Source organism: Trachemys scripta, chromosome 22, assembly GCF_013100865.1.
Source record: "Trachemys scripta elegans isolate TJP31775 chromosome 22, CAS_Tse_1.0, whole genome shotgun sequence".
Lineage (NCBI taxonomy): Eukaryota > Metazoa > Chordata > Testudines > Emydidae > Trachemys > Trachemys scripta.
Window position 1 is genome coordinate 11096786 of NC_048319.1, and position 143634 is coordinate 11240419.

Here is a 143634-nt window from a genome sequence, read left to right on the forward strand (position 1 = left end):
AACAGAATACAGGGAAAAGGGGTCAGAGCTGGCAGATCTTCACAGTCAGCTGGAGCCTGTCCCATCGCACGGAGAATAGCACTTTCCCGATCAGCTTGGGCTGCATTCACTTGAGCTGACACCCGCACAGAGCTATGATCAGAAGCTTCAGAAAGCAGCCAGGGAGTTTCACTCCCATCTGTGTTCTGTTTATTGAGCAGAGAAATCCAGAAGATACGTTCTGTGCTTAAAGCTCATCTGTCTTTCCCTCCCAACCACGCTGCAGCCCTAGCTGGCACGCAGGCATGCTGCCTTCCTGGGGACAGCCCCAGCTTTAAGGCAGCTGTTGTTCAATGAAATGAGGACGGGGGGTTCCCTTGCAGCCCCAGATCTGGATGTGCAGCTGTCCCACATACTGGAGCAGCAGACGCCGTGGGCGTAGCCTTGTCCAGCATTGTCTAGATTGCAACAGCGCAATTTAAATGCTGGAGCCTAGAGGCACATCCGCTGTATTGCTTTCAGTATTCTAACAGGCTTAGCTGCTATGTGCTGATTTTAAAGTTCAGTGGCCCTTTAAGAATGTTAACTCCTTAGGGTTGCAGTTTTAGGGGTCCTTTCTTCCCCTAACCCACACACATCACTCCCTTAATGTTAGGAGGTCCACAGTTAAATAGATGCTACATTCCACTCCAGAGGTGGCTGCATTCTGTGGTAGCTGAAGTGATTTTTGTGCATGCAAGACTCACTGCTTTTTGCCATAGAAGGGTTGACTTGAGTGGCCAACTCATGAGAGAAAGGATGAACTTGTGGTTAAGGCACTGGCTGAGAATTCAGGATTTTGCAGTCAGTTCCTGGCTCTGCCACAGACTACATGGGTGACCTTGGGCAAGTCCCTTTGTTTGTTCTGTGCCTCAGTTTCCCTGGCTGTAACTTGGGAATCATGATCCTTCTTTCCCACATCCTTTGTCTATATAGGCTGCAAGCTCTTTGGGGCAGGGACTGTCGCTTACTCTGTGTTTGTACAGCGCCTAGCGTAGTGGGGGCCACAGTCTTGATGCTATTGTAGTTTATCAATAAACAATCATTACAGCGCCCAGAAGGGCAGAATGATCATGATCACCCCCATTTTACAGATGGGGACGCTGAGGGCCAGAGAAATGAAGTGATTTGACGAGGATTACATCAGCAGGGCTGTGGGGAGTGGCCAATAGCCTACGCTTCCTTGCTGGAACCACTAGACCACAGTGTTAGACTGTGGATCCTCCAATAACAGGCTCCCAACTCCCAGTGAACACCAATGGATGTTGGCACCTAACTCCCTTTGGCCCCTTTGAAAAGCCAAGCCTTCATGGGCAGTGTTTCCAACTTTCATGAGTCTCATGATATTTGGTGTTTTTATTTAAGCACCAGTTCCTGGAATCATGTGATTGTGTCAGACTCTCACCTTTCATTTCAAATAATAAGAAAGTTTCTGTCCCTTGTGGCCGAGGAGCAAAGCCTGAAAAGGTGACCCCTGAAAGGCTTAGAAACCAGACAGCGAATAAAAAAAGAGCCAAACATTTATTATTTGTTAAAATCTCGTGATTTTTTAAGCCAATCTCATGATTTTGAAGGGGCAACCTCCTGATTTTTGAACACTTGGAGTTGGCAATATTGGTGTGTGTGCGCATTACCTTATAAGATTAAACAGTTCTACGTCTGCTGCAGTCAGGGAACTCTTTAAGCACTGTGGGTTGGGAAAAAGGCAGCTTATTTTCACCACCTCAGCAAAAATAACCAACCAACCAAAACAACCCGATTTGTTGACACGGTCTCTCCCTCTGCCCTTTGTCTGATGGGGGTGAAGTCAAAGGCAAAATGGCTTTGCAGAACAACAGGATCTTCCATCCTATTTAGGAAACCACAAAAGCTCTTACTCCTAAGACTTGTCAGTTCTCACGGTTCTTTACTATGGGCTGGAACGACAAGGTTTTAAGCTGGGAGAGGATTTCTGCTGATGCAGCAAAATTCTTTATTGCTCGGGTGTGTGTGTGGGGGGAGGCGTTGGATTTTTTTGTCTTGTTTGTATGTGTGATAATCTTATCACACAATCCCCAGACGTCAGGCTGCTCCCTGCAACCAACGCAGCGTCAGTAGCACCAAAACGGGAGCTTGGAAAGAATGAATGAATCTGAGTTGTATGAGCCTTCGGTCTCGCAAGGGACACTGGCCCAGATGGACTTTACAGCTGAGATGTAAAGCCCACAAGTTTCTAGTCATTAAAGATGCCACAGGGTCCTGATGCCAAGCTGGGGGCCCCAACACCCTCTCCTGCAGAGTGAGAAGGATGCTGTGCCAGGACTCTCTTAAGGATCCATCTTTGGGAATGGGTGACAGTTCTGCCCCCAACCTCACTGATCTTCCACAAAGCCACAGGAGACCAAAGTCATCCCCACCCCCTACCTCCATCCCAGCCCGACCCTTCCCCAGCTATGGAGCAGTGAACCCGGAGGCTCTCCACAGGGTCTGGACTGGTGCTGTGGAGGCAGGTGACCCATCCCTCCTCAGACAGGGTGGTCAATGCCGAGGGGATAAGTGTGCTGATGCCCATCTCGGTTTTGACCAGGCATTGAACAGAGGATCTATCTTGTGGCAATGGGTAGAGCAAACAGTCATAGCACTGTAGAGCTGGGTGGGAATTCTTTGAGGAAAGTTTTTTTTTTTCAGCAAATGCCAAATTTGTGGGGCTGTGTCAGTTTCAACAAAACTTTCATTGGGAAGGTCCAGGAAGGAATTTCTGGTCAAAACCAGTTTTTGGTATCAGCCTCATCACAGGGAGAAAATACTGGTACAAAGTGGTCTGTAATTTCGCAGAGAAAGGCAGAACCACCCAGTCATGCGTGTGTACACACACACACACAGCATCCAGTAACACGCACACACACAGAGCACCCAGTTACGCACACACACGCTCACACACAGCACCCAGTCACACGCATACACACACACACACGCACACACACACACAGCATCCAGTAACATGCACACACACAGAGCACCCAGTCACGCACACACACATGCTCACACACAGCACCCAGTCTCACACACACACACACACACACACACAGCATCCAGTAACATGCACACACACAGAGCACCCAGTCACGCACACACACACACTAACACACAGCACCCAGTCACATGCATATACACACACACACACACACACAGAGCACTCAGTCTCATGCTCATACACAGCACCCAGTTGCGCATACACAAACACACCACCCAGTCATGCGTGTACACACACACCACCCACTCTCTCTCACACACACACACACAGGGCACTCAGTCAAACCCACACACAGCATCCAGATGCACACACGCACACACACACACACACACCACACCCAGTCACGCGCGTGTACACACACACAGAGCCCCAATCTCTCTGACTCTTTCTCTCTCTCTCACACACACACACGCCTTGTGTTTCCAGCAGCAGACCCTAGCACACCCCCCAGCTTAGCCCTACAGAAGCAGAACCAGCCCCTCGCTTTGCAAACTAGTCCCATGATTTACAGCCTCTGAACGAATGTTGCTTCCAATGACCCTTCTGGGCGCCTTGCTTCAGCGCCGGGGCCTGGGGGTTTGTACCGCGGCCGCTCCACAGCCCCCTGCAGTAACGCAGCACCGCGCTGGAGGAAAGCTAGAACGTCAGCTGAGCTGTGCGCTGGACTCTGGGACCAGAAATAGCTGGGAGAGCTGGGCCGGCCCCCTTTGGACAGCGGGGAATCACCGTCACAACTGTACAACTTGAATGGTGGGATATTTTTGGTGGGGAAAGGGAAGTGTCAAGGGGCTCCGTGCTCAACCCTCCCCTTCCTACTGTCATTTATTTATAAAGCTCTTTGTGCTGGGAGGCAGTATGGCCTAGTGGATAGCGCTCTGGCCTGGGACTCTAGAGACCTTGTGCCCTAAGTCCCAGCTCTGATAGGTGACCTTGGGCAACTCCCCTCCCCTCTCTGAGCCTCTTTCCTCTCCCGCCCTTCAGTCGGCCTTGTCTGCTCCAACTGTAAGTTCTGTGCCTCTCGCTATGTGTCTGGACAGCATCTACTGTCACAGAGGAGCCTGCCTCCCCAGCCTCCCATGGTGCATCACTCCTTTAGTAATGAACAACACCTGTGTATATAGTGGTTTTCACTTGTAGAGCTCAAAGCACTGTATCACTGTCCTCATTTTACAGTTGGGGAAACTGAGGCACAGAGCAGGGAAAGCAATTTGCCCAAGGGGATACAGTGAGTCAACGGCAGAGGGGAGAAACAGAACCCAGGTCTTGGGTCCCTGTCCCGTGCTTTAATCACTAGGCCACGCTGGCCCTCGCGCCCAGGCCAGACCCAGCGCATACAGAGGTGGCAAAAGTCCCTTAGCTGCCAGGGAAGGATTTCCCTTGGAGCAGGCCCGGTGTAGGACTGCCCTAGGCTGCCTGGCACAGTGCCCCTTACAAACACCAGTGCAACGGGAGGGCTGGGGGTGGACGTCCCAGAGGTGAAGCAAGGAGTCTTAACCAAAGTCTGCCTTAAAGGTGCTGAGCACCTTCAGCTGCCACCAACCGTGGTAGGACCCAGGTCTGGAAACATTGTCCTCAGTCGTCCCCTGCTGCCCACGGGCTTTGCAGCAGATTGGTGCGGGCTTTGATCCGTGCTGCGGAGGGTGGTGTGGTGGAAACAACCCCCCCAACACCTCTTTCGAGTGCCCGTGAAAGCGGGATTAATCCCATGGTGCAGTCCCCACTATGGCCAGCTGCCTTTGTGACCATGCAGATGAGCTGCAGCCAACAAGAGACGGAGGCGGGGGAGCGTTTCCTGGGAGGATGGCCAAGGTCCCGACTGGTGTTGTCAGCAACAATCATCATCCATGTTAATAAGCAATCCCAAGGAGAAGTGAGAGGAATGTCTCATTCCCAGGCATGGTGCATAAAGGACTCTGATCCGGCGTAGCCAGTAGAAGAACGTGGGAAGGCAGTGGGTGTACGGACGTCCTGCTCCGAGGAGAGTCAGCACTCCACCTCCCTCTGGGGATGGCTCATTGCGAGCCCGGGGGGTAGACACACCTGAGTTAGCTTTGATCTAGCTAGCTCGGGTACTGGAGCAGTGAAGCGGTGGCAGTCGCGGGGGCTGGACAAGCTTTCCCAGAACTAGCAATTACTCCTAGGGTAGGACTTTGCTGCCACGGCTTCACTGATCCGATACTCCAGCGAGCTATATAAAGCTAGCTCGGGTACGTCTACACTAGCTGCAATCACACCCCGAAACTGCAATGTAGAGTCACTCTTTGCGACTGACCCAACGTCACAAAGCAACTTGGAGACAAGAGCTAGGGCCAGGATACAGGCGCCCCGACTATCTGGGCCCCACTCGGAACGCTCCCACCTGACAGACAGGGGGGACATCCACGGTGCCCTTGATACCATAGGGAGCTGCGTGAGGAGGGCAAAGGGAGGGGAACTCTCAGGTGCCAGCTGCCCTGATCTGGCATGCAGGGCCTGATCCCGCTGGCCTTCTACACCTAAAATTCCCCCTGCAGCCAGTGGGAGTTGGAGGCAGAATCAGGCCCCAGATGTAGTGTGACCTGGGGCATTTATTGAAACTGTAAGTTCAGGCTTGTCAAAAATTAAAGGGACTGTGCATCTGTCCCCACTAAATATCCCAGTAAAGCAATCTAGCGAACCCTAGAGACACCCTTCTGTCTGTCTGTCTATCCATCCATCTCCATATACACCAATCTATCTATCTGGTGCCACTCATGGTAGTATCTCGGCATATTTATGCAACATCCAGAAACAACCAGAAATAATCTCAGATCCAGCTGCTTTTCATGCATCTTTTTCTTTTCTTGGATCAGTTGCCTTTCAATCCCAAGGGCCCAAGCCCTGAGGTCCACCCTGAACAAGCCAAGTGTCCCAAGAGAGTCGGGATCTATTCTAGGCCCTGACTTTTCCATTTGCGCTAGGCCTGGTTCGATGGGATGGAGTGGTGTCACTTTGCATTACAGACGCTGGTTTCACAGCCCTCCCCGGAGTTTCCTTGTCTGGGCTCCTTTAAGCTGAAAATCCCCCTAGACCCGAGTTCTCTGAAAGAGCCTCCTTGCCTTATTCATTATGAAGTGAGTTTGTTAGAGCCCAGTGGTGTGATTGGCTGCCAGCATTGTCACACCAGGGTCAGCGCAGGTAAGGAGTAAAAGGGAGCCCTGCTCTCAGAGCTGCATTGCGGAGATAGGGTTTATAGAGTGCTAGGGGCAGGGGGGATAATCATGAGTCCACAATGCAGAGGGATCATCGGGAATGTAGACGGCCCCTGGCCTAGGGCTGGGGTTTGCCCCGCTATGTGGGAATACAAGCCTCCCCTCGCAAGCCCCTCTTTTTATTTTATTTAGAAGTTCCATTTCCCAGTCACACTAAATCACTCCATGCTGTGAACATGCCCGGCCCTTTAGGAAAGATGTGCATAGACTGGAGAGAGCCCAGAGGAGAGCAAGAAAAAACGATAAAAGGTTTAGAAAAGCTGAACTCCGAGGAACAGTTAAAAAAACTGGGCCTATTTAGTCTTGAGAAAAGCAGACGGGGGGTGGGGTGGGGTGGCACCTGATAGTCTTCCAATATGTTAAGGGCAGTTATAAAGAGGATGGGGATCAATGCTTCTCCAAGTCCATGGAAGGTGGGATAAGAAGTAAAGTGCTTAATCTGTAGCAAGGGGGATTTAGGTTAGATATTAGAAAAAAAATTCTAACACTAGGGGTATCATAGAATATCAGGGTTGGAAGGGACCTCAGGAGGTATCTAGTCCAACCCCCTGCTCAAAGCAGGACCAATTCCCAAATAAATCATCCCAGCCAGGGCTTTGTCAAGCTGGGCCTTAAAAACCTCTAAGGAAGGAGATTCCACCACCTCCCTAGGGAACTCTAGGTAGTTAAGCTCTGGAACAGACCTCCAAGGGAGGCTGTGGAATCCCGGTCGCTGAAGGCTTTTAAGAACAGGTGGAACAACACCTGTCAGGGATGGTCTAGGTGTACTTGGTCCTGCCTCAACGCCGCGGGATTGATGACCTCTTCGAGTCCCTTCCAACTATACATTTCTACGATTCTATAAGTAGGGCACTTCCCATGTGGTAGAAGCTTCACAAAGCCTTCAGCCTCACGTCTCATCACAGCTCCCCTCAAGGCATGCAGCGGTCACCCAGGAATGCACCGACCTGCAGCCGGTTGCCAGTCTCGGTGTCCCCAATTTCCACATGGCACAGGCTCCCCGGCCACCCTGGATTCCCAGGCTGAAGCGCTGAGACAGGATGTCATGTGCATTATCTGGGAGTGGGGCATTGCCCAAGAGGATTGCAGTCGGGTACTGGAGCAGTGACGCGGCTCATGGAAATCTGAAGCTTTCCTTTTGGACTCAGACCTACAGCGATCCATGTTACCGTGAAGAAACAGCACGGTCTAGTGGATCAGGCATCGGAGAGCAAATCAGGAGACCTTGGTTTTATTCCTGGTTCTGCTGTGTGACCTTGGACAAGCTGTTTCCAGTCCCACTTTTTGTCTGTCTTGTCTATTTAGACTGTATGCTCCTAGGAGCAGGGGCTGTCTCTTACGAGGCTCAGCAGCGTGGAGCCTGCATGTGCTACTGTAATATGAATCTCCCCACACATGGGAGATGAAGCGACTGGCTACTGCTGGCAAAGAAGTGGTTTCCCTGCCCCATAAAAATTGCTCGGGGTATGTGTTCTGCACTCGTATAGGATGGAGGCTCTCTAAGTCCCACCCCCTGTCTGGTCCTCATTCCTGTGGGAATCACGTTGATGGTCTCTATCCTAGAGTATTGACAGCAAGGATGCAACAGCAGCGATGGGCTGGAGGAGAATAAAAATGGTCCAGGGGTTGGGCTCTAGCCTGGTTCAGTTCCCTGCTCTGCTACAGACTTCCTGTGGGACCTTGGGCCAGTCACATAGTCTCTCTGTGAGTCCGTTCCCGAGCTGTACAGTGGGGATACTCGCACTGCCCTGCCACACAGGAGATTGGGGGAATAAATACATTAAAGATGGCATGGAGCTCACATAATAGAGTAATGGGGGCCAGATAAGCACCAAAGATGGATACAAGACTCCCTCAGATGTATGGGCAGAAATTGATATTGGTTCAGGTACAGATCCCCGAGAGGAAGGAGGGTCTGGTGACTGAGGTGCCGGCTTGGGTTCCATTGCCAGCTTAGCCCCAGGCTCCCTGTGTGACCTTAACCAAGTCACTTCACGTCTCCGGGCCTCAGTTTCCCCATCTGTAAAATAGGAATAATAAACCTTTGTCTCTCTTCTTTATTTAGATTGCAAACTCCCTGGGGCAGGGAGTGTCTCTTACTGTGTGCACAGACAGTACCAGGCTCTGGGCTCTCTAGCTGCTACTGTGATGCCATTAATAGCAAGAGAAACCACAGAGACTGACAGCGGAGCCAGCCCCACGGGCTTGAATCACATCGACATTGTAGCTGGAGCAGAGAGGAGATCCCTTCACTAGCCAGCACTCTTGGTTGAGCATCCAATACTCCTCTGCCATTGGGTTAGGCAAAACCTTGTCCAATAGCAGCACAGATCAGAATAGCCCCACCGTCCCCCAAAGCCTGATCCACAATGGAAAATTGCTGCTAGCACATGATATATTTTAGTGTCCTGGTATTAAGAGAGGATGCAGTACAGTTGGCCAGTTTTCAAATCCACAATCCAATAATTTACTGTACACAAGCAGCTAAAGGCGGCCAGCTTTTGGGACAAAATACTGCCAAAAGGTCCGTGTGGCCGAGTGAGCTCCAGCCAGATAGATATGTAATCTATAACTGCCGGCACCCATAGGGAAGGTGCTAATGGCAAAGCTGTCTATCCCCTTCGCAGGCTGACGGATCTGTGCAAGCTCCCTGATTATGTAGGTTAGCGTGGTCAGATGCCGTGCTGAGCCCTAAACAGACTAAAGGATTCCTTCAGTAGAAGCTCCTGTCGCCATAAACCTCTTTAGGAGCAATTCAAAGGACTGGGTTTACAGCTGGGGTTTACCTTTGCCTTGGCTATGCTTTCCTTTATATTCGAGTATGTAAATCTGCATTAGGGAGAGGTCCCTGTATTCAGATATTCTGGGAGTGGAAAAGGATTTGAAAACAAGTTCCTTCCGTGTGCGAGAGAGTGCAACAGACAGTGTGTGGGTGTATGAGCGGCACAGAGCTTAGAAGCATTTTGTGTAAGTCAAACATAAATATTGCATCGGCTCTTCCTCAGATGAGTAAACAGAGACGATTCCCCCCACCCCACCCCCAAAGACCTGTGTTATAAAAGCACATTTGAGCATGAAAGCAGAGAGGGGGAGAGGAGGAAACACTAAATGCCAGTTGCAGGGCTAGGACAGGGGACAGCAGGAGGCTTTCATGTCTGGCTTCACGCTCAATAGAACTGTAACCCTAGAAGCTTCCATTTGCAGTTAGCCTGTGTGCATTAGCCTCAGCTTTGTGGGAGCTCAGCTGCGCAGGGGTAGCGTTTTAAAAGAATCAACAAACAACAAAGCTTTTACATTCCAGACACAGTTAGGAAAGGCCCCTCAGTCTAAAACATGCGTTAGCTTCCTATCGTTTGACAGGACGTACGCTGTCAAGATGAAAATCCAGTGCGGCCACCACTCAGCCGCGTTATCAATAATCTCCCAATATTTGGTGTTTTGCTCCAGCACCTGGAGGCACAGTCAGAGAGTTTAAGATCATAAAGGACCACCAGATTGTCTAATCTGACCCCCTGTATATCCCAGGCCACCCCCCACCCCAGTCATCGATTGAGAATTAATTTTTTTTTTTTTTAATGAAAGCAAAATCATTTTCTAGCCTTCTTGGCTGCAGAGAAAAGCTTGAAAATGTGACTCTCAAAAGGCCCAGAAACTATAAAAGACAAAAAAAAAAAAAGCTAAATTTTATTATTGTTTTTTTAAATCTTGTAATTTTTTAGGCCTGACTCACAAATTTTTAACACTTGGAGTTGGCCGTACCCTGAATCAGCTCGACACTTTTAAGAGTGATTAACAGCTAAGTGTCAAGTTAGTTTATCAAGGTGGAAGAAAATCTAATTCACTTTTTGATGTTTGATTAATTTTTGCAGATTGCTCAACTTGAACCATCATTGATTACACTGGTCTACAATTTTTGAGAAGTCGTCTGCGTCAGAGATAAAATGGGCTATTTATTATGCATTTTGATGTGCTGAATTCAAATATGACAATTCAAACAACTGATTGGCTACTGTTTCTAAGATATTTAAGTTTTTACATTTTATGTCTATGTATATTGTGTAGATAGTAGAGTTTTAATCATAAATTGTAAACCTAGGACTTTTCATGTGTTTATGGTTGCTTTACATGATAATATTTCACCTGTCCTGTTTATGTAACACTTTAAAAATCAACAAAAGGGTTATATAAATAAAATTTATTATGAAACAAAAGGCAAAAAACTATTATGTACATAGTTTAGTCCTATTCAGTGTCTACTCGGCGCTTCTTGGCTTGTCTCTTGTATTCACTAAATGGAGCATCTCTTGTCACTGTCCAGCAATAGTCTGCAAGCATTGATGGGCTCCATTTGCCCTGATAGCGTTTCTCCATTGTTGCAATGTCCTGGTGAAATCGCTTGCCGTGCTCGTTGCTCACTGCTCTGCAGTTCGGTGGAAAAAAATCTAGATGAGAATGCAAAAAATGTATCTTTAGTGACATGTTGCAACCAAGGCTTTTGTATGCCTCGAGGAGGTTTTCCACCAACAACGTGTAGTTGTCTGCCTTGTTGTTTCCGAGAAAATTTATTGCCACTAACTGGAAGGCTTTCCATGCCGTCTTTTCCTTGCCACGCAGTGCATGGTCAAATGCATCATATCGAAGACGTTCACGAATCTGAGGACCAACAAAGACACCTTCCTTTATCTTAGCTTCACTTAACCGTGGAAATTTTCCACGGAGGTACTTGAAAGCTGCTTGTGTTTTGTCAATGGCCTTGACAAAGTTCTTCATCAGGCCCAGCTTGATGTGTAAGGGTGGTAACAAAATCTTCCTTGATTCAACAAGTGGTGGATGCTGAACACTTTTCCTTCCAGACTCCAATGACTGTCGGAGTGGCCAATCTTTCTTGATGTAGTGGGAATCTCTTGCACGACTATCCCATTCTCAGAGAAAACAGCAGTACTTTGTGTATCCAGTCTGCAGACCAAGCAAGAGAGCAACAACCTTCAAATCGCCACAAAGCTGCCACTGATGTTGGTCATAGTTTATGCACCTCAAAAGTTGTTTCATGTTGTCATAGGTTTCCTTCATATGGACTGCATGACCAACTGGAATTGATGGCAAAACATTGCCATTAGGCAGTAAAACAGCTTTAAGACTAGTCTTTGATGAATCAATGAACAGTCTCCACTCATCTGGATCATGAACGATGTTGAGGGCTGCCATCACACCATCGATGTTGTTGCAGGCTACAAGATCACCTTCCATGAAGAAGAATGGGACAAGATTCTTTTGACGGTCATGGAACATGGAAACCTTAACATCACCTGCCAGGAGATTCCACTGCTGTAGTCTGGAGCCCAACAGCTTCGCCTTACTCTTGGGTAGTTCCAAATCCCTGACAAGGTCATTCAGTTCACCTTGTGTTATGAGGTGTGGTTCAGAGGAGGATGGGAGAAAATGTGGGTCCTGTGACATTGATGGTTCAGGACCAGAAGTTTCATCCTCTTCCTCGTCTGACTCAAGTGAGAATGATTCTGGTGCATCAGGAACCGGCAGTCCTTCTCCGTGGGGTACTGGGCGTATAACTGATGGAATGTTTGGATAATGCACAGTCCACTTTTTCTTCTTTGACACACCTTTCCCAACTGGAGGCACCATGCAGAAGTAACAATTGCTGGTATGATCTGTTGGCTCTCTCCAAATCATTGGCACTGCAAAAGGCATAGATTTCCTTTTCCTGTTCAACCACTGGCGAAGACTTGTTGCACAAGTGTTGCAGCATATGTGTGGGGCCCACCTCTTGTCCTGATCTCCAGTTTTGCAGCCAAAATAAAGGCGATAGGCTCTCTTAACCATAGTGGTTATACTACGCTTTTGTGATGCAAAAGTCACTTCACCACAAACATAGCAGAAGTTATCTGCACTGTTCACACAAGTACGAAGCATCTCTGCTCACTTTGGCTAAACAGAAATGTGTCCCTTTGCAAAATCAAACACTGACAAATAAGAGAGCACGATACTGTATGATTTCTAGAGCTGATAGAGGGCAATTTGTTCAGCAGAGTGATGTAAGCTTCGTTACGATTGCATCATTCATGACTTCTAGGAATAACATGATGCAATTCATATCATGTATGACGCAATACCAGCTTCAGATTGCATCATTCATTGTTTTGCCTAAAAAGCAAGTACTGTCCAAACCCAGTCATGGATTTATTCATAGATCCAGTCAAAGATGTATTTTAGTCATTTCTGGTTTAAATTGAGATCCCTTCCCTTTATAATTCACGTATCCTCCGCCATTCCCAAGTCAAGGGTCGTATATACTGACCCAATAGCATATCTTGAAAACCAGAGCCAATCAACAATTTTAAGCATCATTTTCGTTCTCAGTGACCCAGAATTAGTAAAGTTTGACTACATTTATTTCAGAAGCATTTTGGCTGTAGAGCAGTGTTATTATTAGGGCTGCTGATTAATTGCAGTTAACTCAAGTGATTAACTCAAAAAAATTATTCGTGACTGAAAAAAATTAATCGTGCTGTTAAACAATGGAATACCAATTTAAATGTATTAAATATTTGTGGATGTTTTTCTACATTTTCAAATATATTAATTTCTATTACAAAGTGTACAGTGCTCACTTTTTATTATTTTGTATTACAAATATTTGCACTGTAAAAATGATAAACAAAAGAAATAGTAATTTTTCAATTCACCTCATACAAGTACTGTAGTGCAATCTCTTTATCATGAAAGTGTAACTTACAAATGTAGATTTTTTTTGTCACATAACTCAAAACAAAACAATGTAAAACTTTAGAACCTGCAAGTCCACTCAGTCCTACTTCTTGTTCAGCCAATCACTAAGACAAACAAGTTTGTTTACATTTGCGGGAGATAATTCTGCCTGTTTCTTATTTACAATGTCACCAGAAAGTGAGAATAGGCGTTCTCATGGCACTTTAGAAACTGGCGGTGCAAGGTATTTACATGCCAGATATGCTAAACATTCATATGTCCCTTTATGCTTCGGCCACCATTCCAGAGGACATGCTTCCATGCTGGTGATGCTTGTTAAAAAAAAAAAAAAAAAAAAAGTGTTAATTCAATTTGAGACTGAACTCCTTGGGGGAGAATTGGATGCCCCCTGCTTGGTTTTATCCACATTCTGCCATATATATCATGTTATAGCAGTCTAGGATGATGACCCAGCACATGCTGTTCATTTTAAGAACACTCTCACAGCAGATTTGACAAAACACAAAGAAGGTACCAGTGTGAGATTTCTAAAAATAGCTACAGCACTTGACCCAAGGTTTACGAATCAGAAGTGCCATCCAAAATCTGAGAGGGACGAGGTGTGGAGCATGTTTTCAGAAGTCTTAAAAGAGCAACACCCCAATGTGGAAACTACAGAACCCGAGCCACCAAAAAAGAAAATCAACCTTCCGCTGGTGGCATCCGACTCAGATGATTAAATGAACATGCGTCAGTCCGCACTGCTTTGGATCGTTATCAAGCAGAACCCGTCGTCAGCCTGGACGTATGTCTTCTGGAATGGTGGTTGAAGCATGAAGGGACATATGAATCTTTAGCGTATCTGGCACGTAAATATCTTCCGACACCGGCTACAACAGCGCCATGTGAATGCCTGTTCTCACTTTTAGGTGACACTGTAAACAAGAAGCAGGCAGCATCATCTCCTGCAAATTGTAACCAAACTTGTTTGAGCGATTAGCTGAAGTAGGACTGAGTGGACTTGTAGGCTCTAAAGTTTTACTTTTTTTTTTTTTTTTTTTTTTTTTTTAAATGCAGGGTTTTTTTGTACATAATTCTACATTTGTAAGTTCAACTTTCATGATAAAGAGATTGCACTGCAGTACTTGTATTAGCTGAATTGAAAAATACTATTTCTTTTGCTTTTTACTGTGCAAATATTTGTAATAAAAATAAATATCAAGTGAACACTGTACACTTTGTATTCTGTGTTGTAATTGAAATCAATATATTTGAAAATGTAGAAAACACCCCAAAATATTTAAATAAATGGTATTCTACTATTAACAGCACGATTCATTTTTTTAATTGCTTGACAGCCCTAATTATTATCTGTCTTGTGGTTGGGGCTAGAGATCCCAACAAAGTCAGGACTCCACTGTGCTAGGCGCTGTCCAGACATGTAGTAAATGACAGTCACAGCCCCAAAGAGCTTCCAGAACACAGCATGAATAGCTGGCTGTAATAAGATCCATCAGAAACATTTTAGACACCCTCATGGCAATTCACTACTGGTCAATTTCACGGTTTGTTTCTAGTCAGTTTCAAGAATAGTTTCTCATGCACAAACCTTCTTTTATCTGGGTTTTCAACACTGCAGGCATCATTTAACCTCCCACAACACTGCTGTCACTGTCTATTTTACATTTAGTAGAGAAGATTTCTGTTCATATTTGGGTCAGCAAAACATTTGGCTTTTCAAAATCTAAGTTTATGACCTAAACCACTTGACATTGTCCCTGCAAGCTTGAATATTTATACTACTGCTATGTTGCACATGTAGATTTCAAGGTAGCTTCCCCAGGTGGGTCAGCACCATTACCTCTGTTGTGTAGATGGGAAAAACAAAGATACTGAGAGCTTAAATGACCTGCTCATTATTATATATTATTTGTATCACAGTTGCATCTAGAAGCCTCAACCAAGATCAGAGCCCCTACTCTGCTAGGTGGTGTACAGACACTTAGTATGAGACAGTGCCTACCCCAAAGAACGAACAATATAAATCGGCAAAGCATGCAAAGATTAGAGGGGAAACAGGCAGGAAGTGACTTGCCCAAGGTCAAACAGAGGGTCAATGATGGAGTTGTGGGAAAGAAAATGTCACCCCGATCAGATTATTATACACCCCACCACTCTGACTGTATTTGGCCCCATCACACAGGCTAAAGGTCAGGAAGGCCTGAAAAATATTAGAGCCACAACCTATGAAACAGATGCAGGACTTCCTGGCAGTAAAAGCCAGTGAAGAACAGCTCTGCCCTTACCACTGATATGGTCAATACCCCCTTCAGAGAAACACACCTACCAAACTCCTTGGAATAGGCGATGGTTCGTCCAGTCCTTGAGAAGCCAACACTCCACCCTGAGGATCTCTCCAATTACTGTCCCGTCTCCAACCTCCTGTTCCTGAGCAAAATAACTGAGAAAATAGTAACCACCGAGCTCCAGCAACTCGTGAGATCAGCCAACATCCTGGAGGCCTCAGGATCAGGTTTCAGACCAGAGCCGGCTCTAGGGCCAGTAAACAGGACTTCCTCATGGCCATGGACATAGTTAAGACCTCCATGCTCACACAGCTGGACCTCTCAGCAGCCTTTGACAGTGCACCAAAGGTACTGCTTAACCACCGACATGACGTAGCAGGAGCAGACGGCCCAGCACTGCTGATTCCATTCGTCCTTCTCCAGCATAATTGATGTGGTGACGGGTGACCACTCCTCCTCTCCAAAAGGATCCTGCAGGGATCCAAACGATCCCTGCTTCTCTTTGATATCTGTATGAGATCACTGGGAGAAACAGTGAGACATGGACCACAGGTTTCTGATGACACTCCACTATCTCATTCTTACCTGATGCAACCACCGCCACTGGTAAAATGTCGGAAAGACCAGAGGAGATCAGCTCTTGGATGAAGAGCAGCTAGCTTAAGCTGAACCAGGCAAAACCAAAGCAGTGCTGGTTAGAAAGAGGGAACACTTCAATGAACTGGTGACAACGTTGTCTCCACCTTCCATTGAAGGTTGACAAATGGGGGCTGTACAAGTGGGGCGAAGTCTCAGGTCCTGTAGGACTCCTTGCTAAGCCTGGATGACCAGGCAGCATCAAATACCTTCTTTCAAGTCCAGCATGTTAGGAAAGTTCATCCCTTTCTCCCAGCTGAGGGCTTGCCAACGCTGATCCATGCATTCATTACCCCCAGGCTCTAGCAGGTACAGAATGTGGCTGCCTGCCTTCTCCGTGACTCCGGCCGCCACGAGACATCAGGCCTCTGCTCGGGTCCCTCCATTGGCTCTCAGTTCGTTTCTGATGCCAATTTAAGGCCTCGTTCCTAATCTTCAAAGCAATTAATGGATGAAGCCCCAGCCACATCAGAGACAGAGTTTAGTTCTATTAACCACCGTGACAGCTGCGCTCTTCTGGGATAATGCGGATCTCCAAGCCCAGAGGAAGCATGTGAGAGTTGGGGACAAAGCATTCTCTGTTGACGGGACCTGGATTCCAGAGTCTGATCAGCTTTAGGAAACAAGGCCATCCTCTGAGAGAGTCTTTCCACCATCAGTGATGCTCACCATTTGGACACCCCTTTTATTCCTAAAACCCTCCCGACTCTTCCCTGGGGAAAAAACACCCTCTCTCAAGCAGAGTTTTAACCTTGAAAAATTGCCAGTGCCTACGACTCCATGAAGTCTTCTAGAGACTTCTCTATTGCTATTGATTTTACATGGAAGGTGCTCAGACACTACGGGGACGGGTGGCAGTAGAAAACCCTAAAATGAATAGACAGAACTAGAACCCACATCTCCTAAATCCCAGGCCACTGCTCTGTCCACGAGGCAACCCTACCTCGGGAGCATACACTGTGTCAGTGGCAGAGCTGGGAAACAGAAGGCAAGGCTGGAGTCACGAGTTCTGTGTATAGTCCAATGGAGCACAAATGCTCCTGTTTTATTGTGTAATCGAGACATGTGTGCCTGTTTTATTATGTAACTTCCACACTCTGTCTCTCTCTCATACACGCATAAATCAGTTTCAGAGTTTACTCTTGATTGAGGTCATCAACTATTATGCAAAATATCCAGTTATGGAACGGCTACTAAGAAATATCCTACTGAAGACTCACCCTAGGCCCTGCCATGCTGTTAGGGAATTGTGGGTGTGCTCTGGGTGCTTCTGTAGCTCATTAACTGTAAACATGTTGCAAGCGGGATCAGTAATTTATTTGTGAAATTCCTACAGGGGGTGGAAGCCACACAGAGGACTGAGGTCAATCGTGTAATATATTTAGCAAATGGAAAAATAGAGAAGAGGAGGAGGAAGAAAATCCATTCCCTGGCCAGGAAGTTTATAGATGCTTTAGAGCCAGGGAACAGACAGCAGAGTTGGTTTGGGGTTAAAAGGAGTTTTAATGGTTATTTTCCGTTTGGTGCAGATACCATGCTCAGTGAACACCCACTAAAAGTCTGCCATGAACTTGGATGGTAGGTGTGAAGGACTGGTGCAGTAGGAAGAGGAAAGATGATAAAAGAACCTGGTCCATATGTCACTGACAAGCCAGAGCCAGCTTCCAGCCCATACAGTCGTAGTGCTGTCCCCTTGAACACGGATTAAAAAAAATGCTGATTCACAAGAGCGAGGATCAAAAACAACAATTAAAAGATGCCAATTCCTGAAAGTGAGGCTCCAGAATGCAAAAGGCTGATTCAGGAGAGTGAGGGTATAAACAGCTGATTCATTACAATGAGAATCCAGAACAAAACCCACCCCAAATCACTCAAAATTAGGTTCTGGAACAAACAACACTGATTCATTAAAGGAGGGTCCTGAATACAAAATGATGAATCACTTGGAATTGCCTTTGGTTCACTTGGAAGGCCAGAAGCCCCGAATAACGTCAGTTCCCCCCCTGCCCTTCCCTGCGAGGTATCTTGTCTCCTGTTTTGGCCTTTGCAGTCCCTGCACCTTGCTGCTGTCCCCCAACAAATGGATTTGATACATAGACGTGGAACAGATGAGCGCTCTAAGCATCAGGTTCAAAATACCCCGACTGCCTGGAACCACAGCTCTGAATGCTGGCAGGACTGACTTAACTTATTTCCCTCGACGGACGAAGTGCTGAGTTCCAGGCAGTTTATGGTGTCTGTTGCTTTTGGATGACTGGGTGTGGCCATTAAAAATCCATGGCACCTTTTGCCTAGGACCCCTAGAACCTAGGAACCCAGCCATGGACTTGGACCTCACTGTGCCAGGGGCTGTACAAACACAGAAAACAGGAGTCTTTCCACTGACTTCAGGGAGAGCTAGTTCAGGCCCTATGGTGCTATATATTAAAGGCGGAATTTCTACATACCTCAGAGTCGTTGATTACTTTCAATGTTCCTAAATTCTTTAGGTGCTTTTGAAAGTCCCACCCTGAAATCCCAGCTATTAATGAGATTGTCTCCTGGAGAAGAGGTATATTTTGTACACAGCCCCACAAAGCTGCTGCAGTGGTGAGAGATGCCCAGATTAGGCAGGATGGCACTTTCCTGTTTGAAAGGGCTTGCTCAGAAGGATGAGATGTTTTCGTATCCTTTGTCTCTATAAATAATTCCATGTGTGGCCAGCATTACAGCAAAGCCTGCTTGCACTGCAATAAGGCATGGACGAAATAGTTCCATTATTTCCCCGGCCTTGCAAGGGGATTATAACAGGAAGGAAGGAGAGGCTTGTGGATAATGCCCACGGCAGACACTTAGATGAGGAGTCTATCCCTGATGCTCCCGCAGACTGTCTGTGTGACTTGGAGAGTCTTTTCACCTCACTGACTCTCACAGTCAGAGCAGGGCAGGAAATTATTTTTGTTCCCATGAAAGAAATTGAAAAAGTTCTCTGAAATTTTTGATTTAATCAGAAACGTTCACTGAAAAACCTAAAACCTGACCATGGAAATTTTACTTTCAGCAACTGGGAAAAAGATGCTGAAATCCGGTATTTCCATTTGGCCACAAAAGGCTTTATTTTTTGTCACAAAGTTCCAAATGAAGGCTTTCAACCAGCTCTCCCCTGTTTTCCAATCTGGACAAGGGGCCTGGCAGCACCCATCTCTGGGAACTTCTGAGGCTTAACTCAGGTCTGCTAGAGATGAACACTGTGGAAAGGACAACACCCAAATAAATAATTCAGCCATAAAAACTCCTTCCTTGTGTTAACTTCGTAAATGAGGTCACAGACTAGAGGAATGTTTCCTGTTTATCAGTGATGCAAGAATCACTGCAGGCCTGTCATTTTAAAGCTGTATTTAGTACACTAATAGATTTTCAAGGCCAGAAGGGACCATTATGATCATCTCATCTGCTCAAGGACAGAATCATCAAGGAAAATTTTCAGTCAGTCCCACATTTAAAACAAAACAACTGGATTCACTTGCTTTGATTTAAAAAAAACAGAACCAGCTTCTCCCCCAAAAGTGATCTTTCCAAATGTCACGCTACTCATTATTGATTAATTTTAATAAATTAAATCTCCCCACGGTAGGACTGGTCAAAACTTTTCCATCTGAACTGTTCTTCAAAGGAAAATTGGGTTTTCCATTAACTGAATTTTTTCCATGAGAAGTGTCTGCTTTTGAAAGAAAATTTCCATTTTTTGTTGAAAAATCAAAACATTTAGGTTTGGCTAGTCTGCTGCAGTGCCTCATGGAATTTGTAGTTCAGCCACCTCATGTTCCCATTCTCCTCTATGGTGCCGGAGCCCCAGTCGTACTACATCTCTCATGAGACACCATGACCAGGAACTCCCAGGATGCAATGGTGTCCCTCCCCATGAAGGCAGACAGTGGTGCATCCTGGAAGGTGTAGTCTGACTAGTCAGATGTACTCAGGCGCACGTGAGGCACCATAGCCACAGTCCCCAATAGAAATACTTCTGTTTTTTTGCCAGAAAGTTGCAATTTTTCATGGGAGAATAAAACCCCATTTTCCAACCAGCTCTACTCAGCTCATTTTTTTAAGGTTTCGCACACATATTAAGCACTTACTTTTCCAAAGATTCTTTTTGTAACAACAATAATCAACTCACATCTAGGGTCTTTTATCCAGTGATCTCAAACCGTTTTACAAAGGGGGGTAAATCTCTGCATTGTACGGATGGCGGAACTGAGGCCTAGAGGGGAAGGGACTTCCACGAGGGCACTCAGCGGGTCAGTAGCAGGGCCAGAAATAGAACCCAGAGGTCCTGCGCCCCAGCCCAGTGATATGCCTGCTTGGGTCATGATGTCTCCTTTACTACAAATTTGCCCAAACATGTAGTCTCAAAAAGGAGCTTTAAGGGTCCAAATGACAGTTACAAGTATATATAAACCTTCTTAAATTGGTGTAAGTTTAGTGTCCCTGAAACAGAAGGGTTAATAGCAGTGGTGAGGGTCAGGCCTATGACAGATGCAGTGGAACTGGCCAACAGCTCTGCCATGGCACTTCCCTTGCCACTTGCAATGGTGCCTGTTTCTCTGCTCCCTGGACTTGTATTGAGCAGAATTTGCCACAAGCCTTAAATCACATCAGACCTGGTTATGGTTTCCAGCACTGCAATTAAACACCTGCCCTGGCCTGTGTCAGCAGACTAGGGCTTGGGCTACAGGGCTGTTTACTTGAGCGAAGACCCAGAGGGACCCAGCGCCTGGGCTCCAGCCTGAGCCCGAATGGTCTACGCCTCAATTAAACAGCCCCTGAGCTCAAGTCAGCTGATACAGCCCAGCTGTGGGCTTTTAATTGCCGTATAGACATACCCCTAATCATCACCCGCTCCAGAGATCAACAGGGGAAAGGCCACATAGTGTTTCAGGCTGAACTCACCACAGATTGGGGGAGGCCCATTGGGGATGCACGGGGGGTGGGAGCATCTACCTGATTTTTATCTGAACCCCGGACAGCAGTTTGGATCCGACTGCGGGACCTAATTCCCCGGCTCAGGCCTCCACCAAGCCTGCCTCACTTTTAGCAGGCGCCCACCCCTGGCCCTTCACCCAGGGGCTTCAGCTGATGGATTCCTCCCCCTGCCTCCACCAGAGCACCTGCCAGAGAAGGCCACCACTCGCTCATGCTGTGGATTCTCTTGAATGGGGGTGGTAGCCTGACCCACTCCACCACACGTGATACAAGGGGAGCCAGTCCCAGTTGTTCAGGTAGCCTAGGGTGCAGGGCACAGATCCAGGGCAGATTTTTTTCATAGAGGTAGGGGCACATGGCTGAGTCTGCTCCCTTCCCTGGCTCCAGGGTCTTGGGAGGAGGATGATGGGTCTACCCTCATATCGAATCTCCTCTGCTCTTCAACAGCATCTCTCCAAAGGGGGACACATGCTGCTCCTTCTGTTCTCCTCCCCAGTTCTTGGAAGCATATGCAACAAGTGCCTGGGATCGGGGGGGGGGGGGGGGGCGCTAAGCAGAAGCCAGCGAGTTAGGTCTGCAGTGGAGACTGCACTCTGATGTCTCAGGCTGGCCTGCTTGAATAGGCCTGTGGTCCTTACTGAAGGTACTAGGCTGAGCAGGGACTCCTGTTTTCCATGGGGCTTTGTTCATTCTGCTCCCAGGAGGTAGCTTCTGCAGCCATTTCTGTAGCCAAGCAAGCCCAGGCCCTGTTCCTGTTTAATTTTTTATTCTAGATATGCATGCTGACTAATCAAATCTCATCTCACAGGGCATTATCAGATTGCGGCAGGGGGTGGAAATGGTGTCCCTCCCTCTCTGTAAAGTACTGCACAACCAGCCTTAGGGGTTTTCTCCCCCTCCCAGTTCCTTTGAGTATTCAGGACATCACAGAATACTACTGCAAGCACCTCCCATCTCAGCCAAAACGTCCATGGTCTTCAGCAGGAGTTCCTGCAGGCTCCTCCCGTGCAGGTCAGGCCCCCACCCAGAGCACTGGAGGAGATGGGCCAGTGCTCTGAGCTGATACCATAAAACACCCACCATGATCAGACACTTGGCTGGAGAGCTTAGACCGTTCTTTGGAGTTGAAGACAGGAAAAGCACCACAGTTTGACTTTTATTTAACTAGAATGCTCCAGCATGCTGTCATTCAGCATCAAATACAGTGGTGTGAAAGGGTAGCACAGACATGTAGTGTAGAGATCAATACAACTCATGCTCTACATCCAGCGTCGCATTAGTAAGCTAGGTATAAAAGCCACTGTATTACTGTTGGAAAACATACATCTGCAAACCCTCCACTCATCCCAGGGGGCATAAGCTAATTCGGGCTAATTCATAAGCAGAGAATACAAAATCCACCCATTTAAAAGCAGAGGGAAAAGCAAACTGCTCAACCAAGTTTAATCTTTCTGTTACACACCATTCATGTTCTGGGCTCAAGGAAAATGCACACAGGCATTGGGAATGTGGCAGAAGTCAGGTAAACACGCAGGTACACATTGTCACAGGGGCCAGACACACACACACCTTGATCTTCCCCAACTGTAGGGGCATGATGTAACCACTGCTGAGAGGGAGTTAGTTGGGAACCCTGATCCCACAGGCAAGCTCCTTGGGGCAGGGACTTTTTGTGCTCGGTTTGTACACCACCTAGCACAATGGAGTCCTGGCCCATGACTAGAGTTCCTAGGCAATACAAATAACAGGAGCACGACTGGGTGGGTGCCAAGTCACACCTGTCCCTAGCTGGAGGGAGGCCTGAAAGGGGAGCATCTGAGTTCCTCAGTAGCACGATGAAGGCCATGGTCATGCCTGCATCCCAAGACATTGCCAACTTCTGCCCACATGCCACCCTCTGCTCTTGTGTACTAGGGAGTGAGTGCACAGCGGCTCCTGCTGCAATACCACTCGTTGCAAGGGACTATGCCGATCTCCACTTGGCTTGGCGAGCGGCACTCTTGTGACACTTGTGGTGTTCCACGCAAGGATTTGCAAGATCGATGGCTGAGAGGAGAGTCTCTCCCCGTGCACTGAACAGAGACCTGGGGATGAAAGTCCACCTCACAGCAGCAAACCACCCCATGAAGCAGTTGCCATTTACTACCATTAACGAATCGCCAACAGTGCAAAGAGGTGCACTAGCAGCGCTATTCCCGACACCCCCATGGAGGGAGTCAGCACAAGCTATCTACACCCTGCTTAAATGGTGCCTAGGGCCTTGTGCGAGTCCTCCAGACTACAGTGAATTTCACCCTGGGGCCACATCCTGCTTCCACTAAGTCAACTGGAATTGCAAAGCTGCCACTGACCTCCTGAGGCCAGAATGTAGGCCTAGGTGAACACACCAAATGGGTCTGCACTGTTGACAGAAGACTTTCACTGTCATCTGCTCTGCTAAGTGCTTTTCTGGCGCCGAGTAAAATGGCTAAAGTTAAGCAACCTTGAGGAGGCACCTTAACTTCAGGATAACATTAAGGGAGGGTGTGTGTGTGTGTGTGTGTGTGTGTGTGTGTGTGTGTATAAACGTGACTGAATTCAGCATAAGCCTGTTTAACCCAAGGCTGATCAACACCCCCTCAGGTTGAAATTCATCTCTGTGCAGAGGACCAGCTTGAATCCTAGCACTACCTTTCCTAAGTAGCACCTATCGAGTGGATAGAGCACAGGACTAGGACTCAGGAGATCTTGGTTCTATTCCCAGCCATGCCACTGACCTTCTGGGTAATCCAGGCACACAGAGAAGTGACTTGCCCACAGTTTCCCCACCTGCATAATGGGGATAACGATACCTCCTTTGTAAAGGACTTTGCAAAGATCTATAGTTGAAAAGCGCGAAAAGAGGATAAATTAAATAGTACATATGCCTTGCAGTGACTCCCAGCAAAGGGGTGAATTTCACCCACAATGCATTGTTCCTTTACTTGTCCAAACCCCTATTTCCCAGAAGGCTTTGGAGTTTTCTAAGAGAGGGAAATACTGAACGGGGATAACTAGACCTCACTATTTTCTTCCAACCATCATGAATACATACACACCTCCAAGGTAGCCAGGCTTCTCACATGGAGGATAGAATGAGGATTTATTTGACGCCTGCAAGGAAAACAACAAAGAACCCCACAGACGACACAAAGCATCCCACATAACATGATGCAGAACAAAAATTAAAGTTGGCTAAGTCCAGGTTAACAATTCTCCAAAACGTTGGTAGGTCCTTGGAAATCTAATGTAAACATTAAATTTATAAAAATATAGCTATGATTCCAAAAATAAGCCACAACAGTTCTGGCAGCACATTGATTGAGTCAACTTTCTGGAATTACGACTCACCCTCAGTCACCCCATATTGAAAAGAATGACCAAGAGGGGCGGAGGATATTCCGCACCTCCAAGGATGAGATTAGGCAGGCACGCCATATTCAGGCTTCCCAATGTGGCAAATCACAGGCAGGACTCCCGTTTTCATTAACAGGATCCAAGCACTGGGAATTTTGACCCATCCCCTGGGCAGCATGTTCGTATTTCCAGGGAGTTAAATGACAGGCAGTTCTCTTTCACCACCCTTTCGATGGCAAGCACACAAAGAAAAGGCACACAACACTCTATGCAAGATGAAGGCAACTAAAAGTTCGGCAACATGATTGGACTGTATTCTGTTAGCAAAGCTCCAAGCATCTGTCCTTGTGTTTATGAGCAAATCACATACACACATACACATACACACAGACACAAGTCATTGCGTTAGGAATGTGTTAGAAAGATATTTTGAGAGGCCCAGCAAAGGGCTGGCTTTGCAGCAATGGGAAATGTTGCTTTTAAACTGAAGTTCAAGGAGGCTTTGGCCTCCAGTGTTAATCAGTTGCTTTTCCTTTGGCCCATCTGATAACAAAGATGTCACACAAATCCCATGGTAATGCATTTCACTTACCTAATATTTACAATATATGCATATAGGGAAAAAATTAAGACTACACAAAATGGGGAATGGGGCACCAAGGGAAGAAGAACTCTCCCCTAAGAGCTAATATATTATTGAATAAGGCACTTGTTTATTGAGACCATTTTCAAAGGATGATTTGCAAATGGATTCCATCCAGCTTGGAGACCTTTTCTAAGCCTTTCAGGAGCAGATTCTGTTTCCAGTTACTCAGTGTAAAATTGGCATAACTCCACTGATAGCTATGGAGTTACTCGTGTTGATGTGAATCCAGACTGAGAGCAGAATCCAACACTAGTCTGCAGATCTGAACAAATACAAAACCTCCCTCATGTCTCCTTTGGAAGCTGAAGGCTTTTAGCACCTCACGGGATCTTTAGCAGAGGCTTTCAAAGCTGCTGCAGGGTTTTGGAGGCTCAGTTCCCATAAAAATTAACGGAAATTGGGCACCCAAATCTCACAGGCTGATTGGAAAAATCTCAACATTGAGTAGCGGATTTTTAAGGAGAAACGGGAAACTGTAGCTTGTACTGCTTGGGCTGATCTAGTACGAAATGGAAAGGAATTAGACTGCTCTGCCTACAGATTCCAGTACTTGTGACATGAGAAATAGATAAGAGGAAGGAAGTCAGCACTGTGACACACACTGTGGCCAGGTCTACTCTACAAAGTTTTGCCAGCATAGCTATGTTGATGGGGGTGTGAAACAAAAAACAAATCAACATCCCCCCAGCCAACATAGATGTGTCAGCAAACCCCCCTAGTACAGCCACAACTAAGCAGGCATTAGAGTGCTTCTGTCAACGTAGCTAACGTCATTCAGTGAGGTGCTGTTACTGTGCCAACAGAAAAACTTCTGTCGCCACACGCTATGCCTACACTAGGGTGCTCTGGTCAGTACGGCTAGGCCAGCAAAGCATTTGTATGGTAGACAAAGCCTCGTTCTTAACAAGAAAAGACCCTCTCAACAGAACCTTTATCTTCCCCTCAACCAACTTCTTAGGGAAAGGTAATTCCACCTCTCTCTGCCTGCATGCTGAAGTAGAGAGAAGAGCTGTACACTTGGCTGTATACATGGGGAGTGGTCCTGCATGACTAAATAAAGGATAGACTACAAAATGCTTAATAGTCTTGTAAACTAACAGGTGACATGTTGCAGGAGAACAGTTCACAAGCATGAGAAACTTGATCAGATTCGGATGTCAGCTATGTCAGAATAAATCAGGATTGATCCATCCATTTTAACGGAGTTACTCCCAAATCACACAAGTCATTCTTAGTATTCAGATTTAGAGTTATCCACCACCTGGCTACAGAATTGTAGCCAGAAGATTATTTACATTATAAGGGTTTGTCAATGGGGTGAGATTCAATCAGGAGGGAGAGGGGCCTGCACATGTGGGGCCAGCACAAAACCTAGACACTGCGTAAGTGGGACTTAAGTGGTGCCTATGTCTTGTGTTGGCTGTCTACATAAGAGTGACTATAACCGATGCAGTCTGAGCCAAAGCCCATTGAAGTCAGTGATTCCACTGGGCTTTCAATCAGGCCATTAGCAAGCAAGGATTATAGACAAGTGAGATGAACCGGTACTTTCAAACATGTAGACCCTATCATAAGAAAAACCTTTGGGGGTGAAGAAAATGAATTCTAATAGAACGATACCTCACCAGCTGAGTGGAGGTTCTGCTAATCAGATGCAGTGTCCAACACTCACTCACTGTGGGCAGAGTTATCTAAAGCATTCTCTCGCTACAGAGAACTCAAGAGACAGTTTAGACCTTCAAGGGTTTTATGAACAAAAAGGGAGCCCTGGCCACCAATTTCAATCTTCCGAGGCACAAAATAAAATAGATGAGACATTTCCCTTTGAGAAATAGAAATTCCAGAAAACTCATCAGGAGATGCCAGTTGATGCCCATTTCCAATTATGTCCCCTGCTCGGTAACAGGAAGATGGTGGTGTGCATCTGATAAGAATGAAGAGGGCAAGGGAAAGAGCATCTTAAAGTGTTCTTCGCAGAGGGGAAAATCAGCCTTTTCCGGGTACTGATCATTGGAGGATTCCCCCAAGCAAGGGCAGCGAATAGTTCTGCGGTTTGCAGCAAGGCAAATACTGGCAACTGTGCACAAAATAAAACGTTCCAATAGAGATGGGCAAAGCCCTGGAGGCAGTACAGGCTGAGTGCACAGATTTTCTGCAGTCATGGGGAGGAGGGAACTAAAAAAACCCAAAGATGATGGGGGAAAAAAAAAAAAAAAAAAAAAGATCTTTTCAAATAATAATAAAAATAATAATGAGGAGACCAAAAAAGATAATCCAGGCAGTTTGACAGCTGTTGCTGCTTAAGGCCATTGATTTCCCGTGGGATAGTTGGGCACCGTGGGATATTGTGGCAGACTGTTTCCAGAAAAGTTATTGTACTGAGCTTCCCTGCTCGGGGGGTCCCTCCATGAGCCGCTGTTCCATTCATCCTGGGCTTTCTGAAAGCTTCCGCCAGCCCCTCGGTAAATTTTATGTACCTAGTAGGTAATCAAGAGAGCAAGGGAAGAATCAGCAACAAGCATCTAGTTTCCTTTCCAATAGGAACTACGGTCACTTCGTTAATGCCCAATATACTAGACACTTCCTAGTGCTGTCCCATGTATCTGGTAACATCTCTGTTCAAGTGTCCACATTCCAAAGGAACAAGGGTGCTATAAACAGAACCGTGCAGCAGACGGCAACAGAGAAGCAGCTAGATAAGATCTACATACAGTCTTTTAACCCACCGCAGCATTATGACTAACTCAGGTTGGGGAATTGCATAGTAATGATGTTAGAAGCAATTCATCCAAACTAGGTCAGTTTACCTAGAATTCAGCATTACTGAAATTGCTGCATCCCAGACTGGCAAAGCTTGGGTGCACGATAGGAGGATTATATAGCTGGGCATATAGAGGTGCAGGAGAAGGAGTGACTTTTTTCAGCCACCCTACCACACAGATGCCAACCAACGCATGACTGGAGTGGCACTATCTGTGATCTCAAAGGCAGCAGTATGCTCCCACATTCCAGAGGTAAACTGTCCTGATGGCAGCTGCTTTGGGGTACAGAACATATTTTGCTGGACTTGTCAGCTTTGGCATCTTGTTGTGTAACAGATCTTACCCCTCTGGCTTTTCCCCTCCCATGAAGTGCAACACTGGTGAAGTCTCGCCTGTTGTATTGCCCATGACAGTGGCTCTCCAGTTTTATCCTTCTGCAGACCACTTTAAGGAGAAAGATCCTTCCATGAATCTCCCTCCCACCACCCCCGTCTCAGCAGGTTTAATTCTCAGAATCAATGGCTGTTCATGGATTCATGCTGGGAGGGACACGGTTCCATTGCATGGAGAGAACCCTCAATCGCACTCTCAACCTTTCATCTAGATTTGTCCTGGAGGGGGGGATCTGGCTTGGCAGGGGGACAGCCCCCACACTGTCTATACTCTCAACTTTCTAGGACGTGAGTGGTTACAGTGACCACTAAGCTGAGGATTCACTTTGCTTTGATGCACAGAATTGACAGATACTCCACATCAGAAAGGCAACTGAAGCACTTACCCTTAGGAGATAGAAGGACATCGCAACCGCTGACATCGTAAACATTATGGCTGGAAACAGCATGAACACAGCAGCTGCAACACTGGTACTAAAAAAAGTAGTGGCTGCCAACCATCCACTGGAAGAAAGTGAAATACAGAGAAGTATCACTGTAGTTTGTTTTCACCGCCAACCTGAAAATATTTGCAGGTGAGTTGTAAAGTTGCAGGATATGAATGGAAAAGTAAGAACTAGGGCAAGAACCAGGTGCAGCACAGGTAAATATTTCCCCTGCACATCTCTGTTAATGCACCTCAAGTCCTGACCTGCAACATCCCCGGCTATTTGAATTCCAGGCCACTAAAGAAAGCCAGTTGAATGGTGAGGTTTTAGGAGGTAAACGAATGTCTATAAAGGAACCAAATTTATTTTCACTTGTGCAGAGATAGTGTGGGGGCTAGTGGAATAAAGCTAGGGTTAAGAACCAGGAACCGGAGAGTCCTTGACCTAGCTCGGAGTCTCCATTTCCACAGGTCATCATACTGTGCCTCATGGGGCACTCTGAGGATTAGTGTTTAAACCCAGCACTCTGTGTAGCACCTTCTTTTCTGTTATTCTAGCTTCAGCAGGATTTGCATCCAGGCTCTAAAGATGGCAGGTTAAATTACCAACCTTCTGTGACCAAAACCGGGAAGGTCAAGAACATAACCTCCAATTATTATTTAAGGATGAACCTTGGGACTCTAGCTCTGTAGACTGGAGATGAAGTGAAACTTATGTGCATGGGGAAGATGGTAAGAAAGGATAAGATGTCTTGACCGCCTCACTCACCCTCCCAAGCACCTAGGTTAGAACCTTGCTGCAAACTCCCAGGTGGCTTCTCTGTTGCAATGGTGTGGTCATATGGAGGGGAAAATGGTTATTTATTGATAGGGACCTACCAAATTCATGATCCATTTTGGTCAATTTCACGGTCATAGGACTTACATTGTAATTGTTGGGGTCCTGACCCAAACAGGAGTTGTGGGGGACACAAAGTTACTGTAAAGGAGGGGGGGGATTGCGGTACTGAGACCCTTACTTCTGCGCTGCGACTGGCGGCGGCAATTCCTTCAGAGCTGGGCAGCTGGAGAGTGGCAGCTGCTGGCTGGGAGCCCAGCTCTGAAGACAGGGCTGCTGCCAGCAGCAGCTTAGAAGTAAGGGTGGTATGGTATAGTATTGCCACCCTTACTTCTGTGCTGCTGCTGGTGGGGCGCCGCCTTGAGAGCTGGGTAAGGGTGGCAATATTGTGACCCCCCTAAAATAACCTTGCAACTCCCATGCAACTCCCTTTTGGGTCAGGACCCCCATTTGAGAAATGCTGGTCTCCCCTGTGAAATCTGTGTAGTATAGGATAAAAGCACAGAAGACCAGATTTCATGGTCCATGATGCGTTTTTCATGGCCGTGAATTTGGTAGGGCCCTATTTATTGGGGTGGGGGCACATGTAGCCCTGAAAGAACAGAAGGATGAAAATCCTATGCAGGCTCAAATCATGTAACATTACCTTAGCGAGGCGAGAGGAGTGGAGAACATGCCCTCACTCCAACCAGGACCCTTTCTTTGTCCAACCCCTTTCCTTATCTCCCCCAACTCTCCCTCCCCACACATCAGCATTTAATGCATGGAAATGTGGAACACAAGCTGAATCTATGAGACAAAATCTCTGCAGCTAGATGGAGAGAAGACGTGGACTGAGTGCTCCACTCAAAGACCATGGGAGCATCCTGCTTACCATGTTCCCCAGCCGGAGATACCGATCGCTTGTATGACAGTCAGAATAAACTGGGCACCAAAGATGAAGAAAAAGGCCATGAAATTAAAAGAGCTGTCAGACCTGTGAAATGAGAGAGGATGTTAGGGAGACTGCATGGGGTTTATCACCTTGTACTGTACCAAGTTACTATGCCCCCACTCTCTCCATACACACTATCATGAAGCAATGGATCCCCACTCAGTCTCATACCTTGAAGATTAATATCCACCCCCTTTTCTCTAGGGCTGGAAGCATACAGGTTTCTGCATCATCATGACTTCATCTCCCTCAATAAACCTAGGTCCTGAAATTGATCTAACAAACTAATTACACGTATGATCACCTTCAGAGAGGCATGTTGTTTTCCACCAATACCTCAGCAGCCTCTTGTAGAGAAGACACTTGCAGCATTATCCGGATTGCATGTCTAAACTCAATGCAGTTTGACACCTGTGCTTTTCATAATGCAACCCATCCATTTGTGAGCAGGCACAAGGCCCCGGGAACACATGGGTACGAGTGCTGGCAGCCAGACAGATCCTATATGTGCATTACATGCAATTATCGTGAACAAGAATCCTAGCTGGGAATATCTCAGGGGCTGTTTGTCATCAGTTTACACACCTGTGGTTAAGGGAGGTGAGCCATTGATAACCCAGCTCTGGGATGGATTAGGAAGAAAAACAGCTCTGGCAGCCACATACAGAGTGTATTTGAGCCTAATGAATGGGATGGAATGTTGCCTGGGGAAATAAGTGGCGTTCAGAGGCAACGCTGCTTTTTGTAACTCCACGGCATCTACGCCTTTGGGATGGATAGGTCAGGCAGGTGCCAAGCTACTGAACGAGATCAGTAGAGTTTATGTTTGTGGTCCAGGTATGCACGGTGGCTACCAAAACTAGGCGTGCTCAATGGCCTCTCCATCACTGGGGTTCAGCATAGCTCTACCAGAGCTCTAGCTATACCGTACAGCAATAATAAAATAAAAAAAAAAATTTAGATGCAGATTCAGTAAAGCACTTAAGTACATGCTTAGAGTTAAGTACTTGCTTAAGTCCCACCGGTACATGCTTAAAATTTATGGTGTCATCAGATGCAGTGTCTTCATCTAGCAACACCACCCATATTAGTCAGCCATTCTTTGGCAAGGAATACTGTTATTTTAAACTGAAGGATAGCTCTGGACCCACTCATACCTGATGACACATTTAATAGTGCAAATTATTTACATCAAATCCATTGAATCATAGAAACAGGGAGGGTCTGTGTTCTAAGCCAGATGTACAAATGTATTTAGGCACCTAAAGATGCAGAGAGGAGCTTTTTTAAATCCCCTAGGTGCCTAAGCAGGATAGGTACCTAACTCGCATTGAGTATGTAATTCCTCTTAGGGGCCTATCTGCATGTTTAAGCATCTAAATACGGTTGTAAATCTGGTACTTAATGGCGAGAGCAAAGAATGGGACTGACCTTGGGCAAGTTGGAAACCCTCAGGGCTTGATTCTCTCTTGCCCTGCACCTTATGCAGTCATTTATACCAGTGCAAAGTGCGTGTCAAGTTGCATGAATAGCTACACAAAGGGCAGGTCAATGGCAGTTGTGGCCCGTTGTCTCCAATAGTATTATTACTTCCCAGGGGTGTTGTGAAAGAGACTAGATAGCCTGGGTTGAACAATGCTACAGAAGAGCAAAATGCTACCATCATGGCATTCTCCTTTCGAATACTGGATCCGAGTAGAACACGTTTCCTGTGATAAACAGTCCATGGTTAAGGTAATTCTGTCTCAATACTGAAATCAAATCACAGTGAAAGGACAATGTTCCAGGCTGGACCTTTAAATGGACTCTCATGACAATGACCTGGCAATAGTAAAGAAATCTCAATTTGAAGGGGTGTATGGGAATCAGCTAGAGGAGTGTCAAGTATCAGGGGGTAGCCGTGTTAGTCTGTATCTACAAAAACAACAAGGAGTCTGGTGGCACCTTAGAGACTAACAGATTTATTTGGGCATAAGCTTTCGTGGATAAAAACCTCACTTCTTCAGATGCATAGAGTGAAACCTAAGTGAGGTTTTACCCACAAAAACTTATGCCCAAATAAATCAGCTAGAGGAGTGGTTTTCAACCTGTGGTCTGTGGACCCCTGGGGATCTGCAGACTAGGGCTATGATTTCCAAAGGGGTACACACCTCCATTTGAAATAGTTTTAGGGATCCACAAATAATAAAAAAAAAAAAAAAAAAAGTGGAACACCACTGAGCTACAACATGTAGAAAAGGTGAATTCTCATCCACCTTTCCACTGGAAATTTGCCACCATTCTGCTCTCACGCCAAGGTTCTGCATCTAATTTAACTTTGGATGTGGACATATGGTGAATGTTTCACAAAAGCATCCACAGACTACGGTATCCCAATATCTACCATGGCTGTAACAGCCGGGAATAAGCATAGCAAGTGGGTCTAATGAATCTGGCTACAGTATTCCTTTCCCATAAAAATATTTCTCTGATTACACCGCTATTTTCTTTAAAGTCTCCTCCAAACTAATGTCAAACTAACTGCTCTGTGGCTTGCTGGTCTGTCCCTAGGGTATTGATTTTATATACAAGTATTTACACAGGGTAATCTCAAGGGCCTTTCAGCATTCGGTTGCACAAAACACATACAAACAGCATTAAAGAAATAATTAGAATCTGACTCCACAAAGCCCAGAGGAAAGCATTGTGGAGGAGTAATTTTTCCCAGACTTTGGAAGGGAAAGTGCTCTTTGAACAGAGTTCTACTAGTGACTTGGAAACCCCAGGGACTTTTGAATTAAGAAAGGGGAAGGGGAAAAAAACAAAACACAGCCCAGTAGAGTAACACTTCTCAGATTTCATTTTTCACTTCCTTTAAGAGTTTCATATGATTCAATTCCTTTGCTTTTCATATCCTCTTAGAAGTTATCCTCCTTTGAATTCTATAACGTAATTAAACTTAGTTGCTATGGTTTTAATAATATCCACTACATTAGCACACATATTTGGTAGTATTTGAGGTGAGCATTTAGATGCAGATTCAGTAAAGCACTTAAGCACATGCTTAGAGTTAAGTACTTGCTTAAGTCCCACCGGTACATGCTTAAAATTTAGCATATGCTTGAGTGCCTTCTAGAATCAGGGCCTTAGTCTGTCTGCTTCTATTCCTGTCAGCTGCTTCCGCTTTCTTCTAAATTAACTTCTCTTACCATAGAATTTGATGGTTAGCCAATTAAAAAAAATACATTGGTAGTGAAGGAGGGGAGAGGGTTGTCTAGGAAGCTGGAATGGCAGATTCCTGTCAGCTCTGCTAGTGACCTGCTGCATGACCTTGGGAAAATAGCTTCCCCTTTCCACGCCTCAGTGTCCCTATGCAAAATGGAGATTAAACTTAAGTCCCTCAAAGGGATGTTGTGAAGCTCAATGCACTAATGTTTGCAAAGTGCTTTGCAATTCCAGCAGGCACTAGAGACATGCAAATGATTATTAATAAAAAAATAAATGTAGGATGATTTTAAATATATTTGTGCCATTTGAGAAGAGCCCTGGTCTTTGTGGGTTACTTTTATTTAAATACCCGCTCCCAATAGGAGTAACTAGATGCTGTGCCTAGAGACAAAAAGCAGAACAGTTCTTAGCAAGCTATTTCTGTACAGTTTTCCCATAAAGAACCGAGAAACCAAAAATCTTAAACAAGCTTTTAGAAGAATGTCTCCCATACCATTAGCCATGTGAATGCTTAAGTAACCCTAGGGCTATTTAATAATCACAATACATTAACAATTTTTAAAATATGGATTTCATGCTTGTGAAAGTGCAAAACCAATCAGTGCTGCGATGACCACGGAATAGGTCAAACTGTATGGTCATCAGCAATGCAAGATCTTGTTGCAAGCCCCCCTTCACCAACATGAATTAGCTCTGTTCTGAAGGAACCCTTTATGGGGACAAGAGAGAAGTGAAGTTTCTGTGGCCTGGACCTCTCTGCCAACAAGGGGTCAGTTTGTGTCAAAGGTGGCGTTTTGTGGGCATGGATACTTCTCACTAATCATCGTATTCTTCACTGTGCTCATACGTAGCTTGTAGACATAGCCTTCCCCACTACCTCCACCCTTTGTCCGTCTTGTCTATTTCAACTGTAAGCTCTTCGGGGCAGAGACTAGCTCTTAGTCCATATCCGTACAGAATTAGAACAATGGGATCCCTTTAGGCATTATCATAATACAAACAACAACAGGCCACCAAACAACAAACAGACAGCAGCAACTTTCAGTCGCTCTCCACCTTGGCTGGATTCAAACCAGCCACGAGAAGCCCTATAGCTTCATCTATAAGCTCCCGCGCTGGCCAAAAACTTTCTTAACCAAATATTGTAACTGAATATTCCATTTACTTTCTCCTTAATCTGTGCCCTGACAGATGAACAGCTTGCGGGCATTGTCTTGATCAACATTTACTGAACGAACCTCCCAGAGGAAACCCTTTGATCAAAGGAAGAAGGTGAGTGTCTACTTACCGAAAGCCTTTGTATGCAGGCCGGAACCAGCATATGTAACTGCAGGGGCTGAAGAGAAAAAGCCAAAGGATGGCCAAGCCAAAATTAACGCCATAACCACCACCAATCCACCAGGCCAGGCAGCCAATTAGATTCACCACTAGTGTGATGCAGTAAACTATAAAGAGAGAACAGGAGAGGGGATAAGTAATGCTGTTTGCTGGCTTCAGAAAAAGAGGAAGCAAATGGGTTGTATTATAATACAAAGAGACCTTGTCATGGGAAGAATCGTTAGCACAATGAAATGATTGGGGTGGATGTTATCAACACGCGGACCATGAGGCAAGGCTGCTACTGTAACTTGGCAGAACTGCTCTAGGGATTGTCAGCTTTGGAATGGGGCAGATACCAGGAGAGGAAACAAGGGACTCATTTGGGAGCATAGGTTAGTGGAAGGAAAACTGGGTGGATAATTCTGCAAGTGAAGGGATCAGTGGAAGATCAGGACTTGGACCTCTATTGTTACAAAGGGAAACTAAGTGGACAGATTTTTAATTACACCAAGGTCCCTTAATGCCCCAAGAATGCTATAGAAGGGTCTTTAAAGGAGTGGAATCATCCCATTGAAAAAACACCCTCTGCACAAGTAGCTTCCCTGGCTAGCACATCGAGTCCAAGTAAGGGCTCTATGGGGGGTTTCCCGCACACCACACCGTTTCCCCATCATGCCAGGGGCTCTGGACACCCTATTCTCCTATACCAGGATCTCCCAATCGCCCTCCATGGCAGGGACTCTGTATCCCCCTATTTCCCCCAACTCCCATAACAGGATTCCACATCCCTCAATGCCAGGGTCTGCACATGTCCTCCCTCCCCCGCAACATTATTATTTTACTTCTTCCTGTCTGGGAGAAGCATCATTCAAGGTTTCAACTTGTTTAACAAGCAGAGATGTGATAGGGTGTTATGCTGGAATGTTTTAATCGCTTCCATCAAGTGGTTCTTCAATCTAAAGACAATTACAGAGGGGCTTGAAGCTGTGGCTATGCTAAACTGATGCCATTTCCCACCTTCTGGCATTCTGATTCCCTCCTGCAATATTAATGGAGTTCTGTCTATTGATACCTAGAAAATTCCCAGAAATTTTAGAACGGATAGGATGGAGCATTAAAAAGTTATATAGAATTGTAGGACTGGAAGGGACCTAGAGAGGTCATCTCTAGGCCAGTCCCCTACACTCATGGAAGGACTAAGTATTATCTAGACCATCCCTGGGCAATTCCATAACCGCCCTGGGCAATTAATTCCAATGCTTAACCACCAAACAGAGATACCTTATACCATCGAGTTGAGTATCTCGCAAGTTCAGCCAATTATATACCCCCTCCCAACCCAGTCTGGGGACACTGAGCAATTAATAAATGATTGTGTACCAACACATCATACGGGGAAGATAAATAGCTGAATCTTTAATACGAGAGGTTTCTTTCTAACTGATTATTCAGGCATTTAAGTTAAATGGGGGTTAACAACATCCAAAAAAACAGTTTTAATTAAAAAAACCCTTCTCTCAGTTATGCAGGTTTCACTTCCATGATATAAGTTAACTGTAAGAGGTTAACAAAAGACTTGCTTTAAATGCCCTGGTTTGCATACGTCTTAAGATTTAGCAAAGGGAAAACTCACTTTTAAGTTAAAAATTAAATCCTATTTACAGTGACTAACTGGAGAGTCTAGAATTTTTAGTTTGATAACTTGCGGGCTATAAAAACAAGCAAATAATACAAACCCTTTAAACCAATGGTGCTTATAAAGCTGTGATGCAAAAGAGGTTTGTTATGTGATTTACACAGGCATTTGTTCTCCAGTAGTGGGAGCTCTGGTACAGGAGTCCCCAAATCTCAATACACCTTTTGTTTTTAAATGTTCAAATCCAATTAGAATAATGACCCCTCAGCCTTATAGTATGTCTTTATTTTAAATATTGGTCTTCTCTTTTTCACTGTCTCCTCTATGGATCTGTTTCTCTCCCACACCCATCCCAGAAACCCAGCATGACCCAAACAGAAAACGTGCCGCAGATGGAAATCTAAAATGCAGAGTGGAAAGCCCAGGTCCGCTCAGACATACACGTGGCCCAGTTGCCTAAATGGCTGGCACCTTTCCATTTTTCCACTAAATTGAATGAGGGACGCTTTGTTTAAAAATTAAAAATCACACACAAAGGCAGCTTTACAGCATGCACCATTTAACTAGTCAGTCTGGAGGAGACAAGCAGTTTCTCCAGGCAAGAAAATTAGAGCTTTTTTCACCATCTCTGAATAACGAAAGAACAATGAAGTGACAGATCATCCTATTGTTTATACACACAGAAATCTCTCACGCACACACTGTACATTTGGAATAAAACCCATAGCATCAAGTGTGTATTGTGTCCCTCAGTGAGAAAGTTATTTCTGTAACTGGAAGGGAAGCTGGGATGACAGGTATTTTGGGAGGAAAGGGTTGGTAGGGCAAAGGGATTTTCTCATCTTCAAGAGCAGGGTTTCTCAAACTGGGGGTTCTGACCCCAAAGGGGAGGTTTGAAAGACTATTGTGGGGGGGTTGTGAGAGTGGCAGCTGCTGACCTGGCACCCAGCTCTGAAGGCAGCACTGCCGCCAGCAGCAGCACAGAAGGAAGGATGGCATGGTGGGGGGCTGTCACTTTTATAGGGGAATCATCAGAGCCTGAAATATTTTCAAAGGGGGTGCCAGCAAAAAAAAGTTTGAGAACCCCTGTTCAAGAGCATTTCCCTGGCCCAGGCTTCCCTTTCTACAGGTCTGCCCATTGAGGTCTAGTCTAATTTCATTCCACAGAGAGGAAAGCTTACTTTCCACTCCTGGTTTCAGAACTATTCAGCTAGAGAGAGTGCAAGCTCAGTGGACGGTGAGATCCAACAGTACCTTCTGTTCAAAATAGGATTCCCTATCAACTGTTGTCACCTACCACTCCACACTGGAACCCATATAGATTATCATCAAACAATTACAACCCATACTTGATGGGGATCACATCCTGAAAAAAAAAAAAAAATCTTTCCTGAACCCCCTCTTCTGGCCTTCAAACAACCCCCAACCTCACCAAGCTCATCATTACAAACAAGCTCTGCACAAACCAGGACACACCGATGCAACGCAGCACCAACCCAACCATAACAGATGCAAAACTTGCAGACATATCTCCAAAATAATCAATGATGATGTTGTTCATCCTTCCAGTTCGAAGATGACCATGACATCACTGACTGGTTTGGTTTCTGTGAACCCCTGAGTGGTTGATCAGGCCAATTTGAGCTTTGAACTGTCTGTGGCGCACTGAACAAGAGATGTCCCTATGGGTTAGTTGATTAACAGTGGACAAGCTGCTGTTGCAAGATTTACGCTGCTGGCGCTTCTGCTCTGCTCATAGACTGTAGCTCCAGTATGGATGACTTCGCTGGGTAGAACGATCATGAGCGAGATCTTCTCAACACACTGGGTCAACGTTGAAATGCCTCAAGGATAACTTGAGGGAGTTCTTGAAACGTTTCTTATAGCCTCCCTGAGAGCTCTCTCCTTTAGTTCATCATAAAAGATCTTCTTTGGCAGTTGCTCATCTGACATTCTGGTGACATGGCCCGCCCATCTCATCTGTGATTTCATCAACAGAGTATGAATGCTCGAAATACCTGCCCATATGAGAACCTCAGTATCTGGAGCCTTGTCTTGCATCTTAGCCTCATCAGTTTCCTCAGACAGCCCATGGGAAAGTGATTCAGCTTCAGAACGTGGCATCTGTACACCATCCAGATTTCGCATGCATACAAAGTTGACAACACGATGCTTTGTATACCTCCAGTTCTGTTTGTTGACTAAAGCCTCTGAACTCTCACACATTTACACAGTGATCAATACCCTCCCCAACACACCTTTCCAGATCCCTATCACAACATTTAGGCTATGTCTACACTGCACATCTTTGCGTTGTAAGGTTCGCAGTGTAGCCGCTCTTTATCGGCAGGAGAGCTCTCTCCTGCCAACAAAATAAAACCATACTTCTTTAACTTGCTGGCAAAGAATACTGTGGGAAACCATATTCAACTTCAAAACCTTTGCTAAAGTCAAGAAATAACACGTCCACTGCTTTTCCCTCATCCACAGAGCCAATTATCTCATCATAGAAGGCAATTAGGTTAGTCAGGTATGACTTGCCCTTGGTGAATCCATGCTGACTGTTCCTGATCACTTTCCTCTCCTTTAAGTGCTTCAAAATTGATTCCTTGAGGACCTGCTCCATGATTTTTCCAGGGACTGAGGTGAGGCTGACCAGCCTGTAGTTCCCCAGATCCTCCTCCTTCCCTTTTTTAAAGATGGGCACTACATTAGCCTTTTTCCAGTCATCGGGGACCTCCCCCGATCGCCGTGAGTTTTCAAAGATAATGACCAATGGCTCTGCAATCACATCCGCCAACTCCTTTAGCACCCTCGGATGCAGCGCATCCGGCCCCATGGACTTGTGCTCGTCCAGCTTTTCTAAATAGTCCTGAACCGCTTCTTTCTCCACAAAGGGCTGGTCACCTTGTCCCCATACTGTGCTGCCCAGTGCAGTAGTCTGGAAGCTGACCTTGTTCGTGAAGACAGAGGCAAAAAAGCATTGAGTACATTAGTTTTTTCCACATCCTTTGTCACTAGGTTGCCTCCCTCATTCAGCAAGGGGCCCACACTTTCCCTAACCTTCTTGTTGCTAACATACCTGTAGAAACCCTTCTTGTTACCCTTCACATCCCTTGCTAGCTGCAACTCCAAGTGTTATTTGGCCTTCCTGATTTCTTGTTCAGCCAATCGCTACGTCTCAGATGATGACCCAGCATGTTCATTTTAAGAACACTTTCACAGCAGATTTGACAAAACGCAAAGAAGGTACCAATGTGAGATTGCTAAAGATAGCTACAGCACATGACCCAAGGCTTAAGAATCTGAAATGCCTTCCAAAATCTGAGAGGGATGAGGTGTGGAGCATGCTTTCAGAAGTCTTAAAAGAGCAACACTCCAATGCAGAAACTACAGAACCTGAGCCATCAAAAAAAGAAAATCAACCTTCTGCTGGTGGCATCTGACTCAGAGAATGAAAATGAACATGCGTCGGTCCACACTGCTTTGGATTATTATCGAGCAGAACCCATCATCAGCATGGACGCATGTCCCCTGGAATGGTGGTTGAAGCATGAAGGGACATATGAATCTTTAGCGCATCTGGCACATAAATATCTTGCGATGTCGGCTACAATGGTGCCATGAGAATGCCTGTTCTCATTTTCAGGTTACACTGTTGTCAGAAAGTGTGGGGGAGACAAGGTCCTGCACCTCCCCACTTCCTGCGATTCACCACGAATCTCAGCCAGCCAGTAAAACAGAAGGTTTATTAGACGACAGGAACACAGTCCAAAACAGGTCTTGCAGGTACAGACAACAGGACCCCCTCAGTCAGGTCCATATTGGGGGGCAGGGAGCTTGGACCCCAGCCCCGGGTCTCCCTCCGTTTCCCCAGCCAGCTCCAAACAAACCCCCTCCAGCAGTCCCCTCCAGCTACACACCCCGGTTCCTCCTCCCGCCCAGGAAAATTAATCGCTTGACAGCCCTAGTTAATTTTGAAGTAAGTTTCAAGGGACAACAGGTTAAAATTCAGGCACAATCTACACCACAGCATCATAGAAGGAAGATTTTGTTCTTGGTAAGTGAACAGAAGTGAAACTCTAAAACGTGTAATACATGGGAATCTACCTTTTTTATAGCTGTTGAGCCCAATATATACAATTTCTCAAAAAATGTCATAATTTCACTTACAGATCCATAAATGGTAAATTCTCTTCACCAGACTCTGATAGTCTATGGGAATTTCATCGGCAAAGTTCTGGTAGAAGCACGGTTTCAGAGGAATAAACTTGGGGAGCGGAGGGAAGTTATTCACTTTCTCTACAGAACAAAAAACACACTCAGTTTAGCTAACTCAGACATATTCTCTTAAATTAATGAATCATCATCATGACATGACCCCTCAGCTGCACTTTCCCAGCCTGGAAATACCCAGAGGAAGCACAGAAAAGAGAGTGTGGAAGCTTGGAATAATCCTGAAAAACATGCCCACCATTAGGAGAGGAGAGGCTCCCTAGTTCCCAGTATCCAGTTTATTTACTCAAATGGGCCAACATCAGCACTTCTCTTCACCCTGGATATTTAGGGCTCATTCTCTAGTGCTTTGTAGCCTGTGTAATCATTTACATCAGTGCAAACCAGGGGAAAAGCACCACCATTCTGATTCAATTGCATTTCACTGGTATAAACGACCACAAAAGGTGCAGCGCAACATAGACTCCAGACTCAGCTCAAGAGCGTAGCAGCTTAGATAGGGTGAGAGAGGCCAGCTAAGCAGGTCTCTAGCTGCATCTAGTGGTGGCAGCCCTTGTAGGAGGGTTTTATCTAACGCATTAGGGCACACAAGCAGGGATGGATATTGGTTTCCCAGACCAAACAAATCAGATGAAAAGCAGGGATTCTCCCTTCCCACAGGACAGACGGATGGAGGTTTGCTTGCAGAAGAGCCTACATTCCCAGAGGAGGTCTTGCTGGGTACAGCGATCAGGACTTGTGGCCTGCAGCTGATATGGTCTGATAACAATGAAAGGGGTGACTTTAGGAGAACAATCCTCTAGAAATATGTTATTCTAAAAAGGATGCCATCCAGTCAAAGGGGAAAATGAGTCACACTAACTCTTCATGGACTATCTGCCCTGCAGATATCAAGGATGCATTGTTATGAATTTCATAAGTCGTGGCCTTCTTGCCTTCCAAATCCAACACATTTCTATTCTCATTCAGCCCTGCCCTTAGCAAACCAAGCCATAAATTCAGACACCGTTATACAGATATTAGGGACAGCCACACAACAAGGAGCAGAGAGATACATACCTTCTTATATGTATTTTATTTTTTAAGCCTCTGATTTTTAAATTTTTTTTAAATAAGTAAAAGGACTCTTTAAATTGTGTAATCCAAACTGCTGTTAGCTGCTGGGAAGATATGCACGTGTGAATATCTAATATAACCATGTGTGCATTTCTACATGTTTGGGAATATTTGTTCTTGCCTTTGAGTGCTGATTAAAGTTTGATTCCAGGGCATTGTGACTAATTGTTTCAAGTCTTCAGCTTCAGTAAACAGAATTAAAAACAATCAGAGGAAGAGAAGAAAAATGTCCTGGGAAGACTTCCAAATGGCACGGAAGACAAGACAAGCGTCTGAACATGACCTTTCAGGCCCAGAGAGTTCCCCCTCTCTTGCCATCATCTCTGTGTGAGAAGATAAAAAGCTGCTCTGGCAAAATTAACTGCTCTCTATAGAAAATTAGTGCTCTCTATAGAAACACCAGCAATAGGAACAGCCTCACTGTGATGCTAAATGAACAGTCTGGCCAGAGCCTCTTTATCAGGGTTCTGCTAGCCCCTTCTTTGTCCCCCCTCCCAAAATGTAGCTGCAGCCACTTTATGTTACTGCAGATCCCTCTCTCCTTCCCTCCCTGCAAGATGGTCTCACTCACCAACATTTCCCGTGACTGCAAGCCACCAGTGCATCTGGCCCATAGATTTTCTTGAAGCACAGGTTCAAAACCTGGCAGATTCAGATAAGCCCTCCAGCTTTCTCAGGCAGATACATTTAGTACCATAATGTTTACTTTGCATTTTGCACTGCCTGGAAAGTAATGACCCCATGGTAGTTGGCTAAAGGTGTTTGTCAGTGGCCAAAATTTCCTCTTCTATTATTCTCCTCTATTGTTGTGTACCATGCTGTGTGCCAGTTGGCTGCTACCCGCCGACCCCAGAGTTGGCTGCATTTTAGGGTTGCTGTGCATATGTAATTTTAAACTGCTTGGGGTTTCTTCAGAGGAAAGACAATAGAAATGTAAGAGAATATTCGCTCAGATCTGATCACATGCCCCCGAGATTTCTACAATACTCGCTTTTGCTCTAGGACAAGATTGTTCGACTACAGCAAGTGCAATGTCTGCTAAAAAACACTGTCAATTTTAGAGCCTGTATAAGCTCGCAGTGAAGTCAATGGGAGTTTTGCTATTGTTTTCAATGGGAGCAGAATTAAGCCCTTGATTTAAGTTCATAATGCAGCTAGGAGTGCTGTGGAAGCAGACGTTTAATCTCTGTAGGGACTGCAGTGCCCAATTTCCTCCACACAAGCATTTAAGTCACACCCAGCCTTCTATGGCCAGGATGGGGACCTCAGTTACTGATCCTAAGGACACACACAGTGTAAAACAGGAGTATGTGGAAGGGAGGAAAAGCGGAACAGCCAGAAGGCTCTACAAGGGATGCAAAGGGCCCATGGAGAGAAGAAGAAAAGCTTATCATGCCTAATCCACTATGCTGATCGCTGTACACTGTTGAAACGTTATCTGCCATAGTTTTTGTTTCTCTGTATTTAGTACTGCTCTTTACCTGCCATTTCTGCTAGAAATGTTCCTTGGAGAAATTTGAAATCAGACAGCAATGGATCTATTAAAGAAAGAAATCAGATTAATAGCGTATAACTGTAACCCATATCCACAGAAACCCCAATTTTAAAGGCATTTTTGCAATATCCAACTAAGTCCACATATTTTCAAAAATTCATTGTTCTAGCTCTTGCCTGCCAGCGTAGCCTTTCCGGTGCAAAGCGTTTGTTTCTAACTCTATAAAGTAGGCAGCCTCAAACAGCATCACTAAGAGAAATATGAATTACCCCTATTTGTATTAATGGGATGCTACCTTTGAAGGCTTAATTACAACCTCATTGTCAACAACTTTATACATTGCTGAGCAGTAAAGCTGCTAAACGTGCTGCTAAATGTACCTGACACATTCCGAGGTTGCCCAGGAAACTGCTGCCAGAACAGATGCACATTCCAGCTGAAGGCAGACAACAAGTTGAGACAAATGAGCCTGGTTTGGACTCAGGTCAGAGGGGAAAGAGACATAATGATCTGACTGTTCCCCAGCTCACCATGGCACTTTCATAACGGTTAGGGTGTGAGTACACTTAAAACGCTACAGCAGCAGCTTCACTGCCGTAAGGCTCCGGTGTAGACACATGCTGAGAGAGGTAGTAGTTATACTGATATAATTTCCCACTGTAGACCAGGCCTTAATTATTAACCGATTGTTTGCTAGGAAACACACACACACACACACACACACACCACAGAAACTGACAACATAGTTCATCTTCACAGATAATTCTTTTACACAAAAGTTTGGCAGGGAACCAGACTGCAGTACAGAACTCCCACAGAATTCACACATCCATCATTTAAAAAAAAAAAAAAAACATGCAAAACCATTCAGAGACTTTACAAATAAAGATTATTTAATGAGGGGTGGAGAACCATTCTTATTACTGCAATTCTTGGAAGACAATCATGCAATCCTTATTCTCCTCAGCAATTTCACTGTCTTCAGTGGAATTAACCACGTGAGTAAAAGCTGCAGGTTTGGGTCCTGAACCACCAGATAGAATCAGCTATCTACTTGATATTTAAAGACAGAAAATGTGTGCCAATGCTTTCAGTAAAACCCAAGTTGAAAACAAAGAATACTTTAAAAAACAAAAACAAAATAAAAAACACTTTTGTTTTGGCCACAATTCTAAACCAGAATTTTAAGTACCAACAAAAATAACTGGTAAAATTAAAGAAAAAAAAAAAGTCAGCCCTTACTTTAATACGACAGACACGTACAAAGTTCCACCTCACACTGCAGTGTGATCTCCAGACTAGGGCACTGAACTTGTGAGTCAGAACCACCACTAAATTGTTGTGACTTGAGGCAACTCACTTTACATCTCTGACCCTCAGTTTCTTCTCCCACCCTTTATCAGTCTTGTCTATCGCTTGGTCTGCACACCAAGTAACAGTAGGGACAAATTGGGTTTTGTAATGACCCATCCACTCCCAGTCATTACAAAACCTAATTTCCCCATACTGTTACTCACACCTTCTTGTCAACTATTTGAAATGGGCCACCCTCATTACCACTACAAAAGGGATATTTCCTCCCTTGGTACTGTTAATTGAATTGTTTCGTTAGATTGACCCCCCCACTTGGTAAGGCAACTCCCATCTTTTCATGTATTATGTATATATACCTGCTACTGTATTTTCCACTCCATGCATCTGATGAAGTGGGTTCTAGCCAGGGCCGCTGGAAGGATGTTTCGCACCCTAGGCGAACCTTCCACCTTGCACCCCCCCCTCCCCCGCGGCAGCTCCCCCCCTCCGCCCTGAGGCACCCCCCCCTGCAGCAGCTCCCCCCACCCCCGCAGCACCCCCCCATCCCAGCTCACCCCTGCCCCGCGTCCTCCCCGAGCACGCTGTCGCTGCTTCACTTCTCCCGCCTCCCAGGCTTGCGGCGCCTAAACTGATTGGGCCAGAGCCTGGGAGGTGGGAGAAGTGACGCAGCCACTGTGTGCTCGGGGAGGAGGCGGGGCAGGGGTGAGCTGGGGCAGGGGTGAGGCGGGGCAGGGATTTCCCCTGTGTGCTGCCCTCCCCAGCCCCCGCTGCAGGCGGCCCTCCCCGTGCTCCACTGCCCCAGCTCCCTCCGCCTAAATACCAGAAGATCCGGCCGCCGTGGTCGCTGCCGACGAAAATGGCGCCCCCCAAATCCTAGTGCCCTAGGCGACCGCCTAGGTCACCTAAATGGTTGCACCGGCCCTGGTTCTAGCCCAGGGAAGCTTATGCCCAAATAAATTTGTTAGTCTCTAAGGTGCCACAAGGACTCCTCGTTTTTGCTGATACAGACTAACACGGCTCCCCCTCTGAAACTTGTCATTTTGCACCAGTTTATCTATTTTGCTTAGTGATTTTTTTTTTTTTTTTTTTAACACTGTTATACTGGTACAATCTTTAGGCTATGTCTACACTAGACACCTTGCAGCTGCACTGCAGTAAGATCTCCCATGTATCTGCTCTGTGCGGACGGGAGAGAGCTCTCCCATCGACATAATTAAACCATCCCAACCCCCATCTCCTGCCAACAGAGCGCTGTCCACACCAGCGCTTCTGTCAGTGTAATTTAGGTCAGTCGGGGTCACACCCCTGAGTGACGTAAGTTTTAACGACAAAAGTGCTAGTGCTGACATAGCTTTAATGTGGACAGTTATACTGGTACAAAGATGACTCATACCGGTATAGCTTATTCCCCTTCCCATCCAGGAAGAGAGATACGGGGTATAAGGCACCTTTACAGTGGTGTAACTGCATCCTCACTAGGGAGGTTGCATCACTTTAACTCTACTGGTACAGTTTAGCGTAGACGAGACCTATGTAAATTGTAAGTTTTTCGGAGCCAGACCTGTCCCTTACTACATGTTTGCACACAGTGCCTGGCAGAATGGGACCCCAATCTGAGTTGGTGCCCTAAGGACTATCACAATACAAACAACCAGCCACCACCACCTCTTCACACTCTGTCTGACAGGCATTTTAAACTTAAAACATGATTCATAAATTGAGGCTTATTTTTTTGCTTTGCCTTGTTCCTTTTGTATTGTGTAAACAGGAAATAAAGCATGAAGACAGAAGTTCAAATTAAATTTGGCCCTACCACATGCAGCTGCTTTTAACAAAGAACAAAATTTTTTGGAAAGAACAAGTCACACAATTCAACCAATTACATTAAAATGTCAATAGAAAGAAAAATCTATTATTGAAAGAAAGATCAGTAAACAAATGGAGTTATTTTTTTCAGGCCAGAGGAATGCAGATAGTGTGGGAGCACACTAATCAGTCCTTAAAGTCCGAACGGGAGGGGAACAGTATAATGCTTAGAGCATGCAACCGAGGAGAATTCCTGGATTATATCTCTGGCATTGCAGAGAGCCACGTCACAACATCCCAGAGTTTTAGTTTCCCCATATATTGTTTTCACTAAAAAGTGTTATAATTAAAAAGCATCTAAGAGAAGATAACTTTTCTTAACTCATTTATTAGAGCATAAGCTTTCATGGGCTACTGCCCACTTTAACTCTTTATCCTCATTAAACCTTCCTAGGGTATATCTGCACTATGGGGACTATACCAGCATAGCTATGCCAGCATAACCCCCTAGTGTACATACACTGTACACTGATGGATGGGATTTTACCATTAGTACAGACCACCACCTCCCTGAGTAACAGTAGCAAGGTCAACAGAAGCATTCTTCTGTCAACACAGCAGCATCTACACTAGGCGTTGAGTTGGCATGGTTATGGCGCTCAAGGGATGAGGATTTTTCATACCCCTGATTGAGGTAGCTAGGTCAACCAAATATTTTAAGCGGAGACCGCGCTCAAACTCTTACTAAATCTCACATGATTTTATACTACAGCACATGAATGAATACAGTAGCCTGCCCTGTTCTACAACCCTTACTTACATGAGTAATCTCACTGAAGTCCATGTTTTCACTCCAAAGAGGGTGGTTTGGTTTTTTGAAACAGCAATTTCAATGTAAAAAAACAAAACCAACCCCTCCCCCCCCCACCTTTTTGCAACGAAGACAAAGCCAATGAGCAAGTTAAGTGTTGCAGGATCAGGTTCCACGATTTATTTAGATTCCTCTAGTTTGGTTGGCTTTGGGCCCCAATCCTGCTCCCACTGAAGTCCATGGAAATTTTGCCACGGACTTCAGTAGAAGCAAGCTCAAACTCGTTGTATGAGGATATGCACTTACATTGTTGGCTTGGACTTTGAAGTACTTTTCTTTAGTGCTCGGAAATGGCTTGGTAATTGAGTCGTTATTACACATTGCCAACTTGTCATTTATTTTGGCAGGGACTCCTGCAAATACTTGATTGTATGTTAGAGGAGAAGACACCTTAGATTTATGATAAAACAGAAGAAAGATCCTGCTCCTGCAAGGTGACAACGTTGCTCAGTTCCCATTGACTTGAGCATATATAGCCCGTACAATGCTATATTTCTTTTTGAAGAAGTCTTAGCCATCAGTAAAAAGAACAGGAGTACTTGTGGCACCTTAGAGACTAACAAATTTATTAGAGCATAAACTTTTGTGGACTACAGTCCACTTCTTCAGATGCATATAGAGTGAAACATATATTGAGGAGATATATATACACACATACAGAGAGCATGAACAGGTGGGAGTTCTCTTACCAACTCTGAGAGGCCAATTAAGTAAGAGAAAAAAACTTTTGAAGTGATAATCAAGCTAGGCCAGTACAGACAGTTTGATAAGAAGTGTGAGAATACTTACAAGGGGAGATAGATTCAACGTTTGTAATGGCTCAACTCCAGCTGCAAGATACAAGTGTTGTGAAACAGCTGCACTGCAAATATTGATCAGTTAAGCAAGAAGAGATACGGATGAGCAGTTACATCTGCACATAGAGACCGTAACGGACTTATGTCTTGTGATGCAGTCGTACGAAAGATATTAACAGAAACATAAGTTCTATTGTACATTCATGTAGAAGCTTTTTTAAGTTAACTGAAAAGAACAGATTAAAAATGCATCACCCCACCAATCTCTGCAGCCAAGACTTTTCAATTAAAATCCATCTTGCTGGGGGAGAGGGAGGGGAACTAAAGGAAACCTGGATGTAAAATGCACTTCCCTTTTCCACTATGCTCCTAAGCAAACATGAATAACTCGAAGTTTACAGTCCAATTCACATGACTCACAAAACCAAGATGGGGGGTTCAATGAAAGCTGCTACTGTCTCCATCTCAAAAATACAAAATGCCCTTGTATCCTGTTGAGGGTAACATTTTCTGTTTTAAAAATGTAAGAAACAGGACACTTGTCTGCACAGGAAGCAGGCAAAAAACTACATTAAAGCGATACATCATGTTTAAAGTCGTAGGTCATAAATAAATGTATTTCTTTACCTATTTTACTAATATCTTAGGTTGTCAGAAGGGAAAATTTTAAATCAGATTTATTTCTCGCTGTTTGCGCCTTTCGTTGATTTTTTGAATTTCTCTCAGCTTGGCGAAAGGACAGTCCAGCTGTTAGGATGCTAACCTGAGACTTAGCGACAAAGAATCCTGTGGCACCTTATAGACTGTTGTGGAAAATTGGTGCTTCTCTGGCGCCACCTTTGGCCTAAACTTCCACATTCATGAGCCCATTGGTTTCCTTCCTTTTCCTTTCCCTTTTCTCATCCCAACTTTTATCAAAAATTTTATTAACAATCATTAATGCCACTCGTTCCCTTGCCTAGCAGAAAAATTATATGCACAGCAATGTTTTTTGCAACGGCAATAACAAAGGCACAATCCCAAACCAAGCAACATCACCACAACTGTTAGCCCACTCAATGTAACAATATGATGGGGTTTGTGTATAATTTTGGTTATCACACACAGCAAATCCCAACTAATGCACAAAGAAGACAGTCTATAGGCGGTCTGAAAGGTACCTTTTTCTACCTGCTATACATTTTCAAGTACATGAATTTGCCCTCATAAGTCAGAAATCCTTTGGACCTCTGGTAATAATGAAAGCAGATTTTGGAAACAGTCAGGCACCAGGGTCGTCCAGCTAAAGGGCATTTGATACCGGAGAGTGGATTACAAATTTTTATCCACAGGCCAGTAGACAATATGGCTGCCCGCGGTCATAATAAGGTTATGACTGGTGGCTTGATTTCCCAAATGTGTCTGTGAATCACCCAATCCCACATGCATCCTCCCCATGGACCCGGCAGGATTCGGTACGTGGGAGCCCACATCCCTCCAACCGGTCCGTATGTTTGGAAGGAGCACTGTGAATACCCCCATCTCCATCCGGAGAACCTCCAAGTACGCCTTCATGACCATAGATCAGATGGTACTCCTGAAGTGTCTGTAAGGACAGTGGGCCAGGCCTGGTGCTCAAGGTCACTCCGAATGGCCATAGCTGGTCATTCAGGAAATCCTGAACTTCTGAACATGCCAAGTCCCACTGCGATGCCTTCCCAGCACCAGTGATATTTAAGACCATCTTCGTCAGCAACTCCTGGGTTATAGAACTAAGGGCGGAAAGAACATACAATTCGCCCACCCCGGCCTGCACCTGCGTTAGCTGTGTTTCAATAATAAGACCAGTGGCTTTTTTCTAATTGACCTAATTTTTCCTTATGGTGTTGGCTTTTGCAAATATTCCAAATTGCAGCTGCGCCATTAGCCCCATCCCACAAGTATCCAGTCAAATCTCTTTTCTTTCTGGGAGAAGCCCAGGTCTTTTGCTGTGCTAGCCAAATGGCAGCTCCTTTAGAGCAGTTTGGATAGATAAAGATAATTTGAAAACTGAATAAGAACAGCGTGAACTTAATGGTCCCTAATGTGGCATTAATTACAGTCCACCGATGTCCTAATAGATCTCTTCTTTGTGAAGTATTATACCACATCTGTTGGTTAAACACCTTTATAAAGGGCAGAAAGGCATTAATATCAATAATATAAATAGGGGTATATTACAATATGGTACAGGCTAAATCAGAGGCTACTGATTGGCTAAGATTTAAAAAAATATTTCCCCATCCCCATCCTACGTTCGTTAAGAAGGAGAGGCTACGGAATATTAAAAGTTTCATTTTCAGGTAGTTTTGGCTAGCTTTTGCAAGCTATTCTTCGAGATTTCGTAGTCTTAGTTTACTTAGCTGTCCGGCAGTGAGGCAGCAAGGGAGAGGTTACTAACACAATCACCTGGCTTGGTTGGAGGCTTTATTATGTCCTGAGGTGGAGAGGTTGTTTTCTTAGCAAGATCCAAAGGCACAGTGGGTCTGTCAGCAGACAAAGGAGAGGTTACCAGCTTTTTATCTTGTGCTTTTCTCCTGCTGTCCAGAAGAAACAGCAGCACCAGAAGGAGAAACAGCCGATAATCAGTCGGAGAATCTTCTCATGGTGGAGGGGCCTTTTTAAGTGTGAAGCGAGGGTCCAGTCAGTTCTTGGCACTTCACAGCGTTGATAGTTGACAGGACTTGGTATGGGCCTTTCCGGCGTGGGGCCAGGGTGGTTCCTCACTGATGGATCTCTATGTAGATCAAGTCTCCTGGTTTTAGCTAGTGGCAGGGCTGCTATATAACATTTCATTAGGGCCTGGCGATAATCAAGCATTGTGTCATCCATTAAATGAATGTTCATCTGAGCCAGGGCCAGTAGGGCACTGCCGGTAGTCGCATCGGGAGCCCTGATAGAAATTTTATGAGGGCTGAGTCCGGTCTTTCGATTCGGAGTGGCCTTCAAAGGGCATTTGGCCATCCTGGATCTGTGAAGCTACACATAACTCTTTTATAATCTGTCCAGGTCTGCCAAATTATGATAAAGAATTCTTAAGCAAAAGTTTAACAGTTTTGGCATCTGCCTTTTTACAAGAAAATACATTACTAAAACTAACACCTATTTACAATTAGAACATTTAAACATTTGAATTAAATCAATTTGAGTATTTATAAAAGATCCCCAGAGAGGGGAAAGTGCTGCCTGCCTAACATTATGTTGCTGGCAGTAGTGCTGGCCCACAGAGGAAAAAAGTCTTATTCAACTGCAGCAATCAACCCACCCTTTGCTCACGCAGTGATGCACGCGAGCAAATCGGGCCAGAGCACCTGAGGCATAACCGTCCGGGGAGCGCCAAAGGTGACCAGGGTGTAAGGTGTACCCAGCAACACTTCAAGAACAATTTTGTGGCTTTTTAGTTGATATCCACTTTTATTTGCTATTTGTTACCAAAACAGATTTAAAATCTTCCATTCTCCTGGCTTTGACTACCCTGCTGCAGCCACAACTTTGGTCTTTATTTAAAACAATTTAAATCTTATAAAGCATTAAGTCACCTTAAGGCTTACATGCTAAATACCAAAATTAAACAATACTAATTTCTTTTGTCTGGCAAAAGTATTTTTTGGTTTTAACACCCCAAAAAAACATCAATTTATTTTAAACTTATAAAACAAAGATTGTACACACCAGGAGTGTTCTTTAGCAAATTCAACTAACTTTTTCATAGTCAAATGATTTCACTTATATAATCTCTTGCCTGGATTATTTACAGACATTCCCAAAGGAATGGCTGCAAAGAAACCAAGAATTTTTCTTTTAACATTTGTACATAGTTTCACTGCTTAATTCCCTCTAATAACTACAGAGTTAACTTCTGACTTTCTTTCAACTTCCTCGAACTGCAGTTGCCTGATTGTTTGGGCCCGACTCTTTTTTCTTTGCTGCATTATTTCTTTCCATGGGCACAGGCATTGTTTCACTACCCATTTAGCAAGGAGGGTGGGCCTTTTGACTAGCTCCCCTTTTATCTATTTACATACACACATTACCTCTAGATGCATCTTAGTTAATAACCTTTTCTCTATGTCCAAACTTAATACAATCTTTTCTTGAGGCGGTAACAACCCCTCAGCATCAGTACATTATAGGAAAGGAAAATAGCAGGGTTAGGGACAACAGGAAAAATAGGGGGAACAGCCGCATTAACAGAACTATAAAATGGGGGAGTTACACTCCCTGACCATAGGAATAATGACTCCTTGCTGAATGCAGGAGGTAATTGCAGGTTAAATCCCTTTCTCGGTCTAGTTTGAGAGAGGGTTCTATTGCACTTTGGGAAGGGGTTTTGCTGGGTTTAGGTGAATTTCAGCTGGTTGGGCAGACCCAATGTGCCCAACTAGGTTGGCATGATCAGCCCACAATAAGGGGGGGAGGGGGGGGAAAGAGACCTTAGCCAGCAGTTCCTGTTGCAACGAGGAAGGGCTGGGGTCGGTCTCCTCTTTCAGAGTGTCCTTCTGCAAAACTGCCAGGACCTCATTGTGAGCGGGATCAGGCACATCCAGATACACACCATTTGGGGTACAACAGATTATACAATTCCGGGGGAGACCAAGGTGCATGCACAGACACCAAGGTCTCCTGACCTGAAGCGCCAATGCCCGGGAATTGGCAGAAGGGGAACATTTCTTCAGTACGGGGAGACACTGTCTGAGGGGTACCTGTAAGGCCTTTTGATACTTAAGGCGCTTGATATTTCTTGCCCTTGGGGTCTGTGGGGGCTGAACAGCAGCTCCCTGCCCAGTTTCATCTGGGGGGAATTGCAGGCTAGGGTTATTCCTAGTGTACCAGTTCCACTTGTTTAAAAATTTACAGGTTGAGGGACCATAATTGGAGTATATATACACGCAGCAAGAGTGCCCTTTTCTGGCATGGGAATCCGCTCAGATTCCCCCGCCCCCATTATGGATACCTGACAGACAACCACAACCAAGTGGACAGGCACCCACAAAGGGCTAATTTAACAGGTAGGCTAGCACAGTGGACAAAACATACAACACCAAAACATATAACATTTACCATTCACTGTGTGCCCCCTCTTTATACCGGTGAGGCGTGACCCAAACCCCAACCTTCAGACATCCATACCAGAAAGGGTCTGGAAAGGCGTGGTCCCTGCACACACCTCCCCCAGCAAAGGGCATCGTTCCGTCTTCGAGAGAGCGGAGACAGTCACCTTACTGACTAGGAGTTTGTGGATGGTTTCCCAGGGCTTCCTCGCTCTCCGAGCAGGGAAGGGAGCCTAATGCTCCAGGAGGGAAACAAGGGTAGGGGACCCTGTGACCCTCACTCATTCACAAACATACGGCACACCCTCTAAACTGGCTTTTAGCCCCAATTACTGGCGGCTAGTTTTACAGCATTTACCACCAACATACTGCTGGCGTGAACTTTCGCTGGCCAACCTTAGGGCCACTCCGAGGGCACCAGAGTAATTGACCTTACTCACTTCCCCGGGGTCCATAGTGAACCCTACCTTGGGGGGTTCCAGCCCCAAACCTATGACAGACACAAAACAACCAGAACAAAACAAAACAAAAGGGCGTCAGGCGTGTCTGCCAGCAAAAGGTTCAGATCCAGCATGCAATTCACCCAGTCCTGAGCCTACGGGCAAATCCTCCACCAGAAACCCACGATAGAGATTTCAAAAGGTCTCTTACCTTTCAGATGAGCCCTGGGTTTGGTGGGAGATTACCCGCAGTCCTCCGGTCTGGGGGAGTCTTCTGTGGATCCCGGACGAGCCCCCAAATTGTTGTGGAAAATTGACCACATGGTTGATTTTGGATCAGACAGCCTGAGGCTCCTTTATTGATCAAACATGCACGCACGGGGGAAGTCAGCTAAGGCAGCCGAACCTCCCCCCCCACCGCCAGATAAAATGAGAGAGACTATATAGGATAAAACCACAAAAATTACATCTACTTCATTAAAGTTTTACATCCATATAAGGGATGAAGCAAAACAAGTTTTCCTGTTTTTTCTTAGTTTTGTCTTTCGCGGTTTCTTGCTCTGCCACCTGACATCTATTAATCATGGTCTGTTACAAAGGTTAATTCTACTTTTATAATTTCTACAGTTAGTTCTGCTTTTATGATTTCTGTCTGCCCTTCTCCTTTTACCCCCTCCTCCTTTTACCCCCTCCTCCAGGCCACACATACAGTTCACCTGACTAAAGTTTAGGCCTTAGACCATTTTTCCTCCACAAGACTAACAGACGTATTGGAGCATAAGCTTTCGCGGGTGAATACCCACTTCGTCAGATGCATGATTATATTATCGATAATCATAGATAATAAGGCCAGAAGGGACCATTGCGATCATCTAGTCTGACCTCCTGGATAACATGACATAGCACTTCCATCCATTAATTCCTGTTTGAACTAGAGCAGATCTTTTAGAAAAAATAGTTAATCTTACTTTAAAAATTGTCTGTGATGTAGAATCTACCACAATCCTTGGTAAATTGTTCCATGGCTAATTACCCTCACCGTTAAAAATGTGTGCCTTATTTCCAGTCTGAATTTTTCTAGCTTCAACTTCCAGCCACTGGTTCTTGTTCTAACTTTGTCTGCTAGATTGAGGAACCAGTTTTCAATGTTTTGTTCCCCATGGAGCTATTGCTTGCCCCAAGATAGACTCCCCTGACAACCTGCAAGTATGGCCTACACTTTGTTCCTAGATTAGAGAGTTACTTGGGAGAGCCAGGTTCAATTCCTTGCTCTGTCAGAAACTGCCTGTGTGACCTTCAGCAAGCCACTTAGGGCCAGATTTTTAAAAAGTATCTAGGCACCACCTAAATCACATTGAAGTCAATGGGAGTTAGGCACCTAACTACTTCTAGATATCTGTCCCTTAGTCTCCTTATGCCTCAGCTCCCCATCTGTACAATGGAGATAAAAGCACTCCCCTACTTCACAAGGGTGTTGTGTGGATAAATACATTAAAGATTGTGAGGCACTCAGATAATGGGGGCCATATGAGTACCTAAAAGAGAAATAGGAAAATGGATGATCAAAATAAGTGAATTTAATTTCACTTTTGTTTATAGCCAGTTTCACTGTCAGGCTAGAGAGGGAGCATAGTCGTAACTGACAGGCTTTTACCTTTGCACCCTCCTAATCCTGAGTTGCTGGGAAGATGGGACAAAAACAACCTCTCTCTTCTGTCAATTAGACAGCCTAGGGGCTGCTCTATGTTAATTAGATTTCCAAGGATGTCTATAGCTTACAATCAGGCTCAGAAGGATGCAATTTTTACTGATAAACGTCAATTCACCAGACACAGCCAAACTGACAAAGAAATATTTCCATCAAGAATAAAGCAAAATTTACAGATGGGCAAAAAAAGAAAAATGGTGCTTGAGATCTTATTAGAGTTTGATTGAAGGATATTTATTTTGTATATTTTGATGTGATGTTGGCAATTTGTGTTTTAACAATCATAAAACTTCAACTTTTTGAAGCTTGATGTTTACAGTCATTAATTATTGCCTGCCCCGCATAGTTTCCTGCAACTGTAAAAATTTAAATTGATACAAACATTTGAAATAGACATTAATATGATCTGTCAAAATTATAAAAAAAAATAAAAGCCAAGTTTTGCCAAGCCTACTAACAATATATGCTACTGCCATCCTCCCTCTCAACACCTATACTGGTACTTGCAGAAGCCAGTTTATGGAAGCCCAACACAATGCTTGTTCTGGAGGAATTTCCCCCATACCTCTGGTGGACTATTTACAGCCCCATATCCTACCTACCTTATGTAAGATCCCACACGACAAAAACATGATAGACAAATATTGGCTTCGATGGGATTACTCCTGTGACTAAGCCTTACTCACATGAGTAAAAGATTGCAGGAGTGGGCCTCAGAGGAGGAAAGAAAGACTTGCTTTTCCAACATGTGTTTCTCTGTGCTTTCGCATTGCATTACAACTACTACTCCTGGGGGACTTCTGCACTAAAAATATTAAAAATTCTGCACCAAAATTAAAAATTCTGCGCACAGCATTTTAAAATTCTGCATATTTTATTTGTTAAAACAACAATATAATCATGTTGGTTTCAATTATTTAGGTAATTTATTTAAAGTACAATACAATGGGATGGAGAATTGGAGTGGGGAGCATTGGAGGAAATCCCCAAACTCCCTTGCCTAATAGTAATGTAGCAAGGTTTGACCCTTTATTTCTAGTTATTAGTCAACAAATATATGCAGCCATATGCTCAGTGTTACATCATAGGCACATGAAGAGCAAGTGAGGGTGGGGGAATCAAACTCACAATTTGTATTGGCTACTGACCATCTCCAGAAAAGTCAGTAGCAAACAGTTCATAGAGCACATTTTGATAAGAATTTTTTTCAGTCCAAAAATTTAGACCAGTTGTAATCAGTAAAGCACCATGCGCATTTATAAGGCCATACTGTCCTTTACACCACTCTGACCACCTAAAGGAGCCTTAAAACTTACACACCGGTTTTATACTCCTGGGGGAATTCACAAAGACAATAGGAACAATTCACTAAGCGGGCAGGCTGCTATGTTCTGCTCTTTCTGAGGGGACAGCCTGCACCACACCTACCTCCACAGACACACTCTGAAGCACTGCCCCTCCATGCCAAGCATGCCGCAATAGTGAGCAAGGACAGTGTCTCTCTCTCACAACTGCCCACCCCTTCACACACACCTGGTGGTGATTTATGTCTCTATTGGCTGCTCCAGGTGCCTGAACTGACTTGCCTGTGCTGCTGGGGAGGGATGCATGACTGCTCTTGTGGCTTCCCTTTGCTCCCCTGTCAGAAGTCATTTTTCTGCAGGGAAGAAAAGAAATCTGTGGGGGGACATGAATTCTGCGCACACGCAGTGATGCAGAATTCCCCCAGGAGTAAACTACTCAGATTGGCCTAGCAAATGGGACCTCTGCAGCAGACAGCAGTAACACACAAAGTAAAATTAAAAACACACACACAAATAATCAATTATTTACATGTCAAATGTCTACAACAGAGATAAATACCACAAAGGTCTCATTACTACAGTGTAAGAGAAATACAGTTTCAGAATATATTTAGCAAAAGGTATCGCAGTAAAAAGCAAAAAGAGGGGGGGGGGGAGAAGGAAAACCATCCCTCTTGGAACTACTAGTGCCCAAGACACACTTTGAAAAAACTTTCACCCTTCTTGCAATCACCACATGTGCAAAACCTCCATGTATTACAGATGTAACTTGCCCTCGCATTCACTGTACAAGCAGCCTCTCCTTCCACCTGCACAGCATACAAGACAGCACCCCACCCTTCTTACTTGCTGTACACTCATAATACAAAAAGAAGAACAGGAGTACTTGTGGCACCTTAGAGACTAACAAATTTATTAGAGCATAAGCTTTCGTGGACTACAGCCCACTTCTTCGGATGCATATAGAATGGAACATATATTGAGGAGATATATATACACACACATAGAGAGAGCATAAACAGGTGGGAGTTGTCTTCCCAACTCTGAGAGGCCAATTAATTAAGAGAAAAAAAACTTTTGAAGTGATAATCAAGCTAGCCGAGTACAGACAGTTTGATAAGAAGTGTGAGAATACTTACAAGGGGAGATAGATTCAATGTTTGTAATGGCTCAGCCATTCCCAGTCCTTATTCAAACCGGAGTTGATTGTGTCTAGTTTGCATATCAAATACTCATAATACAGAATTACCTCAATTGCCACACATACAAAATGGTCATTTGCATCCACAAACCAGGCAGTTACACATCCAACTCGCCACAAATCACAAGGCAACAAGGTGCAAAACTTGGTAGAGGAAATATGGGCGGGAACCAGCCACTGACAGCTTGTTGCCGAATAGTCACACTTGGGGGACAGAGCATTGTTTAGGGCAGAAGGGTTGGAGGGAGAAGTGTTTCCAATCCAATCAGTCCCCAGTGCCGGGGGGGGGGGGGGGGGCGCTAGGGGAGAGAGGTCTGCCTGGTTACACCCCCACCCCCATTAATTGCTCGCTTGGGCTCGGGGTGTGGGGGGCCTGGTTACACCCCCACCCCCATTAATTGCTCGCTTGGGCTCGGGGTGTGGGGGGCCTGGTTACACCCCCACCCCCATTAATTGCTCGCTTGGGCTCGGGGTGTGGGGGGCCTGGTTACACCCCCACCCCCATTAATTGCTCGCCAGCGCTAGGGGCCCGGTTACCCCCCATTACTAACCGGGGCGAGGGGCCGCTCCCGGGCCGCCAAGCCATTCCCCGCCGGGGGCAGCTACCGACTCGGCTGTTTATCGCCCTTACCAGTATCAGGCGCCGAAGCCCGCCGCTCCCTCCAGCCCTTAGCAACAGCCGCGGGGCACACCGGGAGTTGTAGTTCCAGGACGGCTGATCGCCACCGCCGCGAGCCGGGACGATGACTACCTCTCCCAACATGCCCCTCGGCGGCAACGGGGCCGTCCCTCCATCATGTGACTAAGGAGCGGGCCAAGGGGGGTTGTCTGAAGCCGGGCGGGAGGGGGCAGGCGGATCTTGGCCTACGGCGGCCTGCGGGGGACAATTTTATAAGGGCGGGAAGGCGAAGCCAGGGCTTGCCTGAGCCCACCAGGGGAGTGTGGAGGCTGCTGGCCACAGCCAGAGGTCACTGATGGGGCTGGCATCTGCACCCCCCACACACCTTAGGTCTCTGCCCCTTAGCACCCCCACCTGGCCTTTGCAGCCTGCAGCTCCGGGGCCGCCAGACGCCCTTCGCCGCAAGGCACATCCCTGCCCCTCGGTTTTGTGCCCAGGGGGCTGATTAACGCCGGTTCGGTCGGACCCCGCCACGGCGCGCAGGGGTGTGAACAGTCCAGCCCCTGAGAGGCGTCGCCGAGCCGGCCTAACCCCCCCTAGACAGCACCCGCTCGAGGGGAGAATTCTTCCGGCTGCCCCGTCTCAGGGAGGCGGATTTACTACAGCGACGGATGTTCCCCTCCCGGCGCCGCAGTGAGCGGCTACACAACAGCGCTGCAGCCGTGCTGCTGAAGCGCCTCTAGTGAAGGCTTAACCAAGTTACCTATTTTCCTCACCGATTGGGCATCCCCGTTAGTGTCAGGCCTGGTTAGGGTGGCACTGGCCAGGTGCCCAGTTTTTGACTGGAAAATGAGGTCGAAAAGGGGACCTGACAGTGTCCAGTCAGCTCTAGTCCGATTGCCGTGTGTGTGTGTGTGGGGGGCTGAGTCGTCAACCCCTCCTGCCCCTACTCAGCAAGGGCTGCCTCCTACCTGCATCAGACAGCTGCAGCTCCCAGACCCGGCGAAGTAGGTGAGTCCCTCCTGACCCAGGTGCGGGGCAGGAGAGGAAAAGCAGTTAATGATGGGGGGGAGGAGGAATAGATTGGGGCAGGGCAAGGGTGAGGGAAGAGGTGAGGGGCGGGACCTCAGCGGGGAAGACAAGAGGCAGGGCAGAGGAAGTTCTGGCACTCCTGCTGGAGTATCTAGTTTTTAAATATTACCAAGTTGGCAACCCTAGGCCTGGTCTGCACCAAAAAGTTACGTCATCCTTGAGAAAAGTTGTTAAGCCAATATAAGGCCTGGTATAGACACTGCTAGGTCAATGGAAGAATTCTTCCACCTCTTGAGTGGATGGTTTTACTACCATGATGGAAAAACCCCTTCCATGGCTGTAGCAGGTGTCCACACTACAACAATGTAGCTAGCTGTGCTGTTGTTGCATTTGTAGTGTACACATACTTAGAGTTTATCTACAGCTGGAGTTATTCCAGTATAACTGCATGCGTGGACACTCTTATTCTCAAGTAAATTTGCCTTGTTGCAGGTTAGCTTAATCCCCTTTTGAAAGCAGATTACCAAACAGGAACGCGGCATTCTTATTCCAGAATAAGAGTGGCTACACGTGGAGTTATTCCAGAAAAGCTATCGTCCTGTAAATTCAGACCCTACCTTAATCCGAATTAACTTTCTAAACAAGGCCTTCTTGTTGAGAATTATTTACATCAGAATTAAAGAAGTTTGACACTGAGTTTATGGAAAGAGCTGTTGACACTGAAGGAAATAACTTTGCAGTATTTCAGGTTTCCAGTGTACCGTTGGTTGTGGGGCTCTGGCCCATACTGTGTCTCACATTTGGGCCTTGGTAGACTGACAGGCTTGGTCTGGCCTGATCTCACTGCCCTTTGGCAGCAGTGGAACATAAGAACGGCCGTAGTGGGTCAGATCAAAGGTCCATCCAGCCCAGTATCCTATCTGCCGACAGTGGCCAATGCCAGGTGCCCCAGAGGGAGGGAACCTAACAGGTAATGATCAAGTGATCTCTCTCCTGCCATCCAGCTCCACCCTCAGACAAACAGAGGCTAGGGACACCATTCCTTACCCATCCTGCTGCTCATGCTGCCAACCCAAATTGCAGTGTCTTCACTGCTATTTTATCGGAATTAACTAACACAGGTTTGCTAACCTGAGTTAAGAACACACCTTTTTTGTAGTGTAGAAATACCCAGTGAAGCTACTCCAGGGTTAAGTATGCAAGGCAGCGGAGAATCAGGTCCAATGTCTCACGTCCCTCTGTGAGAATGGCTGAAGCGAAGTCAGTATTTCAGCTCTAAACCAGCAGAGATCATTCTGCCTCTAGTGCACCGGTCCCCAAACTGTGGGGGTGTCCCCTCCTAGGGGGGCATGGAGGAACATCTAGGGGGCAGGGTCTGGGCCAGCCCCTGTGGAGGGTGGGAAGGGAGTACCAGCCAGGCCCCCCCCAGCTCTGCTCTGGTCCTGCCTCCAGCCACGTCCCTGGCTCTCGGCCCCACGCCTGGCCCCGTCACCAGCCTCGGCGTGGCTCCACTTCTGGCCCTGCACCAGCCACGGCCCCAGCCCCAACCCCCAGCTGCGGCCCCAGCCTCGACCCCCTTAACCCTGTCCACTTTTCCCCTCTTCCCATGGAGCTGTGGCCCTGCTCCTGCCCTGGCTCCAGGGGGGTGCGACCCTCAAAAGTTTGGGGACTGCTGTTCTAGTGAAGCAGCCGAATACCCAGCAAGGCTGGAAGCTTGACTGGGCTGCAGCTGGGGAAGAAGGGGAGTTTCATTGCACAAGACCTATCACCACCTTTTAAATGTGTCCTTGTTTATTGAGGAGCACTTTCAATATAATTGAATTCTTAGCCAGTTTGCACTCATCTGTGGATATTAAACATTCATCTAATGGATTTCCAGCTTGTTATATGTAGAGCTGGCTGGCAAGAACATTTTTCAACACTTTCTTTTTGATGAAAAAGGTTATTTCAAATGGAATGAAGATTTTCTGATTTTTAATGTATTGAAATTTCCTGACAGTGTCCATGAAAAATCAGAAACTGAGCATTTTCTATATAAAGTTTCAGTTTTGTAAAACTGAACATTTTTTTAAATCAAAAGCATTTTTTATAGAACCCCCCCCAAACAAAAAAAAAAAAAGAATGAGAGTTGCTTACTGTTTAGAAGATGGCTTAGTCTAAGTGCTCTAACATCTATGTGCCAACTCAGAGTGTCTCAAAACTTGCTGGGCTTCATGTGGGTATGGGGTAGAGCTAGTGGTCCAAATTTGGGGTTATTTGAGCCAGGTGTTTGTGAGATACAGCCCCCTAAAAATCACATGTACAAAAATCGCCTGGTGTGAGTGAGGTATTATTCAAAGAGGGTCCAGTTAAGGCTGTGTTGCAGGGGTGAAAAGATGTGCTAGGAATTTTGTGCTGACCCAAGATTGACAAATAGCAGCTCAGACCCTGTCCCTGGGCGGCCCCTGCTTGAACACCCTCCAGCCCCACAACACACATGCTTGCCTTAGCTCCCCTTTGTTTCACCTCCCTAAGGAATATTGTCTCTCGGTAGGAAATTCAACCCCTTTTTATTCATGTAAAGTGCCACAGACTGCAGATCCCTCATAGGAAAACAGTTCCTCCCTGAAGTAAAACAAAGTGACAAGGCAGCAGCTCCTCAGTCCCATTCAAAAGTCACTTTTCCCAGGTCACTCACCTTACAGTCATTAATCAGTCTGTCCCCATTCCTTTAGCCCCTGTTCCAGGGCCCCACTCTCCAGGACATCCACCTTAGAGTTCCCAGACTCGCTTCTCTCCCACAAGTCTTCTCCTGTAGTCCCGAATCAGGTCTCCCATGAGAGGGCTCCCTGTAGTATTTCACTCTCCCAGGCCTCCTCACCTGTGATTCCTACCCCCTGCTCAGGGGAACCTCCCTTCAGAGCAACCCTTATTCCTGGGCTCCTCCCACAACCCTCCACTCAGGTCTTCTGCCAGAGGGCTCCTTGCAGTGTTTATACTCCCCAGACCTCCAAACATGGGAATCCTCTTACCCCTACTCCTTGGCCTCTCCCTCTGGAGTCAGCCCCTTGCTTCTGGGCCTGCCTTACACTGACCACGCAGATTCTTCCCCTCATTCCTAGGGGCACTGCACAAGCCTCCCTACCATTTGGCAGGGTTCCCCAGCTTTACCCAGGCCTCCTAGCAGTTTTCCTCAGAACTCAGCAGCAGCTCACAGTTTTTCCTAGATTCGTAGATTCTAAGGGACGATTGTGATCCTCTAAGTCTGACTTCCTGTATAGCACGGGCCAGAGCACTGGCCCCAAATCATTCCTAGAGCAGATCTGTTAGAAAAACAGCCAATCTTGATTTTCAGCGATGGAGGCCATGACCCTTGGTAAATTGCTAATTAAAAATGTACACCTTATTTCCTGTCTGAATTTGTCTGGCTTTCAACTTCCAGCCATTGGATTGTATTGGACCTGTCTCTGAAAGACTGAAAAGCCCGTTATTAAATATTTATTCTTCAGGCAGGTACTTCGGACTGTCACTCCTTAGCCTTCTCTTTGTTAAGCTAAACCCGTTGAGCTCCTTGAGTGTGTCACTCTAAGGCAGGTTTTCTAGTCCTTTAATCTTTCTCGTGGCTCTTCTCTGAACCCTCTGCAATTTATCAACGTCCTTCTTGAATTGTGGGCCCCAGAGCTGGACAGTGATTCACCATTCTTGCATCTGAAGAAGTGAGGTTCTGACCCACGAAAGCTTATGCTCCCAATACTTCTGTTAGTCTTAAAGGTGCCAGAGGACCCTCTGTTGCTTTTCACCATTCACAATTTCCCTTCAGCGCTTTCCCTCAGGCCACTAGCCAGTTCAACCAGGCATGTAAGCATATGCCTAACTATAAGCATGTGACTAGTACCATAGGTCTTAAAGTCAGGCATTGAGTACCTTGTGAATGGGGTTTCAATGACAGCCTGTCCCAGAAAGCCCCTTGAAATCCATGAAAAGACTCTCCCTGGATTCAAGTGGGCTTTGGGCTTTCTGCTAAGAAACAGGAGTCAAATTCAATACTTTCAACACATTTTCCTCCTGTAAAACAGACTTTATTTTTCTTTCCATAAATCTTGTGCAATATACATCTATATCTCTATAGAATCCACCTCATTAAAAGGTCGCCCCCATACATTATAGTACTTTTATGAAAAATCCAAACAAAGCCCCCCCACTCCTTAAATTGACATTTCCGCTCCCTCCCCCGCCCCCCCAGCTGGCCAATTCGTAAGAGGAAGTTTCATTATTTTGTTAGGTTTTTTTTTTCTTTAAAAAAATAGAAATTACAATCTTACAAGACAGGACATTCAATGAGAACAGAAGTGTTTTCCTAAGTCTAAAAAGTAAAACATTTCCATAAAACCTGTCTGTGCCTACAGGTGGTGGGGGTGGGATGTGTGTGTGTTGTGTTAGATGGAAAAATGCTTTACATTTCTTCATTTCATTCATATAGATAAAAATAACATAAGACTGACTGCAATGTTATATATTTTCTCTTTTGCACCAACATTCACAAGAATATATATTAGCCATTTCTTCTTTTTATACACAGTGCGAGGGGTCTAGAGGTGGGAAAACACACTCAGCTAAATGGTCGTATAAAACAAAATATATATATATTAGATCTTCATCTGGGAAAGAGTGAGTTCTCGCTTTTTGTTTGGTTCCGCAATTCAACTTTTTTTTTTAAATAAAGAAGGAAAGCAAACGAATGAAACCCATCCAACTATCTAAAGCCTGCTCAGCATGGAGCTATGAGTCAGAGAAACAAGGTGTGAAATTTTCCAAAGCACCTGACTTAGGCTCTTAAGAGTCATTGTCAAAAATCAACAGAGGGTCCTGTGGCACCTTTAAGACTAACAGAAGTATTGGGAGCATAAGCTTTAAAAAGTGAGGTTCTTACCCATGAAAGCTTATGCTCCCAATACTTCTGTTAGTCTTAAAGGTGCCACAGGACCCTCTGTTGCTTTTTACAGATTCAGACTAACACGGCTACTCCTCTGATACTTGTCAAAAATGACATAGGAGCCTAAGTCTCATTGAAAGTTAGAGGCTCCTAAGTGCCCAAGTTTCTTTTGAAAACAGCACTTAGGTTCTTGGGCCCCCATTCTCAGAGGGATGTAGACGTCTGACTCCCACCGAAATCTGTAGTATTCAGACCAAGAGCCTCAAAGGCGTTTAAGTGCCTAAGTCACATAGGCACTTTTGAAAATTTTACCTGTGATCTTATCTTTATATCGCTTGGTGTGTGTGTATCCACCAGGCCTGACTTACACCGAGCCTCATTTAATGCACTCTGGCAGCATAAAGGGGCCTTAAACTGTGTGTAATTGCACTTTAAGTCCACTTCATATTGGCAGAGTGGTGTAAAAAGGCCTTAATCCCATTTAGATTAAGATCCACCATGTATACTGGCATATAAACTGTATGTATACCCCAATGATGCAGCATATGTTACAGGCCTTGCCTCTAATCTCTTACCCACATAAGTGGGTAATTGCTACCAGCCCATGGAGTTACTCCTTCAGCTCAAGCAATAGAGGTCCCTACTTTCAGGCCTGCAAGTCCCAGTTTCAATCCCATATGGGGGAAGGGGAGCATTCATTACATCTGTTAGAATGCCAAGACATTAATTTGTGAGGCAGGCGGGTGACACACTCCTACGGTGATTATGATAACCCAGTGACTGAACCTGGGGCCTGATCCCGCAAGGTGCAGAGCACCCTCAAGTGGCATACAAGTCAGTGGGAGATGAGAGTGCTCAGCAGCTCGGCGTATCAGGCCCCACTGGCATAACTACCTTTGACTACACTGGGAATAAGATTGAACAGAAGGGGCAAAGGTGAGAGGAGAAGCAGAGGGAAAGGTGTACAAGGCTTGGAACGCTTGGGGGGGCTGGAGGGCAGGTCCCAAGCCCGGAGCTGGCCAGTGCAGCCAGAACAAGAGTATATGGAAACTGGCCTACGTGGGACACTGAGCTTTGCAGTTCTAAATTAGGGGGGTGATTTATACAAAGGGTTATCTTATACACAAGTATATATGGTACACATGTAGGTAGAGATTTGCAACAGCGCCTAGAGGAGTTAGATGCCCAACTCCCATTAATTTCAACATGCCTAAATCCCCTAGGTGGCTTTGAAGATCTCAGCCATAACAGGTTGTTTTAAATAATCATGCATGTCCTACTTTCGTTCAGCTGTTAGAGGTTGAGATTACTTGTGAAAAGGGCCAAAACTCCATGAGTTTTGACAAACTGGTTTATAAAAAAAAAAAATTAATTTCACCAACAATTCGGTGCCTTTCAAAAGAAAAAAAAAAGTGCTGCTTCCTGCAGTTTGGCAGGTTGGGTTACAATGTCTTATGTTTCCAGTCTCTTCCTTAAATTTCTCTGTGGGCTTTTATTGCTCAGAATCCAGAATTTCTCCCATTTGACATACGCTGTGTCGCAAGCAGGGAAATCGCAATTTCAGTGGCGAGGGCTCAGTCTTTCCAGATGTAAGGTGCTCTCGACTTCTTCGCTGATGAAATGAAAATGGCGACTTGTAACCTTGTGCACATTGTCCGGAGAACATCAAGGACACAAAAGGGGAGTGGGGAATTGTGCCTTTTTTTTTTTTTCAAACATTTCGGAACACTTGTGGCTATGGCCTTTAAGAAAGGGATTTCTGTCCTCTCGCAGAAACTGACAAAAACCTCTTTAACAAAGCACATTCCTTCCTCGCCGTGCTAGCCCCCTAAGGTCTGCCGTCCATCAAGGAAGATAGCCAATAAGCAATCGGTGCAATTGGAAACGATTTTTAAAAAGGCACAACCCCGTGTATGAAAAAGGCAATACTGACTTTTCAAGTCCACAACGTTCTGGGATCAGAGGGTGTAGCAAAAAAAGCAATATCATGTCCCCACCCCTGCTAACACTGCCCTGAAGAACAATATATGGCACTAGATACTGCAACGGGCTACTGGGAAAGCCAGCAGCCTTCTTCTGAAAGATGAGTGAATTTAGGAACATGCAATCAGTGGAGAAAAATGCCATGTTAATAAACTGAGGTGGAGAATTCTGATATTCCCCACTACAGACATCTAACAGTGGTTAACAAACAAGAAATAAGGTCCAGCTTTATTTTGTGTATGGTGGCTTTAAGGGAAAATGAAAGTCCCAAGTTCTTACTCCATTTTTACTCTGCCTTTAGTCAGGCAGAGTTCCCATAGACTTCATGGGGAGGTTTGCCTGAATAAGTGCAAAGCGTGTTCCTCTCCAGAAGCTGGGCCACCCGCAGAAGAAAAACTTATGACTAGTGCTGGCTAATGGAGTTACTTGCTCACCTCAAGAGATGGAGTGGGCTGTACTATAGAAATGAAGGTAGTAGGTTCAAAGCTTCTCGGTGACTTATAGGATGGCGGAGGTTAATTACAGAAGAAATAAGTAAGAAAAAGGGCAAGGAGTTGGGAGTTTGACTATTTATCAGTAGGAACCACTGTTCCTCTGGCAAGAAGGTTTTCTCCTTGTACGATCTGGCATTGGCAACAATGGGAGCAGGAGCAGGAACTAAAAAATAATCCACAGTAGGTGACAATTTAATCTCTCCAGCAGTATAACCAACCTATGGGCTGTTACACAGTGTGGAAGGAGATGGTATCCCTCCACCCAAATGATTGCACAAATATAATCCCTCTTTTTTTTCTCCTTAGAGGCATCAGCTGCTTCCAAAACTGAAACTCTGAGGAGGAGAAGATGCTAGAGGGGGAAATAATGACCACTGCCCCCATCGCCGCCTAGTAACTTTGCTGTGATAAAAAGATCCACTGAGAGAGAACCCTGATTTCGGTTCAACTCAGAGAGCGAATCCTAAAACACATCAAAATCAGGAGCTAAAAGCTCCTGAAAAATGGGGTCGAGGATGATTCGACCTCCAGGAACAGAGCAGCTGCATGCCGTTTTTTCCTAGCCCTGTTACGCTTGGCAGGTACCGCGCTGTGCAGCAGATGTTGCCTGGAGAACGAGAGCATTAACCGCCCTTACAGGGAGATGCCAGGCGCGGTGTGGGAGCCAGCACCAAAGGAGACCCGGGATGCTTTGGTAACACTGCATTCCCAGCTGGGATGTCAGTAGCAGGGATTGACCTGGGCCCTCTGGTTCTAAAAAGCACAAGCCGCCACTGCCCCAGCAAGAAGACCAAAGTTAGGTAGCTAACACTGCAGGAGGCTCAGTAACCTCTGTTTATGGCCCAGCCCCCACTAAAATGGGACAGCGCGCTACACTGAGTGGGTTACACCTCTGGGAGAAGAAGGGTTAACATGGCCACGTTGGATGCAGGTAGGGAGAAGAAAAGGTCACCAGACCTGATCTGAGACGGGGAAGTTCACTTTAAAAGGGGACTCTATACAAATAAATAAATACGACAGCCATGGCCTGAACGAACGACTGCTTATAACAACAACAGTTCCAGCAGTGCCTGGCGCCCCAAAGCACGGACACTATAGACACACAGCACCTTTAAAATGCAGCTGCCTCTGGGAGGGCAACGCACAGCAGCACTACACAGGAGCCGGAGAGTGGTATTTGGCCACAGGTAGAGAGGCAAACCCCTTCTCTTAGAGAAAGTGCCCAGGATCGTACAGGGCAGGCGGGGACTTCCCTGAAAGACTCTCGTATGGCATTCGGAGGGGTGACGGGAACAGCTGACCCTCATTCAAACCACTGATCACAGGGAGTCTACCCCTGTGCAGACCCCACTAGCATCCCTTCTGGTTAGATTTGGACAGTTACCCTGCTAGATTCTTCATAAGGGGATACGATGTTGAATTTCTACTTCCCTGTTTTCCACCAAGCGGCCCAGTCATTACAGGCCTGGCTCTGTCCCCCTGCTCCTTGGGTAGTCATTAAACCCAGGGCACATTAAGAGTAAGATGCTACTTATGTCTTCTTTTCCCTCCACGCTTCAGTCCAATTCAACTCCGGCCTTTACTTCTCTTCCCATCCCCTGCCTGTTTTTGGTTAGCCACCTATCCCACCAAGTCTGTATTGCCCCTTTTTCATTCCATCTTTCTGGTGTTTATTTAATTTAAAACAAACAAATACATATGAAACAAGAGGAGAACAAGGGCTGGTCCTGGGATGAGTGCTGGCAGCTGGGCTCCTTTGCTTTGTTGCCTGGGCGTGTGTCTGCCCCATGGTGATTCATGCACTAAGGGAAGGTCTTGGTACGGTACTGGAGCGTCTCCTCGAGGGAGTGGAGATTTCACATTCATTTCACCGGTATGGCAAAGTCAGTTCACTTGTCCTTCAAGGTGCATTACATTCAAGAGCTATTGCAAACCACAGCGAGGAGGTGGGGCAGAGGGGCAGATCACCTCACCCCGTAGGGTCTCTCGGGTTTGGTTATTTGAGTTAAATGAACCTCCCCTGGCCCCCAGTGTTTCTGTTCCCTCCAAACTTTGGGAAATGAAACAGGGTCTGGCCGCTCCGAGCCTTAGCTCTCTCGCGGGTCGCTGTACTGGAGCTCCGAGTTGAATACTTCCTTGTACAGGGGCGGAAAGTTCATAACGGTCTCCGGATGCAGGAGCCGGAAAAACTCCAACTTGTCCAAGTGCAGGTTGCAGATGGTTTTCATCAAGGGCAGCTTGGAAATCATCTGCAGAGGAGAGAAGCAGGGGAAGGAAGTGAGATTTGGGCTTGCGATCAGTCATGCCCAAGCTTTGCGGTCATTGGATGGGGCTTAGCTAGATGTGGCCTGGTGTCATGACAGCGATGTGGCTACAGCAGCGTGAAACCCTGAAGATGCTGTGCTGCACCTGGGAACGGACCAGGGCTGAGAGGCACCAGGTCAAGCCCCATTTTGAACCAGTACAATGCGTCTATCCTAGGGGCTTGCTGTTCTCAGGGGGAAATGATTTGGCTCCCCCTGGGGCCTGGGAGAATCAAGGGAGCAGCTGGGTTGGTTTTCAACAGCCCTGAAAATCTACGGCTGAGGTTTCCTCCTCCTGCCCGCCCGACGGTACCATAATCACTCGATCCTGAGAGTCACAAACGAGCCCTTGCACTACAGACGGCTGATACGTAAACCTCACCCACACCTGGTACTCGACCCCTAACCCCTCCATTCTTAACACACAGGCCTCTTGCACTTGAGTGAGAGGAGAGCTTCCTTGGCCGGCCCCTGCAGCAGGTTCCACTATAATTAAGTAACAAAGCTCACCCCAGGCTGTGGGAGAACAACTCTGCTGTGATGCTCTGTTCCCCCCCCACCCCAGCCCAGGCTGTATCATGCCAGAATCAAGCCTTGATGAAGCGCTGTTAGAAAGGACGTAGCCCGTTCACTCAATGCTAGAGGCCTTGTGCTATGCAAGGAGTCAGGTTAGAAGATTCTAATGGCCTTAACATTTAGGAAGTGAGAACTATTCTCGTAGGACCTAGCGAATCCAGCCAACGCAGGAGGATCCCTACGGTCTATCCACCAGGGGCTTTGTCCAGTTGAGTTGTAAATGTCCCTAGGAGTAAGGCTACCCTCCCCCACTGAGAGCCAATCCCACAATACAACGGTCCTCGGTATCGGGACCATTTCCCCTTGATGTTCAGCCCTTGTTTTTCCTTCGTGCAATTCCACCCCCGTTCCGCCTGGCTGCTCCCAGTCGGCTCCGTTACCTTCGAGAGCTTATCCTCGCTGGGGTGTTTCTTCTGGATCTCGTGCTGCAGGGCTATGTAGATCTTGTCCTGGAGTTTCTGCACCTTCTTGGATTCCGTGAGCCAAGGGCGATCTGCGAATTGATAGCCAAAGCTCACGTCAGCCCCGGGACATGGCTCTGAATCCTGCATAGCACGGCAACGCTGCGGGGGGGGGGGGGGGGGGGGTATTTCCTTAACTGATTTTCCTGCCCTTCATATGCAGGGAGCTACAGGTCACTACTTTGCTTTGTGATCATTTCCCACCCCCCCAGTGACACCTCTCGCTTGTCCTCACACATTTGTCTTGGCTGGAGAGGGCTCCAAATTCCAGAACCAGATCTGGCAGGAAGTGGAGAAAAGGGGGCGGGGAGGGGGGAAGAGGGCTCAGTACAGCACTTAAGGTTACAAGGATTTTCCACTGGGCCATTGGTCTGACATGCTGCCTCTGTTGGTGGCCAATGCCTGATGCTTGAGAACGGTTCAGCCCCCACTAGCGCCCAACTGTGTACAGGGGCAGTTCTTTCCTGACCCCAGCAGCCATCAGTTTTGCGCCCTGAAGCATGAGAGTGGATTACCCTTGTACTACAAGGCTTGGAGACTTGAAGGAGGAGAGCGAAGTTGGAGAACATCAGGCAGCTCTCCCTGGATCTTGGAGTGGGATTTCTGTTTAGTACAAGCCTCTTCAACTAAAGGGCTCCGTCCCTACAGCAAAGAGCTGAAGGATGCGCTACATGCAAGCAACTTCCCAAGCAACTGCTTTGCTCCTTGAGGGCCACCTCTGCTAACCCTAAAAGCAGCAGAAACTCAGGCTTCAGTCCTGCTCTCACTGGGGAGTTTTGTCATAGACGCCATCAGCAGCCAGGTCAGATCCATGCACTTCATTTGCTCCACCTGACAATGATCTAGTGGGTCTTCAATTTCTCTGATAAGGCTTAGGGTTAACTCTCCCCAGAATCACAGCCAAAACACTCTCTCCTGGAGCTCGCGGCTCTGCGAGCTCCTTGAATGCAGAACAGACATTGCCATTCGCCTGTCCCCCTACCTGGAGAGAGCAGGACGGCTGCAGTGAACAGTGCAATCTCCTCGTCCGAGAGCTGTAGCCGGCACAAGTTCCTCCCGAGCTCGAAGACGGCATTGATAAGGTCGTCGCAGCCTAAAGAGAAGACATGGGAACGAGAAGCACATTACGTCCCAGTGCCGCAGACCCCTTCACTGCAAGAAATCTGCCTCTGTCCCCAAGTCTCCGGGCTCCTCTCCTGAAGGGAGTCACTTAGAAGGCTCCCAGGTATCAGGGGGTAGCCGTGTTAGTCTGTATCTACAAAAACAACAAGGAGTCTGGTGGCACCTTAAAGACTAACAGATTTATTTGGGCATAAGCTTTCGTGAGTAAAAACCTCACTTCTTCGGATGCATCCGAAGAAGTGAGGTTTTTACTCACGAAAGCTTATGCCCAAATAAATCTGTTAGTCTTTAAGGTGCCACCAGACTCCTTGTTGTTTTTAGAAGGCTCCTGGAGACTAAGCAGGCAAATGGGGAGGAACCCAGCAGGTCTCCAATGAAAGAATCCCTGCATCACAAGCCAAAGGCACTGGGGTGAAGGCCACCTCCACATGGCCCTGCCCATTAAAATCAATGGGTGCAGGGTCCACCCATGTGGATCCCATTGCAGGATTGGGGCCTACACTTTGTTAGCACACGTCCACTAGGGCCCAGACTGAGACCCATCAGCTTGCGGCACAAAGACCAACCAGCCATTAGCTGGATACACCTTTGGGAGGCACCCAATCTAGGCTGGGGTCAGAATGACAGCCTAGAGCCCATTAGCCACTGTCCCATTTGCTAGCCAGCCTCTGAGAATATAAACTATGGGATTCTGCAAGAAGAAGTGCTAGACAGGAGGACAAGACTCAGTGACTTTCATTATGTTCCTAAACCCCCTAGGTGCTTCTGATGCTTTCCCCCTTACTCCTTGCCATGAAGTTAATGCAGTGACTGGGACCCTTTCTGTAGGATTCACTGCTATGTTTTCACCATAAGAAGCTTTAAAGAAGAGTCATAAACTCACCCCCATCACCCCGCAAGGACAAAAGCAAACAAACCAGCTCTTACCAAGCGACTTGAACATCTGCATGCCACCGTATTTCCCCTCGAAGAGCACCGTGTTATTTAAAGGGTTGAATGCCCGAATCATTCGGATCAGAAGCACTTCCAGGCAACCTAATGCAGGCAGAAAAACAACAGACAACGAGGAGGAGGAGGGAAAGGAGGAGGGTAAGGGAGCATTTCCGTCATCCAAGGACAAAAAAAAAAAAAAAATCCAGACCAACAACCCCGCCACCCCCAATTCAAGTATAAATTCCAAATGATTTTTTTAAAGTGTTTAAAAAATCCCAATTTTGTTTTTTTTTTTAAAGAGCAATTTGTGACCATGATATTTCAACAAAGGGAAATATGACCCAGTCAGTTAGCAACGGAAAGCAGAGAGATCAAATGATCAATGTAACGGTGGATTACAAAGAAAGGAGCAGGTAAAAACAAAATAAAAAAATGGAAGGAAGAAATGAAGAGGTTGGTTAGATTCCATGTGCTAAGGCTTATAAACTAGGCAGCATTTGGTTTTAAGTGTAGCAACCTGTATGGAATTTGGAGGGAGGAGCATGGGTTGCAGGAGGGAAGACATTTGGTGAGGAACTAATGCAGGTTGCTATATAAACAGATGTAGCTGGGAGGTGCCCAGCCATCTGTATTGTCTCTCACAACCATGCACAGCGCCAGGGTGGATGTGGGCGTGTTACGGCAGTGGTATGGCTGTGCTCTAGGACGCTGGGTTACTGTGAGATGACTAACCTAGGATTGCCCAACTCGCAGTTAGCCTGCACTGAAGACGCGGCCTGATTCTCCATCACCCTACCCCTCGTGGGGTGGTTTACATCAGGGCGAAATGGACGGATGCTTTTCCCTGGTGTAGATGGCAATGCAAGGGAGAATCAGACCCGGGGGGAGCTTAATACCAAATTTTGGCTCCCCAGTCCCGCAGTGTGATCTGCTAGCATGGACCTGACTGTAGGATCGGGGCCTTCATGTGTGAAAATCTAACAGGAAGGGAGTGTCGGGGACTGTACATGTGGTGAGAGCTCTCAATGGTAAAGAATCATCTGTACTCAATCAGAAAGCACACTGGATTGGCTGGAGCCCCAGGGTTGAAGGCTCCTCCTTCACCTTTCCTTCTCAGTAGCAAAAGTGCACAGATGTTCCTGTACTTCTGCTGTAGTTTATAAAGGGCAGTGAAAGCAGGGTTTTGCATTTTAAGCCAGTTCTGATGTATTGGGATTGCACCAGCGCTCGACGCAAACAAAAAACTAATTTGGGACTTCGGAGTGGAACACAAAAGCAAAATGGATTAATCTGTTTCCCCCCCTGAGAGCCGAATATAGCACAGAAAGCCAATGAGCACCATCCAGTCTCTTAAATGCACTAAGGGGTTGTTAGAAACCTAGGGGATTTGTTTCTCTGTTTGCTGATTCCTAAAAAGAACAACTTTTAACCTGGCACTTTCCCGGTGAGATTCACTGCCCTTAAAACAAAACAAGCTAGTATCCAGCCATCAGGAAGCGCCCCCACCAATTCAAATCGGCTGCTAAGAGTCCATCAACAGTTTTTGTGTGCCACGAGAGACCTGTTACATTGCCTGAATGAACAACTGTAGCTTCATCATTTGGACCTGATCCCATTCAAGTCAATGGCAAAACTCCCCTCAACTTCAGTGGGTGCAGGACTGTTTCCTTTAAGGGAGTGACTTTGCTGATGCAATACAGACCAGGGCCAGCCTTGTGATCTGGGAACCTGAAGGCTTGGAGACAAGCATTGCGGCACTATTGCTGCTTTGACCTCTGCCTCTTTGGGGCAGGACAGCATCTTACACAGGGGGACCTGATCTGCGAGTGGGGCTCGAGGGCCCTCCTGCAATCCACATCAGAAATAATAATAATAAAAGTGGATTCTACACTTGGCTCTGGCTGCTGGGATATTTCTAGTGGGAAGAAGGTCAGAGCAGTCGCTTTAGTGTTCAGAGAGGAGCAGTAGTTGCAGTAATGGAAAATCTGACCCTCCAGCATGGGGTTAGTGTCTGAGCCGGTCAGGAAAGGTGTCTTAATTCCCAGGAAAATGTAGACAAGAACAAAGAGCATGTCATTTTCACTGATATTTTTCTTCAAAAGTTTTCTGGGTTTTCAATTAAAAATTTCGGCAACATTCGACAATTCCCAGGGAAATTTCCACTTTGACGAAAAAGCCATTTTTGGTTGGAAACACCCCCTCCCCCATTGCGAACGAAAAATTCCAACCAGCTTTAGTTAGTGCCTGACAGCTGGAAGGTGAAACTGACTAGAAACCCAGGGCCTAATTCTTTAGTAGTTCTGGACAGGGCCGGCTCCAGGCACCAGCTAAGGAAGTAGGTGCTTGGGACGGCCAATATAAAGGGGCGGCAGCAGCACTCCGTCCGCTATTGGGGCGGCACGGGTCTTCGGCGGGAATTCAGCGGCGGGTCCCTCAGTCCCTCTCTTCCTCTTTGAGCTGCCGCCGAAGTGCTGCTGAAGAGGAAGAGAGGGAGTGAAGGACCCGCTGCCGAAGTGTCGCCGAAGAATGGAGCAGCGCGATTGAGCTGCCGCCGAAGTGCCGCCGATCGGGCCTTTTTTTTTTTTTTTTTCCCGCCGCTTGGGGCGGCAGAAAACCTGGAGCCGGCCCTGGTTCTGGACAGTTATTTACACCAGTGCCAAGTGCTACCAGAATACAGCGGGATCGTTTTATACCCGCTTTGCACTGGCAAGAGAGAATCCGCGCTATTCAGGCCTAAAAGTGTATAAAACAGCCAGCATTGTCACAATGACATTTATACAGTGCTGCAGAGATGTAGGGCACTGCTCAGACGTTCACTAAGTTACCCTCACAACACCCCTGGGAGGTAGGCATGGGAAACTGAGGCATGGAGAGGGGACACAATTTGCCCCGCGAGTCATTGGCTGAATCAGTATTAGAACTCAGGTCCCTTCTGACTCTATGTGGGCAAAGATACCAAAGAGACGGATGCTGTGAGAACTAGCTAGAGTCACAAGGGTTTTCAGAAGGGCCGAGCATCTGCAGCCCCCATTGACACAGCTGGAGTTGGAGCACTGCTGAAGGTCAGGCCCCTAGGAAGCAGAGATGGAAGAGACATATCAGGTCTCGTCCAGGATTATCAGTGCAGGATGGTTTCCTTCTGTCTATTCCTTAGTGGTCGTGGGGTGAGAGGGGGATCCCCAAGGGTTAAGAGGGTGGATCTGAAATGCACTTGGATGCTTATGGGAGCTGGAAGCCGCAGAGACACACCTGGTGCCTCCCAAGATCCCAACGCCCCTGTACGTGGGAGGAGGGCATTGAAAACCAGACCTGGATCCAAAATCTATTGCTTTCTCTGAGCTTCCTAATGAGCCAAAGTGAAACTCTGGATCTGAACCCCTCCAAACCCGGTGGGGGATGAACTCCAGACCTGGACGTGAATAGTTGAGCCCATCTACACGCAGGACCTTTAATAAAGGTCAGGCCCACCTGTGGGCCTGGGAATGGGGAAAGCTTGGTGAACAGGGGGATTGTGCTTTCCCCTGACTCGGCTAATCCCTGAACATTCCCAGCCTGGCACCCTGGGGCTCGTTACCTCTGGAGGTTAAGGACCATCAAGGCTGAGGCTCTACATGGTCCTGATTCTCCGCCCCGGCGCTGTGTGTGTGTGTGTGTGTCTGTGTCAGTGTCTGTGTGTGGGCTCTTGAGCCAGGGGCCTCCCACCATCACCAGTGGCGTCTGACATGCTCCCCCATTGGCTCTGGGCTCCAGCTCCTGACAGTTCTTGGGATCCTCCTCCCCACCACCCACTCCACCTGCCCACAGTGGGAAGTAGGACCTGCGTGTGTCATGAGGTGGGAGATTCGGGGGGTGGGGGGGCAGCGGGGCTCACCGTGTGCTAAGAAGGTGAGCCAGACCCACCTCAGTCTGGAAATCAGAGCGAGGAAGAAGGAGGGATGCAGATGGCAGGGGAAGGAGGAGGGTGGGGGTGAGTAAGAGGGAGAAGTATTAGTGGGGGAAAGTGGAGAGAACAGCAAGGAGAGAATGGAGGAAGAGAAAGGCAGAGCAGAGAAGGGAAGGAACGAGGAAGTGGCCCTGTGGATGTCCCCCTGTTGAAATCCCAGGCTGAGCCTCCAGGAGGTTGGACTAGAGGTCCGCCTGAGGTCTCTTCCAACCCTAATCTTTTACGAGGCGCGGTGCGGAGAAGGCGGCTTTCAGCCATTCTTCAATCTGGGCAGCTCTGGGAATGGCCCCGCCGTAAATCAGAGCAGCCCCAAGGGGCTCTAATGTAGGGCTTCTCCATAGACCAGAGCAGCCCAGAATCTCCATAGTGCTCTGTGCTAAACGGCGCCGAAGCCTTTCACATTGGCTCCGCCCCTTCCCACCCTAGCCCCGCCCCCACCCAGCACTGAGGTTCCGATGGGGGCATGTAAGGGCCAGTTAGGGTGGCCTTAGGTTGTGCCTGGCTCCCCAGCCCCTGGGGCACTAGGCCAGCCCCATTGTGCTGCCTGGGGACCAGGCCAGGGGCCAGACTGTCTATCAGTGCCTAGAAGGCTGGGGGGGGATTTTGCCACCCCAGAAGGGCGTGGGGAGGAACCTGTCTGCGCGGTGGGGTCCGTCTCCCCGCTCTCTCACCTGCTTTGAGGAGGATGATCTGGTCGTTCTGGCAGAGCTCCATGAAGCCGTCGATGCGCTTGGCGAACTCCACCACGTACTGAATGGCGTTGGAGATCTGCAGGGAGCACTGCTGCCACATGGTCTCGCAGCTCTGTGAGCACAACAGGGGGCGCATCAGGGACAGCCAGCTCCCTTCCGCACATCACCCTCCCTCCCCCCTACATGCCACAGGGGACCAAGCACAGGGTTTCCTTTGTGTACTGTCCCATCCTGGGGGGGTGCACTGTATGGGGTTCTGTGCCCCACGCCCCAGAATGCACACCCCCACCCGCAAATCTTCATGCATCTCCCTTCCCAGGGTGCTCAACTCCCGCTGAAATCCAAGGCATCCCTGGGCCATTTGCCCCATCCAAGGACCGAATCGAAGTGGGGGTGGGGAATATAAGTAGTGGTTCCCTCCCAGGCGCCACTCACTAACTAAGCTCCACCCACTTGTCACCAAAATGAGATTCCACTCGCAGTGGATCTTCATAATATGATGGTTCCGCCTCTTTTTTGCTTTGATCAGCCATTTAAATTGGCCATCATTAAACTTCAGAGTGAACGACCCCTTGAAATAGACAGGGGCTTCACAGAGCCCTTAAAGGCAGTCTTTCAGGTTCCTCCCCAGTCTTTCACGCTGCCTGCAGACTCAGGCAGACATGGTTGCAGCAGTTACACTTGGGATATTACGTCTATTTCACAATATTAAGGCTAAAGGCGTCTGGTTCCCCCCCACCAATGTTCACTCCCCTTCCGCCCCCCAAAATGTTAGCTTGGATTTTGGAGCTCAAGGAGATGGCTTCCGGAAAGAGCCCTGCCTTGCTGTGACCCAGCCTGTCTCCACGCCCCTGCCCCACTAGGTGATGGTCTGGAACACCAGGGTACGTGGCCTGGGGATTCTGCTGCACCAACCCTAGGGCATGTGTACCCCCAACCACAAAGCTGTGCTCCCCCACTCGCAGATCCACGCCGTGGGGTTCTGCCCCTAACCGCAGGGCGTGCCCAGCCCCATGAGGCAGTGACTTAGCGTCCCCATCACAGCCGATATCCCTTCCCCAACCCCCTCCCCACGGGCTACACGCTTCTCCAGCTGGAAAGCTGCCATCCCACTCCCAGGGCAGCTGGCACTCTGAGACAGAGGGGTGTCCCATGACGATCTCCCGTACGTGCGCCCTGACCCGGGAGAGGTTAGTGCCGGGGATTGGGTATCTAGAGCAGCCTGTTGTGTGGGGCAGTGAGGCACAGGCCTCGGGGGCTGGTAGGAAGCAAAGGGAAGTTACCTTGTTCTGCAAGCTCCTGATCTCCTCCTGGGTGTAGAGCATCCATGCTAGCCTCTTGAGCTCCTCCGTCGTGTACTGGCAGGTTTCCAGGTGGGACTTGACCACGTTCTGAGCGATCCGGTCTGCCGAAGGAAGCACAAAGCACAGCTGAGACTCAGGGCCTGGGAGACAGGGCCCTGGGTCCTACGGGGGGCAGACATGCTTCCTCAAAGACAGGGCAGCCCCAGGGACTAATGCAGCGCATAGGCAGCCCCAGAGCTCCTGGTGCGTTGCCAGCATAGCCTCTCAGCTACGGATGTGTTGTGATGAGCTGTCGCGTGTCTATATGTGCCACTGCCTTCTCCTGGGTGGAGTCAGAACTGATCCAGCTGTGTGTCTTAGGCCCTATAGTGCCAGTGGGGATTCTCCTTAGCTCAGGTGCAAGGGGCCTTGTGTTTTCTGGGGTCTGTCCCTGCTTCAAAGTTCTTAGCTGCCTCGGGTTTGTTACGGGATTTATGTGTTGTGAGTGTGCTGAAATTCAGGCAGTTGGCTGATCAGTGGGGCACAGGCTGGACGGCAGCTTAGCAGGGTGTGGGGCATGTTCTGGGTCTCAAGGATGTTAGGAGCAGAGTTTGGGGGGACTATTTTCCTCCTGCCGCTGCTCAGTTCTGGTGGGAGTGGGAGAGGACAGTTCCTGCCACAGCTGCCCTACCCCCCAAAGGGCTTTCTCCAGCCTCCATCCTTGTAGCTGGGGCTGCATTAGCCCTGCATGGACACACTCCCAGAGTGGGGCGCTTTAGGTGGGTGGTGTGGAGATTAATGGAAGGAGGAGGCACACATCAGAGCCTTAGGGGGGCTCACGTCAGGGCCCTAGTGGGGCTCTGGGTAATTGCTGCTTCCCACCACCCAACACAGATGTAATGAGGTTGAGTAGTGTCGGCAAACGGCACCCTGGAATATTTGGCCACCTTGATTGGTTGACTTGTTTTGAAGCACGGCCAGCAAATACCGTATAAATAAGATGCAGAGGCGTGTGTGTGTGTGTGTGTGTGTGTGTGTGTGTGTGTGTGTGTGTGTGTGTGTGTGTGTGTGTGTGTGTGTGTGGACCTAAAGGAGATCACTCTTTGTCAGGCTCACATACACCCCCCTGAACCAAAGGGACTTGCGCTTCACTGACTATCTCTACCTGGCCAGTGCAGGAAATGGTCAACTGAAGGGAATGCATCATCTTTGGACGAAGGCAGGGTAAGATTTTAAAAAGGTCTGCTTTGCTCGAGCTGGTTAATCTTAAGTCTGTATTAATACTATAGGTTAAGTCTAAGTTGTTAAAAAATAGTAGTAGTCAACAGTTAATCAATATATAGTAACTATAGATGTTTTGTGCCTGGCTGAAACCGGGTACAGCATTGGTGAAGTTAGCAATTTATAAATCATAAAAGCTTTACAAGTCGCTGTGCCTGTCTTCAGTATAAGTTACCATCAAGTTTATCATAAAAGTCAGTAAAAGTTTATAAGTTATTAAATAAGTTAATAGGTAGGTTAAAATTAGTAAACCATCGTTGATGAATGTATCAGTATTGCATATGAATTTGTGTTGGTTGGGGATGGTTACAGTACACGTAAAGTCATTAGACACATTCTGTCTGTGTTGCCTTTATAGTCATAAGTCATTAAAAACCTTTCTTGAGGAATAATTAGTTGTTTAGTTTCTCTTTTGCGGACACTACTCAACCGCATTACATCTGTGTTGGGTGGTGGGCAGTAGCGATCACCCAGAACCCCACTAGGGCCCTGATGTGAGCCCCCCTAAAGCTCTGATGTGTGCCTCCTCCTTCCATTAATCTCCACATGGCGTAGTCGGCAGGATTCGAACCTGCGCGGGGAAACCTCAATGGATTGTGGTCAATTTGCTAGACTCAAAAATGCCCCAGTCAGCTTAAAGAGGTGTCTGGTTGCACAGCATAGTAACCACAAGTCTGTATCTATATTTACAAAGTTTCCTTTTCAGTCTATGAAGCTTCCCAGATGAATCCTGCAAGCATAAGCATAATCTAACTGTACTCGTTTCTTACAACTTCCGGACGTTTGAGGCCTAACAGTACTTAGCCTGACACTACTTGCCAAGGCTTGTGCACATTAATCACAGGTGGGTGCCAGACTCACGGGGAGGGGACTGCAGGAGGCTCCAGGAGAGAGCAGGACCAGAGACTGTGAGTCCCTACTTTATCTTCCGCTATCAGCATGTAGCCCCCGTTTAGGGACGGGCCCACATGAGATGATAGCCTACTACTGCTCCCCACTAGCAGAAATGCTCCTTTAGTTCAAGCATAGAGGCCTGCGCTTTCAATGCTGAAGGTCTGGGGGTCAGCCCTACCGATGGGTGGTTGCTCTGAGCCCTGCAAAATTCAGCTCATGCCTTCTCTTATGTGTGGGGTTGGGGAGCAGGTACTGACCGATCTCGAGCATCGAAATGTCTGAGGCGAGCTGGCTGCCCTCCAGGGTGCCGTGGGCAAAGAGGCCGGGCTCCAGCATCAGCTCGTAGATGGACTCCTGCTTGATGAGTTTGGCATCGCTGATGTCCATGCTGGACTGGTCGGGCGAGGGCTGGGCCGAGGTCAGGAGGTCGAGGTTGTAGTAGGTGCTGCCTCCGTCAGGGGTGAGGGGGAAGTCGAAGAGGAGCCCGTCCGACAGTGGGGAGATATCGTCCAGGTCCGAGACCCCGCTGCTCACGCTGGTGGGATAGACCCGTGCCAGGGCCTCGGAGTCGTCTTTGGAGACCCCGTTCTGCTCCTGGTTCTGTTGGTGCTTCTGCACCTCCGCATACAGGCTGTCCCGCTGCTTCTTGGACATGCGGCCGAACTTCACCGCTGGGGAGAAGGAAGCAGGGCCAGTGGGCTTGGGCACGTGGATGGGGCGCAGTGGCAAACGAAGGGTTAACAACAACTCCACTGCCCCAGGCAGATCTCAAAGGAGTAGGAGTGGGGCAGGGCAATGCCCTGAGGCTCCAGGGCTGGGGTGATTATTTTGGTACATTCCGATGATGGGATTTTCCCCTCCTTTGATTAGCAGCAGCGAGCAGAGGCCCCAGCTGGGATCAGGGCCCCCACTGTGGTAGGTGCTGAGCACACAGATAGGGGGACAGTCCCTGCTCCAAGGAGCTTACCGCTGAAACTGACGAGACGTACCCAAGATCCCTGGCACGGCCAGGAATTCAAGAGTCCTGGCTCAGAGCCTATTACTATTCCCCACTGAGCGGCCCGGCCTGCAACTCCCCGATCCCCCAGGAGCCCAGCCGACCCCCAGGCCTTGGGAGCAGACTCACCGTCACGCGACATGCCCAGCGCCAGACATTTTTGCAGGCGGCAGTGCTGGCACCGATTCCGGTTGGTCCGGTCGATCAGGCAGTTCCTCTGGCGCGAGCAGGAGTAGCTGGCGTTATTCTGCTGGCTTCTCCGGAAGAAACCCTGCGCGGGAAGGAGGATGGTTCAAAAAGGGGTGGGATGGGGATCCCCCCACGTGGTCTGGTCTTGTACTTCTATCATAGCCAAAGCCCTGTGGTTTGTATGAGGGTGGGGATGGAAAAGGCCCAGCGGGGGCACCTGGCCCATCCCAGCCTAAGATTGTTCCTGGGGAGACGGTCTCTTGTGCTTTGTCCAGTCTTGGCCCACGCAATGGGAACCGGGGGCTGTTCCAGAGTGGGGAGGGAGCAATGCCAGACCCAGGGAAGGGACGAAGGGGTGGGGGAGGTGGAGGCCAGCGGTGGTGCTAGTAGGATGGTGACCAGAGCCAGGGAGGTTGCCCTGCGATTTGTCCCCAAGCAGCTCAACCAATGTATCCGGCTCCTGCCCGGCAATGCTCCTAGGCTGGGACCTTCAATGGGAGCTGGCGTCTGGCTGGCGTAGGCTCCTTTGGAAACCCCTGCCCCAGCGCTGGGCGAGCAGATGGCTCACGCCAAAGAATTGTGTAAACCAAGGCCACCATCCCCTGAATCACCGGGCTGAGAACGCCCAATTCCTTACACCTGCCGAGTGCCAGGGCTGGACATAGCCCATCACTTACCTTACAGCCTTCACAGGTGATGACACCATAGTGAATCCCCGAAGACTTGTCTCCGCAGATCTTACACGGGATCACTTCGATTTGGGCTGCAGCCGGGAGGGGAACAAAACAGACAAGCCCAAGTCAGTTCACTGCGGCGTCTCTCTCTCTCTAGGGAACAGAGCAGTTAAGACCCTTGGTCCTTGTGCGGAGACAGGGACCTCACAGCGCTTTACCAACAGACATTAACGGAACCTTCTGGGAGGTGGGTAGTATCATCCCCATCTTGAGGGAAACTGAGGCACAGAGCAGGGCTGTGACTTGCTCAAGGTCAGCCAGCAGGCCAGCAATGGAGCTGGGAACAGAACCCAGGTCTGCTAATCCTGTACTCTAGTCAGTAGATCCCACCGTTTAAACCCTCTGAAATGATCCTCTTACGAGTCCAGCCCCCCTGCTCAGCACACCTGGGAAACAAGCAACACCAACTACTCAGCTTGGCAGCCTCACTCCAAGCTCACTCTTTTCCCAGCCTCACTCCGAGCTCCGCAAGACCCCACCTAGGCCCTGTGCCAAGTGGCCACGGGATCCCCTCCAGGTTTTCCTCTTCCTTATTCCTGATGGTGAGTGAGGGACTCATTAACATTTGGCTTGATTCTGTACCTGTGCTGGTTGCACTTATAGTCACGAGTGGATCTGAGCACTCAGAAGGGACGGATCTCGGCCTGCGGGGATCCCACACACCTGCCCTGCCTGAGTCTCTTTGCAGAGACTGAATCCTGAAACCTCTCCATCTAAAAGCCCATATTAAACATCCAGACCTGCTCCACCCACTAGCGGGAGACAAAGCGCTACCCTGCACTAGCTTGAGGTACACACCCAGGTGCAGTCTGTCTGTAGCGCTTAAATGGCCACTTTTCTCCCATCTTTTTTATGGCAGGCTATCAGCCTTTCAAGTATTTGAAGACCTCTCAATCTCCTCTTTTCCAAACTAAACATACCCAGTTCCTTCAGCCTTTGCTCATATGGCTTGTGTTCCACGCCTTTGATCATTGGGGGACGGATAGCTCAGTGGTTTGAGCATTGGCCTGCTAAACCCAGGGTTGTGAGTTCAATCCTTGAGGGGGCCACTTAGGGATGTGGGGCAAAATCAGTACTTGGGCCTGCTAGTGAAGGCAGGGGGCTGGACTTGATAACCCAAGGGCCCTTCCAGTTCTAGGAGATAATAATAATTAATGGAGATATCCTATTATCTTTGTCAGTCACCTCTGGATCCTCTCCAGTTTCTCTACATCCTTTCTACACATCAATGACCAAAACTGGAAACACTTCTCCAGCCGAGGCCAAACCAGCGCCGAGTAGAGCGGTACTATCACCTCCGTGGCCATGCTCTGCCTCTGTTAATGCAACCCACAATTGCATTGGCTTTTTTTGCAACAGCATCGCATGGCTGGCTCCGGTTGAGGTGGTGATCCACCACAACTCCCAGAGCCTTGCGCAGCCACGAAAGTCCTGAGCTGCCCCAGTGGTATAGATGTACACGCATTACAGACTATTGGGGCGGTGTTCTCGGTAGCGGGGATTGAAGAGGATTCAGAACCTGGGTTACCTGCCTAGGTAGGATCTAATACAGGAGCAAAGGATGAATCGGGCTGCAATTCCCAACATGCTCAGGAGATGGCAGTGAAGTGCTGTTCCCAGCCCTTATCGGACGGATTACAGCTGGGTGGGTGCGTGAAGGGAAAGGTCTCTCACTCTTAGCAGCAGTCGCAAGGCAAGGACGAGGATTTCACAGCTCGGCTGACCAAAGACTCTCCGTCCCCTGACCCCCAACACCCACCCCTCCAGAGCCACATCTGCCTGTGCTGAAACTGGCTCCCCAACCCTCCCCCCCCATAGCTACCAGTTCCCAGTACGGGGCTGCCCTGCATGTCCCGGTCGGACACAGGGTAATGTACCAGGTGTGAGCATGTCCCGGTTGGACACAGGGTAATGTACCAGGTGTGCACTGGTGGTGCTTCAAACCCTAGGCCGCCTCCTCCTGGGTGGGCTCCCATTGCATGCACAGGCAGCTAGCAGGGAAGGGTCGGGCAGGGGAGAAACGGGGCAGGTCCCAGAGGCCATGGGTGTAGTTAGTTGCAGGCACCCAGGGACTGGATATCATCAGTCAAAGGCAACAGAGAATGCAGAAGGGTGCTGCACTTTCATGGCTCAAAAGGCCGCATGGAGGGGGAATTCCTATGTCCCCTGTAAGTGTCCCCACCATTGCAAGAGGGAGGGCTGGGCTGGCGCTAAAAGAGCTTGGCTTGTTTAGCCTAAGTAAAAGGAGACCAAGGGGAGCTCTGATTGCTCTCTATAAATACATCAGAGGGATAAACACCAGGCAGGGAGAGGATTATTTAAGTTAAGCGCCAATGTGGACACAAGAATAAATGGAGATAAACTGGCCATCAACAAGTTTAGGCTTGAAATTAGGTGAAGGTTTCTAACCATCAGAGGAGTGAAGTCCTGGAACAGCCTTCCCAGAGGGGCACTGGGGGGCAAAAAACCTAACTGGCTTCAAGCCTGAGCTTGAGAAGTTTCCGGAGGGGATGGTATGAAGGGACTGTCTACAATGGCGTGTGGCCCGTTGGCGACGGCCAGTAGCAAGAATCCCCAACGGCTGGAGATGGGACACTAAAGGGGGAGGGCTCTGAGTTACTGCAGAGAATTCTCTCCCAGGAATCTGCCTGGTGGGTCTTGCCCACATACTCAAGGTCTAGCTGATCGCCATATGTGGGGTTGGGAAGGAATTCCCCCCCCAGGTCAGACTGGCAGAGACCGTGGGGGGGGTTTCGCCTTCCTCTGCACCATGGGGCCCGGGTCACTTGCAGGATTAAACTAGTGTCAGTGGTGGATTCTCTGTAACTTGACGTCTTTTAACCATGATTTGAGGACGTCAGTAACTCAGCCAGAGGTTGGGGGTCTCTTACAGGAGTGGGTGGGTGAGATCAGACTAGATGACCATGATAGTCCCTTAAAGTCTATCAGTCTGCAGGGGAGCCTGGAGTGAGGCTGCTGGATACAGACAGACACTGTGGTCCTCTCTGGCTCTCCAGCTGGCAGCCTGGGGTCACTACACAGGGCAGCCCTAAGACCCAGTCTGGATTCGGCAGCCGCGGAATGGGATTGCTGACTGCACTGTAGTTCCGGGGGGCACTGCCAGCAAGCCTGGTCCGCACAGTACGTCAAACTACCCCTGCAAGCCCTTTCTATCTGCAGCCCTTAGTGTCCTGGGGCGCCCCCTGGTGTTTGTGCGGGTGACGCCTTTCACGCCATCTCTGCCGGTTTGCTCGTCTCGTGGATAGAGCACTGGGACTCAAGTGACCTGGGTTCTAGCCCCAGCTCTGCTGCTGGGTGACCTGGGGCAAGCCACCTGCCCTCCCCGCTGCCTCAGTTTCCTCATCTGCAAAATGAATGATTCGGCCCTCCTTGGTAAAGTGCTTTCAGAACTAGAGATGAGAAGTGCTATGAGAGCTAAATATTATGGTATTTATTTGCACTGCAGTACCACCAGGGACCCTAGTCACAGACCAGGACTCCACTGTGCTAGGCGCTGTACAAACACAAGGAAAAGATGGTCCCTGCCCCAAAGAGCTTACGGTCGAAGTATAAGACAAGAGACAGCACAGACAGACAGGGGACCACAAGGAAACAACGAGCCAACAACAACAGGCCATCTCTGCCGCAGCTGGAGTCATTCGGGTGTCCCTGGTGAGGTCGCTGGCCGGCCCATTGGGACGAGCATTGGGATGGGGTCTGGTAGTGAAGGGGATGCCGAACGGGCCTGATTCTGCTTTGCACCTCCGGCGCTGATTTCCACAGCACTCTGCAGGATCGGGGGCCCTTGCAGTGGGGGTGCATGTTGACCCGCCAAGGCTTTGGTTGGGTGGTTTTAAAACCAAAAGACCAGGCAGGAGGCGATGTAAGGCAGGTACCAAGGCAGCTAGTCAGCAGACTGGCCCGGCTGGGCAGGTCCCGGGCACCACAATAATGGCAATAGCAGGGCTATTAGAGGGGGAGGGGCAGGGATCTGGCATGCAGGAGTGACACCAGGAACTCCCAGTGCCTGGGCCAGTGGGGCCCAGCTGTGTCTAGGGCAGGGCGGGGCTTGTTCCCAGGATATTGCGTGGGAGGGGGCTGGGAGTCTTTGGCTAGAACAACTGGGCCAGATTCTGACCTCACACTAGTGTTAAATCCAAAGTATGGTCAATGGAGTCCCACCAGTGTGAGAGTCATTGTGTCCGTGGGCTCGGCCTGTCTACAGCACGTCTGTGTCCTGGGCCGCACGTGGGGGGGGGGAGCATTTATGGGGGAAGGGAATGGAGCGTCATACCGGCACAGCTCCTCTGCACTCATTCCCCCAACCCCAAAACTGCCAGCGTTTGGGGCATCCCGGATAAGGGACATTGGGGGTTTGGAAGCATTCCTTTCACACAGCTCTGTCTTTGCAAACCTCCATGCACTGGGGCGGATGGAGAGGGGGCAGGAACAGGCCTCCAGATGGGCTTATCAGAACCTGATTAACAGCTGCATAATAACCAGGCTTTTCATTAGAGCCAAGGCATTGCTGCAGGGAACAGCTGTGTGTAGAGAGGACGGCTGCCTTCAAGTGTCCTGTGCCTTGGAATAAACCTCTCAGCAAATGCTCAGCTTTGCTCCAGCCTTCCCTTCAGCACAAAGTAAGTTCCTCTGTTCCTGTGCTAGCGGGATTTCTGAATGCTTTCCAAGCCACTAGAAAAAGCCATCTCTTTCACCCAGCACTGCCATGCAGCCACCTCTGTGCTAGAACATGGCAGCTGTTCAACAATGCACAGCACCGGGTTAGCCCAGGAAGTAAAGAAAAACACTGAATCCACCGAAGGGAATTTCTGGAGGGAGACTGAATGGAATGAGCCAAGCTGGCATCTGGCCACAACAGCAGGGTTGTCACTAGCAGAAAAAGCCACCAAATCCTGAGAGATTATAGTGGTTAAAACCTGTGCAAATGCCTAGCAGAGAAAGGAGCCATTCCAGAGGGAGGGCAAAGAGAAATCCAGTCCAGAGCTGGCTTACAACTGTCCCAGGTGGTACAAGTGAGCTCCAGGGGATAAAGAACGGGGTGGATTCCGCTGCCCACCTGCAATGACCTTGGGTGGAAATACCCGGGAGTGGCTCTCTCTTCTCCTCTGGGGCCTGATCCAGTGGAAAGTCTCTCACGGACATCACTGGGCTTTGGAACCAGCCCCTTGAATGGCTCCCCTGCCGCTAAAGCCCCATGCTGAGTCGGGGGCTAGACTGTGCCTCCCGGCAGCCGGAGCACGGCCCTCTTCCCTGCGGCTGCTGCAGTGGGCTGGGTTCCCAACCGTGGAAACCACTTGCCAGTTGGATTCTCCATCCCTGCAAATCCGGCAGCATTTCTAGAAGAGCTGCTGTAGTTCCCATAGGACGGAACCCAGGGAAGCCACGTTGGTCCCTTCTGGCTTGGAAACGATGACCCTAAGGGGTCTGCTTGCAGCCCCTTCCCTGTAGCAGGCAGCCACCTGGGACCGATATGGAAAACAGCCTTGGCACTAGGCCCCCCGGCAGCACTGCCCTGCATCCGCTCTCCCAGCCTGGGGGAGGGCTTAGCAGCCACTCTCTGCTCGGCTTGTGCTGAGCTGCTAACAGGCTTCAGCCCCTCCATCTTCCAGGCTGCCCCAGATCCAGGGGGTGATCTACAGCCCCCTCACCCAGGCAGCCCTTGGCCTTCCTAGTAGGCATTACATGGGCCTGGCCCCTGCCGCCTGGGAAATAGTACATGCCATTCGGATCAGGCCTTGCCCATTACATCGCTACTGACTCAACGCCCTGTTGTGGCACTAGGGGGCGCTCGGCTGCCATCTTTTACATGAGACTTTAAACCAAGGCCCTGGTCATTCACGGTCGTTACAGATCCCAGACTGCTTTTGGCTCCACCACGGTCTTGCTTAAATCCCCAGCTCAGGTAATTCCATTCTATCTCCCTACATTCCCCTCTGCATTTCCAATGGACTCTTCTTGATTAGCGACTGCGTGTTCCACAGCTGCTGTGTTCCACCCCAGAGGTGGCTGCATTTCAGTGGCGGGTTCAGTGCTGTGTATAGTTATCCCGGGTGTTTTGGGGTCTGTTGAGATGAACGACACTAGGGAAATCATCCCCTTTATTATTGTTATTAATCTCCGGCGCCAGAGACTGCTTTTGTACAGCTCTTTGTTCTCCCCCATCTAACCCATGTTTTCATAGCACCTTTCATCTTAGAGGACCCCAAAGTGCTTCAGAAACTAGAAGCCTGTTTTTTGGAAGTGCTGAGTACCCACCAGTCCACTTGAAGTCAGTGGGAGCTACGGGGGCTTAACACCCCCCCAAAATCAGACACTATATCCAGGGATTCCTCCATCCACCGCCGACATGCAGCCACCTCTGGGGTGGAATGAAGCAGCTATCTTCCTGTAAGGAGGACAAGGTTTTATGTCCACAAGACAGATCCCCTAGTGGCAGAGTGCCCCCTAACTCCACCTTTGGACCGGGGCTCAGCTCTCACAAGGGGTGAAGAGTGCCCCTAGTGAGTGTGCCATCTACATGCTCCTTGGAGGTCTCATCTAAGGACTGACCTCACAAGATCACATCTCCAGGTAGTACCGTCCCTGGCCTGCGCTGTTGTCACCCGGCTATGTTAGATGTTCAGCTGCGTATGTGTGTTCTCCGTGTGTGCTGCCCCAGCTCTGCGCAGACAGCCGGCACAGCAGACCTTGAGCGAACTGCCCAATGACTACAAGATCTGTTAAGGTACGAAGGCGCCAGGCCAGGTTTATTACTGACAAAGCACAGTAATATCACCTGGCAGACTCTATGAGGATATTAAGACATGTATGCCCATGACAGAGGACGCAGCTCAGTGAATGTCGGGACTTTTCATTATCCCCTCGGCTGGACAAAGATACTCCCTCTGAGATACCTCTGTATACATTCCAGGGTCCCCCACCAGTTGCCCGGGACTCTGAGAAATGTAACTAGCATCCAGTCCGGCATCCTCATGGGTGGCTCTGGAATTCCTGCATGACCACCTGAGAGAAGGTGACCCAGCTACGCAGCTCTCCGGGGTCACTGGCGGGCAATGGGGCACCCTCTATCATTCAGCCCTGCTGGGAAAGAGATGGACAGTAACTGGTGCCTGGCTGCTGCTGCCGGATGCCGGGGACGTCCCTGAGAAAAGCTGCCACAAGCCACGGGCGCCTAGATTCGCATCTGCTCCGGTGACCCGCTTGGGACACGAGGTGCCCAGGAGATGCTCAAGGGTGTCAGGGGCAAGGAGCCACCTCCCTGCTGACCCTGTGGCTTCCCGTCTGCTGCCAGAGCCCCGCCGCTTGGAGAAAGATGGGGCCCAAACACAAACAGAGACACTAGGGGATCCCACAGTCAAATACCTCACCCGCTCTGGCTGATGGGGGGTTCAGAGGATGGAAGTGAGTCCAAGTAGGAAGAATGGGGGGGACAGAAGTGGGGAAGCACAGCAGGTGAGGAAGCAGAATGGGGGCGGGGCAGGTGACGACATACCAAGGTGATGGGCATGTTATAAACACAAGGCATTGGGTGGGTGGAAGGGTGTATACAGAGAGCGAGAGAGAAGAGCTGTACACTACGTAACAATCCTGCAATCGTGGGTTGTTGCTGCTCTGTTTTCTATATTAATTGAGCCCAACATCAGCAAACCAATCAATCAGAATTCACTCAGCACGGGATCTCAGGGCATCTTGCCAACTCTCGTCAACGAAGCCACACAACTGCAATGTTCGACGGAGGGGAAACTGAGGCACGTGCTCACTTGCAGCCAGGGCCTCAAGTGGAAACGGGTCCCAGGAGTCTGACCTCCCTCTCGCCTGCCTCCCACCAAGTGTGCACATGTGTGCGGAGATCCTGTTATTTAAAGCCCCGGCAGCAGGGGGCCCTGGCACAAAAGCCCAGCAGTAAGGCTCTTGGTGCAGTTCGTCACGCAGCGATATCAGTGAATGGAGAATCTCCCTCACAATAACAGTACGGGGAGAATGATCTTTTCCCTCAGAAAGATCGAGAGACTTACCCAAGGCGCCCGGCCTTGAACCCAGATCTCCTGAGTCACTAGCCCAGGCCCCACGCACAAGAGCATCCTTCCTCCCTACAGTACAGCGTTAACCTTGTTACTTGTCCCTTTCTCAAGAGTGGCCGAGAAGCAGCTTTGGAGACTTCGCCTCGTAAAAAGAACACAGTTAGGCGATCTGAAAGGGCTTTACCCAGTATCATTATCCCCATTTCACAGATGGGGAAACTGAGGCACAGAGTGGCGCAATGACTCACCCAAGGTCCCTCAGAAGACTAGTAGCAGAGCCAGGACTAGGCCCCTGGTCTCACCAGGATACCCGCCTCTCTGATGCCAGCGCTAAGCAAAGATAACACAGCACTGCAGTCCACCGTGATTCATTCTGTATGTACTAAGACCAGGAGTCCTTGTGGCACCTTAGAGACTAACACATTTATTTGGGCATAAGCTTTCGTGGGCTACAGCCCACTTCATCGGATGCATAGACTATGTACTGTGAGAGGGAGACTCCCTGCAATGCTCATTTCCCAACGCAGGGGGCGCCATTCCCAGCATGCAATGCTCCTATCATCTGTGTCTTCCGTCACCCTGATTCTTATCTCCTGCAGGCGGTGGCCTAGGATTTCCAATGAAACAGATAGATTCTCTTCTCATGTGCATGTGTGCATGCGTTTGTGTGTGTGTGTGTGAGTGTTTGTGTGTGCACGTGTTTGTGTGTGTACATGTTTGTGCGTGTGTGTGTGCGCACGCGCATGGATTTGTGCATGTGCGTTGGTGTGTGTGCATGTGTTTGTGCGTGTTTGTGTGTACATGCGTTTGTGTGTGCATGTATTTGTTCATATGTGTTTGTGTGTGTCCATGCATTTGTGCATGTGTGTGCGCATGCATGGATTTGTGTGTGTGCGTTGGTGTGTGTCCATGTGTTTGTGTGTGTGCGTTGGTGTGTGTCCATGCGTTTGCCACACATGCCCCTTCTTTTAGGCGAGGGTGGTTTTGGGTGAGGACGGGGTGGGCCGGGTATAAGCCCTTGGGCCACCCCTGGCAGGAAGTGGCACAGGTGTGTCAGCTGGGCACGACAATGGGATGGGAATGCCAAGGGAGGGATGCACATTTGAACCTCGCTCCAGACCTCAGCCCATCCCCCCACCCCAGCCGACCCTCCCCTCCCACCAGCAATTCAACAGGAATTGAGTTTGTCTGAGGACCAAGGCGGGAGAACCCTAGGCCCAGCTGTGCTGTGAGCGAGGGCACCTCTGAACGGAAGGGGTTGTCAGTCAGGCTGGGACAAACCCTGTGTACTTGTGCGAGCACACGTGGGAGTGCGCAGCTGGAGCTGGGGAGCTCTCTGTCACCCGGGGGGTGCTGGCAGGAGGAACATGTTAGACTGCAGCTGAGACTCAACGCATATAACATTTGAGCAAGGAAGGAGTTATTGGGGGGGAGTTTCATTCCCTTTTACATCTTCCTCTACTTCCATGCCTGGCCCTGCCCCATTGGCAGGTCAGTCGGAAAATCACAGAGCTTGCTTCCAAAGCATCACCCATTCCTACGTGACTCAGGCCCTGATCCTGAGCCCGCGCCTCCCACTGCGCCCTGCTCGGCAGGTTTGAGACCTCCGGGGCCCAAAGTAAGCGGAGCCGAAGAACAACAAAACCCACCTCATGCCAAGCTGAACACTGACAGATCATTTGCCTTCTAGAACTGATGTGATGGCCTGGCAGGAAACCCAGCAACTGGCGCAGATGCCAACATGCCTAGCCTGTGACATCACGGCCATGGAGACAGTTCTGACTCCACAGGTATACGTGGAGACATTGATGACTGTACGTGAATACAGCTGTTCTGCAACAGACTGGACTCTGAAGGCATTTTGATTTCATGGTGTAAAACGTGGACAGCAAAGAAGAAACTATATTGTCCAAAAAGACCTATAAACAATCCACTTCCCAGAAGAAACAGGGTGGAAAACACCAGGGCAGAGTTAAGATTATTGAGGGAATTACACATTTCCAGACTTCCAATCTGTTTTTAATCTTGAATCTTAGCTGAGAATTTTTTTGCCTTTCGAGCGGCTATGAAGAAAAAACAATCAAATGTATTTGTATTAGGGTAACTTCTTCAGGTCCTCATCAGGATTGCAGCCCCCTTGCGCTAGGACACACAGGACGGTCTAATGAGATACTCTTCTTCGGTAATGGAGGTAGAGATACAACTCTTGCATCTGAAGAAGTGAGGTTCTTACCCACGAAAGCTTATGCTCCCAATACTTCTGTTAGTCTTAAAGGTGCCACAGGACCCTCTGTCAACCTCAACTCGAACTTTGTGGCGCTTGTGCGTGGAGATGGCCTTTAACGGCGATCCTGTTTGTAACGTATCGCTAAATCACTTCAATGCAAGCCAGAGCAGAACACGTCCCAATTAGCCCCATGTATCCTGTTAACCCACAATTGAGAGTAAACAAAAGGAGGGAATTAAACTAACAGCTGGAGCTGGTGACTTGTTGGAAAGGAAAGGGCTCATCTTTAGTGTAAATATCAAATCCGACTTTCCCACAGTGTCAGTTCTGCTGCAGGCGCTACAGCCGTGGGAGAGGTTAGCGTGACCAATGGGCCCGATCCGCGACAGCGGGAGCTGGGACGGTGCTTTCTCCTGTGGAGGTTTAGATCTCCACTGTGCTTTGAGCCCCTCTCCGGTTGTCAGGTGTGGTCTCCTAAATTGTTCTTTGGTCTTTTCCTCCCCTCACTCCCTCCCCCAGCTCTTTGCTTTCAAATCAACAGAGCCCTTCAGCAGATTTCATGCCGCAAGGGAAGAGAAGGCAGCGATGAAGGCTGAACATCCCCGCCTGGTCCCCAGCGTGCTGGCGTTGCACGGAGATGGAGCGTGTGGCCTCGCACAGAACTCTACAGTGCTGCACAACAATGAGACTCATGCCTCTGCTGTACAGAGGCAAGGAGCCCCCCGAGGCAGTATGGCCCAGTGGGTAGGGTGCTAGCCCAGGACTCAGGAGAGCTGGGGTGAGTTCCCGGCTCTGCCACCCTGGGCAAATCCTTTAGCCTTTCTGTGCGTCTGTTCTCCATGCGTGAACTGGGCATAGTGGCCCTGCCTGACCTCATCGGGGCACTGGGAGGAGAAAAACATCCTAGAGTGTGTGTTTTCAGACGCTGATGGCAGCCAGTGGCTAAACCAAGGGGCTTTATAGGCGACACCTGGCACCCGTCACACTGGCTGTCCTCCCCAGCCCTGGCAGTGAACGAGGGGGCAGTTACCCAAGAAGTGGGTCCCATTAGCCCCTAAACAGAGCATGAGGAGGTCATGTGACACACCCAAGGCCAATGGCAACCAATTGCCTGCGCTAACTTCTAGACGACACCATTGTAGCATTTATTCCATCTCTTTGTACACCGCATGAAGGTCGGAAGCCGGAGGACAAGGGCTGGGCATGTGCGGATTCATTAGCCGGTCTCTGTTGCTGATGAACATGGATTCCTTACAGCAGGAAGTTAGGGAACGTAATCTGATTCCTACATGGAGCAAACAACCTGCTTATTGTGAACTAAGGGCCCTTGGCCAGAGAAGGAGATTCCGTCCTCTCAGCTATCCAGCAAGGCACTTACCTGGCCTTCGCCACCCTGCTATCGGAGCACCTCAGCGAGGGATTTTAACTCTCCCCTTCCCCCCTGCGAGGTAGGGAAATGTTACCCCCTTTCATAGATGGGGATTTGAGACCCAAAGGGGTTGTATGTGGATCAAGGGCTGCACCCCAGTCGAGTCCCGGGCCAGCACCCTAGCTGGTCAAGGAGGGATTCTGATGGCTCCAATAGAGACTGGTGCATCCTCTGGGTCAGCTCCCTGCTCTGCCACAGACCTCTCGTGTGACCTTGGTAAAGTCACTTGGAACCAGATCCTCAAAGGGCCTAATTATCCCCGAGGAGCTGATCCTTAGCCTCTCTGTGCCTCAGTTTCCCCCTCTGTGCCATGGGGAAAATAGCCCAGCCCTGCCTGCCAGGGAGCGGTGAGGATCAACACATCGATGATCATGAAGCACTCAGGGATGGGGGCCAGGTAAATGCCTAGGATGGACACCAGGAGCCTCTTCCAAACACCCGACCGGCGGCAGGTTGACGCAATGAATTATCCTGGTTTTTAACGAGGTGTTTACGGGACCATCAGTGGAAGGGGTCAAGATTAAAAAAAACCCAAACCCAGCCAGCAATTAAAATGTCCCAGCCCTGGCATTTGCTCCCTCCCACTGTCAATACGTCTTGCTTAAGTCCCTGAAACCGCCTGGGTTATATAACCGGCCTGAGCTAAACATAACGCTGACGACACCAGCCGGGACCCGCCCCGCTTCCGAACGCCCACTGGAACAAGTGGCCTGTTTGTTGACTCTGTGCCGGCCGCGGTTGGTCCCTGGACCTGTCAGTCAGGCTTGTGCCAAGCTCATGAAGTCATGCTGTCCTACTAACACACTTTCAGCTTCTAATATCACTTAACAATGCGCTTGTATAAGCAGGGCTGCTCTGGATTAACCCTTCCTGAGCCGGGGTGCTTTCACTGCTTCCTGCTCGCCTGGCCTTGGCGGACTGGGTCTCTCTCCAGCTGCCCCCTCGCGCCAGGGCTGAGCCGTGTAGAATCAGTTATTTGGTCACTGTGAATCTCTGGCAGCCGACTGCTCCCTGGGGGGGCAGCAAGGAACTGGAAATCAATGTCTTTCAGGCCTGGTCCAGCTCTCACGCCCTCTCTCCCCACTGCACCTCCACTTCTGCAGGGCTTTAGTGGCATAGTGTAGGGGAGAAGCAGGCCCTGCCTGCTGTTGCCTGCTCACACCTTGTTCTTATAATGTCATACCCCCCACGTGAGAGTGCCAGAATCTGAACTCACCGGCACCAGTGTAAATCGGGACACATAGGGAGTGACTCCAGGTTCACACTGGTGTGTGACAGACCAGATTCTGTCCCAGAGTCTATATGCCTAACAGGGAAGTGGCCTCAGAGGAGCGTACGCATGGCTGAATGCAAAGTGGGGTCCCTGCTGCGGTGCAGACGGGGGCTGGGATCTCCTGGGTGCCCTCCCCTAGGAAAGGGATGTATGAAATGTGGATATAGGGTTGCCAACAGTCCCTTATTACAAGGGGCGTCCCTTATTTTTTATCTCTACAACAAGATCGGGAGTTGCCGAGTGCTACAAAAAGCAGCAAGAAAACCCCCCTGCAAATCTCACCAAACCGGGTGACCGGGCAACAGAATGGCAGTTGAAATTCAGTGTTGATCAATGCAAAGTAATGCACATTGGAAAACATAATCCCAACTATACATATACAATGATGGGATCTAAATTAGCTGTTACCACCCAAGAAAGTGATCACGGTGGATAGTTGGAGTCATTGTGGATAGTTCTCTGAAAACGTCCACTCCATGTGCAGCGGCAGTTAAAAAAGCGAACAGAATGTTGGGACTCATTAAGAAAGGGATAGATAACAAGACAGAAAATATCATGTTGCCTCTATATAAATCCATGGTATGCCCACACCTTGAATGCTGCCTGCAGATGTGGTTGCCCCGTCTCAAAAAAGATATATTGGAATTAGAAAAGGTTCAGAAAAGGGCAAGAAAAATGATTAGGGGTATGGAATGGCTGCTGTATGAGGAGAGATTAATAAGACTGGGACTTTTCAGCTTGGAAACGAGATAACTAAGGGGCGATATGATAGAGGTCTATGAAATCATGACGGCTATGGAGAAAGTACATAAGGAAGTGTTATTTACTCCTTCTCATAACACAAGAAGGAGGGGTCACCAAATGAAATTAATTGGCAGCAGGTTTAAAACAAACAAAAGGAAGTACTTATTCACACAACACACAGTCAACCTGTGGAACTCCTTGCCAGAAGATGTTGTGAAGACTATAACAGGTTAAAAAAAGTAGATAAAATCATGGAGGATAGGTCCATCAATGACTATTAGCCAGGATGGACAGGGATGGTGTCCCTAGCCTCTGTTTGCCAGAAGCTGGGAATGGGCAACAGAGGATGGATCACTCGGTGATTACCTGTTCTGTTCATTCCCTCTGGGGCACCTGGAATTGGCCATTGTTGGAAGACAGGATACTGGGCTAGATGGACCTTTGGTCTGACCCAGTATGGCCGTTCTTATGTTAAATGTAGGTGAATACTGGTTATTGTTATTATTAATTGATAATATCAGGAGGCGGGGTGGGGGTGTTAAGAAAACAGTCCCTTATTTTTGACATATAATGTTGGTAATCCTGCGTGGATACTTTTGCAGGCTAGGAAACACAACAGTCAACAGTCCCTCGGCCTAGCTGGGAAAGAACCTTTCCTTTCCTGTCTGGAAGAGGTCCCCAGTCTAAGGAACTCTTTTCCTCCCTGCATGCACACATGACATTTCTCCCTGCACTTCCCTGAACACCGAAGCCAAGAAATCGCCATCCTTCACAGTCCCAGTTCCTGAAAGCTGCGCCAAGCGGCTGGGGCTGAGGCCCCGCTGAAGGGGGTCGCGCTGCTCGGAGGAGACAACTCCCAAGGTTTCGGCAGAGCAGGCAACGCCCTCATCCAGGCAGGAATTGGCACCAGCATGGGCGACCCAACTGCATTCCTCCCAGGCTGGCAAAGGCAGCAGGGCGTGCCCTCCACCTCATCCTCTTCCTCCGCCCGCTCCCGCCCCCCCGGCTAAACGTCTCCACTCGTTGCTGGGATATCGCTATAAACAAAACAGGGCGGGGCCCTCTCTCTCCGCCAGGCCCATCCAGAAGCCCCAGAGCACAACCCATGGAGCGGCCGCAATGCACACACATGGCAGTACTTTGCTACCCGGCAGGAAACGCTTGCCTCCCTGGAAGCAGTGAGCTAGTCCTTGCATGTCTCGCTGTAACAGGGAAAAGGAATGGAGACACGGCCCCATGAAGAAGTGCAAAGTTCCCTCCAGGAGTTCCAGAGAGTCGTCTCCTTGGAGTCGGGGCTGTGCTGGCAGGACAATTACAGCCCGGCCTATCTGTCACCCTTAGGGACACAGTAATGTGAGCGACCAGCCTTCATGCTTCAGGGCATGAGCTGATGGCTGGCTGGGGTCAGGAAGGAAGTCCCTCTGCCCAATGTACAGAACAGTAGAGTGTAGCACAGAGGTCATCCTGTAGCAGTGTCCAGTGTCCGAGGCAAGATACTGGGCGCGATGGAGTATCAGTGTGTTATGGCAGGATCTCATGCTACATGGAACATGCCTTGGGGAGGGCACGGTAGAGGGTCCATTAATCTCTGCTGGCAAGGCAGGAGGGGGTCCTCATAATGAATATTACATTACTGAAGTGCCTGGAGGCCCCGATGAAGGTCAGGGCCCCGTTGGGCTAAGCGCTGTAGGTGCACATTGGGGGACGCGGTCCCTGCCCCCAGGAGATTACAATCACTATCGGCCCAAGGGTGGGAGGGGAAAACACAAAGAGAGGAAGGGCTCTGCCGACAACCCGGCAGACAATCCCTGGCAAAGCCTATGGCCCAGCTCCTCAAAGGGGTTTAGGCACCTTTGATTTCACTGGGAATTAGGCGCCTAGATCTCCTTGATTCCTTCCCAAGCTCCACGCAGTCTCGCCCTCTGGGTTGAAGCAGCAGCTCCTGCTGCCAGTCGTGGAGTCCTGCTCTGAGCAGCAGGGCGGAGCTGGGAGGTTCCCGGCTGGCGGGGGGCTGCGATTGTGTGAGGATGGAGGGTGGGGGACCAGAGAGGAAAGGAGGGGAGGGAGAGCGACATCTGTGATGGGAGGGGGTGCCTGCGCTCTGCCCATTCCCTTCCTGTTTGGGGGAGCTGCATTGCCAAGCCGTCAGCGTGGGGGGCTAGGAATCAGGGCTCCCAGCTTGACCACTGATTCAAGGCGGGAATGGGGACAAGTTATTTCCCTGCCTCCTGCCTCAGTTTCCCCTTTGAGATCGCTGGAGAGGGGAGTTGTGTGCATTGTGCTATTGCCTCTCCCTGTGTCCCTGAATCCCTTCCCTTCTGTCCCCAGCCCCGCTGTGGGTGCAGGACACCTCAGCTCAAGCATGGGAGCTCCCTGCATCCTCCAAGAGAGATGGAGCAAGAACCAGAAACCCCCCAAAGGAAATCCCCCATGGGCTGGCTGGCCAAACTCCCCACAGATGCTGCTGGAGCTGCTGTCCCACTTTGCAGGGCTCGCTGGGGAATCGGCGGGGGGGGGGAGGGAGCCAATCCCAGCATCTGGGCCCCACCTGGCTCCCTTTCCCATTTAAATCCCAGCAGAAGTATCAATACGTCAGAGGGTTTTGTAAAAATTTGGGTCCCCCCCGCCGCCTCTCCCCCCATCACCTCTCCATGTCCACCATATTGTGTCCCTGCCCCATCAGGGATCAAACTCATAAATCCCAGCCACCCGCATGAGGCTTAGACACCCCCAGCGGTCCCGTGGCCACACGAGACCCTTTCCAATTGAATCCCGACTCTCTGTTGTTATTTCATAACCGAATGCCCAGATTGCATGGAGCAGCGCCGGGGTTAATTAAATCAGATGGTGTCTCCAGGGATGATGTAATTACGAAACATCTGGTGGGTGAACAGAAAGGAGGAAAGTCTGTAATCAAGCCCCAGACTCCCTATTGGTTATGAGACACGCATGTAGAGGAGGGATGCTGGGGGCAAAGGCTGTGTGGTCTAGTGGTTGCAGAAGGTGACAGGGAGGCTGGAGGTCTGGTTTATCGGCCTAGCTCCGCCATGGGGCTGCTCTGTGATGATGGGGGAGGGAAGCAGAAATCAGGACTCCTGGGTTCTATCCCTCGCGCTGGATCCTCAGCCAGTGCAGACCGGTGTGACTCCACATTGTGCCGATTTACAGCCGCTGAAGGTCCAGTCACTGCCCTGCTCTGTGCCTCATCTTCCCCAGCTGTAAAACAGTGGTTACTCGCCTTTCAAAAGCGCTTTGAGGGCCTCGGATGGAAGGTGCTAATAATTGATTAATTAATTGAGATTGCAGGCACACCCTATGGGCCTTGCCTAACCGCTAGACCACACAGCGGCCCTTCTGCACAGGATCCGTTGCCCTCGGGCCAGCGCCCCCCTTTGCGAGTGCAATGCCCCGTGCGGCTGCGGCTTTTCTCTCAGCTGCGGGGTACATCATTGCAGAGGCTTTGGGCAGCACGGAGCGGACGCTGCCGCTGGCAGAGCCGAGATCAGACCCTCCCTGGCCTTGTTTCCGACTGGAGGAGTCTGGTTAGGGCGTCATGGCGCTGCAGCTAATTACCCAGCAGGCCTGTGGGGAAAGTAGGTCCCTGCCCCATCCTGCTGCGGGGAATCAATGCCTCCGAATAGGGCAGGGGAAGCGAGTGGCAATTAGCGTCCGTTTCCCCCAGCAGATCCCACTGCTGCAAACAGCTCAGGCCAAGGAGACAGCGGGGGCAGGGGAGAAATTCGCTTTAATGAGGAAGACGATGGTGCAGCTCCGCGAGCTCCCTGGGATGAAGGCTGTTCCGTGGAGGATGCTGTCAGTTTCAGTCCTCCGGAAGCCCCATGAGGGGTCTGGGATGTTTGGTACAAGAGGCCATGACCATCCTCTGCTGGCTGGCTCGTCCAGGGTAAATCTTGGAGGCTTAGATACGTGGGAAGCTGGCCAGTTGGGGTTCCCCCCGCTGGAAAGCCCATCCGAGATTCCCCGTGTCCCAAGAGGTAACTTCCTCGGCTTCCCTGCTGCCAAGAAGGAGCCCCTGGATCTTTGCAATCCCACCAGCCAACCTGGGGATGCAAATCTGGCTCAGCTCGTGCCAAGAGGAAACGGGCCAGGCCCGGGGTGGGGGTGGAGGATAGGGAGAGAGAGCAAGTTTGTGAGCAAGAGCGCGGGGGGTGGGGGGCACTGGCATGGCTTTTGCTGAGGGGAAAATTGGCTTTAATGAGGAAGGTCCTGTGAGCCGGGAGACTGGGAGCTGCTCACGGTCACACACGTCACTAGCAGAGCCAGGGCCGGCACTCAGCACTTGCTGCCCCACTGCTCTAACCATTAGCCCCTGCTCCCTTCCCGGTGCCGGGAACAGCGTTCTGGAGTCCTCAGCCCCACTTCGCAGACCACTAGTTCACAGTTCTCTCCCAGACCCGGAAACGGAGCCCGAGTTCTGATTCCAAGCCACCTGGTCTAACCACTGGACGTCAGGACAGGTGAGGAGACCGGACTCCCAGCCCCCTGTGCTCTAAGCACTAGACCCACCTCTTTACCCAGAGCTGGAAACAGCACCCAGTATCCCCACTCCCACTCCCCTACTCTAACCACTACACCATACTGCCCTCCCAGGGCCGGGGCTGCTACCTAGGAGTTGTATTTCCCAGTCCCCTTCTTTAACCACTAGACCCTCCCAGAACTGGAGCTAGAACCCAGGTCTAACCACAGCACTCACGTTGACAGCCACGGGTCCTGCCCTTGGCTGGCAACCGCACCCCAAGAAAACGAGGAGAGTCTGAAACCCGCCCTTAAGCTCTCCGTTCTTTGCTCCTCCTTAGATCGCGTGGGCCTTTTTCGCTGCAATTATCGTTTATCATCATTTGCCGAGGAGCCCAGTGGCCTCTGGGCACAGACGTCCAAGAAAAAATTAAAGTGGCTCTGATTAAATATGTTGTTGTTTGTATCTTCCAGGAACCCGCTATAGGGGAACTCTGTGGTCCCCCATTGGCTCCTCTACCCTGCATTCCCTATGGTCTCTGAGCACCTGCCTCTGGTGGCTTTCAAGGCTCAGCTGCCCACTCGAAATAGCCAATTACATATCAAGAACAGGCTAATGCGTACCTGCCCCACTGCCTTCTGTTGGGTGCAGAATGGACTTCTCAGATGGGTGTCATAGCCCCTATACTGCTACCCCTGCCCTAAGATTCTCCTTTAGCTCAAGTAGTAAGGCCCTGGGCCTTTGGATCAGCAGGATCTGGGTTCTATCCCTGCTGTTACTGGGAAGTTGTGTGTAACAGCCAGGAAGTTACTGCTGTAGGTTGGTAGGGCTCTATAGACCCCTTGTCCTGTATCTCCACTACCCCCACTGCACCAGTGGCCAGATGCGGGGCCATCCAGAGATTAGGCTACAATGCAGCAAGGGAGGGAGCATCTTCCCCCCCCAAAGGCTGGTAGTCACCCACCAGGTTCCTGAGATCCCACCTTCATGCTCAGAGCCAGCAAATTCTCCCCCAGCGGCACCGTCCCTTCCCTGTTCTACATGTGTCTTTGATCTGAGATGTTCCAGGCCGTGACAGATCAATGGACCATCTACTCCAGCACCCTGCTCCAGGCCAGCTGTTCACTCCACGAGATCTCTTGATACACCCGAGGGTTCAGTTAATTTCTAATAGCCGGGCCACGGGGGGAAAGCGACGCTGCACCCCAGTGGATCTCCATGGGCTTCCACTGGGGATGGATCAGGCTATTTGGGGACTCTTCGCTTGCCATTCAAACTTCAGGCAAGGTTAATAATGAAGGCTGGTTCCAGCTGGTTGGGTGGCTGGGGTGGTCGTCATCAGTCTGACAAAGTGCAGGAGGAAAATAAAACCACTAAGAGATGTGGGGGCTGATTCTGAGATGTGCCGCTGAGCACCCCCAGTGACTTGAGCACCCTCCACTGAGGGCTGGGACCCCATCAGCCAATGGGAGCCTCCTAATCCCAGGGCACCTCCTGCATTCTTATCCAAGTGGATCGGTTATCGCAGGTGGGCCCCAGGAACTTTCCATTTTCAGAGACACAGGAGCAGCAGGGGGTTGGGGCTTGGTGTACGATCTTCCTGCTCCAGGCCCGTCTCCCTGCTCGACGAGACTGGACTGAGCAGCTGCTCACAGCCCTGCGGCAGGTGCTTCTCCTTTGCCTTGAACAGCTCTTCAACGGCAAGTCCGGGTCAGAACCAGAGGGTGCTACTCTGAGCAGCGATCTCCCTAAGCGGTTTAACCCAGTCAGGTTAGAAACCGGTTTAATTTAATCAGCGCCGCCTCTCTGTGTGGACGCGGTTTCCGAGTGCCCAATACTGATTTCGCCGCAGTTGGTTTCTTCCCAGCTTACGTGAAATATCTCCAAGATCTTCAATCCCTAGAAGACCTCCCTGCTATGATGGTGCATTTGATGTAGCGAAGTCAGTTTCCAAGTCAGTTTAGTCACATTGGCACCGTTTCTGGTGTAGACAAGGCCTTCGATTGGAAGCTCCTGGGAGCAGGGACTGTCTTTTCAACACACGGGTCTGTGCAGCACCTAGCACAACGAGGTTCAGCTCGCGGATGAAGGGGAGGACGCGGAGGTGGAGTTGTTCCAGTGCATGTGAGGACAGAACTGAGCCCAGCTGATGTAAATTCACAGCAGAGGGAATCTTTCCCACTCCCTACCCAGGGTGCCGGGAGGGCTGGCTGCCTGGGAAGCATTAGTTCATGGTGCAGCCCTACCGAAGCTCTGACGCAGTTTGGGAGTCGCTCCCTGCAGTGGGATTGCCAGCTTTTTGCCATCTATTTGGCTGGTGTCGCTCCAACATCCTTGACACCCTGAGTGGAGTTGGGGAGGGGCGCCAGAGAGGGTGTGGCTCCGAGGCTAAAACAGGGGGGACTGGTGACCAGGACTCCTGGGTTCAATTCCAATGACTCGCGCCGTGACATTGGACAAGCCGCTTCCCTTCTCTTTCCTTCAGTTCCTCCCTGGGGATAAAGGGCCCAGTTCACCTCTCGCGCGGGCAAGGAGCCACGCTGCTGAAGATAACAGAGCTACACTGGCATAAGCGAGCTAATATAAGGCTCAACAGGTCTGACCAGGGGGTAGCCAGGGTTAAAAATGTGCTTTGAGATCCTCAGCTAAATGTGCTAGAACAGTGGTTCTCAACCAGGGGTACGCATACTCCTGGGGGTAGGCAGAGCTCTTCCAGGGGGTCCAGCAACTCAACTAGACATTTGCCTAGTTTTACAACAGGCTACAGAAAAAGCACTAGCGACAGTACAAACTAAAACTTCATCCAGACAATGACTTGTGTCTACTGCTCTATGTACTATCCACTGACACGCAAGGCCACTATTTATATCCCAATGGATTTATTTTATAACGACACGGTAAAAATGAGAAAGTCAGCCACCGTTCAGACCCAATGTGCTGTGACACTTGTCCATTTATGTCTGATTTTGTGAGCAAGTCGTTTTTAAGTGAGGTGAAGCTTGTGGGGGACACAAGGCAAAGCAGACTCCTGAACGGGGGACAGCCGTCTGGAAAGGTTGGGAGCTGATAGCAGTTCTGGAGCTCAGACGAGGGCTCATTCGTCTCCTGAGCTCACGAAGCAACGCGCTCTCCCTTAATAACCGAACGGTGCAGCTGTCCCCCATCGGGGCTCACAGTGCTGGGGCAATCACTGCAGTACTGGTTCATACAAGGGGTTCCATGCTGTGACGTATCCCCCCCCATCTCAGTTAGCCATATGGGAAGGGCAGGATGGCTGTGACCCCCCTGACATCTGTTTATGATGCCCAGGCAGAGGGGCCCTGGGATAAGGGACAGCAGCTCTCTTCTTATGAGCGTCTGCTGGGAATGGACTTTGCAGTTCGCCGAGCAAACCTGTGCTTGGCTAACAGCGCAGGAGGTTCCACCCGCGGCTCGGGGTGCGGGGGGCACCGGCTCAGATGATCCATGAGGCACCTGGACGCAGGTGCCCTGGCGCGGACTCCCTGACTTGCTTCCAGCGAGGTGGTGCCAGGCCAGAACGAACACCATGATGCCATGCCTGACCCCCTGATAGGGGGGTGCTGTGACATCGCTACCAGGGGCAAATAAACCTCTGCCCGGGGGAGCTGGCAAACCCACAGCCGGGCATTGCCATGCTGGGGGCTGGGCAGGGCAGGCATCGCACCAGGTGCGGCAGCCTGGCTCTGAGCACAGCTTCCCCACCCGTCAGCAGCTCAGAGGTCCCCTGCAGTGCGCTAGCCAGGGCACGAGTCACTCTGCCCATTAAGGGCAGGCGGTGGGATCAGACCCTGTGTGCCAGGGTCCCCAGCGCCGACACTTTCCCCACTCTAGACGACGGGGATCTGAGGCAAAGGGCAGCCCTCAGGCGCAAGACACAGAAATGGTCTGTCCTCTATATCGCAGCTTCAGAGAGAAGCAAACCAAGAGCGGTTTGCTTTAGATAACTGCATTAGTTAGACCCCTGGCACGGGGCTATCTGTTGGAGAGGGGCACACGGTCCTGTTTATTCTGATGCAGCGCAACCTGCTATAACATTAGGCCCAGATCCAAATTCACCGCAGGGCGAGAGTGAAGCGCATGGGGCCTTTTCACCGCGTCCCAGATTTTACATAAGAGACTCAAGAGGGTGTGTTTAGCTAGGCAGCGTCTTAGAGCGAGGTGTGTTTACGTATAGTGCACATGCCTATAAAATGACTCCCACTGCACATACCAGCCAGTGCTCAGAGATACTGACAAGGTGCCATCCTTGCATGGGGACACACACGCACGCACACGCACACACACGCACGCACACGCGCACACGCGCACACGCACGCACGCACACGCACGGTCTGTATCAGATACCAGCTGGCTGCCAGGTTCAGCCAGCTACATTTCAACCGGGGCCACTGAAACCTTAAATCTGGAGTCCATTTTCCCAGTGGCTCAGCATTATCCGGGTTGATATAAACTGCAGTTCCAGTCCACATAATCCTAACACACACAGACACCCAAATTATACACACACACACACACATATTACGTATGCACTGACATGCTACACAAACACAAACACACCCTTCTTATACATAAGCCGAGGGCCTGATCCTGACACCTTTACTCATGTGGGTAAGGGTGACGCAGCTGGGCCCTTAAGATGTAAGCGGCTTGGGTCCGGGACTTGGGTCCCTTTATTTGTCTGTACAGCACCATACACACCAGCAGGGGTCTAGAATCACTCCTGTTATCAGACATCGCATACCTGTGGGGACGTGTGTACGGGCTCTTTTGCCAATCCCAGCCTAAGGGAGTTAGGCACTCAAGTTCTGCTGTATTGCAACAGGACTTGGGTGCTGAATTCTCTTCGGATTCTTTGAAACTTCCAGGCCATCATCATCTTTGCACCCACACACCTCCTGGATGAGTTTTTAAGGCTCATTCGGTGCTACCCTAACTGGCTCCCTGGCTGTTACCCAGTGGGGAGAGTTACTTTTCCAGCCTGCTCCGCGCTTGGGTCCCGACACACAAGATCTCTTCCCCAGCACAGGGTGGGTGTGTTGGCCCTTCTTAGCTCCAGGAAGGCTGAGACTCCCTGACTACTCCACATCGCGAGTAACTCGAGCTAGGGCCCTTCTCGCCCAGATGAGTGCACACATGCTGTATAAACGCGAAAGGAAGCTCCTCCTACTCCCCCCCCCGCCTTTTTCTGATTTTCCAATGACAGATCTAGGTCACTAGGACAACTTCTAATACTTGCCAAGCCCACAGCACACTCTTAGCCATGCTGTCTTTCAAAACAAGAGACCAGGAGGTTTATAAAACCAATAGGATTATACAATGGGCGTCTCAATCTGTACAGAATGCAGTCCTGGCCAGTTGAAACAGGGAAGGGTGGGGAGAGCCACAGAGAGAAGCAAACAGCTGAGTATAATTAATAGGGAAGGGTATCCGTACAGAGGAGGTGGTAAAAAGAGAATTCAGATCAAGACAATTTTTGGTTTGAATTCGAATGGAGAACCCAACCTAAGCTTGCCAGGTATATCGGGCCATCCTCCACTGGCGTATATTGGCGTCACTCCAGACAGCCGAGGCAACTAATGACCCCCCCAAAATTCAAAGGAAGGAAACTTCACCCACCTGCTAATTAATTGCTCAGTGCTTGCGCTGCGCTTTGGCCACATGAAGCGCTACGTAACAGCTAGGCGTTGTTATTAATTGGGAGGTCGTTAACCCTCTCCTCCCCGTCAACAAGCCTGGACGTCAGGCAGAGAAAGACAAGGCAGTCGATGGCCACACGGGCCCAATTCCCCATCAGCCTGCGCCCTGTGCTGTCAATGTACCCCCCTGCGTGTAGAACGCTATTGCTCTGATGTGGCAACGTTTTCCATCCGCCTCACGCTGGTGCCAATGACGACACGGGGCACAAGGAGATGGAGAAAATGAAGACCTATGCGGCAAGAGGAAAATCAGACCCATGTGTATCTATGTAAGGAGTTGTGTGAGGCTGGTTACACACACTCACACTGAAACATCCAACAGCTCCTCCAGGGAACACCAAACCCAGGAAAGTCACCGGAACGTGATAGAAACAGAAAATCACTTGAAAGGAAGAAAGAAATCGGCACAACACGAGCATCACACTCTATACATCTACCGTGGGGGGGGGGGGGAACAGCAGGAAGGGTACAATCCTCAGCCATCGGACCCTTTCTACGCTTCAGGGACAGAATCAGCCCCGAGTCTTATAGCTGGATCCATTACTTCCCCCAGGATCGTTCCCAACGCAGTCTCTCTCTCCTCCATCTTCCCCCCTTGCGCCTAATTCTTTTGATTCCTATTTTCATTTTTTTTTAAAAGGAAGGCTGGGAATAATCTTTAATAATAAATGAAGGGGGATTTGAACTGTCAGATCGTCATGCCAGTGACTTCTGTCCAAGTCAGATATTATCAGACAAGCCTACCCCCAAATGAATACTTACTCCCTGCCCCTTTCCTCGTACGAAATCACTTGCTTCAAAATACTTTTTTCAGCCTCCCCTTCCATCCCTCCCATAAAGGAAAATAATCAAAATCCTTAATAATAATAATAAAAAATCAAATTATAACAGAAGCAACATATCGAAAAGGAGCTTAAGAGCTTTTCCTAGCACTGAAATCCTAAGTGAGGTCTAAGCTGGTGCATAAAATGGAACAAAACAAATAAGAATTGGATTCATACTCACAAACGATTCACCGCCCCCCCCCTTGAAAAGCCAGATTTACCCATATGCATTTCCACGCAAATGGACAGTCAGTTTCAAACCCCTCCTAGCAACAAACAACTTTAGCAGTGGAAAAATATTTTCCCTCATCTGCTTTGCAAGACTTTTTTTTTTTTTTTGACCAGAGCCTAAAATACCAGGCAGCCCTTTTAGATTATAGAAGAAAAAAACCCAACATGATTGTGTGTGTGTGTGTTCTGAGTGCCAAGCGATGGGTGGATGTATCTTTTGTCCAAATCCCACAAAAACAACCGTAATGTCAGAAAAATGTGCACCCTAAATTACAAAAACATTGAAAATAAAGGTTTCAGAGTAGCCGCCGTGTTAGTCTGTATCCGCAAAAAGAACAGGAGTCCTTGTGGCACCTTAGAGACTAACAAATGCTCTAATAAATGTGTTAGTCTCTAAGGTGCCACAAGGACTCCTGTTCTTTTTATTGAAAATAAAGAAAGTCCCAAAACACCCCCCAGAAATATACATAACAGGCTAAATCTCTCCAAGAGCTCTCAACACCCAGAGACCAAACAATATACATTGCAAGTCACACTCTGTGTTGTGCTTTTTCAAATGCACTTTTTAAAAAAACCAAAAACCTTCCAGGATTTGTAACAGTCACAAAGGATAAAGTTATTGGACTTGGCTAGCCCAGTTGAAGTGAGGCACAGCTATCTGCCTCTCCGGGCTGGTAATAAGAGAAAAAGGCTCTTCTGGGTGACCGAGCGAAAGTTGCCTGCACTGTAGACACGCATGCATCATAATAATCTTACCTCGCATCTTGGGGCTTTCTGGTATTAGGATTGGGTTGAGAATATCATGAAAACACGCAGCCCAGGTGCCTAGGACAGCAGCAATTCCTTTGATAAATTAAGTCTCCAGGATTGGGTCCTTGTTCTGGGATGGTGTTTTGCTCTCCTAATTATGGGTAAGTGACTGGATCTGCCTCTTCAGAGACTCTAGGTACCTGCCCCTCTCTCTCCCTCTCCTGGGCTGCTAGTCCCTGCTACAGCTCTGCTAACCTACTTTCCGCTGGAGCCGACGGAGCATGTGGAAATTCACATGACAAATCCCTGCTCAGACCCCGCCCACCTCAAGTCAGTTTCACTTTGCGCCCCGCCCCCTTTTCTCTCCCTCCCCACCCCTTCCCTTCTTGCATCCTCAGCTCCCTGTATCCACTTTCTTAGACATATTTCCTCTTCTCACACCCTCCCCTCTGATATGAATCAGGCCAGGTTGGTAGCTGGCTTCTTTTTTAAAGCAGGGGAAATGAAGGAACATGACAACCGGGGAAAGCCAGAGGCTTCGTCATACCAGCCCTGCATCGCCAGCCACCCAAGCTTACCCTTGGATTGCACGGAAAGGCCTGATCCTTCCGGCAGTTCCTCCCACAAGTAGGTTTATTCCAGTAGGTAGCCCTGCTGAAGTCTAGGGCCTGTCCTGAGCGTCTCTACTTCTTTTGAGATCGCTGCTCCTGATCCCTGCCCCATTGGAGCGGAAGGTACTGGGTACCTAGAACACGGTGTGCAAGCCCTGTAAGCGCCTCCTGCGGGCTGGGCATGGCTCTGCAGAGACCTGCCTCGGTTTCCCCTTTAAGAATGCCACACAGCCCACAGGTATAAGGGGAAAATTCCCCTGCAGGGGTTTTACTCTATTAAGTCCTAATAAAGTCTCTTCCGCCCAGACTCAAAATGAAATCTCCCTGGCCTGTCAGGGGGCTGCACAGCTCTGCTTTCTTGGGGCCTGTGTTTCTGTGCTCTCAGCAGCTTCCCCGCCTGCTTCCTTTGGGACCCTCCCACCTGCCCTCTCTGTCAGTCTTTGCCTGTCCTCCTGGGGCTGAGAGAATGCCACCTGTAGCTGTCCTGGCCTTGCTCCTCGGGCCCAGCTGCCTTCCTGAAAGCCCACCTAAGTAGCCATGATTAGTTCAGGTGCTCTCCCCACATTCCCTCTTAAAGGGGCCATTCCCCTCTGACACTGTCTCCCAGGATCAGCCTTTCAGCATGGAGCCACACATGCGTCAGCACCTGTGTTTGCAGCTCCAGGCTCTGTAACATGCATGCAAACATCCGCCATCGTCCATTTCTCCCTTGACCTTAAAACCCATGGGGGGGACCTGTCCAACATGAACCCCCGAGACTGACAGAAAGGGTGACCAGACAGCAAGTGTGAAAAATCGGGACGGGGGTAATAGGAGCCTATAAAAGAAAAAGACCCAAATAGCGGGACTGTCCCTATAAAATCAGGACATCTGGTCACGTTACTGACAGAAAGGGGAAGTTAGAGTTGAAAAAGACATGGCGAGAGGGCTAAGGAGTGCATCTGTGCCTGCGTGTTAGCGGCCACAGTTGTCTTTCTACAAGCTGTGCTCTAGCTCAACCGCAAGTGATGGGCTCGAGGCAGGAATCAGCTGTGAGATTCTCGGGCCTGTGCCACCGGGTCGGACTAGACCAGTGGTGCTCAACCTATTTCCCACTGTGGGCCACATATGCAGCTCTCTGTGCGTTAGGTGGGCCTCATCCACACAATATATACACTACCTGGGTGGCCCTGAGGATGTCACACGGGCTGCAGCTGTGTGCTGACTGGGCCGCAAACGGCCCGCGGGCCATGGGTTGAGAACCACCGGACTGGATGATCAGAATGGTCCTTTCTGGCCATAGACCCTAAAACTGCTTCTTATTCCACAACGCTTAAGAATAAAACGTTAAGAGATCATAAAGAAACATTGCTTCCCCGTACTCCCCCATCTGTTGTCTCTAAGTCTTATACTTCGATTGGAAGCTCTCTGGGGCAGGGACTGTCTTTTTGTCCTGTGTTTGTACAGCGCCTAGCACAGGGGCGTCCTGGTCTGGTGCTACGGTCATACAAACAATAAATAATCCTAATCATGAATCTGGGCCTGGATAATTAGTATCTTTTTACAAGAGCCGAGGCTAGCTGCTGTTTCCCAGCCAGAGCCGAGAGTGAATGGGGGGTGGAGGTCACTGCTCTGTGCCCTCCGCAGTGTGGAAAGAGACCTTGAGGTGTGTGAGCCAGCAATGCATCACTGCAGCAGAGGGTACAAGACCAATGGGATCCCACGCTGCATGTGCAATTGCTCCAAGTTTCGCTTCTGCCTGACCCTGGTGGGGGTAGCCTCTGGCATCAATGGCTAACACCCCAGGCCATTTGCCAGAGCATGACCTTTTTATAACCCCAACCCACACCAGCTGACTGGGACCCGGACACAAAGACCAGACTTTTATTAGTGCTACTGTGTGCCATGCCTTAAAAAGGTGGTGTCAGCAGTGGGATAGCAGAGTGCGAGCAGCCATGTTAAATAGAAACCTGTCATCTAAAGTCCCAGGCAGGCTTGGAAGTTCTGCTGATGTGCTTTGCCATGCTGGGGAGTGAAACGGGGGATAAAGACCGAAGGGTGAGTTTAATCTGCCCTTTTTCCCTTGATTTTGCCTGGTGCAATGCAGGAATGCTGGTTCCAATGGTGAAACAAAGGTGGGACCATGGAAGACTGGTCTTTATGGCCTGGCCCCAGGTTCATTGCAAAGCCCTGGTAGATTCCGGGGAGCCATTCTTCGAATGCTGCAATACTCGCACTGGTTTATTAGATCACGGGCAGGAGCAGAGGTCAATAGACGTTGAAACAGAAAGTGAGACTGAGTTGCACCAGCCAGGGACAGGTGAGGGAGCTCCCATCTCCCTGCTCCCCTGACTTCAATCCCCAGACAGAAGGACGAACACCGTAGTGCCAGCATTTGAGAAGCTTCTTGAGCCAAAGGATGATTCTCCTGGAAGCTACGGAGCAGGAAACTAGAGCCAAAGAAATACCACATCAAGAGGGCCCAGCAGCTCCGCCCAGTGCAAGGGAGAGGGAATGACAGATCCCAGAGGGTGCCAGGCAACCTGCCCAGGTAACAATCTCAGCATCCAGCATAACCGCCCAAGCATAACTGCAGGAGAGACAGAAGACACCTGAACAGTCTCAAGAAGGGGGTTGTGGGAAGCTCTGCCACTGACCTTGCAGGTGACCTTGGACAACTCCCTTGTCCACTCTGTGCCCGTTTCCCGCCTGCCCTTTGTCTATGTCGACGGGACGCTCACTGGGGCAGGGGCTGTCGCTTGCTTTGTGTTTGCCCCATGCATGGCTGGTTGCAAATCCATCTGAGCTCCTCCAACAGAAGGCCCAGCCTTCTTGGGGTTACGAGGGCTCTGCCGGGTGGGAGGGAGGAAGGGGAGCCCTCGAGGTCAGGCCGGCCTCTGGGTAAAGGGAGTGGGAGCGGGGACTCGGATCCTTTCACTAGCCAATTCCACTGAGGCATGTCTAAGCCCAGGAAAGTTCCCCACAATAGTGTGACCGTTCCCCCGCTTACACATGCATGTTCTCAGGCCATGGTCTCTGCTGGGGCAAGTACAAGTAATAATAATGCAAGATAGGGCCCAGCTTGGGCTCCCCCGAAATCCACAAAACTCCCACCGAGCCCCGCAGCCACCTAAACTCCCTCTGCGCTTACGCGTCTGGCGTAAAATGTTCCTGCCTCTGGGCACGTGCGCAGCTGCCTCTCTCTAGGCACCCGGACGCCCATCTCCTGCCTGAGCCCCAGAGCAGGTCCCAAGCCAAGGGGAGATGGGTGTTCGGCCCCCTAAGTCACATGCCCCATGCATGGCTGGTTGCAAATCCATCTGAGCTCCTCCAACAGAAGGGCAAACTACTATCCCAGAGCTGTGTGTGTGTATGGGGGGGGGGATGACGTGCGGCCTGAGCCAATGCCCACTGAGCTCGACGAGAGTATTACCACTGGAACAGGCCTTCGGAGCCCTGGAAAATGTCTGTTGGATACAGGAAGCAATGAGACCTAGCAGCCTGTGGAATAATCTCCACGGGGAAGTGCTGAAAGCTCTACTAGACTGGACGAAGCAGCGGAGAATATGCTGCATGGAACAACCCTGGCAGAGAATAAGGGTCTGTCTCTACGACGGCAGTAGGTCTTTCGCAGCCCTGGTTTCCGTAACTGGCAGCTGGGGACCTTACGTTATGCCAGCCCCGTTGTGAACCCTGCACCCGCTCAGGCAGCCAGGGCTGTCCCCACCCCTTATATAATCTGCTCCACACATCTGTCTTGTTTTCTTTGCTCGTGACAGTAAAGTCTTACCTAACACGCTCACCAGCTAAGGTTCAGCTTGGAATGGGTGTGTCATAGGACCATGTGCAGGTGCTGTGCAAAGGCCCAGGTGCCGAGGCTTGGAGGGGATAATACCCAGGGTAGTTTCCTTGGTCAACGGAAGGGAGAGAGCGGAGATTTGCGGGGGCAAAGTGGCTGGGGGAGAGTGGGGAGGCTGAGGGATGTGGTGGGTGCGTAGGCGGTACAGGCCTGAGATGGGCTTGGACCTGGGTTCGGATGTTGGTCTAGGTCACAAGGTGAGTTTGGTGCATGCACCTCAAAAAGCAAACACCCCCCTTCCCCCACCCAGTTTGACAACTGCTCATGGTCAGGAGTGTGGTCCTGATTCAGCAGAGCATGGGGTTCAAGTTAATCTGTCCTGAGTGAGCTCAGCGCTTCAGTCCCACTTGTGTTGAAGTGCTTTGTTGAATAGGGATGGGATTATTCGAGGGGAAGCAGTGTGGCCTAGATTAGGACTCAGGAGCCCCCAGTCCTGGTTTGTCTGCTGGGTGACATAGAGCTAGTCACTGCCTGGCTCGGTGCCTCAGTTTCCCCTTCTGTGAAATGGGGACTGATACTGACCTCCCTTTGTAGAATGCATTGAGATCGCCTGAAGAAACGAGCTAGGCAGTATTACCATTAAAATGACGCACGTTCTTTGCAGAATCGGGCCCCCCCCACAGAGCTCAGACACCCATGTAAACACAAATGTGCAATTAACTGTCCCCTGACTCCTCACCAGCCCCCGAGCGTTTCCAGGACAGGGAGTGAAACACAAAGGAATGGAAGTCATGCTGCCCGGGGTGAGTGGAATATACAGTAGCTCCCCAAACAAGCAGAGCCAGCGCAGTGGAGGGAGGGGCATCGTGCCCGGCTGTCCTCAGATGCTGCTGCCTGGCATGATTTTGCTGAGGGCAAATAGGATCTGATTAATTTCTAATGCCGTTTGAATTCGCTCTTTTCCTCCCGCCCTTTCACCTCCTCCTCAGAGCCTTCTCCGCATGGACAGACACGTAGACGTAGATGGAGGATGACACATCCGCTCGGTATTTATAGACTATGCTTCCACCAGAGTCCCGAGAGCATGTCCCGTGATGCTGGCAAGGTAGTCCTGGCAGCTCGGAGAGAGGGGCATTCCCGCCATGGCAGAGCAGTGCTTAGAGCTTTTTAAACTCCCACCCCACCCTGAGAAAAAGCAGGTGGGTTGATCTTAGCTTCTGTTCTGGGAACAAACAATGGGAAAGTCTAAGAGAACAACAAGGAACCAAAGGAGTCTCTGTAAGAGAGAGCACAGTGTGTGTTTGCCCTAGCACAAAATGTCCACGGACAGAAGAGTCTTTAATTACACCTAGCTCTTACATAGCGCTATCCAGCTGTAGCTCTCAAAGGGCTTTACCAAGGAGGTCCGTATCATTTATTCCCATTGTACAGATGGACAAACTGAGGCCCAGAGAGGGGAAGTGACTTGCCCAAGTAGGCCAGTGCCAGAGCCAGGAATAGACCTCAGCTCTCCCAATCCAGTGCTTTATCCACTAGACCATGATTATTGTTAATTATTATTGGGGTGGCACCTAAGAGCCTCAATCACGAACCTGGATTTCATTGTGCCAGGCCTTAGAGATGTAAAGATGCAGTAGACGGAAAACAAAAGCATGAAGGTTACATAACTAAACAAGCCACACCTGTAATTAAAAATGCCCATTACCGGTAAGCCATTGCATGATCACCCAGAGCTGAACTATCTATAGCACGCTGCACCCCATTGGTATTAATAGCACCACACTGAGGAAGCCACTTGCAGTAAGAACATAAGAACAGCCATACTGGGTCAGACCAAAGGTCCATCTAGCCCAGGATCCTGTCTTCCGACAATGGCCAATGGAGGGAATGAACAGAACAGGTAATCAAGTGATCCATCCAATGTCGCCCATTCCCAGCTTCTGGGAAATAGAGGCTAGGGACACCATCCCTGTCCATCCTGGCTAATAGCCATTGATGGACCTCCAGGAACTTATCTAGTTCTTTTTTGAACCCTCTCATAGTCTTGGCCTTCACAACATCCTCTGGCAAGGAGTTCCACGGGTTGCCTGTGCGTTGTGTGAAAAAATACTTCCTTTTGTTTGTTTTAAACCTGCTGCCTATTAATTTCATTTGGTGACCCCTAGTTCTTGTGTTATGAGAAGGAGTAAATAACACTTCCTTATTTACTTTCTCCACACCAATCATGATTTTACAGACCTCTATTTGATCCCCCCTTAGTTGTCTCTTTTCCAAGCTGAAAAGTCCCAGTCTTATTAATCGCTCCTCATACGGAAGCCGTTCCATACCCCTAATTATTTTTGTTGCCCTTTTCTGAACCTTTTCCAATTCCAAAATATCTTTTTTGAGATGGGGCGACCACATCTGCACGCAGTATTCAAGGTGTGGGCGTACCATGGATTTATATAGAGGCAACATGATATTTTCTGTCTTATTATCTATCCCTTTCTTAATGAGTCCCAACATTCTGTTCGCTTTTTTGACTGCCGCTGCACATGGAGTGGATGTTTTCAGAGAACTATCCACAATGACTCCAAGATCTCTTTCTTGAATGGTAGTCCCTGTTTCTGAAATTAAATGCTACAGTGTTGGGCTGCTGTGGTGTTTTTCCCGCCACAGGGATGTTAAATTTAATTATATTATGGTCACTATTACCAAGCCGTCCAGCAATATTGACCTCTTGGACCAGACCCTGTCCTGCACTTAGGACTAAATCAAGAATTGCCTCTCCTCTTGTGGGTTCCAGGACTAGCTGCTCCAAGACCAGTCATTTAAGGTGTCAAGAAAGTTTATCTCTGCATCCCGTCCTGAGGTGACATGTATCCAGTCAATATGGGGAGAGTTGAAATCCCCCATTATTATGGAGTTTTTTATTTTTATAGCCTCTCTAATCTCCCTGAGCATTTCACAGTCACTAGCACCATCCTGGTCAGGTGGTCTGTAATATAGCCCTACTGCTATATTCTTATTATTAGAGCATGGAATTTCTATCCAGAGAGATTCTATGATACAGTTTGGTTCATTTAAGATTTTTACTTCATTTGATTCTATGCTTTCTTTCACATATAGTGCCACTCCCCCACCAGCACGACCTGTTCTGTCCTTCTGATATATTTTGTACCCTGGTATTACTGTGTCCCATTAATTATCCTCGTTCCACAATGCACAACAAACTATGTCGATCCTACAAAAACTAGGAACTCTGAGGGATATTCTTGAACATCACCTACTGGCACCTTATCTAGTCATTCACACTTACCTATGTACAGACACAGAGCACTCCTGGCATATTTGGAGCCCAAAAAGCAGTTCTGATTTGTACATTTTTAATCACAGACCATACACAGAGACCCCTTCACTCAGTGCTGAAATGTAGCCATCTCTGGGGTGGAACACGGCCACTGCTTGGAAGCTCACAGCAATGCTGTCAAAAGGAGACAACTACAGTATCCCAGGGAAACAGCAGGGGTGAATTTTAAGGGGGCAGAACGGAACTGGGATTTGGCTGGGATACAGGAGTTAAACACCTGATTCCTGAAGAAAGGACCATAATGACCACAAGGGACCCTGCCCTTTGGTATTGTGGCTTGGCTTGAAGAACTGCCTCCATCATGTCTCAGAAACAGTTTCTCCTACAGCATGTTGATGTACTAGGACAGTGTTGGGTCAAATGAAATAATATCATCTGCACCAAGTCCACTAACCAGCACCTGTGTTCTTCCCCTGAACAGCCCCCATCCCTATATCCTATCCCAGACGATCTCTGGTTACCATGGGAGGAATGACAAGCCACCACCCAGGTGTATCTTTCCCAACTCTGAAGAGCATTTATGAAGCATGAAGTGGGCTGAGACCACCCTTCTCATTTCACCTCTGGGCCACTGGACAGCCAGGAGATGGGTAACGATTCTTGGTTCCTACAGACTTGGCCTGGATTGAAACGGGAGACGTATGACTAACTTCTGCTCCTAGTGACACTGGTGCCAATGTGGAGTCACTCCACTGGCTTCCAGGGAACCGTTCTGGATTGGCGCCGGTGTCACAGAGGGTAGGGTTTGCTTCCTAGATGTGAAAAGTTCTAACCCCCCTACTAGTCCCTGGAACCATCTCAATCCAAATACACACTGATGCTCAGTGAGGCTATTGTCTATGATGTCAGAGCAAGGCCCGGCAGGTCTTTCCCCTTTAGAGCTGATGGGAGTCCCTGCCAGGCAGAACACAGGAGTTGATGCCGAAGGAATCCGGCTTCCCCACTTGATGTAGATGTCAGCTGCTCATCTCCACACTCCCCAAGGTGTCCTGTCCACCATCTAAAGACAACACTGAAGCAAAGACTGGCGTGCTACTGCTCTGGTTTCCAAGGGCACACCCAGTCCCATGAGGGCACACCCAGATCCATGAGGGCCCAGCAGGACCTTCTGTCCCATGCTGGTCATTTGCCAACATTTTGAGGGATTAATGTTCTTGGCTGGCCTGCTGCCAGCTGTGTAACCCAGCGGATCCATCTGGATGCGGTAATTCAAGCATTGATCAGAACTGCCCGAGCCTCGCTGAAAATCATTTGAATGATTGGAGCGGGCGGGGCAGGTGGGGCGTGTGGGGCTGGCTGTGATTCAGAGGGAGGTTTCTTGTTTGGGTCCGACAGAGACCATGGCTTTGGTTGATGTGTGCATTTGGGTTGCAGTTCCTGGGGGCCAATCTGAGTCAAAACAAGAAAGATGCCCACTAGCAAATACCTTCTCTCCGCAAGCGCCCGGAGCCTAGGCTGAAGGGGGATCTAGAGACAGAACGTGGGTGTGAGGCAGCATGCTAGGATGTCCTGCCCTCGGAAAGGGCACCCACTGTGCCCTTGAAGACAATTTGGGGAATCATATATAACCAAGTAATGCCAACAGCAGGGTATGGATCGATCCATATCACAGAAGGGAACAGACGGCTCTAGAAATCAGCAACGAGGTCAAGCTCACCCAGCTGGGGAGGAAGTAATTATCCAGAAGCAGAGAAGTAGAGAAATAAAAACTTTACGACGGTGGAACAGAGCAAACCAAAACGAGAGCTGCCCGCCTGGCCAAATTCCAACTTGGCTAATTACATTCTGCTGACCTAAATTCCCCTTGCGTTTTCCACTGGATACACTTTTTTTTCTTTTCTTTTAATCATGAGTTGGACATATTAGCCTGTTCGGTTGTGGAGGGCTTATCAGCTCCCTTGTTCCACCCCAGTGATGGTTGCATTTCAGTGCCTGACCCCTGCGCATAATTTGTATTTCATTTCTGACATGCTCTGGCTGCGAGGTGCTATGTGACTCTGCAGGTCTGTCTGGCTTTCAGTTACTCTTTGTGTGTGTTAACAGAATCTTTTTTATTAAAATAAATCTCCAAAGCAGGTTGGCTGCAAAACTAAAAGAACGGGTGCAAACAAACAGGTGAATTACAAACAGTATTTGCAAACAGTGAGATGGATCTTAAAGTGTCTTGGATGTACAGCACATGTCACTCTAGAGTGCATTTAACAGCGGCAGGGAGTAGCTTCGATCGAGTTGTCTAGACTAAGGAAATTTGGACGGAGGTAACTACATCCATGTAAATTACACTGATGGAAATCTCTCGTGGATACACACTTGTGCAAAAGGGGCTTGCACGTTAATCACACTTAGTGCAAGCCCTATGCAGTGCAGTTGCACTGTGGGTTTGCACAGGTGAAACTACATTGGTTCAGCCGTACCTGTCAACCCCATCAGCAGAGACAGAGCGTCCGCCCCATTCTCCAGTGGCTTCTGTGGAGGGGCACAAGCTGAGGGGTCTCCAAAGGAAAAAAGCCCCAGGAGGGGAGCCTCAGTCTAAGCTCCCTGGGACAGCGAGCTACCCCCACAGGTGGACAGCAGCTCGCACATATGGGTCCTGTCCCTGACCAGGGCCTCTGGGAACAGCCTTAAAAGAACAATGCCTATGTAAGCAGGGGAATGGTCACGCTATTGTGGGGAACTTTCCTGGGCTTAGACACGCCCTGGTGGAATTGGCTAGCGAAAGGATCTGAGTCCCCTCTGAGTACCCAGAGGCCGGCCTGACCTCGAGGGCTCCCCTTCCTCCCTCCCACGCGGCAGAGCCCTCGTAACCCCGACAAGGCTGGGCCCAGGCTTCCAGGGGGGCTCAACCCCCCAACCTTGTCGTGGTCACTTTGGGCAGGGGCTCGGGTGTCCCCACGCCGGGGTGCTCTCTCTGCACTGGACGCTTCCCTGACCCACTGATCATTGCATACAGCTCAAAGCAAATACAATGTATTAAATAGCAACCAATTAAAAAAATAAGGAAAACATGGGAAAGGTTAAAGGAAAACCCGTCACCCGCTCTGTGGCCCGGGGACGTCACAGCCAGCGTCTCTGGGATGTCAGGGCAGGTCACCGTCCGTTCCTCACGGCCCAGGCCCCTGCCCAGGCCCTGGCCGTGCTGCAGGGACGCTGCGGGTCGGACACTTGCTCTGGCGGTGGCCACACGCCCTCAGGCTCTAGGTGGCAGGGCCCATTGCGCCCCCCCCGTCAGGGTTATGAACCCTCTCCCGGTGCCACCTGCAAGGGGGCATCTCCCTGCGCTGGGCCCACTGCCCAGGGTCCCCCTCGCTCTCCCCAGCTGCTCACCGCACCCGGCTCCGGACGGCTCCAGCCCCAGCTCCAGCTCCCCCCTGCCCCAGCACTGCTACTGCTCTGCCTCCAGCACGGCTCCCTGGGCTGCCCCTCTGGCCCCGGCCAGCAGCTCTGCCTCCAGCTCAGGTCAGGCTCCTGCTCTCCCCTTAGCTCTGCCCTGCTCAGGCAGCTCCAGCTCAAACAGAGGACGGGACCCCTGGCCTCCTGACTCCCTCATTGGCTGGCTTGTCCTGTCAATCAGGCTGATGGAACACTGGCCCCTCCCCATTACCCCTGGGGACTGTCAGTCTCAGGGTCCGTGGACCCTTCCCCTTACTTTTGGTACTGGGAGCTGGCAACCAAACCACTCCCCTCACACACACTGAGTTTTAGCAAGGGGCCAACAGCCCCCTTCCACATATTAAATTGGAGTCACGGGCACCTGTGCCCCAGCAACCTCGTACGTTACATCAGCTCAGACGCCCCCAGACCCAGCTGCGCCTCCTCTGACTCGGGCCCCTGGTGGGGAAAGTGACGTGCAGTCGGCAGAATTCATCCCTCTGCGGCTGGGCAGGGGCACTGTGGGGAGATGCCCATGGTGGGCTTGGCCCCTAGACTGTAAGAACGGCCACACTGGGTCAGAGCAAAGGTCCATCTAGCCCAGTCTCCTGTCGTCCAACAGTGGCCAATGCCAGGTGCCGCAGAGGGAATGAACAGAACAGGGCATCACCAAGTGATCCATCCCCTGTCGCCCATTCCCAGCTTGTGGCGAACAGAGGCTAGGGACACCATCCCTGCCCATCCTGGCTAATAGCCATTGACAGACCTATCCTCCAGGAACGGATCTAGGAATGGCTGGGGGAGGATGTCTGGCCTGTGCTAGGCAGCCTGGATGGACCCTTCTGGCCCTAACAATCTACCTCCACCCCAGGGGCTTGCAGCAGCAGGGGACGGCCAGGGCCTGGGACTATTCTAGCAACAGCTCCTCTCATCCCAACATGCCTCCATCCCCTCCTGGAATGCCCGTGTCGGGGGCTCCTGCAGGAAAAGCACCTGGAGAGGGGTTTGGCGCTGGAGCACATCCCTGCAGCTGAGCCACAAGCCCTCCCAGCCACCCCTTCGACAGGTGGGCGACAGATTCGGACTCCAGGTTGGAGGAGCTGATCTGACATGGGGTTGCAAGAAGGTGAAGGTCAAGGGGCTGCTTTCACTTGCCAATCAGTCTGCTGTACTCCCGTCTCCTGGCCCCTCGGTGCGTAATATACACAGACTTACACTTCCCCTCGGACGGTGGTCCAGGGAGACCTGCATGAGAAGGACGCAGGCAAATGTGCCCATTCAGACCAAGAAATATTCCCTGGAGGCATTTGAAGGGGGAGGGATAGCTCAGTGGTTTGAGCATTGGCCTGCTAAACCCAGCATTGTGAGTTCAATCCTTGAGGGGGCCATTTAGGGATCTGGGACAAAAATCCATCTGGGGATTGGTCCTGCTTTGAGGAGGGGGTTGGACTAGATGACCTCCTGAGGTCCCTTCCAACCCTGATAGTCTATGATTCTATGAAAGCAATGCCCAGGCTGTTCTCAGCAGTAATATGATGCTTGCAGTGTTGGGGTAGCCATGTCGGTCACAGGATATGAGAGACAAGGTGCCGAGGTCTTTTATTGAAACACCTTCTTCTGGTGGGAAGGGACAAGCTTTCTGGCTATGTCTCCACTGCAATTAAACACCCGCAGCTGGCCTGTGCCACCTGACTCGGGCTATGGGGAGTGCAGATGTTTGGGGGTGGGCTGGAGTCCAGGCTCTGAGACCCTGTCCTCTCGCGGGGTCCCAGTGCTCGGGCTCCAGCCCGAGCCTGAATGTCTCTGGAGCCCGAGTCAGCTGACATGAGCCAGCCATGGGTTTAACTGGAGTGCCGACATCCCCTCTGTGACCTGACGGAGAGCTCTGTGTAAGCTCAAAAGATTGTCCCTTCCACCAACAGAAGCTGGTCCAATAAAAGAAATCACCTCCCCCACCTTGTCTCTCTCCCCAGTAATAGGAATTTGGTATTACGTCATCTCCCCTGGCTAGTCGGGCTAATTACAAATTGTTTGCTCCTGTTAGACCCCACCCAAGAACAGGTTAAAAAGCTAAGCCTGTCATTAGGAATTTTCCATGAGGCTCATCCCGGCTTCTGGATCAAACCTCTTTAATTTTGTCCTCCTACTGACGCTCCTGGAACCAAGAAAAACCAGCCCATCAACGCAAAGGCCTGCTGTCGGAGTAGGCGGGTGGCTCAAGAGGACACGCTGAGTTGCTGAACTCCTCTCCTGGGAACTTGCAGCTTTCTGAGAAGGATGGCCCAGCAGTCAGAGTGCCAGCCTAGCACCGGGCTCAGTCCCCTTCTCTGCCACAGGCTTCCTGTGGGTCCTTGGGCATGTCACTTAGCCCCAGATCGGCCAAGGTATTTAGGCACCTAACTTCCATTGATCACCCAATGTATTTAGAGGTGCCTAACTCTCATTGACCTAAATACCTTTGAGGATCTGGGCCTTACTCACTCTCTGTCTCAGTTTCCCCATCCGTGCAATGGGGATAATGGCACTTCCTTACCTCTCGGGGGGGCGGGCGGGCTGTGAGACTAAATACATTAAAGATGACGAGGTGCTCAGACGCTCTGGTAATGAGGACTGGGCTGATACCTAAAATGCATGGGCTGTGGGGCTGGGATGGCTGAGGGGTCAGAAGGAACCTTTGCCCTGGCAGGGTCAGATTTCCAAAAGGATTTAGGTGCTAAAGATGCTAAGCGCCTAGTGAGATTTTCAGACGCACCCGGGCACCTCTCCGCATCTTTTTAGGTTCCTAAATACCTTCAAAATCTGGCCCAAAGCCCTTGGTGTGAGGAGGCTGCATCCCACTAGCCTTTGAGACCTTGGCAGTGGCCTGTGTGAAACGACCTGCTGGTCTCCATCTACAGTGCCCGGCCTCGCCAGGCCAGGGTTGGCCCAGCTCGGTGAAATCTGCACTCGAGTGACTCCAGTGCAGCGCGCACACCGGGCCGCTTTGCACGGCGGGTGCCAGGTCCCCAGCAGAGAGGCAGGACCAGGTCAACCAGCCCAACCTTGACCTCTCCTGCAGATAAGAGAGGTTCCCCCTGGCCTGCAGTGTGCGGGCAGCCTCTGCTCCCTTGGCTGGAAGAGCTACCTCCATGGGCTGATCACTCCTCCGGAAGCCTGGTTGCAGCGCTCCTGGGGGAGCCTTCCCCGGCCTGGCTGGCTCCATCGGCTGCTCTGGCCGGGGGAAATCCTGCATTGCTCTCTGGATTCCTCATGGCTGAAGCTCAGCCGCAGATGGCACAACTATGCAATCGATGGCCCTGGAGGGTTGGCGATGGGCTCTTGGGGTGAGCCAGAGGGGAGCTTTCTCTCTGTAAGGCTGGCCATGGAGAAACAGCCTGGTCCAGGAAACCCGGGTTCAATCCTTAGCTCTACCATTGACCTCCTGCATGACCCTCTCTCCTTACCCGTTGTCTGGCTTGACTCTTTAGATTGTATGTGCTTTGGGGCAGGCTCTGTGTCTGTGCAGCGCCCAGCACCGCAGGGCCCTGATTTCTGTTCGGACCATCCCCCTGAGCCTGCGCGGTCTCCATCTAGCCTGGGATTAGTTAGGAATTTCCTTACTCCCCTGTTTCACTCTAAGAAAAGATGATCCCTTCACCCACTATTGAAAAGCAGCCACCTCTGGGGCGACACAGGGCCCCCCTTTAACAGCGCACAGCAACAGGGTAAGGCGGGGAGCTGAGAAGAATCCTGTCTATGACTGAAACTGCAGGGCCGGTTAGGGAGGCCGACTAGAATTGCATGAGGCAGGTTTTGGCCAGGGATAGGGTAACATTCCTTTTCTCACTCAAAGAGACAGGCCTGGGGTTGTTTCGAAGGACTCAGTTTTACCTCTCGTTTGGCATATGGTAACTCTGGCAGTGTCTTTCCTGCAATAACACTGCTGGGGATGTGCCCCCTACTGGACAGACACGGCCAAACGTCTTGGGTCACACCGAGTCCGGTCCCCTGCTATTGCAGGACCCCCGGCATCTCACACCTGCCCGCTCTGACCTGTGTCAAGCTCCATCTTCAGACTCATTAGGATGTTTGCCCCCCCCCCCCGATCCTGGGGGGAGGTTGTTCCAGGACCTCCCTCCTCTGACGGTTAGAAACCTTCTTCTCATTTCCAGCCTGTGTTTATTCCTGGCCAGTTGATCCCCATTTGCTCTTGTGCCAACATTGGCCTTTAGCGTCAATAGCTCTTCTCCCTGCCTGGGTTTGCCTCCCGGTGTGTTTATAGACAGCTGTCGCCTCCCTCTCCGCCTTTGGCCACGCTAACCAAGCCCAGCTCTTCTAGTCTCCTCCGGTAAGATCAGCTTCTGTTCCCCGGCTCATCCTGAGAGCCCTTCTCAGCCCCGGCTCCAGTCTGACTTCGGCTTCTCTGACGTGGGTGCCCACAGCTGTGCACGGGATTCCAGATGAGATCTCACCCGGGCCTTGTCCAATGGCATGAATACGTCCCTCTCTCTACTGGAAATGCCTCCCCCCATACACCTTAGGCTCCTCTTTGATCAGTTGCAGGAGACTGTGCAGTGGGCCATTGAATCCTCTTAAACCCAGATCCCCACATACTAGTAATGCCTTAAACAGAGGGAGACTTTCTTTTGCTTCTTTCTTGAATCATCTACCAGACCTGAGACGTCTGTGGAGGCTCCAGAAAGCCAGTGGGGAGCCCAAGGGTGTGTTGGATGGGCTTCCCCTGCTCCATGCTGGAGCCCTGGCAGAGCTAAGCAGGAAAAGCGCCCCAGGCTAAAGAGGATTACCCAGAACACCACGGGAACACAAATCTGAGGACAGGATTAAGGGGGCTGAGGTTTACAGACTGGAGATGCTGTTTTTTTCCCGGGCGAAGTTCAGCATGTCCCCGTTCGATACCGATGCTCATCTGTCGGCATTGCTAAAGCAAAGCACTCGTCGCTAGAGTACACAGACACTCGCTGGGGCCCTGGGAGCACCCAATGGGCTGACACCTGCATGGAAAGAGCAGACTGGGAGGCAGGAGACCTGCGCTCTGGGCCTGGCTGGCCTCTCGGGGCCTTTTCTGGAGCTCAGTGGCAGGGCTGGGAACAGAGCCCAGGTCAGCTGATTCCCTGGGCAGGGGGCCTATCCACTAGACCACACTGCCTCTGTCGTGCAGCTGAAAATGTCATCCCAGTGGGCACTTTGGGCCTGACTCAAAGCTCATTCAAGTCAATGGAACGACATCTACTGGCGCCAGAGAGCGCTGGTTCAGGCCTGATCGCCAGTGAATACCGGAGATGGCCCCAAGCCAACCACCTCCAAGCCTCTCCATGAACTTTGGGGGCATCCACACCTGGACCCAGCTCCAAACCTTCTCACAGGGGCCCAAGTCTGGCTAATGAACCTGAAATCCTTAGCGGGATTCACCCCTGGACCACCCTGGATCATGGTCCAGGAGAGCTGTTGGGTCGGTGGCGCCTTGTAGCTAGAAGCAGCCTCCATCTCCAAGAGCCAGAGGCAGACATGGAAGCCACCTAAATATAGAACCGCATGGCTCAGAACCTGGCACGAGGCTTTAAATCCCATCCCAAATCAAGGACACTGGGATCAACCCAAGACCTAAGGGCCTGTGTTCCAGCCCTAATAATACTGCTGTCGGTTCCTCCCACGTGGTGCCCACCGGTCACTCAAGGTGGTGGATGGATCCAAGACATTTTTGGCCCTAAGAAAACCATCAAGCCTTGACCCTATAGCTCATTCTAAAGTGTCACCAGCCCAACCTTGACCTCCCCTAATCTTCTCTCCATCATCCATCACCAGGGAGAGGCGCTGGCCCCGTCTAGATTCCATGGCCAGAAGGGACCATTGGAATCATCTGGTCTGACCTCCTGTATCACACAGGCCAGTGAACTGCCCCCAAATCATTCCTAGAACAGATCTGTTAGAAAAACATCCCGTCTTGATTTAAAAACGGTCAGTGACGGAGAATCCACCGGGACCCTTGGGAACCTGTTCCACGGTTACAAACTGACGCCTTATTTCCAGTGTGCATCTGTCTAGTTTCAACTTCCAGCCATTGATTGCCTTAGACCTTTCTCTGCTAGACTGAAGAGCCCGTTATTAAATATTTGTTCCCCACGTAGGTACTCATGGGCTGCTATCAAGTCCCCCCTTAACCATCTTGCTGATAAATTGAGCATCTCGCTCCTCAGCCCAGGAGCTGAAAGCAGCAGCTCCCAGCAGAGTTTTAATCTCCAAACAACATTATTCGCCTTAATCCTTTTATGTAGAAAAGAAGTACTTTTGCCAGCAAGGACACCTTGCCGTCAAGCCCACGCTGGAGACAGATAGACACAAGTCAGGCTGAAACCTTGCCCCCGAGGAATGAAGGATACAGAGAGAGTTCACCTACCCCATCGCTTGGGCCTCTAGTCCAGAGAGGCAAGAGGAGCAAGGTCCCTTTATCCCAGAGAGCGTGCGGGAACTTGGGTCTGTCCCACATAGGGTGTTTGTCAACAGTGCTTGATAACGGACCCGTTCTCTAAAGAAATCGCTTCCCTTGCTTCTCGGCAGCTTTCCTCAGTCTCCAAAGCCACTGGTGCTTCTGCAGCTCAGTTGCCCATGTCGCAGGACCCTGCTGGGAAAATGCTCTTCAGATGTAGGATTAGGTCGGTCCAGATGGTCCCCCACCCCCACCCCACCTCTCCAGGCCGAGGCCAGTTTTCTCTGCAGGATTCCTGCCAGAGCAGACCCATTATCGCTGCAGCCTCAGACAAACCATTCCCAGATTGGTCATGCTAACCTTGGGAATTCGGCCGATTCCCAGGTGACTCTGGGGGGTGGGGTGGAGAACAAGCTAGTTTCCAGGATGTTGGGAAGCCAGCAGGGGGTGCTGTATGGTGTGGGAGAGGAGGAGGGCTGCTGGCCTCTGGGAGGCAGAGCTGACCAGGACTGGTACCTGCAAGAGGGGCCTACCTTGTGGATCTTTGGGAATCGCCTCTCCCCATAGCCTGCACTCCAGGTCTGGCCGCCCCCGTCCTGGAGCAGGACGGAACCTCCCGACTCAGGCCCGGAGCAGGGGTAGCAGAGTGGGGAGACAAGGAAGCTGTGGGGCAAGTGGGAAGCAAGGAAGCTGTCAGCCCACCGGGTTGCAGGGTGGGGGAGAGTGAGGGGACAGGCTAGGGAGGCAGTAGGGTCTTTGCTGGTGTGGGCAGGTGCCAGGAGATGGACAGGACAGGGATGCCCCTTGGGCTCGTCAGGGCAGAGCACAGGGGCCAGGCGCACTTGGCCTCTGCGCCGGCTGCGAGCAGCTCTGTGAGGCAGCAGGTGGGCCTGTCCAGCTCCCTTTCCCCTGGATCTGGTGGGCTCTGGAAGCATCTGGCCATGCTGGGTGATAAGGGCCTGACAGAAAAATAATAAGATTGCGGCGATCAGGGGGTTTCCCTGCGGCCACGAGAGCTTCCTGAGCGTTGATGGGCGGGGGGCAAAGCATCGGCCCCTCCCTCCCTGTTCCTCCTGGATGCACAGCCCTGCATGGCCCCTGGAGACAGGTGGGGCACCATGCTGCAGGAGCACGGGGAGTTCTCTCCCGGGGAGGGGGCAATGGGGCTCGGGCTTTAGCCCTGGGATGCTCGGGAGGCGAGCTCCAGCAGCAGGACTTAGGGAACGTGGCTGTGCAGAGCAGGGCTCCAGCCATGGGGCTTCAGGCACCAGCACTCGGGTCTGGCTGCAGGGTTTTGGGTGCTGACCCCCAGCTCTGGCCACGCGGCCCTGGCCTTCCGCCATGGGGCTTCAGTTCAGGCTCCAACCCCTGGCCACGTGGTAGCAGGCTCCAATCCCCATCTTTGGCCTCGGGTGCTGATCCTGGCCGCAGCTGCTGACACTGACCCCGGCAGCAGCCACTGGCCCCGGGCATCGACCCCGGCAGCAGCCGCTGGCCCCGGGCACCGACCCTGGCAGCAGCCGCTGGCCCTGGGCACCGACCCTGGCAGCAGCCGCTGGCCCCAGGCACCGACCTCCAGCCGCGTGCTCTGACCCCCAGTCCTGCCTGCTGACCCAGGGCGCTGACCTGTAGTCCCAGCTGCATGGCAGCGGGCGCCAGCTCTGGGCGTCAATCCCTGGCACCGGGCACGTGGCAGCAGGTGCTGATCCCCAGCCCTGGGCGAGTGGAAGCAGGTGCTGGCTTTGGCCTCGTGCTGGTGGGCACTGACCCTCAGATCCAGCCACATGGCCCCCAGCTCCAGCACCCAGCTCCAGGCTCTGGCCATGTGGCGGCGGGCACTGGCTCTGCGCGCCAACTCCCTGCCCTGGCCATGCAGCTCCTGCTCCGGGCGCTGGCACTGGTTCCCGGCCATGCAGCCCCAGGCTCTGGTCGCGGGCACCGGGAACTGACCCCCGGCCGCACGGCAGCGGGCACCAAGCTCCAGCCCATTCAGCTGTGGGGCTCACCACCCACCCTCCTCTCTCTTGGCCCCGCATCTATGCTCCCCTCCCCATCGCCCCTGGACCCCACTGCCTTCCTGGGCCTGCATCCATCCCACCACGTCCCCCACTGCCTCCCCCGCCCCCCATCCAGGGCTTAATTTGTCCTGGGACTTGCTGAGAAAAGTGATATTGACAAACATACACATATAACTTTTCACAGTAATGTTTTTATTATTGAGTCTGCAAAAAAAAAACAACAAAAAACCAACCCTACATAAATAAATGACCAGGACGTGTTTGTGTAGAATTGTTTTTCCTAAAGTTAACCGAGTATTTTAGGAAAACGTGTCAGTGCAGCCACCAGCAAGAGTGGGTGGCCGCACTCGGAGGCCACCAAAAAACGTGTGGCAAGAACCCCTGGGACCAGCGTGTGGGCATGTCTCCCCCTAGTGGCTGGCCCCAGGGACTGGAACAACCTGCTACAACTGCCTCAGAAACAACGGAGGGCTGTGGGCTGCCCAGTTTTAGGGGCTTATGCTTTGGGGGCTTACAATCCGGGGATTTCGTGAATGTGGTCAAGGCATGATACAAACACCCCTCTTTGTATAGCGTAGCTACTAGGGAGACAGCGTGGTCTAATGGATAGAGCACCAAACCAGCCTTGTGCTTAGGAAATCTAGGTTCTATTTCTAGCTCTTCTACTGGGGGACCTTAGACTAGGGCCTTCCCTGTTCTGTGCCCCGTCTGTAAAATGGGGATAATGATCCTTTGATGAAGAGGTGGGTATTGTTAGGCTTAGTTACCCCATGCCAGCAGCGTGAGAGCAAGGATCCCTGAGCCCCAACCATCCTGGGCAAGGGGTTTGGGGCCCGGCAGGTGAGCAGAGGTTGACCCTGGGTGGTACCTCCCCAGGATTGTGGAGCACCGTTGGGCATGTAATCCAGGTGGGAGAGGCTAGAACGCTGCCTTTTATTTTGCGGTCATCCTTGAATAGCTACTGTCGCATTGAAGAGATGAGTCTCCTAGATCAGGGGTTCTCAACCTTTTTCTTTCTGAGGCCCCGCCCCCAACATGCTATAAAAGCCGTGGGGGCGGAGCTCTGGGCTTCAGTCAGCAAACGGGGGGAGGGGCTTAGGGCTTTTGGCCTGCGGGATGCCGGGGCTTGCACCTTCTGCTCTGCAGGGTGCTGGGGCTCAGGGCTTGGGCTTTAGCCCTGCCAGGTGCCAGAGCTCAGGGCTTTAGCCCTGTGGGCTACCAGGGCTTGGGGCATCTGCCCGCGAGCCCTGGAGCTCGGGGCTCCAAGCTTTAGCTCCATAGGGTGGGAGGCTCAGAGCTCACGGCCCTCTGAAACGGCTTGTGGACCCCCAGTTAAGAACCGCTGTCCTAGATCACAGACGCTGACCCAGCCTGAAACCAAGGGGAGTTAGGTGCCTAAATAGCTTTGATGATCTGGGCCATTCTTTGCAGCACAGACTGGCCCAAACCAAAACCTGGCTTTGAGCAGCCAAAGTGTCCAGGTCTGAACCTGGACTGTGTGGGCTGGCCCCATTGCACCTCTAGATGCATATTACGAGCTTCATCAAATGGAGCGGGGGTGGGGGGGAAGCTTTATGCTGCACTGTGGATAAAGGGCAGTGTCCTGCTGAAAGGAGCTGACGGCTACACTCAAGTGAGTCGTTGAGCCACAGATAACCACAGACCTTGTTAAAGCCAAGGGCGTGCCATGCACTCTGGCCCATGGAAGGAGCAATGAAGCCTTTTTATGTAATAGAGACAGCTGCAGACAATGGAGGCAACCGCCCAAGGCACATGGCAGATGAGAGCTGAGTCATGTGGACTGATGGGTTTTCCTGGTTGCAGACAGAAAGGTTAGGATGCTGGTTTGAGGCAGGAAGGGCAGGAGAGGAAGTTGTGAGTGTGGCTTCTTCGGCACAGAGCTCACATGGGTAGGGTGACCAGATGTCCCATTTTTAAAGGGACAGTCCCATTTTTGGGGACTTTTTCTTATATAGGTGCCTATTACCCCCCACCCCCTCTCCCATTTTTTCACAGTTGCTATCTGGTCACCCTACACTTGGGGCAGACAGGGGGATTTCAGTGCAAGGAACCTGCCCATTGTCATTTGTTTCTACTGCGTTCAGAGAAATACCTGACTCGTGTCATCAATTTCTCCTGCTAAGCAGGGATTCTCACACTGGGGGTCGTGACCCCTCAGGGCGTCACGAGGTTATTACGTGGGGGGGGTCGCGAGCTGCCATCCCAAACCCCGCTTCAGCTCCAGCATTTATAATAGTGTTAAATATTAAAAAAAAAGTGGGTTTAATTTATAAGGGAGGTCGCACACAGAGGCTTGCTGGGTGAAAGGGGTCACCACTGCAAAAATTTGAGAACCCCTGTGCTAACAGAAACAAGCCAGCAAGGCCCGGAAGACTGGCTACTGCTCAGCCGAAAGGGGCAACGAAAGGTAGAGATTCTAGTTCCCTTAGGCTGGGTCACTGCGTGGCAGGGTACGACAAGCAGAATCTGGCACTTGCTCTGACACCTGCAAACCGTTCCTTTCCTGCTTTATTCAGGTGATTCCAGAGCTCTCGGCTGCATGGAACAGGTGACCACCCGGCTGCCTCGAATGACGGGGCTCTTATGTTTCTGGAAGGCGATAAGTGTGCTGGTTTGGACATGTCATCAAAACCCCTTAGCTAACAGCTGAAAATACAGCCAGTTAATAGGTGCCGTTTGGGTGGCTTTTATATTGCAGAGTGCTGGGCTCCCCTTTCGGGACGCGAGACTCCAGAAGCTGACAAATGCCCCATGTGACGTTGATAGTGATTGCCAACTGGCAGCGTCATCTGAAACACGGTGATTTGTCTGTTATTGTAGCTGATCGGTTACAAATCTCTTGGGCCCTGGTTGTGCAGAACCTAGTTCTGCCAACCTAATGATTGGTATTTAACTGTGCCAGTAGCTCCCCTAATTCCCTCATTTCCCTTCAGAGCAGTGTAGCCTAGTAGATAGTGCCCTAGCCTGGGACTCTGGAAACAAAGGTTCCATTCCTGGCTTGGCCTACGGGATGACCTTGGGTACACCACTTTCCCTGCTTTCTGCCTCAATTTTCCCATCTGTAAAATGGGGATAATGATACTGACTTCCTTTGTACAGAGCTTTGAGATGTAGTGAATGAAAGTGCTGTATAAGAACTAGGGATTATTATTTAACATAACATAAGAACAGCCATACTGAGTCAGACCAATGGTCCATCTAGCCCAGTAGCCTGACTTCTGATACTGTCTTGTGCCAATTCCCTTAGAAGGAATGAACATAAGAGGGCAATTATTGAGTTATCCACCCCCTGTCGTCCAGAGTCTTAGGGATATCCAGACTATTGGGTTGTAGCCTTGACCATCTTGGCCAATAGCCATTGATAGACCGAACCTCTATCAACTTATCTCATTCTTTTTTGAACCCAGTTATACTTTTGGCCTTCACAACATCCCCTGGCAACTCTCACGAACTGAACCACCGGATTTGGGTGCCTGCAGGAGGCGCTGTTGCAGTAACACGAGAAGCTCCTCTGATCCCTTGATTTTCAGGGCTGGGCACTCAGGCAGAGCTCTGTGCCGGTGCCTCGGGGTTAGAGACACCCACCTGCTCTCCCACAGAGCCCTGCCTTCATGTACGGCTCTATAGGAGAGAGAGGAGGTTCTGGTGTGGCAGGGGTGTGTGTGTGGGGGGGAAGGGGGTCCTGCTGGGTCCCAGGACAGCAGGAGGCAAAGAAATGTTGCTGCTGGGTCATGACAGTAACAGGCAGGGCTGGCGGCTCCCCGTCTCTCAGGGGCAAGGTGAGGAGGATCCGTGGCATTGCCATCAGAGCATCCAGGGAGAGACGTGCATTTCTGTGCACATTAAAGGTTGATGGTTCAACCTGAAATTCTCCCCCGCCCACGGGCAGAGGTGAGTTAACAAGTCACGGGACAGACTAAAAACCAAGATTCGATTGTTTTAAAATAAACCTTATGATTTTGGAGGCCAAGCTCCTGATTTCTGGGTCCGACTCCTGTTTTCCCTCTCTTGATGGTGTCAATACTGGCTTTGTATCAAAGCAACCAGAGCCAGCATTTAACAATTACATTTCCCTCTGTGCCAACAGTCTAGCGCCCCGAACCCAGAACCTGCTGCAGGTCCCCTGCAGTCCGGCCTTCTAACATGGAAGGCAGCAATTGGTCTCTGCAGCCACACCTGACATCCTTAAACTGATACAGGGGCATCTGCCTCGTGTTGTTAAATGGATAATGAACCAACCCGGCAAGAGCATCTCCTAGGATGCTCTGCAGTGTTGTCCGATTGGGCAGGAGCAGCGTGGGATTTCTGGCTACCTCTGAAGCCTCGGTCATCATTGTCCACTGCCAGGATATTATTATGATGTGGGGGTAGGAGGGAGGCGGGGGGGATGCAAACATCCTTCTGGGATGTATCAGCAAGAGTGTTGTAAGCAAGGCATGAGAAGTAATTTTTCTGCTCTACTCAGGGCCGGCTCCAGGCACCAGTGAAGGAAGCAGGTGCCTGGGGCGGCCAATAGAAAGGGGCGGCACGCCGTCCGTTATTGGGGCGGCACGTCCGGGTCTGCGGCGGCAATTTGGCGGCGGGTCCCTCAGTCCCTTTCTTCCTCTTCAGCGGCACTTCGGCGGCAGCTCAATCGCTCCGCTGCAGTCTTCAGCGGCAGCTCAATCGGGTTTTTCTTTTCTCTCTCTTTTTTTTTTTCCCACCGCTTGGGGCGGCAAAAAAGCTGGAGCCGGCCCTGGCTCTACTCCACATTGATTAGGCCTCAGCTGGAGTATTGTGTCCAATTCTGGGTGCCACATTTCAGGAAAGATGTGGACAGATTAGAGAAAGTCCAGAGAAGAGCAACAAAAATGATGAAAGGTCTAGAAAACATGACCTATGAGGGAAGATTGAAAAAACTGGATTTGTTTAGTTTGGAAAAGAGAAGACTGAGAGGGGACATAACAGTTTTCAAGTACATAAAAGGTTGTTACAAGAAGGAGGGAGAAAAATTGTTCTTAACCTCTGAGGATAGGACAAGAAGCAATGGGCTTAAATTGCAGCAAGGGCGGTTGAAGTTGGACATTAGGAAAAACTTCCTAACTGTCAGGGTGGTCTAGCACTGGAATAAATTGCCTAGGGAGGCTGTGGAATCTCCATCATTGGGGATTTCTAAGAGCAGGTTAGACAAACACCCGTCAGGGATGGTCGTTATTACATAGTCCTGCCTTGAATTCAGGGGACTGGACTAGATGATCTCTTGAGGTCCCTTCCAGTCCTACACATCTATGATCTGTAATATAGTAGCACCTACCGACTCCAGCCACCAGGACTGTATTGTACCAAGCACTGTAAAGACCCACAGTGAGGGACAGTCCCTGCCTCAAAGAGCATCAGTCTAAATAGACAAGGAGTGGCAGGGGAAACTGAGGCACGGGGGCATGCCCATGGTCACACAACAGGTTGGGGGCTGATCTGGGCTCAAAACCCAGCCCTCCTGACTCACAACCCATTGCTCTACCAACCGGACCACACAGCTCCCCTGGCTGTCAGTCTGATCTGATCTGACAACCTCTGCGTATTCCTTGTAGCAGGGGTAGCTGAGACCTTGTTCAGGAGCCCAGGATGCAGGGTCTCAGCTCAGATGGCCTCAGACAGTCCAGCATGGAGCTGGCTGGTCCGTCACGAACCCTGTGCTACGTAAGGCCACATACGCTCCTCTTGGGGGGGTCTGAGCTAAAACGGGAACATCCTTTGTTCACACGGCCTGGTCATGTAACACCCGTCACTGATGTAATAGCCACACTCCAGCTACTATGTAAGGGCCATATAACCACGGGGACAATCACCGGGCCCTTCAGCGTCAGTTCTGCAGGGCAATCAGGGCGGACTAATTGGCACCGTGGCATGAAAAGCTAATGCTGAGTGTGTGTGAACCATTAGCCAGGGCCTTTGATGCAGCCTGACTCACCCCCCCACTCTCACTGCCGGGGTCGCAGCACAGAGGGGGGTGCAGGAGCAATTAGCAGCGGGTTCCAGCGTTATGAAGCAGGGGGGCCCCGATCCTGCCCTGCATCCACGGGGAGCCAGCGAGGTCACAGCAGGCCCTCCCCTGGGAGGGGATTTGCTTGGAGCGTCTTTGTGGGTCGCCCAGAGCAAAGCGAGGGGGGCTGATGGCACGTTTCTTACCCACCGGACCTGCTTGTTCTTCTCGGTTGCTACACAGACGATGCCGCCCCCCAGAGCTGCGGCTGTGGGCTGTCCCAGCTGAAGCACAACCGAGGTAACTCCATGGTGCAAGGCATGGGGGTGCACTGACCAGTGCTTTGGGGAGTCCAGCTCAATGGGGTTCCCCCTTGTGTGGGGTTTCAGGTCAGGGGGGAGGCAGTGGAAGAGTGAGGTTGGAGTGAGGTTGGAGCTGATGGATGCCCCCACTATACAGACCCCCCCAGACATGGTCCTCTGCACAGCTGGGGAGAATTCCCCGCTCCTGCCAAGTCTGGTCAATCGGACTAGGGAGAGTGGGGCGGTGTGAGAGGAAGATCTGACCCCAGAGTCTGGCCTTCGTTTCATTCCAGGATTGTTCACTTTCATCCCTTGGTCGAACATCACAAACAATAGCAGTTCAATCGGACACACAAACGCACTCCTGCCTTTGGCTCTAAATCATGGTCTGCAGGGAGAGCAAAGCCAGCGGTTGGAAAAGCAAAATAACACACTTCCTGGTTCCAGGGCAGTGTTTAACTAGCTAGTCCATACCTGCCTGATATGGACTGACACTGTTAGCAGAGTAATGCCTCAGCATGCCCCAAGCCTGACTCAGGCTTCATCTTCACTGCAGAGTTAACTCAGATTAACCCAGGTCAGCCTAGCCGCGGGGTGAGCAGCCACTCTCGAGTTACTGCGTCCTCACTGGGGCTGCGTTCTGCTGTGTGTCACGTGCAGTTCTGGGGGAACATCCCACGGTTCTTAGCACAGCCGCAAACTGAACCACTCTGATTCTTTTCCAGTGAACGAGGGAGAACTTGTCTGTCCTTCTGGGCACACAGGGCGGGGGGGTGGTTGTGGGAAGTTGATCAGTGCTTGAGTGGTTTAAACCTGCCTCCTCACCTGGACTCTGATCTGCGACAAAGGAGCACACGTACTTCATTAACATCTTCAGTAGGTTCTGTACCTGGGGTGAGGAGAGCAGCAGGAACCCAGCTGAATTAGGAAGGGGTGGGGCATGTTCTCCTAAAACCCAAACCACACTGGGCACCTCATTCATCTACCCAACTCTCCCTGTAGAGATGGATCAGCTGGTGATGAGGGCCAGCAAGAAATGGAAATGCCTCTCACCAATCACAGCTTCCTCTGGAAGTGTTATTCATGGGCCTTCTTACAGAAACTGTGAGCTCAGCGTGCCCCATGGATCGACACCCTCTCCCCCAGTGTCAGGACTGCCCCAAATCCAAATTTTTGGTAAGAAAAATCAGGATTGGATGTCTCTAAAAAATCACGTTCTAGCTCAACCCTAAGGTATGGGCTGGATTCAGGAATGACTGGGTGCGGTTCTCTGGCTTGTGCTATGCAGGAGGTTGGTCTAGAAGATGATCAGACCAGTCCCTTCTGGCTTGAAGATCTATGTATTCTTGAGAGCTAGAGATGAGCCCGGCCTGCACAATTCTGAGCTGGATCCGGATCCGAACTCCCCCAAAGACACGTGGAACTGTGGTTTTGGTTCAGACCCGTTTCCACGGAGAATTGCTGACCCCTTTGCTGGGAGCTGGATCAGATCCCTGGTTCGCTGTATGTGACCTGCTCCTGAGAAAGATCAGTCTGGCCTGGTCTAGGGTGTGTTTGGGGAAGTGGGAAGCATCCCGCACTGTACCCCTTTGCACAGCTGCAACTGTTAGTGGGAAGATACTGCAACCCCAGGCAGCATTGCTGGGTACCATGTTGGGTTAAGCGTCTGTATTGCTGTGAACCAGGGATGTATGCCGCTCGGGGGAGGGGAGGTTACCGCAGCTCCTCCAGGAACCAAAAACAGTGTGTGTGGGGGGTGATTAAGGGGAATTCCGCAGGTTGTAGACAGCTCCAGAGATGGAGCCCCCCCAGGGAAGCTTTCACAACTGCTTCAAACTGGGCTTTCCAGAGCCCAGCAGACAAAGACGTGGCTTTCGATACCACAAGGCTGAGGTTAAACTGACCCAGGGCTTTCTTTTTGATCCAGCCAATGGACAGGACCTGCTGTTCAAGGGGGGCCCCAGCCCTTGTAGGAGGAAAGATGTTGGCCCCTCCAGAGTCCCATAAGTCTGATGGGTGACTCCTGGTGTGTGTTCACAGCTGTTGATTATATTTGCGCGGTGATGCTTTTACCTTAAGACTAAAGGTGCTTGCTTAGAAAGCGCTGGGTCGGAGCCTGTCATTGCTGGCGATACACTGCTCGGAGCCCGTGGGGGGAAACCAAGGCAAAGGCGTTGGCCTGTTAGGCAGTTGGGCTAGCTGGAAATATCACAATGTACAGCGGGGCGACTTCAAAACCCCCTGGTCAGAAGGGAGTGGGACCAGGGTCCCTGCCCAGATCCAGGTGATGGCTGGAGACCTTAGCATCCTGGAGTGGACCACGGGGACGGGGGTCCAGGTGCAGTTACCCTGAAACGATGACGCTTGGCTCTAGCAGTACGCGCCGCTCATCCCAGCTCCTGGATAAAGGCCTTGCTGGCCTGTTTTGATTACTTCCATCCTATCCTGCTGCCCAGTTAAATTTCTCCCTGGCAGTCTATTACAAAAGCTGCAGGCAGGATGTCAGCGTATCGGCTTTAGCAAAACAACCCCTCACTTCCTCGCTCGCGTGGCCCTCTCTCTCCCGCTCTGTTTTTATAAACATAATAGCCCTGCGGCTAGGGCCATCTCCAAGCTCTTAACTATGATTATGCTCAAAGTAGGTTAGTGGGCCAGGGTGCTAGGAAACCACTGAGCACGGCATTGTCCTCCCCTCTGTTTTCACTCCCGGTGAGGCACAGCTGGAGCTCTTCCACATCCCTCTCCCACCTCCGATCTTATCACGCCGGCCGTATGTCGCCAAGAGCATGAACCGCCCTGGCCTTTGCCACCTCCTAGAAATACCAACCAGACTCGAAAATCGGTTTCTGGGCCTGAAAAGTTTCTGTTTTTCCGACGCAATGTCAGAAACGTCCACTGGAAATTCCCCCCCCCCCCCCCCATGAGCTGTTTGTTTGTCTTTGTCAACAAACGAAAACAAACTGGGATCCAGTTCAAATACCCCCCCTACAAACGAACTAGAGACGCTGTCGCTGGGGGACGCTCTGGAGGTTCCGGATCTGATTCTCCCACGCGCTGCACCTTGTGTGGTCTCTGCGCAAAGTTTCTGTAAAAACACTGCCCCGTCCGAATACTCCGCTCATTGGAAGAGCTTTGTCCAGGAAATCCGACTGGAAATAAGGGTGCATTTGTAACAGGGCGGGGAATCAACCACTGGCACTTTTTAAACCAAGACGGGATGTTTTTTCTAAAAGATCTGCTCTAGTTCAAACAGGAATTAAGTCGGGGAGTGGTATGGTCTGGAGTGCAGGCTAGCTGATCACGGTGGTCCCTTCCAGCCTTGAAATCGATGATTCTATGAACTTTGCACAAGCGTCAAGCAAGGTGCAAGGCAGGGCGGGATCACGTCAGAAGTTGGGTGTGGGTGTGGCTCTGTTGCCCTGAATCTCCCATTGTCCTTTACACCAGTGCAAAGGGTGTGCAAAGCACATGTAACCACCACCAGTCGGACTGGGTGGCATTTCCCACGCATTTTTCACTCGTGTACATAATGACACAACGGGCAGGCCAAGGGGGAATGAGGCCTAGACGGGGGCGCTGGAACAATTTGTATAGTGGGGGTGCTGAGAACCATTGAACCAAATTGTAAACCCTGTATATGATAGAAACCACTTCAAGCCAGGGGGTGCTGCTGCACCTCTCGCACCTCTGCTTCCAGAGCTGAGCTGGGCAAAGTGCAGTGACAGCATTTCTCACCATGGGTGAGCCCCGAGAGATTTGAGACGGGGACTTGCATTGGTTCCAGCAGCCGGATGCTCACCGGAGGAGTCTGCAACCTCCTGGAGATGGTAGGATGGGGCAGGATGGTTTTTATTATTCCTGAGGTGTGTTCCATGCTGGAGACACGGCCGCGTCTGACGAACTGGCAGTGAACAAAGATGGACTGAACAAAACCGGGTGACCCAGAGCTTTTGGGTGGAGCACGTGTGTAGATAAAACCGGTTCCAGTGTTTTGGGCCCTCGGCCAGGGGGTGACGAAGCCAGGCCGGACAGACATGGACACGCTAGGTTTGACGGCACTGTTTTCACTGAGCTGGCCTCGGGGAAGAAATGAGTTTTGACGAGTGGGAGTTGAACGAAGAGAAACTGGCACCGGAAGGAGAGGTGAGGGACCCAGGAGAGGTGAGGGACCCGGGGGGAGGAAGTGCCATAAAGATGGGAGTGGCAGAAGGCGGAGGAGAGGCAGGGTTTGCTGGCACTGCCCAGTTTTTCCTATGGTGCCCCGGTCCCTTCTGCTTCCCCTGGGAGGCCGGGGAGACTAGTGGATTACAGCAAAACCCTTGGTACTGAGTGGCTGCTGTCTGAGAGTGAGCCTGAGGCAGAAGCAAGGGAAGGGATGGAGGATGGTTGCTCTGTACTGGGCTGTTTCAAAGAAAATCAAGGCCTCTGGGGCAAGAGGGAGCCTAGTCAGACCCGTTTGCTGTGGGTGACCCTGGACATTTTGTGTGAGGTGGAGGGGTCTGGGGTGGTAGCCACTTGGGCACCGCTGAACCCTGCTGAGGGGAACGCTCACAGGCTGGCCAGGGAGGCAGAAACCACCCCAGCTCTGGGCTTTCCACAACCACCCAGAAGTGGTGGGGGAAGCGAGCAGGAGGGCAAGGGAATCAACGGAGGAAGCCGGGGACAAAACAAGATGGTGGAGCCGCTGCACCAGCCTGGACAGAGGCGCCCGGTGGATTCCACGTCGGGCCTCGGCCGTGCCCGGGAAGGGCAGAAGCTGCCAGACTCCAGCAGTGGAGGGACTAGGGGGCCGGGGGCCGGGGGAGTTAGCCAGACTTTCTGAGTTGCAGGAATGGTTTGGGGTGGAGTACGGGGGGCTGCTTCCGTACTGGGCGGGGGAGGACAAATTCAGCTTAAACTCTGGAGCAAAGAGTCAGTTTGGGGCTGGGGCTGACAGGGCCGGCTCCAGGCACCAGCTTGTCAAGCAGGGATGGCCGCTCCGGAGAGGGGCGGCACGTCCAGGTATTCAGCGGCAATTCGGCGGACGGTCCCTCACTCTGCCTGGGAGCGAAGGACCTCCCGCCGAATTGCCGCCGCAGATCGCGATCGCGGCTTTTTGTTTTGTTTTGGCTGCTTGGGGCGGCCAACACCCTGGAGCCGGCCCTGGGGGCTGAACTTGGGATTTGGGATTTGAAGGCGGCTCCTGTTGGGGGCTGGATCAGGGTTTGGAGGGAACGCTCCATTTGGAGTCGGGATAAGGTTTGGGAGCATCAATTCAGTCTGACCTTTGAGTCGAGATTTGGGATGACAGTTGGGCTTAGGTCCTGTTTTATGCAAGTCCCTTCTTTTGCCCCACCCCGCGGCCCCCAGGATGCCCTGTTCACATATTATATCTTAGAGACGTTATTGATGGTTTCTCTATTCCGCTTTGGTCCATCTCTTGCTCTTGGTTAAGAGACTCCTCTTGCAATTATCTCACCCTGAAAGCTTTTTGCCTATTGATTTTCTGGGGGATGATGTGTTTTCACCCCCAGCCGCAAATTGGTTTTGCAGCTTCACAGGTACAGCTGCTATTTCGGGGCTGTCTGTCCTCGGCAGCGCTGAGTGCGCGGCAGTAAATGTCATGGCCGTCCGGGGAAAGACGGGAGCTGTCGGCTGGGAGCCAGGACGCATCACCAAACTTCAGCCAATGGGAAGGGGCTGGATGAGGGATTTGGCCTAACTCGGCGGCTCTCACACCAGAAACATCACCCCTCCTCCTGGTGACCCCCCTGCCCCACCTCCTGCTTTCAGTGCGGGAGCGGCACGAGCCCGAATCCTCATCCAGGAGTTGCACCTCGAGGGCAGTTCGTGACACGTTAGCAGTACAGAAAGGAAGGACTGGTTCACCCCAGCACCAGGCCTTTTCCTCACCAAGCCGTCTCCCAGTGGCCTCAGAGCAGCTTACACAGGGCCCATCTGGCACAAGGATTGGATTGTCACCTGGATAAACCGCGCTGGGACGATTTCTCCAGGGAGCTCGGCCAGCATTTCTGTAACGGTGCTGACTGCGGTTTGTCCTGGTCTATACCTGCAGTTAAACCACGCTCAGCCGCGCCTGTTGCTGATGTAACCAGGGCCGGTGCTTCCACTTGGCGACCCTAGGCGGTCGCCTAGGGCAGCAGGATTTGGGGGGCGGCATTTTGCCGCCCTCAGCGGAAATTCGGCGGTGGGGGTCCTTCCGCTCCAGGTCATTGGCGGAAATTCGGCGGCGGGTCCTTCACTCGCTCCAGGACCCGCCGCCGAAGTGCCCCGAAGACGTGGAGGGGAAGGACCTCCGCCGCCGAATGCTCAGAGAAGGAGCGCTGCTGCCTAGGGTGGCAAAAACCCTGGCGCCACTCCTGGATGTAACCCACATGCCTGCTGGGGGTGAGGTTCCGTCCCATCTAGTGGTACCGAGACCACTTAGAGAGAGAGAGAAAATGAATCTGCTCTACAGCGTTCGCTAACAGCCAGTTGGCTTTTAGCTCATGCGGTAGAGGCTTGCACCCTAAGTTCCAGAGATCCCAGGTTCGATCCAGCCCGCCGACAGCGAGGATCTGGCAGCATTACACTGGCACCTGTTGTCAGTGATGGGTAAATTTGCTAGTGTGTAAACTGGACTCTCATGACCGACCTGAGTTACCAGAGAGACCCCTTCTCCTTGCTATCATGACCTCCCACGAAGACGATGTTCCACTTGGACAAAGACACTGCTAACCAGTAGGGGGAGCCAGGTGAACAATGGAGACAGATGGTTTGTGGGAGCTGGAGCTGGGCTATGGAACTCCCCGCCACAAGGAAAAAGAGCCCACGGGCCTCCCCACATTCAGAGCTAAACAAAACTCTCAGCTGTCTGGCATAGTTTTCCCACAAGAACTTCATCCCTAACCCACTCACAGCCACACCGTGCACCCACTCACACCCCAAAACAAACATCATACAAAGAAACATTCATCATGGTATTGCTTCTCCGGGATGGGAAGGAAGAAAGACACAGATGATGATTGCTGCTTCTATTGTGAGAAGGTGCAGCGCTAGTAAAGTAATGAGGGTTGGAGGAGATTAGTAGATAGATGGAAGTGTAGGGGGAAAGAAAGAAATAAAGTTTTATTGTTGACAGATAGATTAGATGGGGGCGGTGTATGGAGATAGATAGATAGATGAATATATGGGGATAGCTAGCTAGCTAGATGGGTGTATGGGGATAGATAGAGAGAGAGAGAGAGAGGGTGTCTGAGGATAGAGAGAGAGAGAGAGAGAGAGAGAGAGAGAGGGTGTCTGAGGATAGAGAGAGAGATAGAGTGTATGGGCATAGATAGATAGATCAGCTCTAAATACTACTTCTTTAAGTGTTTTCCCTACACAGTATGTCAAAGGTGTCTGATTACTGCCCTTCATTTGAATGGTGCTTTTCTTCCATATTCTGACGGACCCTCTGCAGATTTGTGCTTCCTATGTTTCAAACGGGGACTGGAAAGAACAACACGAGGGGTTTCGTTTGTTTGTTTTTAAACTTTGTGCAGTGTTTGTATCCCACCATATCCTCCCCGCTGCAAGTCAGCACTTTGCTGGGAGGTGAGATGAATAATGATAATAATCATTTTAGCCTTAAGGCTGAAGATCAATGAGCCCCCTAACAGAGTATAATTAAAATGTAATTACAGAGCTAAGAGTCCTGGAATATACTCCGAATAACACTTAATTAGCCCTTTTCACCCATAGATTTCAAAGCACTGCACAAGCATAATTATCCTCATTTTACAGAGCAGGGAGGGAAGTGAATTCCTCAAGGTCTTGCAGCAAGTCAGTGACGGAGCCAGTACTGGAACCCAGGAGTTCTGACTCACCAACAGCTGCTGGGATGAAAACCCCACCTCCTGCCCCACCAAAACACAATACAAACACCAAAATGCATCCGAATTAATTACTAGTTAATTACCATGCCAGAGCCAAGAGGTGGTGCTCACATATTGGGTTTTTGTTGGTCACACAAATATCGGATCTGGGTTACTTAAAAATGAGAATCTAAAAACCAAACGAAGTAGGATATTTTGGAATGTGGAAATCTTTCCTTGGCAATTCTAGGTCCAATTGTGGGCCCCCAGATCTTTGACTGTGTTTCTTGTAATGCTTCTTTGTAAGGTAGCCACATATGCAGGGTCAGATTACCAAAACATCTCGGGGAGACAAGGCAGGGGAGGCAAGCTTTTTTAGTGGACCACGCTCTGTTGGAGAGAGAGACAAGCTTTCAAGCTTCAGGACCTGAAGAAGAGCTCTGCGTGCTGTACTCTTCTGAAAATGTTTATGCTTATTTAAGTGCCTCAGTGGGAGCTGAAAATCTAGCACTGATCTCAAAGGGCTTTGCAAACATTAACAAATTACACCCCACAATAACCCCTAAGACACAGGGATGGAGGAATATCATGGCTATTTTACAGGGGGATACCGAGGCACAGAGCCAGGAGTCCTAACTCACAAGCTCCTGTCCGAACCATTAGACAATACTTCTTCAAAGCAAACTCCACCATTCACCCCCTTCTGTACACCTAGCGAGGGGCTACGGCCCTGCACTAGGCCCCACGCCTGCGGAGTTCGATTGCTAGCTCTGCTTTGGCCAAGCCTCTCTACTCTCCCACCATTGCCTGTCATGTCTCTTTAGACTGTAAACTGTCCAGGGCAGGGACTGTGTTCGTGCAGCACTCGGCACCACGTGGTTCTGATTTTGATTAGAGCTTCTGTGCACAACTGTAATGTTAATAAAAAGTCCAATGACTGTTACACAGCCCTCTCCAACAGCTGCAGTCCAGGGAAGTTCTAGCTACACGCGCTTATTCTGTGCTTTAACAGCCACCCACCTATAGCCCTGGATAAAGATTTTTATTTGTCCTGTACGCAATTCTCCCGGGGGAAGGCCCGCGCCGCTGTTTGCTGTTCCCAGCACGCCTCTGCATCTGTCTGGGAATCAGGGCTCGCATGCTCAGACGGAGCGCGGCAAAATGAACTCTCCAAGGAGGAGCTGATGCCCCGGGCCAGATTTCCCAGAGTTCACCCACAAGTAGTGCCGGATTCTCAAAAGGCGCTTAAATAAGGCTCTGGTTTTCAAAAGCGCACCACACCTCCCAGCGGGACCCATGCAGTTGGATTTTCAAGAGCTGAGCATTGGACGTTCTTCAGGGTGGGGCCTCTCCACTGCTCTGGGGTTTTTGCAAACTGGGGTTTTTGGTTTTTTTTTTTTTTTTTGCTTCATTATGATGGATAGCAAGGAAGCCTGGAAGATGGGAAGGAAAGGGGCTGGGATTTTTTCTTTCCTGTCTGTCTTATAACTTCAGGCCTTGACCAGTCTGTCTTGGAAGACTCTATAGATAACTGGAGAATTAGTTCACAAACCTTGGGTCTTGTTCATCTGAAAGCACTTGTAGGGAAACATACAAGAACAGCAGGATTCCCCACACTGAGTCGAACCATTGGTTCTCTTAGCCCCACCTCCTGAAGTGATCGGACCTGGTGCTTCAAATGCAGCCCGCATCCTGCATACGTAGGGCCCTACCAAATTCACGGCCATGAAAAATGCGTCACGGACTGTGAAATCTGGTCTCCCCCGTGAAATCTGGTCTTTTATGTGCTTTTACCCTAAACTATACAGATTTCATGGGGGAGACCAGCATTTCTCAAACTGGGGGTCCTGACCCAAAAGGGAGTTGCAGGAGGATCGCGAGGTTATTTTAGGGGGGGGGTCACGATATTGACGCCCTTACTTCTGTGCTGCCTTCAGAGTTGGGCAGCCAGAGAGTGGTGGTTGTTTGCCGGGCGCCCAGCTCTGAAGGCAGCGTCCCGCCAGCAGCAGCACAGAAGTAAG

At 49.7% G+C, this 143634-nt stretch overlaps 2 protein-coding genes across 3 annotated transcripts; both read right to left on the reverse strand.

Annotated features, from left to right (window-relative positions):
- Positions 1 to 22027: 22027 nt before the first annotated feature.
- SCAMP4 (secretory carrier membrane protein 4) lies at positions 22028 to 58537 on the reverse strand. 2 transcript variants are annotated; one of them, XM_034755114.1, is made up of 7 exons: positions 58414 to 58537; positions 43259 to 43315; positions 40599 to 40727; positions 34758 to 34914; positions 30203 to 30304; positions 28450 to 28567; positions 22028 to 27386 (listed from the first exon to the last, which is right to left on the reverse strand). In XM_034755114.1, the coding sequence occupies exons 2-7, from the start codon at positions 43263 to 43265 to the stop codon at positions 27210 to 27212; spliced, it is 690 nt and encodes a 229-aa protein (XP_034611005.1). In that variant the 5' UTR covers positions 43266 to 43315; positions 58414 to 58537; the 3' UTR covers positions 22028 to 27209. The 2 variants fall into 2 exon arrangements, with proteins under 2 accessions (XP_034611005.1, XP_034611004.1); XM_034755113.1 differs by having other exon boundaries at positions 58334 to 58470.
- A 9652-nt stretch (positions 58538 to 68189) lies between these two features.
- Positions 68190 to 108169, reverse strand: LOC117868881 (nuclear receptor ROR-beta-like). The gene is made up of 10 exons (XM_034755247.1): positions 107951 to 108169; positions 82174 to 82259; positions 81437 to 81578; positions 80568 to 80981; positions 78136 to 78257; positions 76832 to 76964; positions 72212 to 72319; positions 71145 to 71255; positions 70082 to 70194; positions 68190 to 69071 (listed from the first exon to the last, which is right to left on the reverse strand). Exons 1-10 carry the CDS (start codon positions 107955 to 107957, stop codon positions 68910 to 68912), a joined length of 1398 nt encoding a protein of 465 aa, XP_034611138.1. The 5' UTR covers positions 107958 to 108169; the 3' UTR covers positions 68190 to 68909.
- Between the last annotated feature and the right edge of the window lie 35465 nt (positions 108170 to 143634).

Coding starts and splice junctions, on each gene's coding strand:
- SCAMP4 (XM_034755114.1), bottom strand. Junction 30,305..34,757: donor CCTGCATACAAAGGCTTTCG/GTAAGTAGACAC, acceptor CTCATTTCACAG/GTCTGACAGCTCTTTTAATT. Junction 27,387..28,449: donor TGTCCTTCTATCTCCTAAGG/GTAAGTGCTTCA, acceptor ATTACCTACTAG/GTACATAAAATTTACCGAGG.
- LOC117868881 (XM_034755247.1), bottom strand. Junction 81,579..82,173: donor TCACCTGTGAAGGCTGTAAG/GTAAGTGATGGG, acceptor CTTCCCGCGCAG/GGTTTCTTCCGGAGAAGCCA. Junction 70,195..71,144: donor AGCCGTCCTGCTCTCTCCAG/GTAGGGGGACAG, acceptor ATCAATTCGCAG/ATCGCCCTTGGCTCACGGAA.